Consider the following 129,846-nt stretch of genomic DNA (forward strand, 5'->3'; position numbering starts at 1 on the left):
GAATTACAGGTTAAATCCTGTAAAGTTCTTAAAAAGTCCTTAAAATTTTGAATTTAACGAGATTTTAGGTATACTATTAATTATTTTTCCATGAAATAACTACATATAAGTTTTTATTATAAAATGTAATAATTGTAGAAATGTATAAACAGAGCCTTATATCTAAGCGAATGTCAATATAGAAGAAGACTATTGTCACGTGGTCCCTATATTTTTAAAGACCTTATTGCTGTACATTTTCATGGGGAGGTAGGAGGAATACAAATCTTAGTAAGTGGTGTATAAAATGATGACATTTTTTTAAACGCTTTAAAACAATAATTGAACGTATAATATATTTTAATCACACATACATAAATTAATTAGATTTGTTAGTAACTATTTAAATGCACATGGCGTATAAAATACAAAAAAAAAATTCAATTTTACAATACAAATTTCTATTTTAATTGGTCAATAGTGAATTAGTTCTTATCTGACCATCGTAGCAGGCGGACACTAATCGCCATGTATTCGCGGTGAGTCGTTTAAATGTTTTTCGTCTATATATATTTATCTAATTTACCATGCCGTGCGGACGTGCGGTTAATATGTTATAGGAATATTTCCCCACCTAAATCAATTACGTGTTATGGGTGCAAAACTAGTTATCATCAAACGTGTGTAAAACTTAAAACTATATGCAGATAAATTACAAAAGTGTCAATAATTGCAGGTCTTATGAAATGTGCAGCGATAAATCAAAAAATATTTCCTTATTCAACAAAAATAATACCCGCGACATAATAGTGACTTTGACAACAGTGGTAATTATACATCAGAAAAATAATAATTAAAGTATTAACTTTATAGTTTTACTTAGAATAAGTTAAAAATCAAATATAACGATTCAAATTATGATAAGAATTTATACGTACCTACGGATCTTCAAAATATTATATTATTTGTTATCTGCAGTCGATGACAAAAAGTTACAATATTGAGAAAAAAATAAAAAACTTAAAATAAAAACATTGATCTGCGACAATTAGGTATGCCATATATCATCTAGTTCAGGCGTTTCTCAAACTGTGGGTCGCGACCCCCTGGGGGGTCGCGATTCAATTTTTGAGGGGTCTCGAGAAGTAGACGTATTATATATTATTACAATTATTATTATTATAAAGTAGTAAATAAGTAATAAAAAAATTTGTTTTTTGAAATTACTTTTTTGATTCTGTAAATTTAAAACTATGGGGGTCGCGATAGATTTTTGGAAAAAAATTTGAGTTGCGGTCCTAAAAAGATTGAAAACCACTTATCTAGTTTCTCCGATATTTGTTTTAGCTTTACAGCTATTTTTAACTCTTCTCATTATTACTATTAAATAGTGCAGACAAAATGGTCGTTTTCAAAAGTAAAAATTTTAAAATCGTATCGACAATGGATTTTTATGTCCATTTAATTAAATTTGTTGGCATCTTTTTATAAAGATAACATTATATAGGTAACTTAAATAAAGTTACGTTTACTCACTTTCGTGTATACTTACCAAGTCTAGATACTAGTCGCCTACTTGGTAGTACTCGTCTCCTACTCATTATATTATATCCACCGCGACGACCATGTCGTTAAGTTAAAAACTTGACAGGAGTTAGAATTGTGATTGTCCCATTAAAAACGGCCGTAACTTGTGTTGATTAAATTAAGTCGTAATTTAAAGATGAACGGCTTTTGTGCATGCAGACTGAGCCGCTGATCGCTGTCTGATTCCTAGGCAATGGCTATGCGTTCTATGATTGGCCAACAATATTTATTTTTTGTGGTGGGGATACGCCATTAAACTGCTTTTGGTAGGCTGAGTGATTAAATTATAATGTATTAGAATACAATAAATACTGTACATATAAATCGATCAGAACTATTATGCAGTTTGAAATAAGGTAACACGCCAGCAGATTGGTTAGATCAGTGGTTCTCGACCTCTCCTATTCTACGCCCCTTTTGTAGATTTTTGAAAGTGTCACCCTTCCCCCTTTCACTAAATTTTAAAAAATTGATATTTTTTTCTCTAAGTTTTAAAATCAAAATAATTTAATCAATAAAAATTGTACTTCGTAATAACTGCTTGCGCCTCCCCAGCAATGTGTACACGCCCCCCAGTTTGGAAACCAGTGGGTTAGATGGCTTAAAATAGTTACACCCAAAATTGTTTTTATACTTGACTTAAATAATTTATACGCGATGGAAAAATTAATTGTACAACATATTTTCTTATTAACTTCACTAGTAGAACATTCCACTATTTACGTTGATGGTGGAAACGGCTGCAACAGCCACAGCGTATGATAAAAGACAACGTACCATAGTTGCAATGATTGACCGCCGGACGCGCAATAGGTGATGACTTCGTCGTCAAACGATTTTGTGGCTACCTGCCTAAACCTGTTATTTTATTCGAATTATATACCTATGTATCAATTATTGAATAAATAGGCTCATTTAAGTAATTATTTATTACCAATATTCAAAAAAAAAAAAAACTTATAAACATCGTAAGTTTAGAGCTAGCAGATGAATATTTATACTCCATTTCGTATTAATATTTCTAATATATCTAATTATCATACAGTTATGGTTACCTTAAAATATTAGACATATAATGATTATTTTTATGCTCGTCCTCATATACTTGAACTACTTATAAGATGAAACCTATGGATAGGACACATTCTTAGTTACTAAAATTCGTCCGCTATTCAGAGATGGTACATTTTTAAAATTAATTAAATGTGTAAAAGTAAAAAAAAAAAACACACTACAGGTTAAATAATTAAATTTTATTATTATTATTTATTGTTTTAAAGTTATAGCAATTTTAATATTTTATCAATACATATTTAAATACGAATAAGAGTATAAAGAAATATTAAATAGAAGAATGGGATACATGTATAAATACAAGCAAATCGATTTTTAAACAAGTTCATTATCATTGTAATAGTATAAGTGCGTTTTTCTATCATTTATTGAATCAAAATTAAATGAAGTGTCCGCTTTTCGGGGATTTTCTCATTAAAAATAAATAAAAATATCCCTGTTCTCAAAAAAACGTCCGCTATTGCAAAATGTCCATTAGAGTATATTTTAGCATATTATATAAAAATTACTTTGTCGTAAATTCTCCTCGACTAATAACTCAATAGAATGGAATCCAAATTTATTTTATTTGCTTTTTTCTTTCTATTTATAAGATACTTTATTCATTTAAAGTTTTTTCCAAGTAGAGTTGCACAGTTTTTTTGATTTGATTTTTGTGAACTTAAAACTAGTGTCACGATTCCTGAGGTTATACACGGAAAGTGTTATAAACTCATAAATAATGTAAAAAAAACTATAACACTTTGCAGGAAAGCTGTTCAACATGGTGTTTTCTTTAATTAACCTAACTATTTACTACAATAAAACATTATCATTATTTAAATAATTTAAAGAATCATTGTTAGAAAAATTAGAGGATTTTCTATCACAATATAGACAGTGATTTTTAAACCACTTTGCTTCGTGTTTTGTGAATTTTTGGTAATAAAAAATCCAATACACCATTTACCCTTAAAACCAGTTGGACGTTCTTGTATTATTCATTGCACGTTGTATCGAGCACTTCAAATAGTTAACATGTTTGTCGGACGTATCCAAAATAATATATTGAGTAGCTTTTTCACCAGTCATTTTCTTTAAACACGTCTTCTTGTATGTGCAAAAACATTTGTCTTCTTAGATCATTTCTTCCCGGTTTTTTTTTTAATTATATTATATAAAACTATTGTAAGCTCTATAATTTTTCAATTTTTATCATTGCAGTGAGATGGCGAACATTGAAAATACGGGACACACTATTATGGCGGTAATGTGCGCGTGCACATTATTATAAGGTTAAGGATTCCTATGCACGTTTTACTAATTTAACGAATTTTCTAATTTAGATTATATGGTCGATTTGAAGATTATTAGCCAACAGGCCTATGTAGACGATTCAATAAACCGATGAATCCTTGGTTGGCGGTTGTGATGGTTATATAGAAATATGTTACATTTGCTTACAAAATATAAGCCTGTGGTTGTGCAATCGAATTAGCATTGCATTAAATTGCAGTACGTCTACGCTGAAAGACACACAATTGATAAAAGTTTAAACGTAATAATAAGAAATCTACATAGTAATTCAATGGATTATTTTAATATAATTTTTATTGTTTTAAAGTGTCAACTTTTGCTTCAAAAATCAAAATTATCAAAACGAAACAAAAATAGTTATATTTCTTAAAAATTTTTTTGTATATTTATAAAAGAAAAAATACACATTCCAGTTATGTTTAAGCATACGGAAATAAATTTATTTGATATTCGGAAACAAAATTGTATACAATAATTAATATTTACATTCTTCTCATTCTACATTTTTCTAAGGTTGACAGTTGTTATTTTCGTCGGTGTTTAAAATAAGCGAAACAATATTATATTACCCACGTCGTTTTCAGTTTATATTTGTTTTGAAAGAATATTGACCATAAATCAAATAACAGTATAAATAATGGGTTTTAATAATTTTTATACGGGTACGCCAGTATATAATTAATACACGTGTACTTACTATTTAATAACTGGTATCCGGCATCTATAAAGATTTATATCATCATTATTATTATTATTATTATTATATTGTACAAGTATTTTATAAATAAATTATGCTTACAGCAGTTAATTAATATTTCTGCAATCTCAGGATTACTTGATATATTTTTAGAATATAATTATTAGTTATTACTTATTATAGTCTTTACTATTTATTTTATATAAAATTGTATTATAAGAATTCGATTAGCTTGGTTTTTGCCGTAAAGATGTTAATTTTTAACTGGGCACAGGTGTTCATTTGCCCCTTGTCCCAAATGAGATCCGTCAATGCACATGACTTTTGTAAGCTATCAGTTTCTTTTTACACGGAGTGTTTGAAACCATAATATGTAAGTCTTATTGTAAATGCGAAAATAATTTTAATAGAACAGAATAAGCTAAAACGCATAATCGTCTAAAACCGCGGAAAGAAAAACTGTTAAATTGTATATAGGATGTAAGGCGTACGAATTAACGAACAACGGCAATCGCCAATATAGAGAAGCCAATAATGCTATATATTATTTTACAACTATAATAACTACGTAACCTGCAACAGTACATTTAAAACGCAAACAAAACAAAATAATTGTTATTAATTAGCATTACCATATTATATACTATAAATTATAATATTTATCATCCTATATACGTACCAGTGTCTCTCCACTCTCGGAACAATATCTATAGTAACTATATAGATTCCTTATTGGAATTATATGTGTTAGTTAATGACGGGCGAAAATCGAACGATTTTATTATTCGATCATAATTAAATACAATATTTAAAATACTTACGAGTTACAATATTATATAACACCAAACGATTCGTCACGGCGCTATATATAGAGAGGTACGTGGCGTAACAACGCGCTGTACCTACCTGTATAACTCGACTACAAGAAAATCGATATCCGGCGAACGTTATTAGATCAGCGCGCGCTTCAGTGGACTTCGTGCATTTCGAGAAGTTACTTCCTCCACCACACCACCGCTCGACGACGATGTAACCGTTCCCACTTTCGAATGCGGAACGCTCTACCCGATAACGCGTCACGGCCGTGCGCGTGTTATCGCACACGAAATACAAACGGACCGATCGAAACGTTTTTGTACAGCTGTTAATCGGTGTCCGTGGGACCAATAAGAAGCCGGCTGCGCAGAACGGACGCTAAACGGTCGTGATCCCGACGGACGCGGCTAGTACAGCGGTTGTTGAAGCACTGCGCGTCCGTCCAACCAGTAGTCGCGTAGCCGTCGCTATATCGTAATGCCTATATTTTAATGATGATTTGTGTGACATCCCGCTGAGATGGCGTACCTACACAACGGCCGACAGAATGCGCTGTGCAATTGCGATCCGCAAGCGTTCGATGTTTCAACGGTTTCAAGTCACTGCTCGCGATGCACTCGCGTGTACCCCATGTGTATTCTTCAAAATTGCTTGACAAGTATAATATAGGTTCGTTTCACGAAGTCCGTTACATTAAGAGGACGTCGCGCCCGTATGCCGCGTCGTTGTCTCCGTCTCGCACACGCAGCTACGAAACACGAAAAATGGGTAGTCATGTGGCTGCGACATAAAACTCGCCTTTTTTTTCGCCGTTTCCTTTGCACATTATTATGTTTTAGCGTTGACATTTCTTGGATTAAAATAGGAAATAGGAGTAACTCGTTTGAATCGTTAAGTATTGTTTGGATAAAAAAACGCTAGAATTAATTTATTTATTCACGAAATGAAGCTAATCCTAATCTTAACATTTTTAGGATACTTGGTACCATTAATATTTTGTATGAAATCTCCTTGGATTATAAAGTGGGAAATCAACGTCATATAGTCAAGAAGTCTATTAAAATCGTTACATTTTACGCGGTTTTTTAGTTACAATTATAGCTGTTATAGAGTATTTCTCTATAAAATAAAAGGTCAACCAGTAGAACGTTTTTTGAGGGTTTTCAAATCCAACTGATGGACGCAATACAGAATTATTAACACGAACAATATTATCTGAAACAAATCCTATTTTAAAAAATACCTACGCCAAACAAAATATTAATAGCGCAATTGTATGACGGAATGACAGTAATGAGTGGAAGAAAAAGTGGCGTTAACGTTAGGGTAAAGGAATTGTACCCGTACGTGTATTACGTTCATTATTATGCACGTCAATTAAACGTATTAATTATAAATCAATCAGTTTATCAAAACAAAGAAGTTAGAATATTTTTCAAATTTTTGAGAAATACGGGTTTTTTTCGAATTCACCGCAATGAGAAGTCATATTGGACAAACTAGCTGGCGTTCGGTTACCTGCACGAGCTGTTCAAACTAGACGGAATTTTAATATATGTACTATAAATACTATTTACGAGTATAGAAATCAAATAATTAAGTGCACGGACGAATTATTCCAACAAACATTGACAATTAATCAGGCGCAGGATCAATAAAACGTTTGTTAAGTGATTCAGTATATTTTTCTGCAGGTTGACTATTTTTCATAAAATAATGCCACGTGTAGACTAGCTGTTTATATAATAAATATATAATGTTCAAGCTGTAAAAACTGACCCAGTACAAATAAATATGTAGTTTAGTTAAAAATGAATACAAGAAATAACTAAAATTCAAAATAATGCAACAAATATTATGGTTCAAGATTCGAATATACCCAATATAAATAGGTAGTTAATATAAAACCATGTTTTCAATCAGATGACGATATTAAAAATATATATATCTCGAAAAAATTCAGCGGTTTAAGTCTGTGATTTATTAATTGTCATTTGTCAAAATCTAAAGATCGTTTAGAATTAACCGAATGTTTATCACTGCTGATTAATTTAAAACTAAAAAATATTGGAAATATTCTAAAACCTTCCAAATTCAATATTTTGAATGTAAGATTAAATGCTATAGGTACACTCGTCCATCGATACAGATAAAGATTAAAAACTAAAATTGAAGTTTTGTATTTTCGAAATGACTCATACGAACTTTGAATGGTATAATAATTACGATTCAGAATATAATATAATAGAAAATGAATGAAACTTTCAAAGAAGTTTTTGCATAGTTAAAAATATCGATAACAAGTCCTATGACATCATCTGAAGTTGAAAGATGTTTTTTAACACTCAAAAGAATTAAAACGTGTTTACAGAGTACAATGGGAAAGAAAAATTTAAATAACGCTCTGTAGTAATGTTAAGTATTGAAAATTAAATAAATTTCAATGACGCAGATTTTAACAATAAATAGTTATTGATTAGTTTTGTGAAGCATAAGATTGACGTTTAGATTTTAAATATAAAAACGTATGAAAACTTGTATAGTTTTATGATTATTGTATGATTTTATAAATTTTTTGTGATAAAAATTGTAATTGTGTTTATAATTTTGTTCTTCTGCGTGGTATTAATTCTGGTTTAAAAAATTATTTTTAATTATTATAGTTTATAATTGTACTCTGTAATTTAAAAAAAATAAAAATTTCAATCGCTCTTCCAGTTTTAATTCCACTAGCAGCCACCTCTGTTAGTATAATGTTCAACATAAATGTTATTGAACAGCTAGTCAATTACTTTGTATTTAGTTTGATCTAAAGAATTTCTCCTACATTCATACGGAGTAACATTGTTTCGCTGTGTATTATATTATGTGCACAAAGCCAAACCCAAACGCTATTGGAGGTCAAATAATGGGTGTTGATCTCTTTGTGTGGATAACGAACCTTCAACATACGAACCTTCCGGAGTAGTGGGAACGTACTGATGTCCTCTACTCCGTGGTCCATAGCCCGAACAATACAGATCGGAGTAGAGTTCATTCGTGTGCCGATAGGCGCAGCACCTACTGATTCGAGTATTTTCAAATTTCAGAAAACACAATTATTTGCTTTACAGTTATACAGCCACCTCGATCATTCACTTATAAGAATTGTGTTGAACTTAAACATGGTGGTACGTATAATCCAATACTCCATTTTAAATATTTTTTATTTTTTCTCTTCACTTTAAAAACAAATCAAAATTATTTATTTTATTTTTTTAATTCGTCGAAGAAGCACTGTACAAGTCAAGATCTTTATATTGGTATTAAAATTGTGTTTTTGCGTTATTTGTTTTGTGCATTGTGCTGTGTGTTAGACAGCCGCGATTTATTTTACACCATCGAAATAAAAAACACGGTCAACGTGTTCTTAAAATAATAGCTGTGTAAAATATTTCATCAAAATCATCAAAACTTTTAGTAATAAACTAAAACTCATGATGTAGAAACAATTATAGTTGTCGATATGGCACAAATTAAAAGAAATATTCGTAATACCTACAATTATAGGTATATCATTTACACATTAACTTAAATAATTACCAAATAGTATCTCCGAATTACACGATTTTTATGGATATTATTCCAAATATAAACCAATAAACAAATGGAATTTTTACCGGTAAGTGACAAATATAATAGCATACAGTTTATTTTCAATAATATTGAAGATGTAAGTCATGTATATAAGATATTTATATCGATGATGCATTTAAATCACGTCCGACATTGTTATTATAACTTTTTATTTGTGGACTTCATAACTATACTATTTTAATAACGTGTATCTTAAATTTATTTTTCTAACAAACAAGTATACCAAAAGTGACTGAAACTTATGTGCAATTATTGGAACATTTTTATTACCTACATCGTATAATTTTACAAATAGTTTTGTGTTTTCGATGTACATTCATATAATATATTATTTATAACCAATGATTCTGCCATAAGATTTATATTAGATACCAAGCTGATTTCAAATAAAAGAATAAAGTTTTTATCTAGGTCAAAACTGATGGAGGAAAATACAATCTTGGTTAAATTAAAGTTTTCTAACAATATCATTCTGAAAATGATAAATTTTTATATATATGTATATATTTTTTTTTATGTATGTATTATTATAGAATAATACTTTAAGCATGATTTACTATCAATATTACTCGTTGAAGATGATTGAGCTATTAAATTCATAGAATTTTTATTACTTAACACTAACATTATAAATTTATAATAATATAATATATTAATGTTTCTAAAAAATTGATTAAAACATATGCCCTTATCACTACATAAACGATATCAAGGCAGTCATTGAATTTCTGATAATTTTCCATTGATTCGAACCGTGTGTCAATTAAATATTAGAATGTGTACATGATGTATTCACGGTAATAATTATTATATGTGGTAAGTATACTATCGAATATGTATAGAATTAGCTCATGATGATTTTAGAATTTTCGATAGTTTTAAATCATAATTTATACTAATTAAAAATAATTGAATACTTTTAACTCAAAGAATTATTTTGTTACGTAGAATTCAAAGTTATAGTACTAACTATTCGACAGCACTCATCAGATGGATTTGTAATGTACATGGTTGGCCCTTGACGAACTAATTTTAAATAATTGTAAATTGATATTAAAAAAAAAAATATCTTCTAATTTTGTAAATACTCTATTAAATTAAAATTTATAATATAATCTTAACGAGCCTAATTAATTTTTACACATTACATTTTCAACGATTCTACATACAAATTGCAAACAATTGTTAATTTATATTGATCATACAACTTAAAAGTCAACCAAAAATGGTACTGTTTCATATTATATTATAGTCTTTATCAATTTTTTTCCTGATGGGGTCCATAATATATCAAGAAGTTACATTAATAATTTAAATTTTTGAATAACAATTAATTTTAACATAAAAAAAAAGAAATTTGGTAACCATGAATAATTAAAGCATTGTGTGATACACTTCACGTGCTACTTTATATTGGAGATTAATATAAATATTTAATTCTGTACTTCAATGCCATTGGGTGTGAGACAAGACTAGTTGTATTTTGACGACCATATTTTGTATAAATATATGTCTATATGTTGTAGTATTAAGTATTAGATAGTATAATTATACTATCACAAAAATAAAACTTTAAAATATGGTCCGATATTTAATTATTTACAGCTGTACGATTATTAATACCTTTATAATCCTGTTATTTAAAATTATGTACCCATCATTAAATTAATTTTTTGAAAAACAAGAATTTGGTTTTAATACTTCATTTAGGTAAAATAATATAATACTAACCTTTAATATTTTTATACAAGTCGTCGTAGGTCAATATTTGTGTCGTTTAATTAACCGTCGCCCTCCGTATCAGTCACGTACCGAAACCAATAAGGTGCAACCTATGCGGGTGGTCTAACATTTTACATTATTTCAATACACATCTTTACAGTCAATACCGTTAACGAATAATTCGTTCAATCCAAATATTCCAAACGGTTAACATTACTATTTCTATACTAGCCATCAGATCAACATCAACTAATCAATAGTTCAGTTATATCGGTGCAACTATAGTAGGGTGTAACAGCGTAATAACTCCTACATTTCGAATGTAAAATTTAAAAAAACAGTATATAATATATTATAATATGAACATTTTTTTTTTTTATATAGAAAGTATATTATACTAAGTTTTTCTTTACTTATTTAAAAAAAAAAAAAATACTATCGTCCAAATAGTTGATAATAATTAATAATTATTATTATATATTTAATAATTATATTTATAATTATTTATACTTAACGGTAGCGACGTATAAATGGAGTTGTTCACGACGTTTTCCATCCGTCTCGCCATGTAGAATTCTAACGATTTCTTCACTAATGACATTGCAATTCTCATTGTCCTTCTACATTTTATCTAATATTTAAAATTATTTATCGGCCAGGGACATTTTGGATATAATTTAAACTGAGTGCGAAATGCCCTCTGTTTCTTCGCAAATACATACTCGGTGTTTTTAGAAAATACATTGATTACGAAATCACATTTTTCTTTAACGAACCACGACGATGATTAAAATTATATTAAATAGGTATCTAAACTAATAAAATGAACTACTCTAATCTAATAGGTCTGAATACGCTTCAATAAAATTATTTTTATAACATGGGAGTTTATTGTTTTGGTGTCAAATTGTTAACCTTTTTATTTATTTACTATAATAATTATAAATTAATATTTGGACACACTATAATTTGGCCAAGCTGAGGTAACTGTTTGTAGCAAACCACATTTTTTATCCTACCCTTCTCATATTTTTTTTCTATTAATCTTTGTGAATATTTCTCCAACACCGTTCTATCGAATTTATATATTTTTATATCATTGGCAATACAAATATTTTACTATTAATAAATATTAATATTTATATAATATGTATTACCTGTAATATTTCTATATTAATTAAGATTTTTTTTCGACTAATCATATATTATGCATTTATATATACGACTATGCTTTAATAAATGTACAACATACCTTTCAATGTTGAAAATGTCCAACTTTTTTTATGATATTGTACAACACAGTTGTTTTCAGTTAGTTTTATGTAAGTAACACTTCTTTAAAAAAAAAACTATACCTCTGCTCAAGTGGACTTATTGGTATAATTATAGTTACTTGTAATAATCTATAAATATTTAGGTAAACATATTTTTCGAATATCTTATAATTAACAAACATATTGAAATTCTTTTAATGGTTTTTAAGTATTGGCATACAGTTTATAAATTATAATAATAAAAAGAGAATACTTATTACTTTGTTTGGTAAATTAATTACTGTTAATATTTATAATTATAATTATACGAAATAAGTAAATTACCTACAAAATTAAAAATCAAAATGTTATTACGGTACCTTTCTTATCATGTAAATGATTACTGAGAATATTAATTTTTCTTAGATAATACATCCTCAAACAAAAACAATTGTTATACTATAATGACCTTACATAATCTGCTGCGGGTTCACGATTCAATGTTCTCTATTTATTAATTAATAACAAAGGTCAGTAACACAGTACTATGTATCAATGAGAATAATAATTCATCACTCTTAAGTATATTAATAGGACACACCAGGTAAAATATATACGTTTCGCTTTTCTTCCTGCCTAATACTTATCTCACTTAATATTTACATATATACCTATGGTTTACAAATTACAAAGATACGATTTACGCGAACATTTAATAATATATTTTATAACTAATAAATCATATAATATGTAGTACATTATTGTTGGTTATTGATAATTGTTCAAATTTATTGAAGTATAGCCATAAGGTTCTGCGTATAAAATAATTATATAAAAAACATTTAAGTCTATGAATGTAAAGTAAATGTACAATAGTAAATAATACCTATAATCAATAATAACTACTCAAATCTCAAATTAAATTTATACACATATTTTCGAACTTCGTTATACCTTCCGATTTTATATAACATAAGTCATAAACTCATAAGTCGTAACCATAGTTCAATTGTTTTGTTTTTGGATTTAGTGCGTATAGTACCTAAGTTATGATTTTTTTTCTTATAGATAGTGTAAAGTCGTGCTTTGCATATTATTGAATCGGTTTTTAGAATTCATATCGCTTTATTATATCAATTACTACGTTGGAAATAGAACCCATCTAAATCCTATGTTTTATTAGACAAAGAAATCATCGCTTCCAATCCCTTTAAACCAAAGAGGATTATTACTTTGATCTCTTGTAATAACTTCGATTTTAGTTCTATCAACCTCCTTTAGTTTATGGATAAATAATAATTTTTTCAGCCATAATTCTCTTTGATCATTTTATTGATCAATGGTTCATCTAACCCATAATTTTGATCTATTGCTATACCTAAATTGAAGTCGGATTTTAATTATCATATTTGAATAGTTAGAAACAACTGTCGTATTTTTAAACTATTGGCCCTTATATGTTTTGCCGAATGTTCCTAAAAACAAATTATAATTACACAATTATACATAAATACTAAACAACTAAATATAGCAATATATATCATGCTAAAAGTAGGTACTTATCTAATGTATTGCAATAATTATTATTTATTTATACTATTTTTATCCAAAATTTTACACACGCATAATACCTGTTTCAAATTAAAATATTGTAAGAACAAACAAGACTACGAGAGGACACAGATAATCTAATTACCTTAAAGTTTGATATTAGTTTTTTTAATTATTCACTAAAATATACTTGTAAAAAGTAATTAAACTAATAACACAAAACTGAAATCGCCGCACTCAAATATTGATATGTAGTATATATTATATTACGCGCTGCAGATAAGACGAAAACAACACATGCAGGTACATGACTCTTGAACATGACCACTTGATTCAATGTTATTAAAAAATTAAAAAATACAACTATCTGTTATATCTACCATTATTAAAGGGCGAATGTTTATGCATTTCCATCCATGTTTTTCTTTAATAGTAAAAGTTGCAGAGTATAGGATAGAAATCTATTTTGTTACATGCTCAGATAGTATACTCATATTAACTGCATCTTATATTATAATAAATAATAATATATATTTGACATTTCAATATTTTTATATGATATATTAGTGAATTTTCCATATATTTCGCTATTTTTTCGTCACTTTTAACATGCAACTTAACTTTTAGGTACAAATGTACAATAAGCCTATTTTTATAATAAGATATACGATGCATTTAATATATTTATTTATAAGGTAACACTATTTTTTCCCTAAAAGTATTACATTTAGTACATTTTTTTATTACACATTTCTCATTTTCTCCTGTGAATGGTGTATGACGTAATGTCAACTTAATCATTTATTATCCGGATTACAAAAACGACTTGGTAATATTATCTATTATTTAATAAAAATGTGGTTATAGCTAGGATTATCATCACACTATTTTTTTTTAAACAAATTAGGTATAACGCTTTTAAGTGAACTCTTTTGCACATAATATTTTTTATCAATACGAGATTTTACGATTGATTTTAGCCATAAAATACAGTTTAAGACTTGCGTAAAAAAAATTAAATTAAACTATGATTTGGATTTTTATGAACTCGTGACTGCTTTCCTTGTATCTGCGTTTCAACATCTATAAATCATGCCGCACGTTATAGTAATACTGTTTTTAATAAGTTATTATACTATTAGTACTTCTTCGAAATAGGGCATTGTTGCTAAACTTCTCAATATTGTATTATTATTTTAGTTATTCTTAGTTTTTCATAAAATTAAATAAATATATATATATGAAAAAATAGCATAATGTATGGAGAAACATTTTTCAAACTGCTGATATTAACTAAGGAAATAGTCAGATATCATAAGTTGTTTTAATACTATATTATAATATGTAATATAATATATATTTAATAATAAAATTTACATTTTTGTTTAAAATGATTGAAATGCTCAGAAGAGGGCCTCGAAATAATAAAGATAATGCGTTATTTACAAAAGACTGTAGATACAAAAAATGAAGTAGAAATATCTTATACAACTGGGTATATTCAACAGTATATGGTTTAAATACTATACTAACGAACTGTATGGGCGTAACGTGGGAGGGGCTTTGTGAACTACATATTAGTCCCTTCGCAAAAGCACAGCAGTAGTGTCTTTACTTTTATTTTAATTAAGATTTCACTTGTTTTGTTTGTTCAAATGTTATTGATACTGAAAAGGACACCACGCCGGTTGTTACCACAGTAAAAACATGTAAACGGAAATTTGTAGTAATGAAAAGTAAAAGCGCAATTCATTCGGTGAATCCATAAGAAGCATACATACCGATTTACTTTAGCTCTAGTTAACGCTAGTATTGCTGCAACAGGTATGCTAACATGTATTAATTAATAACTGAACAGTATTAAAAAAAATGTATCGTAAATAAATTGTAATTAATTAAATATTGAATGTTACAATAAAAGGAATGCAATGTGATGCATGCAGTTAATTTTTTTTTAATTAAGCTAATAATACACAAAACTGGAACTGCTAAACCTACATAATATGTTGGTATTTATAATGTGTCAAGAAAACAGAAACAACACATGTGGGTATGACGTTCTTTTCATATTCTTGAGTTATTTCTTGAATCTAATTTGAAATTTCCTCTTTTCAATCGTCCAGGTTTAATACATACATACAACATATCGCGCATGACTTGCACGTTAATTTTGAAACAAAAAGACATCAAAATGACGCAGTTTGATTTATGTATTTATATTTTAAAGAACACATAAACATAATATAAGTAAGTAAGTATCTAAAATTTAAACTGTATAAAGTTTTATTTTTAATTCTTTTTTTTTTTTATTATTTAGTTATGACGATAGTAGATTTAAATTTATACGCATTTTTATCCATATTAACCAAAAAACATTAAAATATATTATTTGCGCGTAATGAACCAACAATTTTCTATTAAAATTAAAATCGACGTCCGACAAGAAAAATTATTTTGTTATTAGTTTTAATTACGCATAATTCTATTAACGTCAAAATTACGTTTCTACATAAGTAATAACTAATAACATATTTTAAGCTATAATCAGTTATTAGTGTAAAACTGTAGATATTTATAAAAAGAATTGTGGTGTTTTAAAATTAAAACAGAGTGATAATAATTGATATAATGATTAATTATGTATAAAAACACGACAGCACACGTACTAACGTATACTACTTCTGCAGACAAATGAATTTAAGAATGAAGATTACTATAATATATTTTAGAAAATACACGTGATAACGAGAATTGGTTTATCTTATGAGTTCTTTAAGTTATTAATTTTTATTGGAATTATCTCGTGGTTGAAATTCTGGTGCTAAATTAGCGGACAAATTAAATAAAAAAAAAAAAAATGAAATATCAATTTATTCACTATATATTATGTATATCATACATTCATACTATGACACTATGGCTGCGCAAGTATAACTAAAACGCAATAATTGTGATTATTAACTACGACTGCTGATTATACAGTAATCGTGTAACTCATATTTCTAAACGTTAAAATTACAATTACAACTGCACACAACAACCGATAAGCAAACGAACAAAATAATTTTTGTTACTACGTGTTATGTCCGTATTCCGTATTATTATTGACTAAAAATACCATTTCTAAACAATGGTATTGTTATAGTTGTTGTTTGTCGTCGAATGTTTCCAAAATCCAGACAATGATTCTTATACCATTTTAACACGACAAATTTAACGGTTTTCGTCTGTAGACTGCGACGGCTATAGGATAGGTATTATACTCTTAAGGTTCATCGGCTCTAAATCACGTTCACTTGGACAGTTATGCGGGTCTAGTGACAAGCTAGTAATGGATGGCAAAAGAAATTGTTATGTATAGGTTTTATGGCCTACATAACACGATGTAATATACATATAGGTAATGTCATTTCCCAGGTAATATTGTAGAAACTTGACGCGAGTACGGCAAAGTGTCGTCCTGTGGAGAATTATTTACACCATAATAAAATAATAATTGGCATGTATCTAAGTATTATGTGTATACTTATAATAATACTTATGGTTGTCGTACAATATAATAAACACATTACGTTGATTATTATTTTATTTTTTATCGTTTTTTAGTTGTAACGTTCTTTGCCATTTACTGTTAGTAGGTACAATAATATTTGTACATAGTTAAAACTCTAATTAAATATTATAACATGGATAAGATAAATTTATCAAAACACACGGAAATATACAATGTGAGTAATATCACATAAATATTAAACACTATACTTTTTCGTGTCAAGTTATTATAATACAGTAGGTGCTGTAATAATTTAATTTATTTATAATTGAAAATTTAACGTTAAATTTATTAAATATTTAAACAAAGAATCTGTAATTTTATCTAAAACTTATAATAGCACGTGATATGCTGGCTTATTTTAAATATAATAAATTAATAAATTAAAAAGGAAGAATAATGATTTAGTTATTTTGTTGTAATTTCAAAATATTTTTCATAAATCATAAAGATTTGAAACCTTTACATACCTAGATAAATATATTATTAGATTTTATAAGCAGCGTTAATATTGTCACATTGACATATTTAAATTAATTTCATTTACATTAAAGCTTTATTTATATCATTCACACCATTCTACATTTCTACGATTAGTCAGTATTGACTTAAAAATAAGTAACAATAATGTATCATATTATTAATATTTTGTACTATTAAAATAATTAAACATAATAATAACATAATAAATATGCAATGTTTTTGGTAAAAATTAACTCAACACCATATTTAGTAAAATAAATGATAATACAAATTTATTATGAAATATATTTCGTAATATTAGGTGATCGATCGTCTTCACTAATAAAATCGTGTTCTGCGCAGTAACTTATTGAATTCAAATTTAACGATTGTATAACAGTGATAAACTCAATGACGAGTTGTTGCACTTGTCAACTATTAACTATTGTACAGTAGAGTGGGTTACCTATATCTCTCCTTTTTTTTTTTTTATATATATATATGACGTTAGTTGTTTTTTTATTACTCATTATTATTTACATAGAAATTAGAGATATTTTGATGAATAAATAGACAAGATATTATATTTATTACTTATATATAAACAAAGCCAAATCAAGAGCCAATGATATCACTAAGCAAATAATTGTTTCTACTCCATTACAAAAAAAAAAAAAAAAAAAAAATGTTAGTATTTAAATTAAGTCTAAAATAATATTCCTATTATAAATATTTTTTTCAAAAAATAAAATATAAAATCAAAATACAATACAAATGAATTTTAATAATAATAATAGCCGGTTTATAATTAAAATATTTTATGTTATGGTTCCTTTAAAAAAAAAATTAATTGTTACATAATATATACCTATTTAAATAGGTATTAAGATTAACTGTTTTTCTAGATTTCATATCTTAAATAAAATCAAGTCCAATGTATATTGTCGACACATTTAACATTTTTTTAAAGTTTATAGGATTATTTTAAAGCATCTATTTATTGTATACCTATATTATTATAAACGCATTTTTTATAACTCTTTATTTCGCGTTTGATTACTAGTTAATTTACTAATCCCGGAAGAAAAAAAACAATTGTGATTAAACCAAAAATACTCCTTCTAGATACTACAATGGAAAATAATTAAAACCATTCAAAAATAAAATTATTTATTTACTTTGGCCAGTTTATAATTTTGATATAATCGTACAGCTCGGTATTGGTTCGGTACTTACCTACTATACATATGTAGGTAATACAGAAGTAACTATAAGCACTAATTCAAATTATAGTTGCTCATTATCTTATTATTAATTATTGACACATGATTTTATTTTAATTATACCTGTTATTAATTAGATGATTTGAAAAAACCAATACCACTGCTATAGAGTAAAAAATAGGATATATATATTATAATAAGGGAATAGTGTAATTTTCCATAGTACCTATGTTTCTTTTTAATTTTTGAAAATTATTGTAGAAATACTATTGATTTAAAAAATTAAATACCTTACACTAAGTATAATCTGACAAGTTATAATTTGTCTGTAAAAATAAATTGTCGAATTGAAGAAATACTGAGATCTTATTCAATAATTATTTATCATTGAATAATCATGCTGATTGTAACACTGTGACATAGTATGTCCTTGCTTTAAATGATTTTTAAACTTTTTATAACATTGTAAAATATAAAAATTATAAAATCTAATCATTTTTTGTTTGATTTTGTTTCAATTCTTTTTTTCTTTATAATATAAAATAATCCAAAAATTAAAATGTTAAGTAATTAAAATGATAATAGGTATATATGATAATGAACACGTTATGTAATTTATATTAGTCATGAATTGAGAAAGAAAATATGTTGTTATGATAACATTTTGTTTTAATTTTAAATTTAAAAATGAAATTAGTAAAAACATAATATGGATGGAGTTTATGTTTATTTTAGTAAAAACGTTTATGATAGAATAAATTTACAAAGAAAAATATAAAAAGTGAAATTTACAGTCCTCCATATCGCTTAATTCAAAAATGTTTTTTATAACAGCTGGAAATCGTATGTATTAATATGTCAAAAGTTGATTTCAAAGCATTGACTTAAATCATTTAACTCCATGTTATATTAAAATCAATTAAAAATATTTTTAATAAACCCAATTATTATATAATTTTGAATATTTTTATATTATTTAAAAAATATTTGTTTAATGCTGTTAATAATAAGTTCTTAGAATGTAGGAAATATTATTAAAAAAAAAAAAAAAAAATCATATAGGTACCTAAATTTATAGATAAAACTCGTTTACCATATTAATTGGATACTTACTGATAACTAATTGCCATTTTATTAGTCACCAATTAATATAAAGTAATTAATAAAATTATCATGAATATTAATAATTATGAATTATGACCCTTTTAATTTATATTAATCATGTAGAGATACCTGTTGTTTTGAATAACTTATAGTCGTTGATTGTTCCAACATTTGCTCTTGATACTGTAATATATGTAAATAAATTAAGTTCATCACTTTTAATGTGATTGTAATAATTAATAACTATGAAAGAGATGTTAATAATTCATTATTCATTATAAGTTATAACCATTAAAAAGGTATAGTTATAGTGCATTATATAGGTTTTGCAATGATTTACGGATTACTGACTCGTTTATTACGCACTCAGTGATCTGAGTCAATGAAGCCTTTTATAATTATAAGAATATAAGATTTACCTGAAAAATTACTAAACTTTATACTTTTAAATTTATAAATAGGTCATCAAATAGTTAGCCGTAAAATTACAACTACTATAATAACATATAATTAAAAAAAAAGATTTAATTAACGATGATAATGATATTGTGACCCAGATTTTTTACCTAAATCTTTTAGTTTTGAAAAAAAAAGAGAATTAATTGAAAGGCGTTAAAAAAAAATTGCTTTAGTAGACTCTGAAAATATAAAGACAAAAAGAAACTTTCAATAAGTCAAAATTATTTTTCTTTAAACCCAAATTGTTGTAATGGGAAACCATAAGTGAACGATTTTATTGAGAATTTTAATTTAATAATTTTTGTGGTTAATAAATGGTCTAATGAAAAAAAAACAATGTATTTCCAGTTATTTATTAAAAAAAATCGAAAAGGCATGTAAATTTTATCACCATAATATTGTAAACATAGTCAGTTTTTGGCAGCGTTTTTAATTTTATATATAAGTGTAATTCTTATAATGTATAATTTTATAAGTATGTAGAGTATATATCATATATGTATGCATGTTCGTTTTACAAGTTTTTAATCATTTTCATTCATTAAAAAATAATGTGATATATCTACGTCATGATTGGTTATTTAAATTTAAATGATTTTAATACAACTGCTGTGATATATCCTGCCGATAAAATAAGAAGATAAATATTCCAACAAGCCTATTATACAATCGTCTAGAAGAACGGAGTAAATATCCACCGTCGAAAATACCATAGGTATTTTATTTAGGCGTTTATTAAAATACATATTTGATTACTAATTTTTATTTTGTTTTAACAGTAAATCTGAGGATAGATTTTAAACGGAAAACGCATAACGGTTTACAGATTAATGAATTTTTGTTTATACATGTTACATAATCTGCAGCTCTGCAGTTAAACGGAACACAGAATTATACAACATAGCTAGCGCCCAACAGTCAGTTTTGAATCACGAATAGTGGAGACTATATTATTATAACAATACAATAATAATATCTATACGTTTTTTTAACGTATAATATTTCAATTATTTTACTATAGATAAAATAAACAAACAAAACGAGACAGATCCGTGTCGTGAGCTGCGTATCAAATACTCGTCTTAATTGAGTACAAAATTAAGTATGAATATATCGACGGTCATTATTAGTTAAACAACCGACGAAAGATGTCAAGTTATGATTATATTACATTATAATAGGTATAGCGTTTTTTATACATTTCATCAATGTCCGAGTTCTTTGCTTTGTAAATTATAAATGCCTAAGAATACAACATGTGAAAATTTGCAAGTAATTTAAATTTAAACATTATTATTATTATTACGGGAGGACGGCGATGATTGCAAACTAACCAGTGTAGGCAGAACGATATACGATATTATACGCGTCCAGTAAATGATTTTACACTCCCAGTTAGGGCTATAACAAATCAATATTAAATATTCGATTCACATATTATTTCTAGGTACCTATATTATAAAGTTTTTATTATTAGAACTCGATTATTAATTCAATGTGGAAAATAATTTTATTACTCATTATTTATATGTTTTAATTTCAATTGGTTTTAAAGTAAAGTAAACACTTATATGTTTAATATTATTATGCTGTCTTCTGCAGACAATATTATTCTCTGTTGCTATAATCCATCAAGTACCTACTGCTCATCATAATTATATTAACGTCATGATTTAGTCATTACCTAACGATTAACAAATTTTAACTTTTAAATTGATATTATGTAACTTATAAAAGATAGGTTTCAACGTGTATTTTCCTGTTTTGAATCGATAGTGGAGCAACAACTGTTTTTGCACACATCCGGGAAATATATTATCATAACCTAACATAAACTAACTTATAAAAGTAAATAATTAGAAGACAATTTGTTCAAGTCAGAGTTAATAGACGAGTTAAGGGATATATTTGGTTTCTTAAACATATATCAAAATACTTAATAAATATTGTGAGAAAAAATAGGTACACATTAATGATAAAATATCGTTATTTTTTTCAAATCTATTTTTGAGATGTAAAATAAAATTACCTAAACTTAGTAAAAATATAGGATATTTTATAATATTCTTCTTGTAAGTTACAAGAATAATATTATTCCTATAATTTTGTTTATTCTTAGTACGAGGAATTTTAATTTCATTATCAAAATACATTTTAGATAATTTACATAAGCTTCTTAAAAGATTGTTGAAAACAATTCGTTTGAATTTTGTCTCAAATGTTTCAGTTTGTTTGTAATATCTTTAGCATAACCAACAGCAGATGAAAGACCACGTTTAGGTCTTTGCAGATACAATGGTAGAGTGAAACTTATAAGATTTTCACGGGCAAGTAATTTGATATAGAACAATCATGATTATTTTATTACAAATTTATCCTATATTTAGTATTAATATTATGTCAATTTTTATTTACGCGGACATGCGGATATAATGTAATTTGGTTTATATGAAAGTAATTTTTTCCATGTATAAAAGTATAAAAAAAAATATTATCGATGATATTTTGGGGGGTGGAGTGGGGTGGGAGTCCGGACTCATGGACTCCTGGATACGTCCCTGTTTACCTATATATTGTATACACAAAAAGTTTATACATATCCTCTAAATTTAAATATTACATAATGTCTTATAAACATAAATTAGAACATACCTAAGTAGATAATAATAATAGTTCAGTCAAAATATAGGCATGTACAAATAAATTGGAGTTTTTAAAAAATCGCATTATTAAATCAAACAATTTTTACAAAAGTGTACCAAATAATTTCTTTAGACTTTTTTTTTATAATTGCATCATCAGTCATTTTTAATCGGTTTAATATTTTTTTATCTCTTGGAATATTTTTTATATTATTATTAAAACTGTTTAATTTTAAATTTGTATCTATCTGTGTAGTGTCTTTCGATATTTTTAAAAAGGTAAATAATGATGCGGGTATCAGGAGCGGAGTGGCTCAGTAATTCTTACCGGACAAACAGGTATTTTCAGGGAATTTTTTAAAAATTTAATTTCTTATCATTTCTTGTCTTATTGGTAGATGTATGCCAACCATTTTTTAATTGGGAGATGTACTCCTGAAAATACTTCGTACATCTTAAAAAATAGAATAGTATTGTCTGTTGAGAAAACATTTTCACTGAATTCTAAAACAAATTTTTTAGTTTGTGAAATTTTCGGCATGTTATAATTTTTTAAAACACTTATTTAAATTTTACAGAACACGGACAAATTTATAACACGCGGAAATTCATACACTACTGTCAATTGACGACGAAAAATTTTAAATATATTTTCCCATATAATTCAATTATACACCTATAATTACATTATTATATAGAACAAATAAATCGTTAATCTAATAGCGAAGGGAAATCATATAGCTCCTCAATAAAGTAAAAAATTATCAAAAACCGACATTGTTGAATCTCAACTAATAATTCAAAACATGAAAATTTTACAAGAAAAAAATATAGTTTATATGTACAAAATTATATTTGTGGGTGTTTTTATTCACTATTGAATAGTTATTATTATTATTATATTTTATTTTATAAAAGAATAAATAGGTATTATATTTTAATTCCAAATAATAAAGCAATAAACACGAATTAAGCTATAGTGATGTATCACAGTTCTTACGATCTACATTTTAGTGTAGAACATCAGCAGTAACTTAAATTTAAAGTTATAGAATGTGATGTGTGGATACTAAAAAAATGGTACAACGGCGTTATAACGTGTCTGGATGAACATTCAAATGATAATAAACAGTTGTCTCGTTCGAGCACCCGTCGATTGTGAGTCGTAGTGGGCGTGACGTACTTGAGGATCGCAAAACCTCTGAACAGAGCATTCTCTCGGCCGTTGTGTTCGTTTCGCTTTAAGTGACACGTCCATTTAACGATATTCGATTTTCGTCGGCTTTTAAGCACTAGTTGAATCTTTCTGCAGTTTTTTTTGTGTTAGCATCAAAATTTGTGGACAAATTTGTAAAATAGAATGTAATTTGTAACTTAAATTGAAGTATATAATTGTCTTAACTTAAATTTATTTTAAACATAATTATTAAAATGTGTTGATATTAAAAAAATGTTATTCTTCCACTCTTATACAGCTTTTAAAATAATCTCACACTTGCAGTCATTATTAGTTTTATAGTGTTGAGTATTTCCAATATGTAAAAAATGTGAATACCTTCATGGCTTCATTTCTACAAGAAGCCTTATTTTTATATGTACCGACTTACTAAGAAGCACGGCTAGTTCTTATGTTTCATTTTTGCTATATAGGTATGCGTATAATTAAGTCGTGTATGACGATCTACAATAACAAGGTTTAAGATTTGTACATAGCTGGTTGGCAAATCCATGTGATAATTTAAGACCTTATTTTTTATCAACTGGACTAAATCAAACCGTCTTACGTTTAAAAAGGTTATATATTAATTGAAGTCACAAGTGCTCCTCGATCAAAACAAGATAACACTATTCAAAGTATTTAAAAAATTAAGTTTAAATGAAAATGGACACACTAAAGTCAGCTAATTGTCCTTCTTTGATCCTCCGATCTTTGATACGATTATCAAAATATTGGGATTACGTTTTTAGAAATACCTATCAGTAAGTGCTCGGCACGTTTTCAACCGTCATATAAAAACGAATTTATTCCCTTCTACTGCATTACCACAACTGGTCATTCCTATAATAACGATGCGGGTCGGGTAAACTAAATACGAGAAAAAATTGCCTGTAGGAAAAAAATTCATTTAATTTCTTTTGAAGAAACCTTAAATTAAATACTCAATTAATAATTAGTAAATAGTTGTAATTTTAATGTATATGTCGCATTGTCATTTAACATAATAATTGTTAAACATTTTATTTCTTCCATTTTGGCTGAACACGCACTGCTTACACCTAGTTTGCTCTGACCGCACACCACTGCTCTAGCTAGTATATACATTATATTATATTAGATTGAAATTGAGGTTAGTTCTTGAAATAAATATGAGTTTTTTGAGGATATTTTTTCGTTACTGGTTTAGATTTTGTGAAATGTGGTTAAAATTTTCATATCTGCTATTCTTCTTTTTTATAATTTGGTAAAAATGTGTGTTCAAACACCGAGTGCGGGGTACTATAACTAATATGTTGATATGAAAGAATCTTCTTTTCTATAAATTAATAGTGTTAGTGTATAAGGTATTACCCCATTTCCGCAAAAGACGAAAAAGTTATGATTCTCGTTTCCGCCAAAAAAAGTTTAGAAATCAATGATTTTAATTTTAAAGCAATATTAGTAGTGGTAGATATACGCTTAACACTGCAGAGTAATGTAACATCTAATATATCAATGACGGAAATATAAACTGTATCTCATAGTATATAATTCATGTATAAACTATGAACACAATAATATTAAAGTTAAATTGTTATATATTTTGATTCAGTAGATAGGTATGTTATTTCGTCAAACAGTCCATATACCGTTCTTAAAATGGATCAGTTTATCGAAAACAAAAGAGGTGAAAAGATATTGATTTTGATTGGTTTTAAATATTTTATTGGTTATAAATCAAAAACGTACGTTTTCCATCTATATGAATCAGTTAATAGGAAACAGTCTAATACCTAGTTTTTAAGTCTAATGTAATATTAGTCTCATAATATTTATTTGTATATGTACTTAAGATAGAAGATTATTATTGAAATAATATTGCATTATACTAAGTATTTCTTTGAATTGTAGCTATAGGTACTCCCAAATCTTAGTCCCAATCCGCATCATTAATTGTTATGTTGTCCAATGCATCAATTCGTGCTATTTCTATCGACACGACTACGGCGGCTTTTATTAAAAAGCAGAACAATCTTAAGGTTATGTATAGTCTCAGAGCCCAACATATTTTAAAGGCCTTTAAATGTTTAAATTATATGTATATTTTTTTAAACACATAATTTAGTATATTAATAGTTAAGTATTATAATATTATAATAATATTTGAAATATTTCGTCTAACATATTATCTGATTTTAACAGATGTAGGTATTTATATATTATACATTTCTGGTAGTTCCGATAGATACACCTTTATTAATATATACACATTTAAATGTATAAAACTAATTAATTCTCATTAATTACAATTAATCTACACCGTGAAATTTTGGAAAAACGGGTTTGTATTTATTTGTTTTTAAATTTTTTAAATGAAGAAAAATCTAAACAGTTTATTTATTAATTTGTAAGATTTAAGATTTTTGAATAGAATTATTAATGTATACCAGCCATAATATCTTTTGAGAGATATTTATAATTTAAAAAAATTGTAAAATGATGATATTTTGTTATTATTATTTGTTTAGTTATATTTATTATCTTGCACGGGTCTTTGTCTCAATATATGGCACGGTAAATAAGAAAAATCATACAGGGTAATTAGTAACTATAAAAATCATAGGTATACGATGACCTACTATCGTCAATATAACATATTATATTTTAATTTAATCTCGATCATTTATACGGTTGTGTAAATTAAAAGATTTCGTTCAGTTCATCATTTCTTTTATTTTCTTTTTTTTTTCCACAAACGGCAATTATATTTTATTATTATTTTTATCATTCGAGTGCCGTCTCAACACCAATCGCTCTACTAATCCGTTCATATTCCGAACACGCACACGGCAAAACCGCTAGCGTTTTGTCGGCAATAATACATTCAAGCGGGAAAACAACGCCCCCGGTTACAATTCGTATAGGTGCACGACAACGACTCGAAAACGGAGCGACGAATGCACATCATCGCCACACCACAAACGAAACGATTAGCCGTCGTCGTACACGTCAAGCCGGACACCTATTCATCCTACGGCGTGTGCTGCAGTCATAAAATACGCCACACAGGCACGACGTAAACAACTGCGTCGCCACTCAAAAACAAATATTACGGTTGACTCGTGTAAACACGTTACTATTGCGCGAGAAACCGTGCTCGGAGACGCTGGGCGCTCGCGCGAGCTCCGCCCACCTCGGTTACGATTCGTCGCGCCACTCCGGCACAACATGTTTTTTTCTCCGCGGCGTGAGCAAATTAAACGGCACACCATTCGTCGGTCGTTTTTCGCATCGATCACTTGCCGCGAGTCTGCGGCTCATCGATTCACTTCGCGTCTGATCGCTCAACCGTACCACGTCCAGAACGGTCGAAGCAATTGTTTCGCCGCCGCCAATTAAAACGCAGCCCGTTCTAGCGTTGCCGCCGCGTTTGTGACCGCGCGCGCGTTTCGCAACAAATCTCTACCTACCTACCTACATGACGATTGACGACGTAGACGCGGTCCAAACGGGCTGCGCATTCGAACGTTGCGTGTCGAGCAATGGTTTTCATCTGCGTCGCCGAATCGCGTGCGCAGTTTGTTTTGGACGGTAGAGAGAAGTCGCGCTCGCGAGTATTTTTCGACGCGGGCGAAAATCTGATTAAACCGGTTTTCGCCGGTCTGTGTGTATACCTTTATGGCCGTATGCACTTTGCACTGGTATAAAACAAAAGCGAAATCGATCGTAGGAATTCGGGTCATGACGTTTAGTCTAAAAGCTTATATTATAATATGGTCCCAATAAAGCGCATTAAATATTATTATGATCGCACATTACACGAAACGCATGCAGTAGATCGAATCAAGTAGTAAACGACCTGATATTTTTTATAGAATACCTGATATGGCATAATAATAATTGTTCCTGTATGTTTTTATGATCATGAAGAGACGTTGACGGTTTCGGATTAACGATTTATTAAAATGTCGAGGTTGATTATTTCATGCTCATTCGACATTTTATAATCCTATTTATACACGTGGTGTCTATTATTTATTTAATTATCGAATTCGTATAACGTTTTAGAAGATTCGTAGGTACCTATGGTAGGTATTATAGCGAAAAAAACAAAATCATATTTTTTCGGTTTATGTACGCATGTATAAATATATAATACCTATAACCTTTATGTTGTAGACAATTTAGCATGAATAAATAGTTTTTGTCAAAATGCCGATGTAAGCATTCAGCGACTGCTATTAATTATGAGTTATATGACTAATCAAAATGCCGTACGTTTTTTATTTCAATAAAGCAATATTAGTCATGACTGAAAACAAACACTTTATCAGTGTGTATGTTTTCCATAAAATATAAATGTTTTATTTCTCGTTGGTCATAATAAAGTGACTATTGTTTTAAAGCAGTTTCGCTTTACTGCAATTAGTGTGTGAGCAACTATTGTAAAGTTAGTAGTTATAGTAAATATAACAAGTAATTTCAGTACATTGTATGTATATGTTGGTCTTTCTCTGAAGTATGGGACTAGATTATTAAATGACGATTAGATACGAGCAAATGACTATAGTATTATGATGAATATATATTATTATAAAATTATCTATAGAACATTAAATTATTTGTAATTTTCAACAGTTACTTAGCAGTTGTTAGCGTCCATATTGGTTAAACGACAAAAAGATAAAAATAAAAGTTATGTAATGTATAGTGAAAAAATAAAAAATATTTATAATCAATGGCTATAAATTTCAATCAATTTTTAAACGCAACAATATTCAAAAATGGGCATGCATAAAACAAATGTGAAATCATATTATAAATTAAATAAAAATGGTAAATTTTTTTTAGTGTTTAAAATCACGATCATAGACAGAACTAGAGATTTATATTAGACTGGATATTAATTTGAATAATTAATATTAAATTCAGACACAAATATTAATTGTGTAGAAGGGGAGTAAAAAATTCTTGATATATATTTTTTTAAAACTCATCATTTATGTATTTGTATATACTTTTGTATACTTGGATTAATTATCATCAATTTTTTGTTTAAAAATAAAAGTAATAATATATACTTAGGTTACAAGTAGGTACTTACAATTCAATATTTTTTTTTGTTTCAAGTCGATATTCAAACTTCTTTGATTCAACGTATTACTTACATGCACTGTTATATTAATATAGTATTCTTTATTTTTGTAGTTAAAAAATTACTAAAATTCAAACAACAAAATAAATTCTTTTAAAGTGATGTAATATGTAATTAATATATTTTTTAAAACTATAAACGACAATCATATGGAAACATTGGAAACTTTTTTTTTTCAATTTTTCGATGACTCTTCATAAATGTTGATATTTTTTGCCATGGTATTTTTCAATACATGGAGACATCGAATTGCCTAGACGTTCCTGTCATAGTGGTACAAATCGAAAGTTTTAACAAAGGTTACCTACAGTAACCGTACTATTATAATCGAGACCATTTAATTTGAGGGAAAGTGATAGTAAAATATAAATAAAACACTATGATAATATTGTGTGAGTTCTACGTTATATTTAATTTTCTAAAAATAAATACAATGTTTACAATTACAGCTAAATTATAATTGATAATTGTTTTACTAATAAATAAATAATTTTATTTTATGATTCATTTTTAGAAATATTTTTTGTATAATAGGTACGTTATACGTTATATTATGATATTATTATGAATTATTATTTATTATTACATAATTCACTTTTTTATATCCATTTAATATACTATACGTATACTGTATACAGTATACATTAATACGCGGTGCGATTCATCTGGGCCATGGCCCAATTGGTTTAGGCCGTAGTTCCACTTAAGAACACGATTCATGACCATGAAAAAATGTATGTAAATATTTTAACTCGATAATTAATTAAAACGAAAGGCTCCGACGAGTCGTGTGAAAATTCATGCACAATTTACATGAATTACACGAAGGATATTTTAGTAGTTAGACTGCTTTAGACACCATCTTGCGCATAAATAAAAAATATCCCCTATATACACATTCAAGTATGATTTCAAAGTAGCCTACAATATAGAAGAATTTCACTTGGCTCTAACTAATTTAGGTAAAATTAAAATGAATCGAGACAAAATATTTTTGCTTATAAATAATTCAGAAAAAAATATTGTCGGTATGAAAATAAAATTAGGTAACCCATTTGAAGAGTTTATAGAAAAATTGGCTTACAAATACTTGTCAGTTTAGCTTATGTTTTCTTCGATTTTTCATTTGGGATAATACTTTTGATACTTTTGATTATTCAATTTAATTTTTTTAATGTGATTTTTTGACATAAGACTTTAATTTTTGATTTAAACTTGTGTAGTATGGTAATATAGTATACAAACATTTTTCGAATATTTTTTTTTTGCAGCGATTTATTGAATTTACACGGCATTTTTGACTGATCCACGAAATCTAATCGACCAACTCGTTTATTCGGTCGACTAACCCCGCACTCAACTCGGCATAGTTGCAAAAACACTACCTACGCACCCACAATTCGGAAACTGCCCATACTTTGAATTTTATTGATAACGCGCTCCGTTGTGTATAAGAAAACTAGGATATAGGAATACGCTTGTGGACGACACGAGGCGGCAACGCGATTCGAATAACTCGTCGACAAAGACTTATGAAGTTATGAGTGTTATGACGTCTTAGTGATCTCCTAGTTTTCTGAGTTTTACCCGTCGTCACCGTGAAACCCTATACTCGGTCCAAGGTAATACGTCGATAGTCGATACTCGCCGTTATCATATTCGGGTAGTGGTTAACGATCTGTTGCGTTCGCCGCCGCGTCGTCGACCGTTGGGGCGTTTGGACGACACGCGCCCGCGCCTGTCACCCCGTTCCACTACGACCAATAACCGCCCGCGGTTTACGATGATAGTGTGATCTGATTATGCGCTCCTTTATCGAGTCATACACCGTTCGTCCTGCCCTGGGAGCTACGGCCTACGACGCAAAACCCGGGCTTAGACAGTCATCATATTATCATTCCTTTGTGTCAGACGCGCGGTCCCAGACCCCAGTTACTCACGGTGACCCTTCGCTACTGTTATTTATTACTCGTTTAGTCGTCCGTTTGCGTTCGGTTTGACAATTCACACTAACAAGACAACTCCGCTACACGGTTACGATGACCGTTTTGACGTTCCCGCCGGTTGGTGGCAAGTCGGACAAGGCGCCGTTGATCGGTGACGCAGAAGTCCGCCCGGGTCAGACTCAGCCACCGCCGCCGTATAACCCTAAGTTCTTGGAGACCGGCGATGGTGGTGTGGCGAACACAAACAACAACGACGACGGTAGCGGTGGGCCGGTCAAGATATGTGACCATCGTTCGCCCGACTACAGACGATTGATCGAAAAGATATGCAGGTTCACTGTGTTGTTGCTGGGGGTCTTATTGATCCTCTATTTCGGCTTCGATACGCTATGCAAGTCTTACATTCAGGAAATACAACATAGGCAACTACAGGAGGCCGAGGACGACGCCTCCGTGCCTTGCAAGTCTTACTCGTCTTATGCAGCCGCTGAGAGCGATATGCTGTCATTGCCATCGTCTCCAGAGCCAGAAGCTAAAGACTTGGTTATTTCTTTAGTTATCAACCCGGTCGAAGCAAACGTTAACAAGGTACCGCACATCGTCATCAATAAATCAGCTCGTTACTTGCACGACTTCAGCGTCAACATTACTGGCATCATCGACTTTGAAAACCAACGTTGTTATGTTATGCCGTTGCTTCGCAGTACTGTTGAGCCGCCCGGGTCTCTGTACGATATGTTGATCAAAATGTCAACAGGATACTATTCTTTGGATATGGACAAAATCCTTAGTAACTTTCAAATGATTAAACCAGCTATCAACGATCTCTCTGACTACGGCTTGTACATTTCTAAAGATTGTGCTGACTATCAAACTTTCAAACTGCAAAGTGTCGTAATAACCGAACCACCAAATGTTGCTGATTGATTTGATTACATATTCATCAAAGGCTTTTTAACAACGAAATATAACATCTAATATGATAAAATACTTAAATACTCTTCTTTTACATTTATAATAAACAGTTGTGTGCGTTGGTTATTCAGCTGTGGACCATTAATTTTGTTACCAATTTTGACTAAGTTCCTTAGCAGTATTGTTCCTATTATTTTGTTTTTTCAATCTTCAGATGTTGATAGTGCATCACTATTAATGTAATCGTATGATTTGTTTTTTTTTTTTTTGTACACAATCTCGGCTACCAAGATTTGGTTATTTTGTTTACATGTTATTAGCATTCATTCAACAATAAAATTACTTCATATTATTTAAATTAACTATCCTGTCAAAATTTATAGTATTTAATTGTATTTTAATATATTATACATTAAGATTGTAGATTAATTTTTTCAGTTTTGCATGGTTATAGACTGACTATCCTTTCTTGTCAAGTTAAAGAATGTTGACTATACCATAATTGTTAATGGAGTATGAATATAATATCAAAGTAAAAATGATAGTTATAATTTTGTCTGTTCTTACCATTACTGGTATATAATAAATCATAGATGTTTTTGACCGTATAATAATTATTATGTTAGTAATGTATTAATCATAAACTTTTATGAATATCTTTATTATGTTTAGCGCTGAATATTATACTATTAAACTTTAGTAATGGTAACATTAATCCTTATACCAATATTTCATGGAGTTAAGAAATATGTAGTATTTGAATACCTACTTTAATACATTTATTGGATTTTTAAATATGATTATAATTTTAAACATAAGTTTTCAAGAATAAAAATTGAAAAATTAACAATATTGTATATTTTGTAAAGTGACATTTATATTATGTGTGTTTAAAAAAAAAACTTGTAAGAAATGTTTTATAAAATAGTTTTCTTGAATAATTATCAAAAATATTTTTTAAATGGTAGGATTATTGGAACTCGGCATTAATTTAAACAAAAGGTATTTACAAAAATCAATAAATATGTTAACAAGAGAAAAACACATTAATTCAATAAATTATGTGAAATTTTATCCTGGCCAAATGTTTACAGTTTTTGAATTTCTTTTAACATTCAAACAACAAAATAGATCGGACTAAAGAATTATTATTTAATGATCTGATGAAAATTTTGTGTATAAGACACCAGTTATTAAAATAATAGAATTATGATATTATAGCTATGTGAAGAATGGACAGCAGTTGAAACTAGTAAGTTATTTTTGGATAACTTGAATAATATTAGTAATTATTTTCATATTTCTATGAAATCTCATACATATGCGTGTTCATATATAAAATAAAAAACAAATCGTAAAGGATAAAAAACATATTGTTAAGTATAAATTTTTTAAAAATAGAATATAAAATACATTAGTCATATTTTGTACGATGCATACCATTAATGACATTAACTGTAAATCAACATAAAATGTATGGCAAAATATTTTAATTAAATACATCAAATAGTATTTTATTTTGTGTATATTTTTAAGAGTTTTCACTGCCGAGGCTTTAGACTTATCACGTCTATAATGAAATTATTGGAAAAACAATTTTATAAACATGACCGAAAGATTTATTAAAAATTAAATAAAAGTTTACACAAAAAAAGTTTACGTAGTAGAAAAAAAACTAACAGAAAAATTGCTTACAATAGTGTTAACAAAAACAATGATAAATGTTAACAGTCTTTATACATTAAGAACACTAATACATTAACATGTTTAAGAGACAAACAAAAGCAGTGTTACAGTTAATATTTACAAAATAATGTCTAGTTCATTAAATTAAGATAAAAATTTAAATCTAATCTCACTTTTGTTTCATGTAGTCTTTAATATCATACAATAGGTAACATTGTAGAGCAAGTAATATAACTCCAGGAATTGAGTACATCAACATCTTTGGCCATTCTGAAGTGTGCTGTATACTTGAAGCATTTGATGAATGCGATAAGTTCATAGGACTATTTTGGTGGTGTGGTAGAGCATAATATGTATACGGTGAAACTGGCTGGTGACACAACGGTGAACACTGTGGTCTATAACCTTGTTGAGTATAAATGCTCTGCGTATCAAAATCATAATCATCTTTCACAGAATACGACGAATAATATCCAGGAGAAGACTCAGCATATCCTGCAAACTTGTCACGTTTAACAGGCATTGAAAACTTTGGTGGTCGAAGTATATTATTTTTGACGCCACGGTTTTCATTGAGTTTCAACCCTTGAAACAGATTATCGACAGTCTTGTTCAATGTCTTTTTTTGACTCTTAGGTAACTCTTCAAAGTGATCAATGTCCATCATTTCCGATTTATCATTGTTTTTATATGATCCATTTGCACTGAATAAACAAATCACAAATTAATTATGAAGCTACCTATTGTTTTAAATTAATAATATTTTATATAAATAGGTTTTAGGGTTGATTGATGGAATAAAATTACCAACATTAATAATTTATTATTTACATTTGGGTTATTTTACATGATCATCTAAGTGACCATTTTATAAAATATTTAAATTGAATACACATACAAGTATTCACAAACCTAAGCTTTGTTAGTGGTTCTATTAGCAACTAACAGTCAACGTGGAAGTAAATCAATAAAATTGATTGAATACATTATCATTGTTACTCATATAATTGTCTACATTGTTTATAATACATAACATTAAATACAGTTTATTCAAAAAATCACCTTTAATATTTTCATGAAAAATTAATATATTCAAATGCGGTTTATCTTATTAATTTAAATATTTTTTTATACAATTTAGTATTATAAATTTTCAAGATTAATTTTTTTTTTTTTGATCACATTTCTTAAAACAGTTAAAAAAATAAATATATTAAAATTGAATTAAAGTCAAATAAATTGCATAGATATTAGCCAATGTACTATAAAGTAGCTAAATACTGAGTTGTTATATTGACTTTCCAATGTTATTAAAAACTTGATTTTAATTCTAAATAATGATAAACAAAATAGGTCAGGTAGATCAAAGAATGCAATAAATGTCGATCATATTATTGACATTAGAGGATGTTAAGAATCTAGGTGTTCAAAATTCAAACTGTAAGTTGCAATTAATGGAAGTAATTTCAAATATTTATAGAAAAAAAAAATGCAAAAAAATATTTTATTCTTTATGTATTAAAATGTTTTATAAACTAATAATAAAGATTAAAAAAATTTTTTTGAATTAAAATTATTAATTTTAATCTTAGTTAAAAGCTTCACTAATCACTGATAATTAAATATTTAAATTTGCAAATTATCATAAAAAATCCACGTTTCATATTGGAGGAATGATTGAAGAATTATGCGATTCATAGTTTATTTTAACTTGGTAAATTTTCATTAGATGGGGCCTAGGGCCTAGGGGGGGGCACAGGACTTAAGACAACAGTATATTGTACAAGTATATCAACTATAATATATATTTATCAAATTAAATATAAATAATTGATAATTTAAATTTAAGTTAAAAATCCTCATATATTAGTATATTACTTTAATTTCATTTATAAACAAAATGTACAATGCTATAATAGTTCACATGACTATAAAATGAACATATTCTTAAAGATAATAAAATTAAATGAACTTTTGATGCAAATTTATTATTACTAAATATAAGATGATAAAAATAGTGAAACATTCCTTGTAAACAATTATATTATTAAGGCTAGTTTTTAATGCAATGTTAAAAATAATACTTTTAATTTTAACTAATTATTTTGAAGGATATTTATTAGTATGTTAACTTAAAAGTGTTGAAGGGGTATATTATAACTTACAAAAAAGTCAATGTAAAATTGGTAAATGGCAATTTTGATATTTATGGTTTGAGATATTATTGATACTGGTTGAACTAAAAATATGTCAATAGTTTTAGGCTCATAAGTAAGGAAAGATACAGAAATTTGACTTCTAACAGGCAGTAAATAACATACCGTTGTGTCGAGGGGTCATATATTGTGCATCTATGTCGTAATCATATTCGTCCCTTGTTGTATACTGAATGGATTTGGGAATGGCTTCAAGAAAGATTTTTTCATTAAGTACTCGAGCAACTTTGAATTTTGGGAGACGTACGATGAACTGATTACTTGACCCAGGCAGAAAATGAGTTTCTCGTAATTGTGTTTTTGGTGACATACATTTCTTACTAAAACGATTATTAAATTATAACAAACTAGCAATTGGCTAAATACTATTTACTAATCTATTTTTATTTCTAAGTGGAACTCTTAAATAAATTATAGATACTAACAAGGTTTGTTTCACTATGGCCTCAAAGTTTTTATTAAATATTTTTTTATTTAAAAAAAAAGTAATATTAAATATTAATATAAAAAGATGATATAATTACATAAGGTAAGATTTAATGGATACATGTTATCGAGTCACTCTGTGGGATAGATGAGTTTGTTTAGTTATAAATGTATTTTATAATAATGATAAAAATTAATTTGCTAAATAGAAAGGTTTTTAAATGCAAATTTTAAAGTTTCCCCACAAAATTGTTATATAGAATTAAATTAAATAGAAATCAATCAAATAAAGATTTGTCTATAAAAAACATATAAGAAACTATAATACTCTTATTAATATTACCTTGTATTATAAATTTTGTATTTTTCATCCTCTAGTTTAATACTTGTTTGTTCAATATTTTGTTTCTTGGTCAAATTTCTAAGTACTGATAATGACGATAGAAGTATAATAATCGCAGAAATGAGAAGAAGCTAAAAAATATTAAACATTTGTAAACTAATATGATTATTTTTAAAATGCAATTATTTTAAATTACTTTAGGTTTTAAAAATGCAACATTTTCAAAATTATTAAAAGCACACAATGATGACCATAGGAACATAGTTATGGCACTTAATTTGTCAAATGTGCTCAAACTGTGATAAGCTTGACACAATATACCACCTAAGCTAATCATTCCAATTAAAAGTGTTAATGTTATAGGATTTTTGGAAGTCAATGAATTTAAATATTGAATTGGCCAGTCATCCAAATAATTTTCGACACCAGAAGATAGTACAAATACAATAAATGATAAAAACAGTGAACATATATTAGGCCAGACATCAGCATTTTGTATATCCTATAAAAATAATAAATATTAATAATAAATAAAAATAAAATTTAACAATAAATTACCTTGTGATTAATATTTATTTTATTTGATTTCAAGTTGTAACGTTGTTCCTGCAATGATAGTATTTTTTGTGTATATTGATTGCACTTAGAACACAATGTTAATGTTGCTTCTAAGTTTTCCCTAAAAATAATTGAAAATAAAGATTAAACACAATGTTATATTTCAATATCTTTTAAACATTACTTGAATTTTTCGATTTCCCTATCAAAGTACTTTTCATTGGTAGGAATAAAACAAGCTAACTGTTTTACTTTAATTTCTTGAATAATGTTGCATTTATTACATAAACCATTTTTATTTTCCTTAACATCCTCTCGGACTACAGAGAAAATTCCCCTGTTGTATCTTTGATCGTGTTGCTCAGGAATTAATTTGCTATAGCTTCCATCCTGAAATTAAATACATATATTTTTATAAGTTTATAATAATTGATTAAACAAATAATTTAAAAAAAATATGAATAAATGGGTACCACTTCAATGTACAATAAGTACAGAGTGGGTTTCTTAAATGAATGCTGTAAATTTGAATTTAATGATATACTGTTTTAAATGAAAAATAGTATAAATTATTAAGTTTATTTTTTTGATAATTTTTTATATTAGTATAACAGTAATTTATTTTATTATTATTTTTATGGAAGGTTGATTTATTTTTTTACAAAATCATTGTATTTAATTTTCAACTTTTAGATATAAAAGGAATTTTTTTTTTAAATTTCTAACTATAAAATAATTTGTAAATTTCCAAGATTTTGATGAATTTTGTTAAAATTCTAAATTTAAATGGTTATAAAAAAATATTAAAAATATAAATTTCTGATATTTTTTTAGTTGGTAAATGATCAACTTACAAGGCACCTTATAATATATTTTTAAGCATTTTACTGTACCAAAAGGTGATGGAAAACAGAAAAAACACACATAATTATAAAATTAATACATTTATCAGAGGATCCATTCAATATTTAAGTATGATACACACACACACACACACACACACACACACACACACATTTACATATATATAAATACACGATACATAAATATTTATATAACACATTACTTGCCTCTTTAAAACCATTAAATTGTCCACATTCAATGCATGAATATTCAAATCGGTCCTCAAAAGCAACTTTAAAATTGGCATTGCAAAACCAACAGTTGACATAAATAGGATAAAATTTTCTCACATAAATATAGACATAATAACAGAATAAAGTAATTGTTAAAGGTGCCAGGACTGAAGGAATTGGTTTATCATTTATATAATTAAAATGTATAACATAATCTGAAACTAAAAACAAATATCAAATATACAAATGTCTTGGTCATGTAAGTTATATTTTTTATATTAAATATTATTTACAGAAACGAAATAAAGAATCATTATTGAAATACTTCTTGAGCAGGTCCATAATATCTGAAACAAATAAAAAAATAAAAGATAAATTAAGAAATGTATAATATTTATTTATATCCTTTATACCTATGTTCAAGACTCTTCTTCATGATTTTTTTACTTATAAAAAATTTAAACTTGGCATCACGAAAAAAAAGACAAAAAATAACAGTTTAAACATTAGATTCTTACTTTAAAATTTATAAATGTCATGCAGTATAATTTTTTTATTTAATTTAATAATTACATGGTATTTTTTCTTTGTACTATATATAAACATTATAAGTTAATATATGTTTGTATTTTAATTAAAATACCTAACTATTTATTTTTTTTTTTTTAATGGAATGTTTATCATATTTGTTATAGGTATTATTAATTATAATGATTTATTATATTAAACTACAGAACTAAAGACACACCACAAATAATTAGTATAAATTGAAATATAACAAATTCAATGATGTACATTTTAGTTCAGAATGGGTAATATTATTTTGTTTGATTTTAAGATTCTAAAAGTAATATGACAAAAAGCCTATCAAAATACAGAGGTCAGGTTAAAGACAATATTTTTTTATTGTTTACTTTGGTCATTAACAATAATTAATTAGATAGTAATTATTATTCTTAACTAAACAGCACCGAAATGTTTTTAGATTTACATTGTTTCAAAATATTGAGACAAGAATAAGAGTTTTAAATCTCAATTGTTTTAAGCTAACATTAAATTAAAAGTTTAATTGATATTTAGTAAACACTCTGTATATATTATCATGTATAAACAAATTATAAATAGTCTCTTCATATAATTCACCAAAACAAAAGTATTATATACATGTATAATGATAAGCTGATAAACTTTCAGCATATAATGCTATTGTTCAATGATAATAAAATATTTCATTAAACAAATATGGATTATTTAAGTGCTTAATGTTTAAAAAAAATATATTCCTTTTAAATGTATAACACCTACTAAAAATACAAGCTAACAAAAACTTGTTGAAAGATTTTTAAAATATAAAATACTTAACATTTATAATTTTAGATATAGTAAAATACATACTAAAAAATTTCAACAAAATTAAAGTTGAGTAGTTTCAATGAAGCAATTGGAAGGGTTTTACTCTTTACAATAATTTAAAAAAACTAACATATTTGATAACAGTTGATGTATAATAGATTTATTTTCAATTAACTTTTGAAAGATTATTGCCCCTAATGCAAAATACAATTATTGATCATTATGAAATTACACATCATAATAAAATGAGAAGTAGACCCTCTTTAATACATTAATGAAATATTTCCCTTTTCCCGCTTAATCATTATCAAATCCAAAATTATTTAAAGATTAACAGAATATGTTGAAGTAATAAGCCTTTGGTATTTAAAATAACATGACCATATAAATTATTATATAATTATTCATATAACTCATCAGGTTATAAAACGCTTATGATACAATTAATGTGCTAATTAATTTTACTTTTATACAATATGATGTATATTTCATTGTATATAACAATTGTTTTTATTAATTTATAAATATTTTTAGTAATTGGTGATTGAATATTATAAGGGGTCAATGTCTTGATAAGATAAAAATAATTAATACTTTAAATTTTCATGTATGAGGGACCATTTTAGAAGAGGAATGCATACCTTAATGTGTGACAAGCACCACTCCCCTTTCCTAATGTGAATGTCTGGCCACTACTCACTATCACAATTACAAGTTTTTCAAATTATGTAGATAACTAAGATGGGAAACAAATTAAAGTCAGTACTGGTGGCTGGTGGGCAGTGATCATCCTATATTCTATGGCAATTAAAACTACATACAAATCACATAAAACAAACAGTAGATGAATAATATCATTTTAGTAAAATATATTATGTTTTCTTCTGTGGACTTTAACAAATATTACAAATTCATAGCTTAATGACAATTAACAAAGTATAGTACCTATTTAAATTCTGTATAGATATACTAAGTATGTTAATAGTAATAGTTGAAACTAATATGAAACATAAGCCATATGAATATGTATTAGTTATAACTTATAAGATATTAAGCAGTACCTAGGTGATAAATGTTTTTCGATAAACGACTTAAACGAGTTCGTATTTAAGTATTAAAACAAAAAACTAATCGTAAAAATTATTTAGGTGTCTATATTCGTTAAAAAAATCAAGCTCGGTTGACTCAAACCGGTTAAATCTTTAATAAGGAAGTGTGTGTATTAATAATAATAAAAAACAAAAAGGGTCAGATTGAATGTCACGAGGGCCAGTGAAACGTATTATATATTTCGCCGACAAAAAAACGAATCAACAGTTTTATTTGCAGAGAACAAAATAATGAACACAATGCATTCTAAACCTAGTGAAATCGAGTTCAATTCATAATTACATATTATAACAATAATTAATACAATAATCATAGGTATTAGGTACATAGTACATAATAGTATTGTAATTTGTGAAGTATTACAAGATAAAAATGAACGGCGTTCAAATTTAATTTGATGAATACGCGGTGCGCATGTGTTGGTAACACCACAAATAGAGGACGAAGAGATGAAGGGTGACCACCATCCACTTTCCCGCCCATACAGCTGCAATTATTGATAAAACTTTGAACTATATACATACTTCAAAACGCCGATTGACGACCAGCTCGCACGACTGGGGATTACGATTTGCTCGAATTACGATTATATTATAATAATACTAGATACAAACACTTGAAATTTATCGTCAAACTAGTAACTGTTAATTTCCAAGACATTTAAAGGTTCAAACAGAGAACAATTTATCAAAGCAATTAAAGAAAATTAATTTTTTATATCACGTACATAGTAGTATAATTTAATTAGCTTGTTAAATATAAGAAATTATTTGAATAAACTTTTCATTTCAATTTCAGTATGTTACTTAGATCTTCGCAAGGCATTACTAGATCAATAATATTGTGTGCACAACGTTATTCAACAATGTGGCCTACCAAAGCTTATGTGAACGGTGAATGGTGTGATGCAAAATCTGGAAAGACTTTTGATGTTGTCAATCCGGCTACAGGAAAAACTATCGCTACTGTACCAGATTTAGATGCGTCGGATGTACAAGTGGCCATAAATGCTGCAAATGATGCATTTAATACATGGAAAAAGACTACAGCAAAAGAAAGAAGTGATCTATTAAGAAACTGGTACAATATTTTAGTAGAAAATAAAGATTATTTAGCAGACATTTTAACATCAGAAGCTGGAAAACCATTAGCAGAATCTTTGGGTGAAATGGCTTATGGAAATTCATTTGTTGAATGGTTTTCAGAAGAAGCACGACGAACTTATGGTGAACATGTTCCTAGTCCAAATAAGACCAAAGAAATTTTAATGATTCGTCAACCGCTTGGACCAGTTGGTCTTATTACACCGTGGAATTTTCCAGTAGCCATGATAACTAGAAAAGCTGGAGCTGCTCTAGCAGCAGGATGTACATGTGTCATAAAACCGGCAGAAAATACTCCAATCACAGCATTAGCTTTAGCAAAGTTTGCTGAAGATGCCGGCATTCCGAAAGGTGTAATTAATGTTGTTACTACATCAAGAGAAAATACTCCAGAAATTGGTAAATTATTATGTGAAAGTCCAGACATTTATGGTATATCATTTACTGGATCTACAGAAGTTGGAAAATTACTATATAAACAATGCAGCAGCACAGTGAAACGTGTTGGTTTAGAATTGGGAGGAAATGCACCATTTATAGTATTCAACGGAGCAGACATCAATAAAGCAGTAGCTGGAGCAATGGCTTCAAAATTCAGAAATTGCGGGCAGACATGTGTAAGTGCTAATAGATTTATTATTCAAAAAAATGTATTTTCAGAATTTGTCGATAAATTGAAAGTAGAAATGGATAAATTAGTTATGGGCGATGGTAAAACTTGTGGTGTGAACATGGGACCATTGATCAATCTAGCTCAAGCAGATAAGGTAGACAGAATAGTAAATGATGCTAAGAACAAAGGAGCAAAAATCATAACTGGTGGAAAACGAGCATTAAGTTTCGGCGAACGATTCTATGAGCCAACATTAATCACAAATGTTACTAAAGACATGGCCTGTTATGTAGAAGAAATTTTTGGACCTGTTGCAGTATGTATCGAGTTTGATACAGAACAAGAAGGATTGGAAATTGCTAATAGTACAAAGAGAGGGTTAGCTGGTTACTTTTATTCAAATGATTTGTCTCAAGTTTGGAGAGTAGCAAAGGCTCTAGAAGTCGGGATGGTCGGTATCAATGAAGGTATCATATCAGCCACAGAAGCAGCATTTGGAGGTGTCAAAGAATCTGGCCTTGGAAGAGAAGGTTCACACCATGGTATGGATGAATACACGGAAATAAAATATATTTGTTTTGGAAACTTAGAATACTAACTATTATCATATATTATATAATTTATAATTTTTATTATATTTTAATATTGTAAGTGAAATAGGTACTGAATATTAATGTCTTCCATTAAAATAAACTTGTCTTCCAAAAGTAATTTATAATAAAAATGTTTAAACTAGTTAATGTATTTTAATTAAATGATTCTCATTGTCATTGTAACAGACTTATTTTTTTTAAATATTGTTTACAATTATTATTTGTTGAGTAATTAGTATTTGAAAAAAAGCTAGTTATGCACTAATTAATATTTAATAACTTGACAATATTTTGAGTGACCTAGCATGTATTTATAAAAAAAAGCAACAAGTATTACCTAACTAATTAACTGTTAATAGATATTTCACATTCAATTGTTTTTGGTTTAAGTACCCAAAGTAAAATAATTTAATAATAAAGAAATGTTTACTTAATATATTTTGATTATGTAATATGACCACAATGGTATGATAATCAAACTATTTAAAATAGATATAGTACAAATCATACTTCATCTTTCACAAAATTTATATTTCTAGATTAAATTAATTTTTATAGTTAAAATACATTAATGTAACAATTTGGTCTTTTTAAACAATTATCATTTACATTAAATAATATGCTTTGCTAGGCAATTATTTGATAAGTAAAATTGAATCTTAACAGTTAACATTTTTACAAATGATAAAATTTCTACGGAGTATAGAGCAAATATTATTAACTACTCAAAAAATAATAGTTGTTAATTAAAATATTTAATTAATAAATATTTTTATCTTCTATACTATATGTCAACGATAAGTGAGAAATTAATTTGATTGAAACTCCACAATGTTGCTAAAATGACGATGCCAAATTAATTTAACAGAGTAGTTCTTATTATTAATGTATGGACAAAATAGTAAAAAAAAAAAACTATTCATGATCAAGTCTGAAGGTGTTGCATAAGTTGTACATACATAATAATAGTATTGTAATGTTGAATAATAATAGTATAATACCATACCTCAAGTTGAATGGGTTGATGACTGATGTGAATGAACTCTATTAATTCATATTAACGGTTCTCGGAAACTAGAAATAAAGTTAGAAATGAATCAATCGAAACTACAAAAAGGAATGAATATAAATATAACGACTCCGGTTTCAGACGTTCGGTAGTTCAGGACTTAGATGTTATCATTTAAAAAAGAAAAACGATGGGTAATCTGTTCGTTTAGGTTAAGATTCGTAAAACAAAAAATAACACCAATCGACAAATTCAAAAACGCCGAACGACAAGTAACGTCACGACGACTAAATATCGAAGCGTCACTTGGTCATTCGTTCGCACTCAGTCTTCGTACGTCGTAGTGTCGTTGTGTCGTATTGTCGTAAACGTATATTTGTGGTACTATAAAAGTTACTGCATTGCCCATAGTATAACGTAATAATATAATAATAATATTTCTATAAACGTTATATTATCGAGTAATGACTGTAAATATTAAATTTTATGGTTTACTGTGTATTTTACGTATTTTAATATAAATTGTATAGGTCTACGGTATTTGATGATACGAAAAAAGATACATTCTGGACACGACAGTACTAATATCTAAAGTCGTGACCTTGAATTGAGCAGTAAAATCTTAGATCATAATAATATGATCTAAGAGTAAAATGCTATCACACGTTTTATGATAACGAATTATCTACCACAAGAACCATAACATAAAGTATGGTATTGGATTGGAATATTCAGAATTTTAAGTGATTGTTATTAACAAATTAAAAATTTTAATTTATGAAATAATTAAATAACTTAGTATTTAATATTTATCTATCTCGTTCGTTTATTTAAAACTATAATTTCAAGATAGATTAATTTTAAATCTTTTACATTTACAAACAAATCGGCATCTGATATACCTAAATTACAAGGTAAATTGATGAGAAATTATATTAATTTAAGAATTAACCTTATATCATTTAAAATGAGCCATGAGCTTTTATACCTTGAAGTCTTCTTTGATTTTATTTATACTCTTTAGGTGTATAAAAATTATCTTAACAAATATTTTTTATAAGTTAGTACTTACCTACTTTAGTGAGGTGCACACTCAGGATTTTTGTTTGAGGAGTTTATACATTTTTCTATTTTACTTGCACGTTAAACATAAGACAATATACTATAATAATATTAAGATACATTTTTTTGTTTTTTTTTTTGGGTAGGGGGCTTCAGATTCTAAGCTTTTCTCTGGATGTACCACTGACTAGTATTTTACGCTGAAATTCAATTTAATTTCATAAAATAATTTAATATTTCTGAAATTTTTTTAATTATTATGTTTATGATAAATAACTCATCATAAATTGGATTCATGTTTCATGTTTAATAAGTATTTACTTTGTTAAAGATTGTCATTGTAATAGCTTTGTTATAAGATTTATAGTTAATATTAAATCCTTAAATACAATTATTACAATTATAATAAAAAATAAATTATACAAAAAGAACTAAACTATAAAGTCATAAATTTACCCATCTTTAAAATGTGTATATGTATGTCATTAATATTATATCAATTTATTATTTTTATTGATTAAATCAAAAGGCCGTGCTAACATAAAGTATGTAGTTTAAGTTTCTATGGTGATAACTTTGAACTAAGTTCAATAAGTTATTTATTCATAAGTTTATTCAATTTATAAATTTGGTATAAAATTCATATACATTTTATTAAAGTACTACCTATTTAAATTTAAAAATATTCATTTTAAATGTTTATTTCATGTGAACATAAATAATGTTCTTTTGGTCTAATCGAGATGGTCGAAATACTCGTAATACTAAACTTCCAAATGTACAAGCAAAATTCAATGATAAACATTTATCAAATAATCAAAAACATGTATCATTTTCTGAAAAAAACAAAACTGTTGCGTATCCAAGATATTCACCATTACCTTCAATCAATTCAAAGTATTCTTACAGAAAGCTGGAAAGACAAAGAACATATGTTGTTTCAAATCCTGTTTTTGTTAAACCTACAAAATCACCAAAACAACAAAAAAAACCAAAGACATTTAGTGATTTTAAAAAGAGCTTAAAAAAAAGAAATAAAAATAACAAAAATGAAAATGGAATGATGTGGATTGATTTATAAATTATTATAAGATTATTGGGAACTATATTAAAACTTAAAAGTATGTATTAATTTCTGACATGTCTTCCTGTTTATTTATTTAATTTACTAAATAGATTTTTATTATCTTATTTAATTTCTTTTTCTATGTTTCTAATGTTAATATAATTTATTGAATTTTAAATTCACATTACATGGCATGCATTTTTTGCAGTTCATGTTCATACATTATTTTTACCATATAACCACATCCTACAAGACATAATTAATATTTTGTAGGTATTGAAAGAATTCACACATTTTTTTTTGTTGAAAATATTATTCTTTAGATTATAACCAGTATCAAAAATTTGATGTATGTAATTCAATATATTTAAACTCGTATTATTGGGTTCTATTTAAATGTTTATAATAATTTGAATTTGAATCTAATTTAATCTATTAACTTGTCTGATCTGCTTGATATGTTATTTCAAAATTACATGAAATTTTTTAATATTAAGTAGTTCAAAATCCATTCTAAATAAAATAGCTCATTTCTATCTATGGTATTGTCTTTTATTATCTATTCATCCATCATTATTGCGATGCATAATGAAAATGGTTTCATTACTATTTCATGATATTAAAATTGTTTGTGATAGTTAAATTTATTTTTAAATTAATTTTATTCATATGTATGTTTATTATACATGCAAACTATACAGTATACATGCATAATAATAATTCTATATTACCTTTAGTAATATATTAGGTCCACCTATTAATATTATTATGTATACAAATACAATAACATAATTTATTACAATTTGATCTCTAGGAATGTATCTAAAATGTTTCGATTAAAATTATTTATCTATTTAATATATATATTTATTAAATACTAATAGAATATAATTTTTTTTTCAATGTAATAAGTATTTTGCTTGTGTAATTAATTTTATTTTAGTTGAATTTATTATAAATCCATCCTATTGTTTAAAATATTGTTTTCTTATTGTTTTATATTAATTTTAATTAAAAATGGATAATATAAGTTAGTTCTATAATAGTACGTACAAATATTGAAATATAAACAATATTGTATAATATCTAAATAATTTTAATAATAGGAAATATTATTTTTAATTTTTTGTACTTACTAAAGTAATCTATAATAAACAAATATTTTTATTTTTTAGTATTTTTTATTAATTATTCATTATTAGTAACTAATAACTATATAATATTGATGGAAAAACAAACAAACAACATTAATTGATATATTATTATAATTTTATTTATACTGAATACTTTTAAATAATGGAAATTTGTTTTATTATAAAACAAATATTTAAAAAAAAATATTTTTAATATTTTTTTAAATTATTTTTAATATTGATAATAATTATATGCCTAATATTAATGGATGATCAATGCATTCATATGCCGTTTTGCAAAATAAATAAATGCAAGTTCAAAAAAGCAGGACATTTTGTAATTCTAAGTTCCATTCTAGCAAAACCATGTACAAATAAATAGGTATTGATGAAATTCTAAATAATCTTAATATAATAATGAATAATAATTAATTTATATACAATTTTTATCATAATTATAGTTATTTTAAAGTATTCAGAATATAATAAATAGGTATTAGTAAAATTATAATTATAAATAATTATATATTGATAAATTTGTTTGTATTAACAATATCATATTTATTTAAAAATGATGACATTAATTATTATTTTAGAAACGTCAAAATTATAGTTGGGTCGAAATGGTACCAATTAATTATATTGTTTTTAACTGTAACGCCCTAATTATTATTTATATATTTTTGATCTAACAATAATTCAAAGCTATGGACAAATATTAGATAGAACTAACTTAAAAATTTAAATTTATTATAAAAAAAAAGGACATAATATACATCGAATGAAATATCTCAGACATTGGATATAGGATATGTGATTTTTAGTTGTGTTTGATTTTGAATATTTAATTTTAATGAATTTAGTTTTCACTGTGAAATTTAAATAAGTACTTTTTTAGTTCTGTTTCATTTTATGATTTATCATGGATATCTCATATCCACAATATCGTAACTTATGAATTTTCTTAGTAATTTAATGAGTATGATATGGGTTTTGTTGTTTAACCCATGGATGATGTTTTACTTGATTCATGGTTGCTCTTTTGTTAACGTCTGGTTCTAAAATAATCCTGTAATAAAAACATGTATTGGATATACGATTATTACTGTTACTATATTTTAGATATAATATTGTGAATAATGTCGTACGGTATAACAATTTTGTGTTTCCCCGCACATGGTTTTGAAATTTATCAGTTACCAGTGACAAATGTATTTTAGAACAAAAATAATAATAATATAAAACTTACGAGATAAGTTTCAACGCTTCTCGAGACACGGGTTTCTTAGGCCTGCAGAACTTTTTGGCAATCTGATTAGCCACGATCTGCTGTCGGTTAGAGTGTGGGAATGGCATGGTATCCGATAGCATCACGTATAGCACAACTCCCAATGCCCACATATCATAGGAAATCGGGTCGTACGGTATACCCTTAAAACCAAGGAAAAAATGGAGCTTATGAATGGTCTGTGGAGTGCATGTTCCGTGATAATAATTTTAACATTATCACGTCAAGTTCATAACGTGCACATTATGAATTTAAGGTAATAGTTTAATGTAATTACTGAAGGTAATAGGTATATATAATAGGTATAACCTCCTATTTCTCTAACAAAATAGATATATTATTGTATAAACCCATAGTAAAAAAAATACAGTTTTAACAAGTTATTAAAAAATTTTTATGGTTATAATCTATAAAATATCTCATGAAATGTGTGGACTAAAAATGTCGAGTGATCAACAGTTAACCAAATATTATTACCGTTGTATTAGAAAAAATTTGTGTGCAAAATCAAAATTTTTCAGTATACAAAAAAAAAAAAAAAAATAATGCATTAATACTTTGTACTTTTATAAAAAATAAAATATTTATAGTTGTTAACTGTTTAGAGTTCTTACATTTTAGCTCATTCTCTTACGCAAGATCGTTTTATCACAAATAGGTTTAATCACGTCTTTCATTTGTTACTATTATCAACACTTTCTATTTAACTTCCGGTGTAACATTTTTTGAAAATAGGATGTATTTAAACAATTTTAATATTAACTCATAGAATATGAAGTAAAAAAAGTTTTCAACGAACACTTCACACGACTACCCATTGTCATTATACAACAATAGTAATAATCAATATTATATGCGGAACTGCACATTTTTCATTTTTAATAATAATAATAATGTTATGTATCATGGGCGAGAGTTTTTTTTCCAGTTGTGATTCATTATCATTTTATTATGATGAAAACAGTCGATATTCGTGTTTATACCTCTGTAGTATTTCATTTTGAAAACCGGAGTGTTTTTAAGAGTGGGACTGGGCCAATAACTATCTACTTTTATGGAACTCAAAAATCGTGGTTAAAGTTGGTAAAGTTTTTCAATACACGACGATAGCTGTCCCCGAATATATTTTTTTTATTTATGACCTAAATTCCCGTGGCTTCATATCAAAAAAAGTAGTGCGTATGACTACCGGTCTACAGGGCAGTGGGACTGGTGGGTCATTTTGTCTCATGTAGTGTGTTTAATGCACAAGATATATACGAACTTGTAGCACTTCGGGTGCAGCATATGACGAACTGCCGCAGTACGTCTGGCTCAATAGTCGTCGGCCTCGTTCGTCCGCGCATAACCGGGCGAACCCGAAATCGGTTAACTTGACGGTCCGCATGCTCTCCAACAACACGTTCTCGCATTTTATGTCCCGGTGCGATATGTTTTTCCGGTGCAGATAATCCATGGCCTCGCATATCTGCCTGCGGTGGCCATGGCGTGCACGATCGTGAAAAAAAATCAAGAGCACACAACAATATAATGTACTTTTATCAATGGCGTATATATGAAAAGGGGCATCTGGGTCATGGGTCATAGTGAAATTTCAATTTCAATTGAAATATATGTCATAATAATTAGGACTAGGATTTATGCGCAACAACGTGTTTTTTTTGTTGCAAATTCTGATTATTGCTTTTGTCAGTAATGTCTACGAATCACCTCATGATGAGATAAACTGCAGTGGTGTTTTTAATTTGCACATGTTGGACAAAATACATATTATTGCATATTTTGATTAAAATTAATATTATTGCATAATATTTCGATTATACAATCACAAAAAATTATGTGTTATGGTATATTTCGTTATTTGACGTTTTTATCGCGTGACAGTATAGGTATTGATGCTGTTCAAAAATACCTGTATAAGAACATATACAAAGTTCTTGATAGAAGATCGTTCAATTTTGAAAATTTATAACACCATTTAACTGTTTTGAGTAATACTTTTGAATAGCGTGAATAAAAAGGATATTAGTTTTAAAACGTATGGTTTTTTTTTTGTGTGTATATTTCATATTTTTTGGAGTACCTACCTACCTATATAATATTATTAATTGCAAATTTTTGTATATTTTTAATAAATCAAATGTATATTTTATAGTTGTTTATTGCATATAAACCTTAACCCTTGTCATAGTGTATGTGTTGAATGGGTTTTAATTATAACCCCTCTGCCTTAAATCTCCTTGCCCAACGTGACCGTTGAAGTTTTCTATCCGATTTCTTCATAAAAATATTTGATTTTTTTTTCCTGAAGTGAATAATATTGTACAGTATTGTACTTAGAGATAATTGTGGAACGACTGAAATTTTCGTTTTTTAATTTATATCTTATAATATTTGCATTTGTGTTGATGGCATGAGTCATAAGAATGCCGTTTGCTCCGATCAATAATCACTAGTCGATGCGCTAGGAAAAAATATAACTATGACTAACAAATGTTTAAAGTTAGTAAAGATTACATTTATGATTTAACATTTACAATTTTCAATTTGACTTTGTTGAAAAAAAACTAGTAAAATTATAACTAAATGAAGTATGTTTTGAATTATTATTATATTATTGTAGCGTGTGTAATAACTTTAATTTTGGGAAATATTCTAGTGAAATATATTGTACGTTTGAACGTGTTCTACGAAAATTGTAAAGGTACGATTTCCCTGCTGTGTTTGGATGCGACCTATACCGTTAACTACCGGTCCGGATATACTAGGCATCAAGACACCGTGTTGTCGCACTGTTTAACGCTGCAGAGAAACCGTATCTTAAGCCCGTAATTGATTCATTAAGTATTAATAAAGTCGATAAATATATACATTTTGAATTATAGATAATATACCAATATAATCTTTAAAATATTTTATAACTGGTTAATCGTAGTTTTTTTTACCTAACGCTGTCTACATTTACTTAAACGTTAAAAGTATAGCAAGGCGATTCTTATTACTACAATGTGTGCACAGTGCACATATTATTTCGAAAATTATAAGGTACATTTTTCTTGTAAGATACATGGGCAATTCTATAACATTTCGGTATTGGTCTTATTGTATTCGTGCCTATATCATGTTTATTCAATGAACTTTTGTAAAATTTAATTTTTAAATTTAAAAGTTTGTACGGTTCAATAAAAAAGCTAATCATCTATTTATCCACTTACGATGAGCTGGTATTTAAAGTTTTGATTGAAAATAGTTAACGAAGCAAGTATGAGTAAGCAGTATAGTACTCAAAATGTGTGATGCCCTACCTATTCACTCGGTTCGTCATAACTCAAAATTGTTATTATTAAATAAAAAAATATGTACGGTTTCGTCTAGTATGTTGGTTACGAAATGAAAAGTCGATATCATGACTCGATGCGCGTCAAACGCGGTAGCGAATGGTGATGGCTCTCGAAAACGGTACTTACCTGAAAAACATGTGTGCCTGCCACTGCGGTATAGACTTGACGTGTTGCATGTGACTGAGCAGGTCGCCGACTTCGCAGTAGTCCATGAACACGTGGACGGTGTTTGGCGTCACGTATATCCTGTGCGTTCTGACTACGTTCGGGTGCCGGACCGTGCGCAGCACGTCCAGTTCCCGAGGCAAGAACTTCCGCACGTACGACGAAGTTTCGGCGTTGCGCCGCTTGTTGATCACCTTGCACGCCACCCGGGCCATAGACGACGTCGTCGTCGTCACCGGCACCGTCCGGTACGCTATCCGGACCTTGCTGTACGACCCGTGACCGACGGTCGAGCCCAACTGGTAACCGTCCGCAGTCAGCGCCGCCAATAGTGCGGCCTCGTTGTCGAGGTGCACGATCCGTGGTCGGTGTTTGGGCGTCGGCGACTGCGGTTGAAAGACGACGGGATTAGGCGACACCTCCGTGGTGGCGGCGACAGTGGTGGCAGGAGGACGTCGAATGTACTGTTGCGGGAGACATCGCTGTTGCTGCTCCAGGAGACGCCGGTGCTGCTCCAGTAGTCGCTGCTGCTGCTGCTGATGGAGCTGATACTGGTAGTGACCGTTCATGGAATTTCCGCGGCGGATTCAATGGTATCCGCTAACCACTTTGATATATATCGTGTACTACCTACCTTTACTACAGATTTTATCAGACGTTATCGTATATCGTACGAGCTTTATATATCCTTTGGTTTTGATGCGTTTGCGATTTCGGTTAAAATATGACGTAACGGACGTAATGGTGTTATATTCGTCAAATTTTTAGTTTTATTTTTAATGTCTAAAAATTTTTTTACCGAGCATATTAAAAAAAAAAAAATTGAAATATACGTGAACGACAGTTGTAAAATATTTTTGTGTTTAAAAAAAACGAGTCAGCGTTGCTATACACGCAAAACTTTTACGTTACAGTGTTGTTTTTTTTTACACAATAATATAGTATTTTACATTTCATATACGTAATTATTCATTTATTATAATATTGTGTTTTCTGCAGTAGATACCTGTATGCACTTTAGAGTAGGTAGTTAGATAGATAGTATATCTATCTATGTTGTATAAATACAAGCGGTAAAATATAATCATTATTATTTATTGCCTATATTGGTCTATTGAATATTATTTGTTTTTTTACATCAATGTCATCAATATTGCTAATTAAAAAAAAAAAAATATGTTAAAGGACATTTTTTTTTTCAAAACTATTTTATATTTTTGTAAAAGAAAATATGAAATAAGGGTTTCCTACTTTTTTGGGCTCAAGTGCATGTGTAATGGTATCCATTGCTCTGCGTAAATCTGAGCTTGTTTTTGATTGTATAATAGGTACCTAGTACTTACGTTGGGATAGTAACTTATCGTTGAAACTTTTGAGTAATATTTATTAGTCACTGAGGGGTGAGCATTGAGCTCACCGAAGTATATTTTGTAAACTTCATTGTCAAACACAAAGCGTTTTAATTTGATTACAAATTTTCGGCTTTATAAAGAGACTCATGCATTTTATTTGTTACAGGGTTTTCTGACAACTAATTTCACAAAGTAACCATCTATAAGTTCATTGCGTATTGCACCGTGCTACACTATGTCGCGCAACGATGATAAAGTCAACAGCGACGATAATTCAGTTGCTGTTAATGCAGTTTCAAACTCTGGTAACGACAGCACGGTGTGTATATATTATTATTATTATTATTATTATTATTATGCATGCATCATTTTGTATTCATTTAAATTGTGTTGTTTGATATTTACTTTATATATTTATTAGATGAATAAATCAAACACAAAATTAGCTGATACGGCGAAAAGTACTTCCAACTATTGGGTAAGGTGTATTTATGATTTTTATACCAAAGTTGTAATGTGTTTTACTGTCTTTAAATTATTTTATTCAGGTAAACAATTCAAAAATGTACGAAACTCATGAAATCCGAAAAAATATGGTAAGAGACTATAAAACTTACCAATAATTTGCAAAGTTATTACTTATTTATGATAAATGTTGCTATATAGGTATCAAAAGCAACAGAATTTTTGATAGATGAAATTGTACAAAAAATGCCTGTTGAAAAAAAAGTTAACTTCCTACGTAAAAAAGGATTAACTGACTATGAGATACAAACATCAATTCAGAGAGCAGCAGCGATATGTAATGATAATCAAAATAAACAAAATGTTGGAATTTCTGTAAGTCATAATTAATAACATCCATTAATTCAATCAACTTAATACCAATTACTTTTGTATAGGTACCACCTCTTCATTACAATTCATCAAATGCTCCTGGTGTTATACAAACTTCATTTGAATCACAGAGCTGGTATAGTCGTCTTTTTGGACCAATAGCTTTTGCTGCTGCTGTTGTATACATTGGTTATAAGTTGTATAAAGTATGCAAAAGTTATATAAATATTTTAAACCATGTTATTACATCTTTTGTTTTCATAGAAATATATAGAAAACTGGCTTTTTGGAGCTCAAAAATCTCCATTAGAAAATCGTTTGGATGCCTTAGAGTTGTCGATCGAAAGGTGCATAACAATGTTAGAAGAAAAAAATAATTCATACTTATTATCAAATACATGTTTAGAAAAGCAAAATGAATTTAATAGTAAAGTTCGTGCTGAACTTAAGTCTATTAAAAGTTTACTTCTCAATAGGTATTTATTGAAATAGGGTTAATTTATTTTGATACCTAAAATTATTTTTATGGTTTAGATTCCAATTTCCTCCAGCCCCTGCATCTTCTTTTATACCAGAATGGCAGCGATTAAAAAATACCAAACCAAAAATAGAAGAACAAAACAAAGTCAATAGCAATGGTATACCAAACTCATTACAAACGAGTGAAATTAATTTATGTAATGAGACTCAAAAAGTCTTAAGTCCTGAAGTTGGTTCTCAATCAAATGGTCTTATTGATGATGTTAACAATAAAGATTACATTAAAATTAATTCTACAACTGACGAAACATCACCAACAAGTTCAAACCAAAGTTTAATCAAAAGTAATGATGTAAATAATAAAAATGATACTTAACACATTGAGAATAATGAAGGTATAAATCGATGATGAGAAATGTATGAATGTGAAGAATATATTTTTGAACTAATTTTCAACCTTTGAGTATGAACATAGTTATAGATCAAGTAATTACATTTTTTTATTTAATTTATATTAGTTGGGTTTCTTTGGTTATGTGTATTTGAAAAGTAAATACAAATTAGTGTTCTTTATAGTTTTTTTTTTTTGTGATTGAAATTCTGAATTTAGTCTGCTATTCTTTATATTTTTATCATATTATATCTTAATTTATTGATTTTATTTTCTATTTAATGATTAAATAATCAATATAGTAAAAATTATTTTATGATTTAAAAAAAAAGTTATATTTTATTTTATTTTGTTAAATACAATATTTTTAAATTTTTAAATTTCATATAAATATTTTTTACCATTAAAATACTTAAATTCAAAGAGAAAACTAGAGAAAACAGAAAACTGACCGAATATGTTTATACATATAATAAAATATTACATGTATGGACATATTTTTAAGTTCAAATTAATATTACAAAATATGTAAAGAAATGAATTGTTATAATGAGTAAATATTAATTTATTTTTCTAAATTAATATTTATTTAATATTTTAATTTCTTTAAAATATATGTTGAACCTTTAAAATATTACTATTTATTGTTTTCTACGTTTTTATTTTTAGTTTTCCATTAATTTTTACAAAATATTAAATTTAAATTAGATCTTTGTTCAAATAATTAAAATTAATTATGATAAGAAAACATTTTCAGATTTAATTGGATATAAAAATATACTAAAATGTTGCTACATAAATTTTAAATAAATTAATATCACAACACGGAAATGGTTTTAACTTAAAATTAAAATGCTTATAATATAATGTGATTCAATCAATTGATTTTTCATTATTTAGTCTCTCTAAATCAAGTATTAATTTTAATTGATGAAATAGGTTTGTGGTGATTTTTTTTCTATCTTGAAGTTTGATACCGTTGTGAAAAAATATTTTGTTCCTAATTAGTAATATAATATTTTAAAACCATTTCAAATAGGTACTTAAACTGATAGATTTAGATAGGTAGTAAATAATATGTAATACATTGGGTGTAATTTTATCTAACTTATTTAAATACTTTTTAATCTAGTTGTTACCTGATTTTTTTTTGTTTTCATTTTATTAAAATAAAAATACAATATGTGTATACAATAATTTTGTTAATTATTGGTCGATATATTATTTGGCATAATGGCATACACATATTTTTTAATAAAGTATAATTCACATTTTACATCTATTAAATAGGTTTGGATTTTGAATGTTATTTATTCTTTTAATTTTGAATATTATTATTTATACAATATTTTATGGTTTTGTAAGTCATGATATTATATTGTAACATTTGTTTTGATTATATATAGTAATAAAAAAAAAAAAATATAAACAGTAAAATTCTTCGAGTATTAATTTTTAAAGCTATATGAAGAAGTTTGATCTAATATCAATACTATAATTATGTACACGATTCGCACAACTTAAACTATGAAGTCAGTAACGCGTAAAATTAGAAAACTTGAACTCTATGATTCTCTCGGTCGCTGACTAATATGTTTCCATTGGACATAACAGCGATGCCTTCAAGTCCTTTGAACTCTCCATCACCACATCCCCAGCAACCGAAAGCTCTCAGGAACGTTGAGTCAGGATGGAAAATTTGTACGCGATTGTTTCCGGAATCTGCCACCAGTATGTATCCTTGGTCGTCTACAGCTACACCTCTGAAAAGTTAATTGTTTTATTGACGTGAGATACTAATAAACTACTTATTGAACAGCGCATTTATGTGAAAAATAATAAATTATGTATTCTAATAAAATTGTTGTATTTGAAATTTCTATTGTTAATTAATTAATTGATAGACTTATTTTCAAGAAAAATCACCGACATTTGTTAAGAGAGAAGTAGACGATCAATAATATAATTATTGTATACCTGCCTATTTTACATTAGTTCTAAAAATATCGTAATTAAATTAGATATTAATAATACAAACTCAGATTTATGTTTCGAATATAGGTACCTCAAAACGATCACATCTAATAAAAATTGTGGTTTGTATTGATTGGTAAAGACAAAAAAATATAGACATCTAAGTTTTAATGCCTTTCCCAGTGGTCAGTGACTGGCACAGCCAAATGACGTATGTTTAAGTAAGATATAATTTTCAATTATATAATACGCTTATGGTATACTTATGGATTACCTAGTGTACATAGTATTATGTATGATAATTACATACTTGGGGAATTTAAATTGGCCATTTTCTGATCCTTCTGTGCCAAAAGAACTGATTACTCTTCCGTTAACATCAAAAATCTGAATGCGATGGTTGTTGCAGTCAGAAACGATTACTCTATTTGTATTCGACACCGCAATGTAATGCGGATGTTCCAATTGTCCGATTTTATTTCCGTTTGATCCAAATTTACCCACAAATGTTCCGTCTGATTGGAACACCTGTTGAATAAAATTACATTTTGCTATTATTGTATGTAGAATAATTATGTCCTTGTTACACAATTTTACTAGATATATTAATTATTTTGGTTTTACTCTAGTAAAATAAATTATAATAATATTTATTATTACTATACGATTATGTATACACTATACATGTTAGAGTTTAACTTATTAAATTTAGCACCTATATACCTATACCTATTTAATAAATAGTGTTGAGTAAATAAGTTACTTTTATAAAGTCAATGAGTTTAGTTCTTATTAATTGCAGAATAAAAGAAATTAGTGAAAATAATCGCGGGTGTTACATTACACTTCTTAGTATAAATAGTAAAGCGTTAAAAGTTATGTACCAACCTATAACTCTGGTTTAAAATTCTGCATTGGTAAGTACTTAAAACAATTTCTAAGATACAGCTATAATCAAGGAGGTAGGTAATTTGATAGATTTTACGTTAATACGAAATAAACTTAAACTAAATTTAATATTGTAGCAACTAGAATGGTACAAAAGGGTGAGAATCAAATTGCTAAGATTTAAATTTAATGTGTACAGATTTATGTGTTTGTAATGTTTGTACCTATGCGGCTATAGATTTTAGTAAAGATATTAATTCCATAAAACAATTAGGATTTTTCGATAAAGTTTTTTTGTCATATTTTTGTTTACCTGGATTCTGTGATTTTCTTTGTCGCAAACGTATATGAACCCAAGAGCATCGGTAGTAATTCCCCAAGGGTAATTGAACCGACCGTCACTGGAACCTTGACTTCCGAACGATCTTAAAAATCTTCCTGACGGGTCTAACACCTGAACAATATAATATAATCGAGTTGTTTTTAACAATGAAGAAAATCAATTTTAATCGTTCTAAATCACTTGTATTCTGTGGTTGTATCGATCTGCAATGATGTATTGGCCAATACGGTTGACGGCTACTCCGGCCAGGCAGTCGAATTCGCCTTCACTATTTCCATAGGACCCAAAGTCTTTTAATATTTTTCCGCTGTTATCAAATACCTGTATACGTAATATACGAAAAATGTTTTCGTTTTTATCGAACTTAATATGAATTATCGATGTATATAGGTACGTACTTGGATCCTGTGGTTCGAAGAATCGGCTACAACAATTAGATTGTCTGGACCAACAGCGACACCTCTGGGCCAAGTAAAATATCCGGGCTCGCTCCCCCTACCACCGATCTTAAACAACAATTGTCGTTTTTGTAGGTACTGCACTCTAGGGGTAGAACCTACGCCCTGCATACCTATAATACACACGAACATTCTTAATTTGATTTTGTTAGAAAAATATTTTAGACAGTTTATTACAATATATCTAATGTAGTTTAATAAAATATCTACTCCGACGCTATTGATAATAGTAACATAGATACGGATCAAAATATGACTACAAATTACACGCACCTGCTTCGATAATTGTATGGGAGGTGGGGGAGCTGTGCATGTTTTTTTGGTCGTCATCTGAACTGTCAACGTGAGTGGAATTGGAGCGTAACGGTAATCCCAGCGAAAGTCTTCGAGAGGACGAGCTTGACGCAGAGCTGCCAGCAGCCGCGTTATCTTTGGCTGCATTTTCTTTACCGCGATTTCCGTATTTGTTTTTCAAATATCTAGCCCAAGAGCTTAAAGCCGCGCCGTCTTTTTCTCCTGTTCCTGTTAGCATAGTAAAAACGTTTTGTAGTAAAAAATAATAAGTATCCGTTTTATTTAAGTTAATATTTATGTGAATGTGTTATTGATTTCTGTAAAGGGATTAAATTTCATAATTTTCCCTAACTATTCTCAATAGTTCTACTAAAATATCTATAACAATGTAAACTAATAATGTTCTATAGTTGTGGTGTGAGTTATATTTGTTTTCTAAACCATTGTGTACGCGTGTATTAAGATTGTTACACCATATATACATAATATATTATTAAATGTATTTATGGTAGGAATGCGTTGCGATAATTATTAGTTATCACGCATGGTGTTTATTTATGTGTATATTTTTGTCGTTCGATCAGTAATACCTGAAGCATTTGTTACAGGCCTATCGGGTGAGGTTTCCCGAGATTTTAAAGCGTGACTGGATCGACTTCTGGATAAATCTGAACCATAATGGTTTTTAGAATACGGCGAGTATGTGGATGTGTTAGTGTCGTCCGGAAGGTCTTCCTCTAAGTTAGCACTGGTTCTACTCCGCGATAACCCGCCCTTGTCTGACGTGTATTTGTTGTCACTGTTGTAACTCGATTTGCTAGGATTTTCTTCTTGGATACTTTTTGTTTTTAGGAATCTGCTAGTGAACCGCGGGGCAGATTCGGTTCGAGAATTGTTCAGGTACTTACTACCACTCGCTGAAGTGTCGGCTTCTCTGGAGCTCTGATACGATGGTGATTTGTAGCCACTGGTACCGTATCTGGACATAAAATTAAACCGATAAAATTGTGTCATAAATATTGTTAGTCATTAGTTTACTAACCGTGATCTAGTATAAGATTCATCTTGGCTAGTTCTCCTTGAGCTACTGTTACTGCCGCTACCATTATCTCTAGCTTGAGCACTTCTAGCTAACAATGGTCCAATGTCCGTTTTTTCCATAGCCTTTGTGACAGGAGTTTTTGGTTTAGCATCCTCAGAATCCTCGTCTGTTTCGGTTTCAGATGATTCTGACGAAGTTTCCGTTTCTTCTTCTTCTTCTTCTTCTTCTTCGTCTTCGATTTCTTCTTTTTTCGAAGTACTTTCATTGTTACCTATAATTATTTGGTATGTATAGAAATAAAATAAATATTTTTTTTAAAAACGAACAAACCACTTTATCAGGTCTTTTTTTAAAAACTGTAGTCAATATTTATTTGATAGGTACATTTTTTTAAATTAAAACAGAAAATACTATTTCTAAGTAATAATATTTATAATTGTTTAAATAAACATGTATGTATTAATTGTGTTACTAATTACTGTTTAGTAAAAATATTTATATTTTCTAATTTTGTTAAATTTAAAGTATAATAGTTTTTTTTTTTTTAATAACCATTAGTATCAAAACTATGATAGCTCAACAATAAAAAAAGTATAATAATTATTTAGGTACTCTGAAAGTGAATTGTGACTTAACTTAATATAATTTTCCTAATCTTATGTAATTTTTCAAATTTATTTCTTTTTTACTAACAGTAGTTAAATATATATTTGTATAATCTTTATTATGTATTTTATATTGTGTTTTTTTAAATCAAATATATCAGGTTTGAAACTATACTTTTTAAATAGGTAAAATAGATTAAATGTAGAGCTTAGATTTTATTGTGCTAAAAATTAATTTTATTAGTGCTTCTTAAGTATGATCTTAAAATTCTTAAAAGATATTTTATAACACGATATATATATATATATAAATTATTTAAAAAATATTATTTTTGTATTGATGTAAAAAAGTTTGTATAAAGTAATTTGTAGAAGTATAAAAACTAGACAATGGTTCAATGATATGTGGGTATTTTTCTTACATATTAAAATAACTTTTTTTCTTCTATTTTCATACAAATTACGAGATTCATAAAAAATACAAAATAAATCAAATTTAATACGTATAGTTGTTTGAATCTGTACCAAAATCAGTAAAAAAAACAGCATCAACAACTTTGAAAATAGCACTAAGAATTTAAAATGCTTAAAATATAAAAAGAATATGCAATATATTATTTTATATGTAGAATTTTTGACGCTTAAAATCTTATTTTGTTGTTTTTATCAGTATTGTATAATATTTAATTAACGTTATATAATCCGAAAGATAATATAGGTTGGTATATGGGTTATAAATAAAATAATTAGTATTAAGTTGTGTTACTTATGGGTTTTTTTTTTTTAACTTAATATTTAATGTCTAGGAAAATGAAGAAAAAAACTAAGGAATTGGTTTTGTGTGTATCGATTTTTTTTTTTTAATTTGGAAATATAAAAATAATCGTTTACGTAGTATTAATTTAAAATGAAATAAAAGGGAGCACTTAGTGATATGAAATAAAAATAGTTTCCTACTCTATGTATTTAATTTGAGTTTAAACATCCACATAATCAATATTTGGGAGCATAGTTTTCATCGGTTCAAAATTAAAAAAAACAACAAATTAAAATTAAAACTATTATTTGAAATTAAAGTATAAATTAATATTTATTTCCATCTAACCATCATAGTAAGTAAATTTAATAATTATAAAAGCTAAGGTTATAGAAGCTACACACAATATTATTTCTAAAATAATTATAGACAATATGAAAATTATTAATTAAAGTAAAGTTAATGAGGTATATAATTTTGAATATTTTTGAAATGTAAAATTAGATAAATGTATTCCAAGTCGTTTAATGTTATCTTATTATTAATTAAGGATCATTACTAAATCAATTTTTTAAACGATACATTATTTATTTGTTGGATTATATACATTATGTATGAGATTTCCATAAGTAAATAATTATACATATTACCGTAATTGTAAGATATTTAAATGTATTACCCGTAACACTGTAACTTCGAGAATTTGTTGGTGTTGCTGAATCTCTTTTTGAAGAAACCGAAGAAAATCTAGCTCGCGGTGTTGTACTTCCAGAACTTGAACTAACTGGCGATTGTTTCACGTCGTCAGATGGGTATGTACCTCCGGCGTTTCTCCGTACCGGCGTTCCGGGAGTTTCTGAGGAACATGTACTTTCAATACTGTCTGATCTATTAGATTTTAGTCTAGGATTTACTATGACCAATAAAAGTACTTGCTGTATTAGACGATTTAGAGTGAATTTGAATAACATTATAATTTGTATTACCTTTTGATGCTAAGTTATCCGATGCTGTGGAAGATCGTCTCGAATCTGTCGTTGTAGCCGACGTGGATGGAGGAAACGTTGTTCTGGCAGGTGTAGGTTTCCTTTGTTCTACTACTTCAACCGAATCTTCTTCAGACTCACTTTCAGATGATTCCTGGGTATCTGCCTGTAAAGCATATAATATTTTTTTAAATAATTGTTAATTATTATTTCATTGCTTTTTATTATCTTACTGGTAATGGTTCAGGTATAGGTGTCTTTCGAGTGCTATCTGCTGGCGTATTTGATCTATTGGAATCTCTTGAATCATCTTTCTTGAGTGTACTAACTCTATCTCGTCGTTCTGTATCGGACGATGTAGATGCAGTTTTGTTTTGACGTTTTATTCTTGCTATTTCATCGTCTTCGCTTAGTTGTCTCTGTGGTGTTGGCTGTGGAGTAATTTTTTTTGGCTGCTGAACTGGTTGAGGTTGGGGCATAAGAACGGCATCAGATTTTTTATCTTTGTTCTCGCTTTCTAACAACCTTTTCATAACTCTAGGCGAATCATATAATCTAGTGATACCACTTAAAGGACCTTTAGCCACGTCTTCAGTGTCTAATACACGTTCTCGTTCACGGTGTACAGTATTTGTTTCGGAGAAACGCACTGATCTTGAATCCGTATCAGAATCTGTATTTTCGTTTAAACCATGTCTTCCAAGTCTAGATCTAATCCTAGATCTTGCTGAACTTCTATTTTCGTTGTCGTGCGTCGTGTCTGCATCGTAATCATTTCTATCTCCACCACGTGAATACCGACTTGGATATCTTTCGCCGAATTTTCTACCGCCTAGCGGTGAGACTCTTCCACCGATTTCACCACCTGGTTCGTATGCATTTCTATCATCTTGTCGGTATTGCGAAGCAAGTCTGTGATCACTTTTGGATCGCATGAGGCCTGGACTTGGAGCTTGAAGAGAATTTGAACTGGCAGTAAATGCTTGATGTGGGGCATGAATAGTAAGCTCACCATAATTGGCGACGTGCATGACCAATTGATTTGGGTCATGAGCCATTAAAAATTTCGCTCTTCTGCTGTAATCGCCAATTTCTGTTTCAAAGTTTCTAATAAAATCTACAGTTTTCAAAAATATTTCTTTGGCATCCATTAGTTCACTGTCTTCCCATTCTACGTCATCCGATTGCATGTATTTATCTGCTAGATCACAATTACTTTGTATATTTGATATTTCAATATCCAAATTCTCTTTAAGATTGCACAAATTTTTCAATTCAGTTGTCAGGTATCGGTCGATTTCTCCTCTAAGATGTTCAGTACGATCTTTTAAAGCTTTGGCCAATCTGCGATAAATTTCGTCTACTTCTTCGGTAACTGAAGTGCAATTTTGCTGCAAAGTCAACATGTTCTTTTCTACACCTGCAAGCATGTCTGATAATCTATGTAATGCCCGCCTAACCTATAAAATAGTTAATTTATGTTTGAAGTTCAACAATTTAAATTAAAAACATATTAAACTAAAATCAAATGTTTACTTGATTATTAATTCGGGCGATTTCTCTTCTTAAAATATCCATATGAGCACCCTTGCAGTCTGAACATACTTCTTTTTCGCAATGAACGCATGATGTTACGTATGCTTTTTCTGAACACACACTACAGCGTTTCATTATTTGCCCACTTGTTGGATCTGGTAACTCTCCAGTAATTTCTATATGGAGTTCCAAGAAACGCTGTAGAGTTACATTTGTTGGATATCCTTGAACACCATTGTATGGTATTCGATGTTCTGCTCGACATTCCGGACATTTTACCTGTCATAAAATATTAAATTATTGATTCTGTTAAATATATCGACAACTGTATCATAATTATAAATTTATTAATGTGATTACTTGTCTCCGAACATAGTCCACTAAACCGTCCATACATGGTTCCATACAAAACGAATGCTGACATGGTAACAATTTCGGATTTCTGTACCTATCCAAACATATTGCGCATGTTAACAGTTGCTCGAACTGTTCCATTTTGTCGTATCCTTTCAATTGAGTTTTGTTTTACTTTTTTTACTATAACAATATAAAATTATTTGTAAATTTAGCATATTAAATTTAAATAATACAATCAAAACTCATTGTTTAAAACTAAATATTAAATTATAGATATATGTTTACAGTAATTTATAAATATTTAATATATAATATGTTTATATTATTATATTTTGTTTTTAGTATGATTTTTGTCATTTTAACGCGCGTAATTACTATATTAATAATTAGACGCAGAGTATCTACTATTGGATTTTTAATTAAACAGTTTTCAGTATATATATATATATATATATATATATATATATATATATTATAAAGTTCGGAGTTTAGTCTCTGAATTGTCCAGCCTTTATTGAATAAAATATGTTTATAAGCTATACAATATCATAATCGTTTTAAATACAAAATGGTCACAAATTACCTCGAAAAATTCCAATTTCCAGTTTGTAATATTATAAAAAAAAGCTTCCGATACAGTTGGTCATCGTATTTTTAGCGTAGCACACGGTACAGTAGCAAAAGAGTGACTGAGACTAAGAACATAAAATATTTTGTAGATACGGTTACGAAGTCTCTATAAATAGACATGTTTGCGGAGTGAATCCGATCCCAGCGTTCACCTTGTCGCATCCCGTTGTTAGTCAGTATGAGTTCGTTTACGTAGGAGTTTATTTCAAGACGGAAAAAGCATAAAATATTTTGCGCATCTTATATTTATTAAATTCGGATGAACTTGAAGTATATTTGGTAATTGTATATCTATCACGAAGCACTTTGTCATGTCGACTAATGATGACGCGCTAGCTACAGTGTGAACGCTGCCGATTACAGTATTTTTGGCATCCATGTGTCGTGAAGCTGTATGTGTTATATATATATATATATATTTATTATTACTATTATTATTATTTTCTTTACTTGCATTTAAAAAATTTAAATAATCCTGGCGTGTTCATTTGAAACTATAAAGGTGTTTATTTATGAAAATTAAATAATTTTATATCCACCGTATCAAATGTAGTTTATAATGCAATAATAATGATAAAGAGGAATTGATGGTGATATAAAAAAACCATATTTCAAATGGACCAAAAAATAAAATAAAAAAGCAGTACAAAGATTTGAAATTAAAAAAAAAGAACCATTTTTGCTCGAAGAATGCATTAGTAATATTTAATAATTTGTTTAGTTGATGAGTCTGTGGGAACTATTGCAGCTGTTTGTGTTTGCTTCCTATCCTAGGGGTTTTATTATTGACAACGTCACACCCTGAGTTGTTCCTATCTTTTTTCGAGTATCATTCTACCCTTTTTTTTAGATGTTTTCTTTTAAATTACTATTTACTTCCAATACTGAAAAAGATATAGGTACTATTAATTTACTTGTAATGAGCGTACATTTTATGAGTAATATTAGTAAACGTGATAACCTCTGAGTCGCTTTAAATATAACACATTATAATATTAGATATTAAATAAGTATTATATTATTATATTCCCATAAAAGTCTGTAGTTTTATTATGTTATCTAGTTAGTAAAAAAATTCGATTAATTACTTTCTTGCTCAAAGAAAATTTACTTAATAAAATAAAATTGTTAAGTTGTATTTCCCAGAATAAAAGTTAGAAAGCCAATTTAAAATATCGATCTTAAATAGCACTCTTTAAATTCATCGAGTGTACTCTTTTTATTTTTAACATAGTATATAACGAAAACACTGATTTAAAAAACATTGCTCTTTATGGGCGATTTAAAAAGTTTCAAATAAAGTTAAGCTAATATGTATATGTTTTGAATAAAATTGTTAAATAAATGCGAGTAGACTAAATTATACTAAAATGTTTAAAATTCAGAGTACCGATTTATATTTGCTAAGTTATCTGCTAAAAATAAATGATACTAATATTATCGAGTTTCGAGTTTTTTATTTTCTTTTTAACATGAGACGCGATTATATTATTTAAAGTTTCGTTAACACATCACTAATGTAGAATTTACGGAAAACATGTATATTTATTTCATGAATTTTAATAATAGAGTGTCGTTGAACTGTATACGCATCAGAGCCAATACATTTTTACGTAACTCAATTTGAAAAAATAAGAAATAGTACCCTCGAAAGCGATGTTAAAATAAAAAGAAGGATCAATGCTTTACGACACGTCATGTATACTGGCACAGCGCATAAAATATAAAGCAAGACGCGTATAGTTCATTAGCTTAAATACAATGCACGTAGTACTTGCTACAGAACTACACATAATAATATATTTTATCATATATATATATGACATATTATGTATAGTATTTTGTAATACAAAATTCACATTAATACAAATACGGTTTTTTTTTTTTTTTTACATACAAGTAATAATTATTTATAAAAATAAGTACCTATATCTAAGTATTTCCGTTACAGTGTAATATTTTTTCGTCAACGAATAAATCCGGTTATTTAGTAAACATTATAAATATATATTATGTACGTGCACTCCCCTACTACTACATACATCTATTTTTATTTTGTAAAATAAAATGACATTTTAACGATACCGTTCGATAAGACGTCGAAAATGCGCTCTTGGGAAAACAAGTGAATCGCAAACACGTGTACGACCGTCGACCTTTTTAGCGAATCTAAACTTTTTCTCCGGTATCCACATTATTCTCTAATTCTAAGCATGTGTCGTACTTCGGTTTTCCGTAAAGTATACACCGAATATCTCCTGCACCTGTGTTCGTTTCTCACATAAGATACACTGTTTGGATTCGGTGTGAAATGCGAAACGTCCCAGTCATGCAGAATTCAAATCGCGTCGAATTTAAATTCAACGTATATACGCACACAATAGTAGGTACCTAGCTAGGGCATTTTATAGAAAGTTTTTCGTTTTTGCAGTCGCGACGTTTACGAATCATTCACGGAGAAGTGTACTTATCTACTGCACCTTTATCGTATATTCATAATTCATATAAATATATAATATAAAGTATAGTTACGCACCACTCACTATAATATGACGCGCATCTTACATTATATTATACGCCACTACAAGGGATGCTCTGTGTACGGGTGATAATAGAATTTTAATCACGTAACGAAAAATAGCTGGTAGGTATTCCTTAAATGTAAAAACTACATTATAGAGTGCGAAAGATGTTATATAATGCAATTTCGAGTTGACGTAGGTATATCTACGTCACGGCTTTATTCGTAAAAATACGAGTTATATTATACAGTATCTCGACTATATTAGTTCACGACTACTCGTTTATTGAAAAATAAACTAATTCGTTATATCTCATGGTGTAAGATTTTAGCCATTAAATTGTGTACAGAATAATTAGTATCATCTACCTACGTACCTATCAATATATTTTTATTCATGGAGTGTTGCGATAATAAATACTTTATTACGGATAAATAACGTTTATACCATCTATTCGATTTAAAACTATAAATGCATTATGCAATGATTTGGTAAATATTATTTATATGCACTTTATATATTATACGAACGTTTTTATGTATGTATATAAGTACCTAATATATATTATTGCATTTTCCATGTTTATTATCTTAACAGATTAAACATTAAAAACAGTTTCATTCCTTGTTTCAATTGATCAGCGAATAAAACTTGAACGCATGACTGTAAAACGCGTATTAAAATGATATGCATAAAAAAAAAAAAACCGGAAACCCATATATCACTCTTATAAACGGTTTTATTATCACATACAAAAAGTCCCATTTCCCGTTTCAAGTGGATTCAAATTGTTTTATCATTCCTATAGTTTAAAATGGTATTTAAATAATATTTGAACCAACGTCATATTCCCAATGGGTCAGTGAAGTAGGGGTTTCATTGTTGGATGGATTTTAGTGGGATGGCGTATAAATGGTCAAAATAAAATGGGTCACGAGAGTATATACTGGTACCACCGCCATGACGGCCAAAGAAAATTGTCGTTACAACCGGTACGTGGTATTCCCAGTGTAATCAATCTCGGGCCTACGATAAATTGGGAGACACATTCTGACAGACACGTGCTACATTACCAGTCTCCGGGAGGAAAAAAAAGCATTTAATAATGAGAGGGGAAAATTATTCTTTTATGAAGAAAAACGAGCGGGCAACGACATAATGACTTTAAATATAAAGTTAATTTTTTGAGGTAAAGAAAACCTTCAATAATTATTCAAAAAAAAAAAAAAACCAACATTTCTCCATCAATTATTTTTGCAGTTGAGTGTTATTTTTTCTGCCATAAAAGCACCTTTTTATTATTTGACAGACGGATGGAAAAATTTGTAAGGTACGTAAATATTCATAAACATTTATCTCTTAAACACTAATGCTTCTCTCTAACGAAATTTACTTATTCCGTTCATTCAATTTTGACGAAATAAATGCATTGTAATAACTGTTTATATTTTGTATATAGTACACACGTTTTAGATGTTTGTTGATAATTTTACATCAAATTATAAATATGTTCAAATACTTATATACGTTATAATGAATTAAGTAAAGTAAGTAAAGTATTTTAATATATACTTATGTTATTAGGTTGACGTTTTGCACACCAGAGTTAAGTGTAAACTAACTTATAAGTTGTGTCTTTTTGTATTTGCTTATTTGAGAATACTTTTGTCACACTCGGTAGTTGGTTCTCCTCTTAAATGCAAGCTCAAGCTAGTAAGTACCTACTATAAAAAGATTTATTGTTTTGTTCGATACCGTTTAGATTATGCTTATAGAGTGGCTGTGGCCACCGATCATTTTGATTTGATTATAATATACAACGTATAAATAAATATCGAATAAAATTATGTTCATAAAACGAACATGCACAAATTGTATCAATTATCTTGTCAACTAGAGACGGGCGCGTTTAGCATAAAAACTAATTATTATACGACCTAAACGATGATAGTGATACAAGACATAATTAATTTTCAGTTCAATGTTTTACTGCACAAATCAGTGCTTATTTTAACAAATATAGTTATTAACGTTTTAAAACGTGATTGTTTACACTGACGGGATTCAACCCTTTACAATTCAATGCAACATTGAGTTTATTTACGTAATTGAACAGTTAGAATAGGACGAATTTACTTCGAATATAGGCATATTATATCCAGAACATTTGCAATTTATGTTTTAATTTAATACTTGCACAACAATAATAATTTTGTGATTCGTTCATCGTTAACAAGACGTGTTTTGTATGGTATAATATATATTATTGCCGTAATAGTGTATCATACTTATAACGGTTGTATTTGAATCAGATTTGTAAGCATAAATACATTTACATAGAAGCGTATTTAGGTCTAAATGTACATCATAAAAATTTACTACAAGGTTAATTAAATGCAATAATTATTATACTGTTAAAAGTGGTGTATGTAGACGAAATTAAGTTATTATAAAAGTGTAACATAGTTTTAATTTTATTATTTAAAAAAATTAAATAAATTAAACTAAATGTTGATTTATTACCTATGTCATTATATTTTTTTTATCATAGTTAATAATATTTAACATAACTGATTTTCATCTCACATTACAATGGTGCTATGGTTTTGTCTATATACTTTTTTAATTATAATTCACAGATAAATATGTATAACACTTCAAAGTTTTTAATATTAAAAAAAGTAGGTTTAACACGTATTCATATATCAGTGAATTAAGTTATAAATTGCTGTTTTGTTATTTTAGTCTTTTAGAAAAAAGAATACCCTAGTATTACAGATTTTACAATGCATGCATTGTTACTGGTTAGGCTACGGCGTTAGGTCCATTTAAAGTTAAAATTATTAGGTTGGTAAGTTTATTTACTTTTATACAGTTACTTCGATTTAATTTAATTTATTTTATATGAAAGTTTTACACCGCGAGGCATTTGTGGAAGATACAAGTATAGTTTGAGTAATACAGTTATGTTTACTGAATCAATTATTAAATTAGATAATTAACTCAAATATTTAATGTTATTAAAAAGGTTGATCTTGTTATTTTATAAAATCGAAAACTATTTATAGGACTTAATAAAAAGGTAAAGGTAGATCTTGTTTACTTTAAATTTAAAAAAAAATTGTATAATATAGTGTGTAAACAAATAATATAACAATTTATTTTGAATGATTCATTAAGTATATTGATTAATTAATTATTCGGTGCTCAATCGAATTATTGAAAACAAGATAAAATGTTATGAACTTAACACAGAATAACATTTTTGATCATATTTTAATCGATTAAACGTACACAGATATGTACCACCTAATAAAAATATTAAATTTGTTTCTAATAAGAAAAAAAATACTCGTAAAACGTTTTGGACTTCCAAACGAACTCATTTTTTTCCATGTTAAGTTAACGAGATCCTTTTAAATTGGTTTACAAAGGTTCAAAGAAATGCCTTTTCCCGGGTTATATGCAAAAATTTACAGAAAATCTCTTCGTCACACCTTCTCTATTCGGACTTGAATTGTTCACCCACCCCTTTCTTATACATAATATGCACTGGTCTGTGTTTTATAATTAGATGCCTAGGGAAGTTTTAGATAGCAACCAAGGCTTGAGACCTGGATCGGAGCCAGTGTTCATTGTGCGAATTTGGCTTGGACACAAACCGCCTTTGTGTGTCCACCGCGCGACCCTTTAAATATTGTGCTAAAAATTTTTTCCATCATGCTGTCTCTTTCTTTATTTCTTTCTTTTTGGTTTTTACTATGGCACACTCTGTAGATTATATGTGTATAAGTTTTCGTCGATTGGTCTCTCTCTGTCTCATAATGGAAGATACGAAAATCCTCTGACCCATAGTTACGCTATAATTACATATTTACATACCTATTATACAACAAATTATTACTATACGGAAGTAAGTATGGCGTATCATAATATATTTTTTTCGAGTTTTGTTTTGTTGTGGAACAAAAACAACGATTCATTGATAAACACCAACAAGAACTGTATAATTATACTATTCCTGTATGATTTATTGTATTTTCATTGTGTGTGAGTATACATTTTTTTTAAGTCGACGGCATTTATAAAATGTTACTCTTATTTGAGATGATAAAATACATGACGTCTTGAAAATAATTATCATAATTTATTTTTGTATAATGTGAAAATATGTGAATGTATAGTTTGAATTTTTTAAATATTTTTAATGTATGCTTATTTATTAGCTTACAATCAAACATATGAATTTGTAATAGGTATAGATTTGGTTAGGTTAGGCCTAATCTATTAGATATTATATTATTAAAACTAGTTATAATATTCGATAAACGATTAAAGAATAATTATTATTTTTACCATCTATTATTTTAATACAAATAAAGCATTAACTAGCTGTCATAATTTATTAATTTCACAAACAAAGTAAATAAAAATAGTAATTAATTCTTAAAATTTTTAAATGTTTGAAATTTGTACCAAGTGCTGTGTACAGAGGACATAATATTTTTTAATAAAAACTCGTAGAAAATCTAGTCTTTACTTTCTCTAATCCCAAATTACGTAAATTACTACCGATAAGTCTTGAGAGTAATCTTCAATGTAAAACAGTTTAATCACATCCCGTCGTCGGCAATAATAATCTCGCTGGCCTCCATTGTGCTATTACGGGGTTTTTGTCTCTCTTTTTTTTTTTTTCGTTATTCAATATCGGTCCTTTTCTACTGATTTTCAATATATATGTAGATGAATCACCATCGTTATACTGTGTTTTAATTATGATTTTTATATTGGTTTAAAAATCTGTTTAATAGAAAGTCCAACCCCTCTCACCCTCTCAACTTTTTGCGTTCTTCGTCATCGCCACAGCTACACTGTAGTTATAGGATTACCTAACCGGTAAGACACTGTTTCTTATTAAAAACTCAGTTCAATTAGGCCGAACTTAATGTAAGAGACATCCTTTTCATCTCTTCGCCCTCGGTATGGGGTTTTTTTTTGCGTTGGATGCGTTTAATGACGTGTAAAATGTGTAATGGTATCCCATGACCGTGAGAGAATAAGACAGTATAGAAGGTGATGGCATTCGCCTAGGATTCCCAAGGACCGATAATGAAAAACAGTCACCCAGCGAAATACATAAGACAACCTTGCGTTTAGTTGCGTTTAAAAATCAAGAGGAGCGGAGAAAAACCAAGCAACGCTTTCAACATTCAGAATTACGGTCGTGTAAACTAAAAGTATATGTAGGTAAAATATTGATTAGCTTTTTACATACTCAGAATTTGTACAATTTAATGATATTACCTGATCGATTTATACATTAATATTTATATTATATTTTTTATATAATTTGTCGAGAAATCGGAAAAAAAATATTACAACGCATGTTAAAATCAAATCATGAAAATATATTTTTATCAAATACACGATAATAATGTGTGAACAATTTTTTTCCTTTATTACGTTTTCAATATGAATTGAAAAATAGTAAAAGTACTATATAAATTGAATACCTATACAAACAAGATTTTCACATTTAAAGTATTAAGGGAATTTATATAAAGTTGAATAATATGGTTTAAAATATTAAGAAGGATATCGCTGTGGAGTATCTGGTATATAAAAGTTTAATGTAGTTTGTTTTCAATTACATTGCAATATTTAAATGTAAAAGTGTAAAACATTATTTAAATTATATAGGTTTTTCACAACAAAACCGTTTTTGTTCAGTTGGATTAAATAAATTATTTTTCAATTTTCTTTTTAAAGGATAAATATTAAATTTAACTATGTATAATGTGTATATATTTATGGACTTATTGTAATATTGTAACATAATCAATATAGACTACAATAATTATAAAATGCAAATTTCATATAATATTAATTTCTTTAGAAAAATAGTTAAAAATGTGTTTTGTCACATCATGAATTATATTAAAAAATATCTTTAATAAAATATTAAGCATATGGGTTATATAATATGAATGTTATAAAACGTTAAAAACTGTATTAACATTTTTATTCCAATAACTTGCAAAATGTATTTTTATTAATAGGAAAGATGTTTTGAATTTTTATAGACAAAATATTTAATATTGTTTTCTTATTCAAAATCAAAATAAATACTTTCTAAACTGTTTGTAAAATATAGTGTATAATATATAGTTAGTATGTACTTCAAAGTAAATATTAGAAACAATTTTAAAATTTTTCAATAGACAAAAAATGAAAAGTCTTATGTTACTTAATTTTTAATTTGGATTTAGAATACCTTTGTTTTATTTATTAATGAATTATTGAGCATAAAATAGACTAAATTAAATTAGTGATAGAACATTATAATTTCATACAAACAATCACAATTTTGATAGATACGTTTTAAAAAAACTAACGAGTTATGCGTGTTTAATAACAAATAAGTCTAATGGGCCGTTCACGAAACAATAAAACGTGTATTGTGATTTTAGATACAAAAACACTTTATTATTTGCACTCAATTTTTTAAAGCTGGCCGTGATAACTGAACCATTTAAGTGCCAAAAAGATTTAGTCACGCCTTTTTTAACATGGAATTTTGGCAAATGCTACCTAATGCATATAAAACCACTGACTCTAACTGACTATATTATAATACTCTGTAAATTAAATTAAAAACTGTTCATCAATTTAATGTGTGTACATGAATATAAATTACAGTACTCTTGGTGTCTAATATACCATACTTTAAATTTATATTAAAAGCTTTTCAAGTGAACTTATTATAATTTTTTCTTACATAAAAATAAACACACAAGTACAAACGATTCTTTATTATTATTATTATTATTATTTTTTTAATGTAAACATCTAATGGTGATTATTTCCAGAATGAAAAATCTTGACATAAATCATAATAGAAAATTTATCTTTTTATGCATTTATTTATTACACAAGACTATGAAGTAACGTCTATCCATATACACAGTTAATCCAATATTAGATTATGTGAAACTTGATTTAATTTAAACGGATTGATAAAATGATTATTGTCAATATTTAACGTTGAATAGAATGTAATTAGCGAGATATTAATTATATTTTCCGATGAATATTATGTAAATCGCGTTTCCTATTGTAAACTTCGTTCTCGGCGTGTGTTATATGAAAGTAAAAAAAAAAAAAAAAAATTATAATTTCATTCTGTTTGCCAAATAAATAAATATAAATTAAAAATAGTATCACGATAAAATAATACCAGAAAAATAAACGTATATTTGAGTTTTTGATTTTTTTTTTTTTTTTGACTTGTAACTGTGAACTTTAATAAACATTTTATGGTGTATTTATATACTCGTAATATTATGCTTGTCTTACGGAACGGATGATGATAATATTATAACGACCCACTCGTTACGGCGGCGTGTTATACGTAGTGTTTCTCGGAGGGAATAAAATACGATACTGAGTCATTTTTTTCCGTACGTTTGTTTGTTTTTTGTATAGTATAATATTATATGGTATATATATATATTATATTATATATATATATATATTCGGCGCGTACCTCTAAACGCGTCTGCGGCTGTTACGCGGTCGGTAATTTATTCTACAGCGCGGCGTGTTTAACGATCGACAAATAACTTTTAAAACAATAACGATGATAATATGATGACGTGAACGGCGCGGTATACGGTTTTAGCAAAGAGCCGGGACAGTCTAAAATATCGTTGCAACAATAATAATTATTAAACGTGCAACAGGTACGGTACGCTGCAGGTAGGTATCCGAGATTATAGTAGGTAGACCTATGTCTTAAATGTTATTATGCGACCGCGGGGCCGGAGGCGACGACTTACCTAGGTGATTTTCGGGTCCATGGCTGCTGCTCAGACGGCGGCGGCGGCCGGGTCGGTCGACGACGGGCCGAATGGAACGCGAACACTGAACGCCATGTCGGGGAAACGCGGTTTTTTGGCCAACCCGGACGGCGGCCCGGGCTATTTGTATCCCGACATCATTGGCAGATATCCACCTTTGGTGCACGCGCACAGGATAAAAAAGAAAGGAATGACGATATCATAACGCAGATACGGCACGGGCGGTAAATAGCAAACGCGCGCGCGGTCGCAGGTGAGGTGATGCAGCGCTGAACAACAATAATAACGGTTATTGTTGCGAACCGCCGGCGCCGCCGTCGTCCCGTCGCGTCTAAGTTCGACCCGACACACGCACACGCACACTCACACGATATAATATGTATATTTATTTATAGGCAATAAGACAATAGCCGAAGTGCGCAGCGAAATCGGTAAACTGCACATGTCATCGTATAGTCGTGCCTACGGCATAGGCGTAACTAGGGGGGGGGGGGGACTTGGGGGGACTTGGTCCCCCCAACATAATTTTTAGCCCCCCCTGTCATAATTCCTAGTCCCACACTCCCGCCAATATTAGTAACATTTTTAAACTTAAATTTAAAATATCGTTTTATTTTTTTCAATTTAATATCTTGGAAAAATATTAATTTAAACTTTATTATTGTATGTAATGATCCTGTGTAAGACGTATCATGTTGTGTAATTTTTACAACACAAATACTCCCTACTAAGAAGTTGTCAATAAACTAAAAATCGTTAAATTCTTTATATCTAAAATAAAACTTAATAATATGTTAATATATAAATATTTAACCTCAATACCACTTGGTTTATTATTTGTTTTATAATTAAATATTAATTTACATTCATATTATATGTATAATCAATGAATGTAAGGTGTTTGGGGGGTACGGGGGCAGAGCCTTCCACTTAATTTACTTATAATAAAAATTCTAGGGCTGAAGCCCCCCCCCCCTAACTTTAAGGTCTAGTTACGCCTATGGCCTACGGGATGATGAGCCGCGGCGCTTTTCCTCGGTTTTCTCGCCGAGTAGGTACCTATATGGTCTAGTCGTCGCGGAAAAACGACGGCGAGACGTGCACCTATACGCGTAGGAGGGTTCGCCCTGTATACTCTCGTCAGTTCGTTTTCGTATTATGACATAACGCGTTTTGTACTGCGATGAACGTAAATAAATTTAATTCGTAAACATTTTTTTTTTTTTTTTTTACTTGAATTAAACACGCGCCCGTCGCGACGAGGACTGCGATATTATAACAATGCGTTCATCCCAAAATACACAATACGTACATATTGTAATACACGTAGATGGGTACACGCGAACACGTGTAGCATACGTGTATTTTTTAGAGTGTGGTAACGGTTCGCGGTGTAATAATATGACGGTTGCGTGACCTCTACGAGGTAGGTATATATGACTATTGCCCGAGAAATGTTTTTTAATTTTTTTTACTTTAATTAGAAATATACTGTGCGGATAAATAATGTACTAGGCAAGTTTTAGTGAGTATAATTTACCGGCGATTTTAGATCTCGAGCGAAACGAGAAGAGCTATAGTGGCAGTTGTATGGTTTTACAGCGGTGTGGATTTTTTTTTTTTCTTACATAAACATATACCTAATACGTAGAAAATCTCCTCAACAGTTATATTAATAAACATAGATTGAAATTATGACGAGACGACATTATCGGTTTTAAATAATATGTCGTTTATAGATTTCACATAGCAACGTGGTTATCGTGTAAACGATTAACTGCATTTTTCCAGAAATTTCAATTGGCAAATAGAGGTTATTACCGAGGGATATAAATTACAAGTACAAAGCTACCATTATAATTGTTTTTTTTTTTTTTTTTTTTTTTTTTTTTTTTGACAGCAATGCTTTATCATTGCTTTTAAATTAAGTATTTAAGTACCATAACATACAATAACTTTATCTCGCGTCGTCAGGCGAGGTGATTATAGGTACCTATCACCCGGTTCACACTGTTTCATTTCTGGCGTTTAGCAAGCTTAAAATGTGTCTTGTACCATTTACATAGATTGGAAATTGAAACCAAACTCTAGTCGAAAGAAATTAAATATTATTTAGCCGATAAAGATTTCGGAAAACTGTAAAAACTACAATTAATAATACGTAATAGTATTTCTTCTAAAAACATTCACTACCTACATTTTCTGCAGGTGAATTCGCTTACTAAAAAAAAAGTCGTTTCCTGGTTGTGATATTATTAGAGTTATTGTCTCATTCAATTTTATAAAACGATACTTTAATATTACACCTCGTGCCAAGATGAGTAAAGCAAGACAAATGCTCTAACATATAAATTGCTGACCAAACACGTTTCTCTAAAGTGGGTAATTTTATTTTCAACACGGTTATCATTATGCGTCTTGTATTCATCTAGTGATTTATAGATCATATAAATCACTAGCTGTAGGTTTGTCCCCGAACACTAGTCAGTCAGATATCAAGTTGTGTTTTTTCAAAAATATTTTGTAACCTATTCCCTCCCCATAACAGATTCGCTGGTGTGCACACGCTGCAATATCAGTGTACTGAGGCATTCATGAATATGATACATGCATATTGTATCATGAATCGTATATAACTAAAATATTAAACGCGTAAATATACATGAATACATTTATATGTATATGTATACCAATAAAGTTTGAATATTTTCATTTTGCGCGTCAATTTAAAGTTTTGTTATTGTTGTGCGATTTATTATTTTATCACCGATTTTCATTATTATTATCATCATCAATGTCGATTTCGACGCCTGTCGCCTCGATGTAGCAACGTCATTGAGTCTGCCTTAAAATTACGCTCAAAACAAATATAAGGAGCTGGATATTTATTGGCATTTTTCCTTTCTTTACACACACACACACACACACACACACACGTTCGTCGAAGTTTCACTTCAGATGATTTATTTACGTCTTGAATTATTATTATTTGATTTTAGTTTTATTTAAGTCCTGATTTTCATAGTATAATAGTGTTATGAAAATGATTTTTTTTTTTTTTTACGTAGTAAGCTTTTGCGACAATTATCTCAATCAATATTGTGTACGTTATTATAGGTACATGATTTAAATTAAATATTATTTCGTTTCATATTTTAATTATTCAGTATGGTCTCGGCTATATTGAATTATAAAATATAAAGTATAATACCGTGGTGTATATTTCAATCTAAACTTGTATTCTGATGTAATTTTTCAGCACTCAACCCTTCTTATAAATTATAGTACTAAGTACTTCAAAAGATACGGAATTTTCTTCAGTCAGTGTTTTAAATTTATCATAGGAAACAAATTCGGAGTAAAAGCTTTCAAAAAGTCATACAATAATATTTAATTTGTAAGTTATACGTCTTGTAGTTTTAATAAAGAATTTACTTTTCTATGTTTAGTTATTAAATGTTTATTAAATAACTTTCTTTACTTTTAAAACATTTAAGGTTAGTAGGTAATATAAGTTTAGACGTATTATTTTATTTCATTAAATTGCTTTTAAAATTGATATTTTGATTATAATGATATTTTAACTATTTGTAGGCAATAATTTATGCAATCAATTGTAAGTGTATTGTTTTTTTTTTTTACAATTTCTTAAAATTTAAAAAAGATGTTGATAGTATTGATTTTATAATAAATACTGGTGAAAATTAATTTCCTGAAAACCTTTATTACTAATATAATAAATATAATATGTATTCTTTTTGTAGCACATGTTATATCTAGAAATATAATATTTACTTATATACTCAAAATTGTAAGAAAATTCTAATTAACCTACACATAAAAGTAAATAAAGTTCAAAGAAAAGTGAAACGTCACAAAGTCGTTGATTGTGCCAAGAACGTAATATTACAAGATTAGTAATTTTTAAAATTAAACAACATAGTCACCATTTTTAGTTTCATTATTAATTAGTAAAAATATGAAAGAATTATCTTACATTTAATGTTATTGTTCAAAATGTTGAATAATAAAACATCTTATTTTATCTACAATGTAATTACTAATTATCTACTTAAAAAAAGGACTTTTACTAACACATACATCCTTAAAAAATATATTTTTTTATTTTTATTACAATACAATTTATAGTATGTTAACATCATCAATATTATGAAAGGATATTGTTTCTGAATATTTATGTTTAATTTTACGCTTGAAATATATCATATTGAAAAGAAATAATTTAATCTGAGAATTTACTACTTATAAAAATAAGAGTAAATAAATACTATAAAAGTAAAATTTAAATTTTAGCTTACATTTATTATATATGTAATACAAATAAATTTCCATTAACTCTGTACCTAAGTATGTTTTCATAAAAATTAATAAAACTATATTGTTTAACATTTAAAAAAAATTTTCCAGTATTAACCTAAACGTGTGAAACTTGTTTGTTACGATAGATATACATTAAACTAGTGATAATATTATAAAGAAGTTTCGTAAAACGAATTAAAAAACGTAACAATCTATTACAAATGTAATACCTATGCATTAGTATACAAATCATATAGTAGTGTAGTACGATGCATTATTATAACAATTACAATTTTTTAATTTCATTATTCTTATTTAATGTGAAACAGAATAAAATACGTTTTAGAACATAAAAAAATAAAATTTAACTTTAAATCAAATATCAATAGGTTATGACAAAAACATTTATTATTTATGTTGGAAGATTATATTTAAATCAATTGATCACAAATATTATATTCTAACAATGTAAGAAGTATTTAATTCTGTAGTAGTTACCTTAATAATTATTATTTATGATTTTTGTGATACTGAACAAAACACATGCTTTGTTTATAAGCACGTTTTTAAAAATTACATACAAATATTTATCAATACACTAGTCAAGTGATTTAAATCACTCGGGAAATGTTTTATTTTATTTTTAATACATTTATCGACTTTTGTTTCTACTCTGTTGAAGATGTCTTATCAAGTATCACGTACTGGCCGAAAGGAATCCGATTACTTTTAAATTTAAAATGCTGTCGAACAAATAGACACTTTCCTGAAAGTAATCCCAAACACTATATAACTGTGATTTTTTTTTATATTTATTTTTTAAGATTTGAAATAGTACATTACTATTTACTATAGTTTTCATATAATAAACTTAAAATTTAAATTTAAAACGAATTTTATTATCGCGTGGTTAATATAGTATTTTAATTTGTTTTTATAGTTTTGCGTACAAATGATTTCAATAGATGATAGTTTATTGAAGTACGTACACGTTTATGATAGGCACAAAATTGATTATGCAGCTTATTTTATGATTATATTTTTATTTTTTATTGTTTTGCAACGCATATTGTTTAGCATAATATCTGAATTAAATTTGTTAGTATAGTGATCATTAAACACGACTTTAAAATATGTTATGTACCTATCTAAATTTATTTAGGAGAGTACAACCCTCTACCTTCAACTTTTACGCCATTAAACGGTGTAGTAATTAAATAGATAATTTTGTATGTGTTTGATATCTATTAAAGTCGAGTATAAAAGTATTGAAACATTCCAATTATTATCTGAAAAATCTACTAAATTATGATATCATAAAGAAATTAAAATTATTAATTGTACCTATTTATAATGTATATACATTTTATTCAAGAAATCATTGATTAATTTTAAAACAATCGAAAATAATATAATATATACTTATTTTTTGATGCTAAACTGTACACTTGATATTGAAATAATATAATATGCTAAATATTATTTTGGAATTTTAGTTTAATAAGTTAAAAATATAATCTGTGGTTTTTAACATTATATTGCAGCCTATTCATTTAAAAATATTTGAATTCATGTATAGATATGTATATGTATTATGTTGTCATAATTTTAATATCATACGTTTAATAAGCACATTCTATTGTTTAGCCAACAATATATTGTTTTTAAACCGATGAGAAATCTATTCGCAAATCAATAAAATAACTAGAATATCAAGCAGCAAAATCGTTTTTTGATGTGACAATTTGTTTTAACTTTGTGAAATATCTACATAATACCTGTATATGACAATATAATTTAACTCTAATACATTCAATTGAAAGTGGCGTACTTCACTTGAGAAGTTTGGTCCAGCTTTTTTTTTTTTTATTCGTTGTTTATACAAATATTTTTACCCTAATATGTTTGGTAGATTCTATAGAGTGATTGATTTTTTCCCGTTTAAATAATTTTAAATGTATTGAATACATCCAAAAGAGGGTAACTTGACAAGCTGACATTTATTTCATTGCTGTCCGCCTGTCCCAATAAATTCTGCAATTTCATATTATGTGACTTAATATACAAATATGATCTATTCAAAATTGAATGTATAGAAATAGAATTTGACTAGGTACATATAGAAACTTGATGTACAATAACTATTAATATACAATATTATTTCATTTTTAAATTCAATTTATTTATAATAATAAAAAAAAAATCAGTAATATTATTTTTTTACAACTGATTCATTATTTTAAAATATAAATTTATAAAGTATTCAAAATTTATGATAGAAAATACACATCACGTATTTAGGTACCAGAAATATCAATAGTTGTGTCTGTTTATTATATAGGTAGGTAGTATAGGTCCTACAAAAAGTATTACTTTACAGATTTCAGTAAAAAATGTTCTAATTTTATGATAATAATATTCTACACAAAAGGTTGAATGATAGTATACTAATTATTTTAAAATATACACTCATATTATATTTATTAACTTAAATTAAATTATAAATCAGAAATTTAATATTTTATTTTTGCTTTTAAGTTATTTATATAATAAAAATGAATACTTTCATTTTTTGTTGTATTTACCAAAAATAAGTAATGCTTAATTAAAATCAATCAATAAATGATTGTAATTTTGTGTAGTGTTTAACGTTTAATTATAGGATATTATACTTATACATTTAATTTTGTGTATTATAATTTATAATTTATAGATCATTTAATACTTACTAGATTGTGAATCAAATATTATAGACAATATTATGCTTTAAAATTTAAATTAAATTTACTTTTATGCTTAAATCTTTTGTTTGAATAATTGGATTTTCTATGCAAATAATAATAAAAATGGTTTTCAAGTTTAGAAGATTCTTGTATAAATACTTACATTCAATCATTTTAAAAATGTACCATAAACCAAATAACAAACAAATCAACCATTTTAATTTCTTAAATAAAATCATTATTTTTTAATTGAAATTATATCCTTATTATAATTTAGGATATAATTTCTTGGCAAAAAAAAAAAAAAAAAAAAATATTAATAAAACTCTCATATTAAAATAATCTTCTTTAAACTCATTTTAATATATTTAAAGTAAACAAGTAATAATAATTATATTAGGTATTAGGTATTTTCAAATTTTATTTGATAATATAATGTGATAAATAATATATGCTGTAAATAATGGCATAATTTATTTTTATTGTTGTAAATTATCAATTCAAAATTTTTCATTTAATTCAAATAATAATAAAAATGAAATACTTCTATTTTTTTACATTATATATATATATATATATAAAACAATCAATAATAAAATGTCTCTATTAATTTTTTTATTTAATTTATAATTCCATAAAAAATATCAAAATATTTTATAATATTAAACTTAAAAAAAAAAAGTAATATTATGTATAAATGTTTTATACTTTATATGTATTTTTATTATAATCTTATAAATGAAGTATATGCAATAAGTAATGATATTTTATTATATTGAAAAGTATGTTTAACTTTGTATTTGATAATACGCAAGGAATCTGTAGAAATGTTTTCGACGTTTTCAATTTTATGCAACAACCTAACTATATTTATTAAAGTATTGGAACATGAACCTATAGAAACTCATTGGTGAGTATGACATTTTACTCGTATTTTGACTTCAGGGTAGACTTCTAATCTCTATTGATTAAATTTATCAATTTTTACTATATATCAGTTATAAAACTTCAATATATATTGTATAGATATTATTAAATTTGATGAATACTTTATGGTAATAGGTAATTTCAAGAAGGTTTATATAAATAAATATATTTTTTTTATGTTAAGAAAATAATTTATTTAAGAACTAAGCCGCTGTAATAATTATAAATTATATATTGGGTATAGATACAAAAACAATAAATAATAATTATTTTAATCAAAATCAAAATTAACATGTTATAAACGGCAATGAAATAGCTTATCATATAGCGTTTAATGTGATATCCTCGGTGGTTCTTCCGATACTCTACTAGTAAGTTGTAAATCTAAATACATTAGATGACAAAATATGCTCAGTGACATAAATGGAAAAAACAAATAACAAAATAAATGCAATAAAAATCAATTTATAAAGTATGTGGTACAATCCAGTTATAATAAAAAATAATGAATTTACAATGAACCATCTACTGCAAATAGAACATACATTCCTAACACAACTACCTTATGGAAATAAGCGAACAATCTATATATGAATCATTTGGAGTAAACAGTATAGTGAAACACATTACCGAATGCTTAAAATACGAGGATACAGGAAAAAAACATTCCACAATGACCACAACAGGTCAGACAAGTCACTAGTATTGTTGTGTTTGGAATGGATTTCCATTAAAATAAAAACAAAATTAATTTTCTCAAAATAAAACTACACAATTCGATTTGATTCAACCAAAACCTATGCAACTTTTGAGTTTAAATAAACAGGTAATATATAAAAAACAATCTCATTATTAATGGCTTGAGCGGCTGATGTATTTCTGATCAATAATAATAAAAAAAATTAATTATGAATGTAAACATTTATGATATATGTAATATGTAATTGAATTAAATAGACGAATTATTATTCTATGATTGAATTATATATAATATATAATATATTATATAATATAATTATATATATAATATATAATATATATTATTTAATATAATTATATTATAATTACATATTTGAACAGTTAAAAAATATAAACAATGTTATTATTATGCTTAAAAACGAAAATAACGTTACTTTATACAATTAACGATGATCACTTTAAAAATGGTATTTATTGATAAATTTTATTATTTTGTTAAGACTATTAAATTTTAATATTCATGCACACGAAACGGTAATATTTCTAATAATATATTATTATTTTTCGATATTCTCATAGTAACAGAGATTATTTTCTTAGCAAAGTTTTTCTTTTTGTTCAAAATTATTTTATTCAGTAGTTAGTTATTTAATGTGGTTTTATATTTTGATATGACGAATTCTTATACTTACGCGTGCAGTGTACACGGTTAAATCTAATTTATCTGTTTTTCATAGGTTTATATTATGACATACTGCTGTTTATTCGTGCATTCATTTTATTTGATTTTATATTCGCTTTTTCCACACATCATTTTTATTCTTATCTTAGATGTTCATCATATTATTTTATTATTTTATCTGTACAGTCATTCTGACGTCAATGGCTATCGGCCATATCTTTATTACCAAATCATAAAGACAAATGATTATAGCTCGGCAAGCCATGCAAAAACGTGCTTGAACGTTGCTACTAATATAATGTAACCGTGCTATGTTTATTGTACCAGTAATTTGTGAATAGTCTTATCGTTTGATGAGCACGTAAAATATAAGGAAATATATCACTATTGTATAAATTTAGGGTAAAATTATAATATTTTAATGTATACCTACACTTGCGGGCTGTCAATTATCTATGAAATTAAAAATTTTTTGAACTCATGAAAAAAATATAGCTATTTATTGTATGGTACAAAATATAATTTACTATGTTAGTTTAAATGTTTATAGATAGTATACTATGATACATAACGAGTCTGCAGATGTGGCGGGAATATTTTTGACATTGAGATAAGAAAATTTCAGTTGCATTGCCTTCTTACTTTATTCACTCAGTGCCGTAATGGTGGGGGAGAGAGGTTGTTCATAAGCAACTTAACATGATTTAATATAAATGAATCCTATTGCGAATTCTTATTGTATTTAAAATAAAACAACTTTTCAGGATTATTTGAATACTGCTACCTATTGTTAAAGTCTTAATTATTATTAACAAATAAATTTAAATTTAAAGTGAATATTTTTATTTTTATAGTTTTTTACTGTAAAATTTAACATTTTACAAATGTTATATGCACACATATATATATTTGATTGTTAATGATATGGTTATTTAGACAAAACTACCTTAGAGACCATTACATGAATATTTAGAACAAATAAAGTTTGACATCTATTCTTATTAATACATGTTTTTCTTCATAATACGTAATTTAAAGTTTTGCAATTCAAAGTGCTTGAAAAAGTAGTCATCTATTAAATTTTATGGATTGCGATGAATGTATAGTTGGTATATGAAATTATATATGTAAATAAGTGATTCAATCTTCAACTATTAAGATAGTTTTTCATTCGAGACTTGAATTTTTCGTTTTAAAAATTAGTTCAACTTGCCGTAAAATTAATATAAAAATAAACTTCCTATAGCAATATAAAATTGATTTCTTTCAAAAATCATGTTAGGTAATAATAATTTGAAAAAATTATAATCACAAAAAAAAAAATTATTATTATATGTATATATTAGGTTAGGTGCCTGAAAGTGGTTGGTGAATGACAGCATCTAATTTAGATTCAATAAAAATTTTTTAAATTTTATTGAAATATTTTATTATGCATGGAAATACTAACAAATTATATAGGTAGATGATAACTGAGATTATAATATTTAGTCATAATTTACCAATCGTTTAATGTTATAATTTATTGAGAAAATGTACATCATAGTATAGTTATTATAATGTTGTATAGTCAATGTCGCAAAAATGCTTTTTTTTAATATTAAAAGATATTCTTAGAATATATTTTTCATATATCTTTTAATATTATAAAAACATGTCTTTTGATAATAGATTTTTTTTTAAATTTATGATACCTATTGAAAAATATGAAAAATAAAATAATTTATAAAATTATATTGTTTATAATATAAAAAAAAATCTGTAGTTATGCTTATTGCTTATATAAATCATTTTTGACATAATACGTTTTAGTCTGTGCCTGATAGAAATAAATATTTCAATAAAAATCATAATATTATGGCAACATTTTGACTAATAAACTATCAAAGTCCAAAATGTTGAAAAATATCAACTTAACTATAAGTCTATAAATTCTCTAAGTTTTCAGGAATTATAATTTTTAATATTTTCGGTAACATTGAATATAATATAAATAAGAACATATATTTTTTTGTACAACTAAGTTTCAAGAGATTGAAAATTTAGTGTTCAATTATTATTTTCTTCGTGGGAATAAACAGAAAATATAATATTATACTTAAACTATTAAGTACATAGCCTACGGTTCAAGCAGAATTTTCATTGTATTTTATTTTATTAAATTAAAAATGATCGATATTTCATCATTGTAGGTTAAATTTAACACAATTACGTACATAATAAATATTTATGAACACGGGTAATATGATATATATACAAATAATATCTTCAAGTATAATCTCGTAGTCATCTAACACTAGTAGAAATAAAGTTCAAAAAATTCAGCACAGTGACAGCATGCATAGCTCATGTGTATTTGACATTTCAGGTCGATTTTAATTTTGGAACAGTTTGAAAAGTATGACAGTTAAAATTTGAAAGAAGCATATGTGAATTTATGGAAAATCAGGAAATTTAATTTATTTAAAATATTTAATAAATAGGAAAAATGTATTTTTTTTTTTTTTTTTTTATCAAATTTAAACTTATTTTCATAAAAATATAACTGACAAAAAATTAGTAAATAATAATAAAAATTATATACTTTTCATGTTTTCCTATACTTTTTAACCTTATCCTACTGCATTTATAGATTATAATTTTTTTTTTTTAATTATTAAAAAAAAAAAAAAAAATACTGTTTAGATTCAGATTTTTTTGTAGCCCATAAAATGTACATGATGTAAATGATTTATCTCAGTTTTTGTAATAAATTATGTTTGGTTGTTTTATTAAAATCTATCTTTTTAATCATTTTAACTATTTATCTTAATTTTAGTGTATCAACATTTTGACTTAATTACCGCACAAGAAAAATCAACTGATGGTAAAATGAAGCCAAATATTATTAAACATGCTGTGTGAGACTATATACGTATAGTCCAGGGGTGGCCAACATGAATAGGTTCGCGGGCTACATAAATAAATACAATGATACCAATAAGAGCCAAAATGTTTATAGACACATTTCGTATGATTTGATAATGTTTTATAAATTAATACCTACAAAATTAAAATTAATAATAAAATTAAGATAATTTTGATTTTATGAATAAGACGCGAGCCGTACTTATATTATGATAATGACAAGAGCTACATGTGTCTCGCTAGCTGCAAGTTGACCACCTATGGTATATACTATATCGATAACTTAGTGTTCTACGAAGAGAATCTTGAAACAAAAGGAGTGCCACATTTTTATCTTTACGTGCAGGAAATATAAAGTAAGTAAATGCCGTTGTTATAGTGAATTCAAAATATATAAAGCTAAGTACTAAAAAGACAGGTATTGTGATATTTCAAAATAATTTGTACTACCTATTTCCTATTTATATTTGTGTCATAACTAATTATGTAGTTTGCCACTTAGTTAAACATATTTTTAAAATACAAGATTTATAATTTTAAGTTAGTCAAGTTACATACGTAAATATCTAAATATTTAAATGTTAAAATTTCAAACAAACATATTTCTAGGTGAGTTTTATTTAATTTATATTTTTTAAATACAAAGCAAATTAATTTTAATAATCATTTTGTTTTGCGTACATATATAAAATTACTAATAATTTATTAGGTTTATGTAATTTTTTTTAACTTCAAAATTACGCACATACTAGTAAATACGAGTAATGTACTTGAATTTGAAAGTTTACAAAAATACCAGTATTATTACACTATACTTTATTTATATATTATTTTGATCTATAATTAACACGTTTATATTTCAGTGTTACAAGCCACTACGTCACTCACAGCAGACATTAAAATTAATTATCTCTAATTTTGAAGATCTTGCCAATAATTAGTTTTTCTATGCTCTTTATAAATGCTAAGTTTAAAAAAAAAATAAAATAAAATAACGCTAGCTTTTGTGTAATTTAAAATATTTTTACAATAATTTAAGTACAAGATGAGAATAATTTTAAATAGTTTACTATCTCATCGATATGCAGAAATGTATTGTTTTGGATTTAACCTAAAATAATAATATATATGTATGTAATATTATTATTAATATGTCTTACGAGTCAAACAAAAATTATATTATTTAATATTTTTATTATTTATTAAAACTGATTAATTCCATAATTTCTTATAAACTTAATAATAAATTAACCATTAATATAGTTTCATGCGATTAAATATCAATATAATATATTACGTGATTCACAGTTTAGTAGTGACTGTTTACCATAATAATAATCGATTGAATATAAGAACTAGATAAGATATTGTTTATCATATTATATTATGTGATAGTTTATTATTATACTGATTTACGTAAACATTTGGATAACATAACAAAAATTATTTATTATACTAAATTTCATAAATTTAGTAAATTGTAAATACTATAGGTATATAAATGATGGAAATAATTTTAAAATTTTACTTATAAATGATTTTGTAATAAATTTATTAAAACATTTCAGTGTATTTAAATATCCCTTATCCGCAATCGATTTAGATTTTTTTTTCGTTTCAAACAAACTTGGGGTAACATCTGTGTAAAATATCCAATCAATACATTTTTTATATAAAAGTTTTCAAGTATTTTACTGCTTAAAAAATACGTGTTTTCGAAAAATAAAATTACATGATAATTTATTATAAAGCCTACAATTTCTTTTATTTTGATATCTAAAAATAAAGTAAACTTATTTTTATGGTTTAAATAATATATAAGTATTTTGTGTGTTAGTTATATATGATTACTCATCAAAGAATATTTATCTACATTTAAAAAAAATTATTACGTGTTAATTGAAAAAAAGTTTCTTTTTTATATAATTTATAATATATTGATAATTAATCAATTTACTCAATTGGTTTGAAAATGTTTTAATTTTTAATTTTAGGATTTATGTTATTAGTTCTACCCACAAAAGTTTCCTGTATGAAAGAAAGAAATAAGTATGACTGACAAGATGACAAAAATAGACATTCAATATATTATTATGTATGCTACAAATTATATTATATTAGCATTCTTATACACACATTATCTATAATATTAATTACAAATCGACTGACATCAACTCACACATACTCATGGTTAATTTAAAATATTTTATTAAAAAAATTAAGAGGAGTCAATGAAATTTTATTGTGTTAAACATCATTATAGAATTAAAACTCAATACATATAGTAAGTACTTAAAATATGCCATTTTAAATATTAATATTAGTTTAATTATAATTTAGTTGATAATAATTATTTCTTTTTTGTATACAAGAAAAAAAATTACGGGGAATTTGTTTAATAATAATAACTATTTATAAATATAGGTACCTATACTTAAGGATATTTATATGGTACAGCATAAAATTGCATATTATGTTTTACGTATGTTGTTATTAATCAGAAATTTTAGTGAATCTTGACATTTTCTATTGATATTAAAACAATGTTGCTTGATTAATATACCTGACATTTTTTTTTTTGTATTTATATATTGTATTTTTTACAGCAAACATATTTTCATTAAATTTTTTTATTATACAGTTATATTTTATAAAATAAAACATAACGCTATTACTATTAGAAAAATGAACTTTTAATAGGTATTAGTTAATATAAATACATTATAAAATACATTTAGACATCATAACTGATACATAGAGTCCGCTAAGAATCATTTTTCGTATTCAATGATCCATCATTTAATTCAAATTTAACAAATCCTGTATTCAGTATTTCTCCATCAATGGTGATGTATATTTGACGCTTAATAAATAGGAGAGTGACAATACGGCAGGAAATTTTTAAATTTATATCTAGTTAGTTAAATAAAACTTTTTACTGAATTTAAATGTTTTTATAGATAGAATATTTGAATATGACATGTGGTCGAGCTAACAGGGTAAAAAAATAATTGAATCAAAAAATTTAATGTAATTTATAATCAATTAAAAAATAATAATTTTTCTAATATTATACATAAGCTATGAAATTATAATATTATAACCATCAAGTATTAATTTTTTCAGGGCTTAACTCCCGTGAGTCTTTCTCCTGTAACACAAATCTTTGAATATGCCTTGCGCTCTATATTGTTGTATGCTCACTATCCTCTAATTCAGCGGTTCTACACCTATTTTTCGTTCAGTACCTCCAAGTTTAATATTTTGCTAGATCGTACACTTTATTATAATTTTTAAAATTTTTCACATAATTACTTTTAAAATATTTAAATAAAAAAATAACAAAATTTCTATGTTACATTCTATACTCTATATATGACCATATCTATTAGATAAGTTGACGGTTAATTTTTCATTTTTAATAACATATAATGAATATTTTCGAAACGAATTGTTTTAAATAAACAAACTCAACATTCTACGCCATTACCTAATTTTTTTTCACGTACCTCTTGAGATCACGTCGCGTATCCCTTGGGGTACGCTTACCTTAGATTGAGAGCCGCTTCTCTAATTTAATATTATTATATCATGGACGTGGTTGACGACACTCAAATAATATTTACTCGTAACCCGTCTCGATTTTGTTGAACGATCCTCTTTTGAATAATGCCTTTTGTTATCGTAAAAACAAACGCACATCTTCTCGATTCATCGTTCACTGTCATTTGAGTTCTCTTGACCCTACGTATATTATATAAGCACCGTAATATCATAAACCTTCTATTCAAGACTTATGTGTACAGGATAATAACGTTAATAATATTAATAACAACAGAAAACATAAAACCAGGGCATGGTAAAATAATAATAATATGTTATACTATGTGCGAGTGTTAAGCGCCGTTCACAGTCGTGTCTTATGGGGTTCGCCGGACCCATGGGCCAAGGTCCTCGATGACCTAATAATTATTCATGCAGATATTATTCGTCTATCGTTGCATTATATTTATTGTTTGACGCTTGTAGTTATCATGATAAAAACCGTTGGTTATAACTTATAAGATGCACGCACGTACATATACGCGTATAACTTTTAAAACAGAAAACTGATTAGAATATTCAATATTATTTAAATTTTTGATATCAACTATGTTGTAAAAATTAATTCACAACAGACAATTATGTATTATTTCAGTTGTATATATATATATATATATTAATTTTGTTTATTTTGGAAATTGATCATTCTTAGGGATAATTATTATTGTGTATAATATTTTATAGTCTTTTCATGACTCATCGCTGTCTTGTCAAAAAAAAAAAAAAATAAAATAAAATAAATGTCTTAAAACAATATCACGATCAGTACAAAACAAAAAATCAATTATTCACCACATCCAGTTTTACAGAGACCACAAGAATGTTGTGCTTTTGTTGTAAAACGTTTTCTTTTATTTTTTTAAATGAGTAATTGTTTGCGATAATGGTTTTTTAATTATAGATAAAAAAAAAAAATGAAAGACACTTGCCATTAGCTAATAAATTATTCATGGCCATATTATCGTAAATATCAATGGTTAAAACCTTTTCAGTGTCTGAACAACTTTTCACGAGGTGGGGGGTTGAATGACAGAGAGAGAATATATATTATCTGGGCGGAAAAATATATTGGACTAAACCGTTTGCCAGCTTTTAGGTTTGGAGAATTTACCGAACAATTGAGAACCTTCTGTCGTCGGTGGATTTTTTTTTTTTTTTGTTTTAAAAATACGCAGGTATGTGGACTACTGCGTATGGCTCTGAGTATTTTTTTTCAACAGCTTTTTGTAAACATGATATTAGTACAATGCAATTATCGTGCAGGTATCGTACGGTGTTGTATATGTTTAAATATATTAAATGCGATTATTTCGAATACAGCGAGTTTTAGTTTCAGTTGGCTGATTGTATATAGAACGAACAATGGGGGTGAATCAAAAAAAAAAAAAAAAAAAGCGAATAAACGACGTACGATAAATATTATGAATACACAAACAGTGATACAAATTTACTATATTTTATACGCATAATATTATACTATGTATACAGTCGCATACATCTATTTTTCTCCTCTCCACTCTTGGCGCAAGCGTTTATCATAATATTAAATATTATAGCGATGCAGATAGGTCGGTTGGTCCCTTGCGTGAGTTTTTCGGCAATCATCATAATATAATATTATACGCAATAATCATACACACGCACATACACATAATATTATGAAATGCGTACGTGCGTGTGCTTGAAGGTGGTCTCTATATAATAATGTGATATATTGGTGACGGCAGCAACACATATTATCGGGCCAGCAAAAGCGTTGTACATACTGCACAATAATAATAATAATAATAATAATGTATAATATTATACGAATAACGAATAACGCGCAACACACACGCCTCAACAACAGTCACTCAGATCCGTTGCTGCTGTACTTTATACTACTGTAAAAGTATACAGGAGCGATCGTCCTCTGATTTATCACCATCGTGTGCACCGGTCATAATAAAACAATTCGTTTTGACAACATGTACGCCTATTGACCTTTCCTCCCTTCTCACTCTATAACACAGCTCTCTTTTTGAAAAAAAAGTATAAATATATATATATATATATATATATATATATATATATATATATATATACATACAATGCACATATATGTGTATTATATTAGTTCTGAAGCTGTGTGCGACGTGTACCGTTTGCTGTCATTTTTGTTTTATTTATTTTGAAAAAAATTAAACCGTCTCGGCTGCTCGAAACTTTTTATCCATAACGTGTTGCAGGAAATCACTTATACTTTCAAAATAGTACAACTTATAACTTATGTTATAGGTCCAGATTAAGACCTAAGGTGCTTGCGAGCTTTGAAGAATTTTATACCACTACATTTTATTAGCACTTTGTGAAAATATTTTTTCAATATTTAATTTGTGATTATAAATTTTTTGTGTAAACATTTTACATTTTTCAAACAATATACAAAAAATCCATTTTAATTCAAGTTTAATAAATTGTAAAATAATATGATTAACTTATTCGACGTACAAAATGTAAAACAATAGAAATAAAATAAAATAATATTATTGGGTTAATTTTATTTTAAATAATGTACGGATGTAATACATTTCTACCACAAGTGTAACTTTCTTTTTTCCATCAAAATATGTGATAGTGACGACTTTTCTACCAAAATAATTTCTATACTTACTACGTTTATATTGAAAACTGTTACGTTGCAAGTTTATTTTTTATATCTATAATAATTTGACCATGTATCGGTACCAAAGTTATTTGTTTTTCGAATTCCTATGTGTCTATACATTTGATTTTAATATATTTAGTCTTTTAAATAAACATACTGCATTATAGTTTTTAGTAGCTTAGTAATTATTTTGGTTGAAACGTGGTCAATATCATATAGTGATATATTTTATGTGAAAAGGTATATTTTTGGTGAAAATGGGTATCTACTGTCTATACTTAATATATAATATATTAAATAATAAATTTAAAATTGTACTAATATCTCATTGTTCTGTGGTTCAACTGATGAAAATTATGATATAATTACTCATTTTTAGGTTAGAATAGAATACAAATATCTATTATTATTCATTACTATAAACTCTTGTAGTTATTTAAAAAAAAAAAAAAATTACAAGATTAAATGTGTTTCGTATCTAAAATAAATTATTAAAAAAATTATGGATAGTGCTTATAAACTTGTGGTACATCATGGTTTTGTAGAATTAATTCAGGTTTGGGTTATAAAGGTATTTTTCGAGCGTTCTGAACAAACCGTAACTTTTGATATATAGGACATGGACAATATTACGTCTCTGCTGTTTTTCGTATAATAGTCTATAGACACCATTTTTAAAAGCTCTTTGAGACTCCGGAAACTCGAGCTTAATAGAAAACATTGACAAAGTCTCCTATAAAAATGTATTTGGAACGTTTTGGTTGATAGTTGAATTTTTAAAACATTACTATTTAATACCATTTGGTATATAGGTACTTAGTTTGCCGTAGATGTAGTGCTTTTACAGATACTACGTCCGTAAGTGACATACTTTAGAACTAGAAAGTATTTTTTGAGTCGTTTCAAGTTTTTATTTTCACTCTATAGAACAATATCATCTTTATATAGAACTAAAATATTATATGTTATATTATATTTTATGTCTTTGAAAATGTCTTCGTGTTCTTATTTTATTGTAACCACAAAAGGCTGGCTCTTAAAAAATAGGAAGCTGCTATTAAAAATAATCAGGCAACTATATACCAATTGTAATAACCGTTTGAAAACACGTAAATAACATTGCATGACAAATCATTGTAAATTATTAATTTTTAAAATCATAACCTTTTTATAGAATTAGTATGTATACCTATAATATTATTAATATAACCTACTTTTAATTATGATGTACATTGTTAATGTTAACTAACATTGAAGTTTTATGTTGTTAGTTATTACTTATTAATTTATTAAAAACATTATGTTATAATATTATATTATTATATTATCTACGTATAAAAGCTTAGGAATTATAAATGTGGGAATAATTATCTTATTGTAATAAAACACGCTATAATAATAATCGTAATTAAAAAAAATTAAAATCATCCCTCCAACATTTATTATTGGCAGGTACATCGATTTTTAACAGTTTGATTGAAAACAACAAACTTATTACAATCAGTAAAAATTATACGGAATTTTGTTAATACCTATAATATAATAATAATAATAATAATAATAATAACACGATGTGATGATAAGGATATTAGTTTGAAACGGAAATACGTAGCATCATCGTATAAATATATATAATACATACGTTGTATAGGCACGACTGTGAATAAGGTTGGTTAATGTTCTCATATAATTGGACGAAATGAGTATAAACGCGATCTTAGTGTTAGATGATAATAGTCAATGGATTTCAGACCACGAACATTGTTAATGTGTTCCGGAAAGAGAGTGTCCCGAGGGTCGTTCCGGTCAGAACTGTCCTATGGGCACATAGAAAATGTAAGTATAATTTATTAGAGTAATCTGTTTATATGTATAATAGTTTTAGGTTTTGATATTTAGGACATATTAATTACGGGATGACACGGAACAGCAATTGTTGTTGATACTCTTTTAATACATATATCCAGTCTTAGATACCGGACTTGAATTTTTTTCGTAAGAGATGCCCACACCAAATTGTATCAGATATTTCTAGAATACATCACTTGCTGCAGGATTATTTTCCCTCACAAAATCTTATTGATATTATATTGCCATTATTTTTACAATTATTATATTTTTGTGTTTATTAAATTAAAAGAGTCATCATTGGTATCCGTGTTTGTTATTATTGATTTGATGATACTATCATAGTTATTAAATTTTATGTCTTTTAAAATCACAGTTTTTATCAATCGAAATTAATTAACTGCTTGCTAAGGTTTTGTTTAACATGGTAAATTAAATGATAATGGTATTTAATAACAGTGACATAATGATATCAAATATACGATGGACAACGTCTGAAAAAAAATGTAGTAATTAGTTATAATGTTGAATTTAATTATTGAAATTTGTTAATTAATTTTTTACAACAATAATTATGTTTTTTAAGTGAAATTTAATTTTTTAATTATGTGAACTATTTGTCTGATTCCAGATAAATTATGCAAATGCAGTTGGGATGCCAAATTAAACTGCAAAATGGTAATCAATTAATTTACAAAAACTTATAATACTAGTTTGTGTTTGTTTGAAATCTGAAAATTATAACATTAAATGAAAATAATATTTTTTTATACAAAATATTTTTTTTTAAATATTGATTGTAAAGTACAAAAATTATACCATTTCTTTTTATTAAGAAAATATTCCAAAAGAATACGAAGAAGTATATGATTTATTCCTATTTGTATTATGGTGTACAGTAGTGAAAATATATTGAAAATTTTAGAATGTCCTTACTGTTGTGGTTGGACTCGAGGTGCTTATACAAATAACAAAGGAAGAGAAAATCAATTTTTTTAACAAATAAATGTCTTAATTAACTTAAAACCTCAGAAATTTTAAAAGTGAGGGGGCTATATGGTGTAAGTTTTTGATAATTCTCTTGTATAACTGTTTATAATATAGTGCCATGAATGATTAGACACTGGTATTTATTGTTACCAGGGCCCAGGTGATCCACGATTATATTATAATTTAAGCGTTCATCCTTGAAGATAAATAGACCGAAATGTAGATGAAGACTTACATCCGTTAGAAACCGTTAGAACTGGTGAATTGTACTAACGGGTTTTTGGATGCGCTGTACCATTTAATATTTTTAAAATAGATTAGTTAACAGTTTGCTTATTTAATATCAATTGATCCAGTTCATAGAATAAATTACACGATATACTCGTATAATGAAGTGATTGGGTGAGTAGAAAATTTTTATTTTTCCTTATTGTGAATTGGTGTGTTGGGCGATGACGGTAGCATTTGCAACCTTATGGGTTGGATGATTTAACGATAAGGAGATACCGATATGGACCGAGTCGCACGGTTTCTGTTATTATTGTGCGGAGATATTTATACTCACGATAAAGTAATTAATTTAATTAATTTAGTTATATTAATTTAAATAAGACATACAAAACTTTTCTGAAATAGTTATTATCTTAAGTTTATATCCAAGTCAAAAATATGGTTATAAAATATGAGTTATAAATTATAATATCATAGTAAATATAATTTATGTAGTTATGCGCTTATTCTAATACACATGAACTTAAATTAGTTTCTTCCTTAGTTAAATGTAAAAATATTATTACATCTGTGAATATTAAAATTAATCATTAATAGTTTAAACAATATAGTAATAATAATAATTTGGATATTATCATTTATTGTACATTTTAATTTACAAATAATACGTTATTTTGTACATATTCATTTATTTGTAAAATTTTTTTTTTTAATTAAAAAATAACTATTAATGCTGTTAAAAATATTTATGAAATTCGTATTCTTCGTTAGTCTCATTAATTAATAAACACATTTTTAGGACTTAGAGGTAACAAGAACATTAAATATTCAGATAAGGTTTCTTTTAAAAATAATATATAATATAATATAATATATGAGTGTAATAATTATTCATAAGTATGCCTTTTAGCGTGTTTAACTTTATAAGGTAATAGTATTCATTCAAAGATCTATCTATAGTTTTTAGATTTAGTAATATTTTAAATTGATTTATTGTATGCTATAAAATTAATTTAAAGTAGGAAATGTACTTTTGTGTACTTATTTTAATCAACATAATTATGAAAAGTTATTTTTAAACATTAAAATATAAATAGTAATACTGTTATCATAATATATATTACGTTTGTTCCATGTTTTATATAAATATTTATATTTAACACATAAATACAAAATACATAGTTATTTTTTGTAAATGTCACAATTAAGAACAATGTTTTTATGTTTATATTGAACGAAAAAAATGTATTTATTATGTTTTGTTTAAACCATTTCATAAAAAACAATTTTTAGTTCAATTATTTTCAATAGGGGATCAGCAATAATTTACCAATCCGTTAAACCTTAATATCTTATTCCATTTTAGATACATAACGAATATGAGCTATAAGTTGTATCTACAATGAAAAAAGACATTATTAAATTATTACACATTTTTTTAAGCATTTTTTGAGTCAATACAAGTACATAGAAGATAAAAGATATATATGGATTTGATATTCAACATTTCTTTCACATTATCGAAAGTTTAAAGAAGTACATTTTTTCTATTACTGTGCTTAGATTAACAATAATATTATACATACCTACATATTCTGTATTTTCAAAAGTACAAACTTTATAGTTAAATAAATTAGTATTTAATTTATTCAACTAAATAATTTTGCTATTTTTAAATAGTTGTTTAAAAGAAGCAATTATAAAATGTTATAGCTTTTAAATATCCGAGAAACCTCATGAGAAGTATGTAAACAACCAGTTCTTAAACTTTTCACTAAGATAAAAGTGTGAGAAAATTCTTGTTAAATTTAATCAAAATCAACACGAAACAAATTATTACTCGATATTCAATATTATATTATACTGAGTTCTTCATGGAATCGTTTTTCATTTCTGATAATAACTTACTGTTGAATATAAATCAGTATTTAGTATCTGACATTTTAACCGTCCAACTAATTATTTCACTATGTCAATATGCGCTAAAAACTGAGACGAATAAATGATGTATAAAGTGATTTTCAAACATTAAGGTATAATAATTGCGTATATAATACACACCTATAGTAAAATATACTAAGATCACCATTAATTAATAATCGACCTTCGAAAACAGTTATTTACTCAAAAATATTTTTTAGTATTCCAACTACCTTCTACTTGTGTGCATGTAAATTAAGTTTTTTATAATATTATTTATTTAACAATTAATAATATAAAAAAAATCAAAAATATCAGTAAACAACGTACTATTAAAATTTGGTAATTAATTATTGTTTGAAAAGTTATTCAACTGGGATATAGTAATTAAAGATAATTAATTTTTGAACTTAAATCGTAGATGTATAAAACAAGTTTAATATGTTTGGCTATTTATGTACATTGGAATTTTTTTCTATACAATATGTCAATAAAAGAAGTTTTGCACGATAAAAAAAGCTTAAAATTTCAATAAGAGTTACAAGATTAATAAACAATTTTTTACTTGGCTAAAAAGCTTGAATAGTTAATACAAGATCCCACAGAGTTGTTTTTTAGAAATTTAAAAATACACAATGCATTGGATTTTTTTATTGAAGTTTAAATGTTGACAAACTTAATCTAAATCATGAAATTTTATAAATTATTTTTAAGTTAAAAATGTATATAATGTATATATCCGTGTAATGTGCACAGATATTTGAAATTAAATTATTTTTTATGAAATTGGATATCTAAAGAAAGAATAACGATTTTAGTCCCTAGTGTTGTAATTCAAAAATATTGTTATCGATGACTTGGAACTTTTACGTGCCTATATTATTTTATTTTACTATGCGTAATGAAATTTTAAAATTATTTAAACTAATTTTAAGATAATATTAATTTATAATATATATTGTCTACTGTAATACTAATAGTAAAAAAAATTAATATAATAGCAATATAAATATATAATAAAAAAAAATACAGTCTATTTGCTTAATATAGTTTTTTGTATGCAATGGTTCCATTACAATTATATTATTACATGGTCGATTACATTAACCTTTATTCAATGATAATGTGCACTCGACTTCAATGGTATGACGGGATGATTGTATACTTGCTTATTTTTTTATTAATGTAAATATTTATAAAATGATTAACAATAGTTTTGTGTTCTATAAATTATTTGCTTAACATTTAAACCTACGATATTTAATATTTTTTTATTGAAAGAATGCTTGTAGATATTATCAGCATTTTGTAATCAAATATAAGCTGATTTATAAGTATGAATAATAATATATAGCTTAATACTTCTAAAAAAGACATCCCTTTTATATCCAATGGTTTTTATCGATATAAAAATTATATTTTGTTGACAAAATATTCCAAAGATTATTTTCGGATTCCGGAACATCCTATTTGTGTAGCCCGAATTAAGTTCTCTGAGCATTATTCAAAGATGAGAGGGTGTCTATTCTTATGTAAATAATAATACCCTTAGGTAGAATGTTGGTCATTATGTTGTAATAAAAAAATAGCTTGTTCTTAACATTTGAATAGACATCAATTGTACAACTTTGGCGTTCAAAAGGTTTCGAAAGAGGCTATAAATACTATATAATACGTAAATAAATTATAATATGATTGAGCTAGGAAGACATGTAAGGTACTTTAGTGAAGTGCATGTGATATTTTTTAATGGATAGAAACTCAACGAGGCAATTAATTCTTAATAATTGAACGATTATTTGTATATTTTTATTTTCAAAAGAACGAATAAGTTAAACAAATTTTATTGACTTGCGAGTATGAATTTTGATTTTTAGAATTATGATAAAGTATAGTTATCACTTTATGATTTTGTTTATATTATAATAATCGTGTTTACCATTAAAAATTAATTAAAATAGTTTTTATTGACTAAGAAATTATCATTTTTTTAGTAGGTACCTAGTCACATGACTAAGATAGGTCACTTCTGTTGTATATACGTATTTATATTAAGTAGATTTAATATGATGTCTTCTGACATACAAAGAAAATAATTAATAATTACGTTTTTAATTTTAAATTATAAAATTAGAGATAATTTTTTATGTTAAAATACATATTTCAGGTTAGACCGACCATCACATAAATGTAAATGGTATATTCGTTGTGAAATTTAATTTTAATATAGTATTGTTTATCTGAATTTATATTTTAGTTTCGTATATAGTTTATTATTACTGTAATAGTTAGCATAATCAAAGAATTTTATAAATAATTATTCAATATTACATAGTTGATTTTACAATATTGTAATATTAACATATAATAATACAAAATTTTACACTCACATATGTATAGCCAAACATATTATTTGAGTACATTTTGTAAATACTAGTTGAATTAGAGTTCATAAATTTTACCTACAAACATCGAGTCTATCCAATAAAGTATTCACTTACTTTTAAATATTTATAGAAATATTTTATACTCCATTTTATGGACTTATTGTAGTATGATCCTATTTTTTTGAATTAATTATGTTTATATCGCTATTGTTAAAGTTTAAGTTTGATTTAAATTAACTTATTATTTTTTTTTTTAAATTTAACTAATGAATTTATTGAAAGTTTTTAAAATTGAAATAAATAAAGACATTAATTTTATATATTTACATCAATGTGATACTTGCATCACCTTATTAAAAATTAAAAATAAAAAACAATATTTAAAGAACTGAGCTAAAATTATAATGAAATATCATTCATAGTTACATTAAAATTTAAGTCAAATACTCTTGAAAAAAAAAATAGAGGTAAAAAAATGTATTAAAAATATAAATTAAAATATATTAAAATATATATATTAAACTCTTTATGTTAAAGATAATATTTTTTATAATCTAAAACATTTATTTCACTAAGACACGAATCATAATAATATTAGATAATATGATTCAGTAATATTATAAGCATTGAATTTAATGCTAAATTATTATTTTCAAATTCAAATTAATAATCAAATCCCTTTTTTTAGCTAAGGCATTAAATGATACATTGTGTGTAATAAATAGAAATATGTTGAGTAAGTATAAACTATTATTATTTATTAATTTTTGACTATAAATAAGGTTAGAAACATATGAAATTAGGTCATTTAAAGTTTAAATATTATAATATTTTGAATAACTTAGATTTGCTATGCCATTTAAAGAGTTTCCTGTGTCAATAATATTATTCTTAAAATATCCAAGGTGACTCAATAAAAATAATATACATTGTTGTAAAACCAATACAAAAGCGGATAAGCTTTGTTTAGAATCTTATGATTCTCATTAAAAAAAAAAAAAATAAGTTTGTATAAGGAACTCCTCAAAATCTTAAAAAATAATATGGTCGTTTTAGGATACATAAAAATTCGAAAAATTCAAATTTTAATAAATTATTTTTACAAGCTAAAACAAGGTTATGTATATGCTTGGTGAATCATTCCTTATAATTTTATTATAGTTAATACTTCACTAATAATAGTTAAACGAAATCAATTTGAATTTATCTTAATAAATATTATATTTTAAGTTATATTTGATGGATACGTTTATGTAAAAAATTAATTTTTGGTTTAAAACAGAAATTTATATTATATTATTATTTTTGTTATCAAACACATTTTTTAATTTTATTCGTTCACATTTTAAATTGTAGTATGATATGTATTATTATTTTTTTTAAATACAGACTATACTATTATAAAATCATAATTAGATAAATTTTAACATATTTATGTTTCTTAGTTGTTGAGCTTTTTACATATTATTGTAGATCATGATTTATTATTAGCTTAAAATATAATATTATACTAAAATAATAAAAATTTATTTTTTAATTATAGATTTGACTTATTTCCATTTGGCAAGATATTATTACATGGTAGAGTAAGTCCAATTTAGTATTTTGACCTGTTGGTCACTTTTCCGGGATTTTGTAATATTTGGCAGTTGACACATATAGTTTGACGTTACCTTCAATGACTACTAATAAAAACCTTGACTATATTGAATATGATTTATACAAAATTAGTGTTGAGGTGTATTTATTTCAGTCCTCAACCGATTATTTATTATTTATTTTTATCATCAATAGTATAAATTAAATATAAAATAAATTTAAAGAATTAAAAAAAATAAATAAAGTGTATTTTATCAAAAATAGAAATTAAAATATAATTACTTATTATTATTTATATTGAAACTACAAGACAATATTATTTTAAAATTTCGTTTTATCTTTTAAACATAAAATATAAATTCGTAAGAGTAAAACTAACAAATATTATGGCATAAGTTGAAAAAACCATTAATAATATTACAGTTGATACTAAAAAGTTCAAAAAAAAATTTAATTTTTAGTAAAAATCTTGTTTAATTTGTTTTTAAGACATTTAGACAAAATTATATTGATTTGAAAATGTTCTCTCTTACAATAATAAAATTAATTTATGTTGATCAAGACTTGTATTTTTAATATTTTTATCAATAAAATATAATCTTAAGTGTTTTTAATGCAATTTTTTCGTATAAAGTTAAGTTTATAATTTTAAAAATGGAACTATATAAAAAACAATTTAATTTTTAAAATAAAGGTAAAAAAAAAATGTTGACATAAAATTAAATTAAAAAAATGAATGTTTTACGTTGAACAAAATACGTTTGAATATTTTATTTCATGAAAAATACTTGCACTGACTATTTGTTAATGATGTGTTGCCAAAACATTTTTTTAATTAATATCAGTAGGTAAGATTTTGATTATTTTAATATTTAGTAGATACAACATTTTAAGCATTTGTACTTAAATGTAATTATGTAAAATATATTTTCCACGAAAAATAATAAATGCTGTATTCTTATTAATATTAAAATTATTTTTAATTTAATACAAATAATGAAATATTTGTAATACTAATATATTCATATTAGAGGAGCCGTTAACGAGTGTTATGAATGGCATAATATTGGTATTTGTCCAAGTTAAAATATATTAAGGTTGATTGTTACCAGATGTTTTCTATAAATTTTATTTCTAGGATATATTTTTTCTAATAGGATTGTAAAGATTGAATCTAATAGGGTTATAATTTGTGAGGTGATATTAGAGTTAAATTATAAATATACACAATAGTGTATAATTTCAACTAACTGTTCAGTAATAATAAAAATGTTGAACGGATTTTGATGTATCTATCTATATATATGTAATATGCCTCTTATGAAAATAAAATATTGAATAGAGGTAAAATGTCAAAACTCAACGATTCTGTACTAATAAACGATGGAAAAACTGAATCATTTTCGCTGAGTATCATTTTTTTCTGCTTTAAAAGAAAACCGCTACGTATACATCCTTACGCAGATACTGTCACATAGAATTTTATACACGAACAATCAGTTTGACGAGATTTTAATGAAATCCGTAAATCAACTCGTGTGTGTAGTGACGGCAAAAAAATAAAAACATTTGTAAAGGAGAAAAAACTTAAGGAGGAGGACGCAGTAGTCCAATAGAATTTATCGAGTGAGAGGAGGTCGTCTACGGAAGTGATGCGCCGATTTGATGCTTTATTGTTGAAAAAATAGTGATGGTATAGCATCTAATAAAAATAGGGCCCCTCCCACCGCCAACACACCAGTGTCCTTTATCAAAGGGTACTATTACATTCCGATGAAAATCACCGCGACTTCTTATATTGTTGCTATAAATCCATCAGCTTTCGACGTAAGAACACAAATTATATAAGTACGCATGAACAATGTGACTGATCAAAATACCTTGGAGATATTACATTTTATACATTTTCAAAAAATTTCAAATTGAATCAGAAAAATAAAACGGGTTACACAGTAGGTATATAAACATTGATGTTTAATGCGCGTCACAAAATAATGACATGTAAATCTTAAATTCATTTAAATACTGATACTCAAAGCTCAGGTTAAAATCGTTCTTTAGTTAAAAAATATTGAATAAAAAGTTAAAAAAAAATATATATAAATATCTAGTTTGGAAAAGGGGAATGTGTCTAACCCACTTCACTTTGTTCATCGGTTAGTTTTTATTATTGTTGATAGTTTATATTACAGAGTAATTTGTTATTAAATATGTAATCGATAATCAATCATCACATTCAAAAATCAATTATGTCAGTTAAAGGTAAGTTGAGATCTCAATATTTGAAATTTTATCAGATTATTTCGATAATTATCGGTAATTTTCACGTATGGGGGGAACTAATGAGTTAAAATGACATCTTAAAAGTACCATTTAAATTCTAGACTCAATTTCACATTTATAAAGGTTTTAATTGATAATTAAAACTTTTGGAGTATTTCTTATACCGAAATACTGTTAACAAAGAAAGATGATAATAATAATAATAATAAAAAAACATAACTATCAAGCTGTAATTTAAAATTAATTCTCACTTGACTGGAATTTAAAACACTTCAATAGATACTAAATTTTCGAGATTGTATTTTTAAATTAACTGCCTAGCAATTAACTATATTGATTTTAATACAAGAAGATTTTTTCTTATTCAACTTTAATTTAAAATCAAACCTTAATATTTAAATGAATAGTAATAAAATTCAACAAAGTAACATAGCATCTACATATATATGAAAATATAAATATAAAAACAATTAAAGGGGATTACTATTTTTTTTTACATTATGTATAATTTACACATATAATATGTTGGTTAATAAAATTATTTGAATTTAACAGTGCCATATAATAAAATTTATCATTTTGCCATCTATGTCCTATGATAATGTCAAAAAATTAAATCTAAATAAATCCAGGACATAACCGTTAGCAGAATTTCTAATACATTTCCACACGTATCTAATGATACTTTTCAGTCTTAATACTGATATTAATTTTGAATCCGTGTATAAAAAAACCAAAAAAAAAAAATCTAGCACTAGCTTCCTACTTTAATCCCCTTAACCAAAGTCTATTTGCACTAAAAATTTCACGAAACCCTCTAAGACGATTTGAGCGAAATTAGTGTCATGATCTAAAACATACAAATAATAATAATAGAAAAAATAAATATACATATATGTATGAAATTAAATTATTTATATCGTAGTTTAATAGTGTCATCATTGGGTGACTTTTTTTTCTAAATTGTTCATTTTTAATTTAATCTGTTATTATGCTTTGAGTTTATATTATAAACATTTAAAAAAAAAAAATCTTTCCAGCTGTTACATTTTTTACTGTAAAACGTACAAATCTAATATTAAAATAATTTTTTAATATTTTATAAGATTAAATATTTCTGTTTACAAATGTCAACAATATTGAAAATGTTTTTTTAATAATATATTACAATAGTACCCTACATCGCTATACAAGTATATTTTATAGAGTAAATAACAACTCTAGAATTTGTGGATTTTTGAATAATACAATTTATTGGTTTACTTAAAGAAACCTAACCGTACATAGATAAAATATTAAATCTGAGACTGCTATAATAAAATATTATACTTAAAGACTATATTTATAATATATCTAATATTATCAATTATTGTTTATTAATTGTTATGTTTATACTATAATTTAAAATTTTTCATGATTAGGTAAATTAAAATAATAAGAAAATAATAAAATTTAATATATTATGATATTTTCAATTATTTTTTATAATAGTGTTTGCAAGTTATGAAAACCAGATGAACAATAATTTCTGTAATACGTATAAATAATTATAATTTGAATACATGTACTTAATTTAACATTTTAAAAATGATATCGGAGTGATTGTTTCAAGTATGAACACAAATATAAATATATTTAGGTAACATATAAGTATAGTAGGTCAATAATGTAAACGAATTATAATTTAGTACCTACTAGGGACAAAAAGTTTAAAACTGTAATACATTTTTAATAATATCTAGTCATAATCATTTGGCATAATAATATATAGTTTTATATTATTAAAAAATGTTAGTTATAAATACTTGAAAAAATGGAACATATTTGTGTAAAATTAATAACACTATCATTAAATAAAAAAAAAATGTAAATAAATATTCCAATTTGTTTGTTTGATACAAATGTCTCATTAATTGTATAAGGTAAAAAAAATAAGTATAGAAAATATAGGGATGTTTGTGCATATATACCTATAGAAATTTATCTTCATATGGATATATACTAAAAATTTATTTTACTATCTTTCTAAACTTCATACAATACATATTATACCATTTATTATTTGAAATATTTTACTTACTTTTAGCTTATTAGTATAAAATAAATGCTAATATGTCATATTATTCTTATTCACTTAAATAAATCAATAATTCATAATTATTAAGGGTAGGTAAATATAAATTATTGTTATAGTGTTTGACTAAATAAATAAATACATTAATGGATACAAATTTGTACGTATTACAAAATAAAAATATTTTCTAACAAACTTTTACAAATTATTGTGGAGCAAACATAGTTGAAACATTAACTTTCAAATGACTAATTAATAAATTAAGTAATTAAAAAAAAAAAAATGTTATAAAACATAATAAATTTTTGTGAATTGGAATAATTTATAAGTTAATAATTATAGTCCAACGTAATAATTTATGATCATTGAAATTCTTAAAAGTTTAATAATATTATCAGAACAGATGCTACGACTGTATGCTTTCTAGGTATCTGTTACATATATAATTCGTTTTATTTCGGCACTTAGAAAGTCAGTAAAAAGTTTTATAAAAAAAACTAAAATTAGAACATTTGAGTTCTCTATTTTTATTGGTCAAATTAAGTTTTAATTTTCAATGCTAGAAAAAAAATTTAATTTTAACTACAATTATTGGAAAAAATAATAGAATTTACCAAGAAAAATAAAATAAAAGAAAAAGAAAAGGAAAAAAACATACTGTTCTTGTATAATGTTCAACAGAATAGTATTTTCTTAGCATTCGTTTTATTAGCACACTCCAATTATTATCAATCCGCTAACACGAATACGAAGGATCAAATGACCATTAATACTCAATAGAACCATTTCGATTTACGTTTAATTGATGTAGAAGATGAAATAACTAACCCGGAAATAATTGTTGTAGGTAGGTCTCTACTGGTACTTGGATTAATTAAAAATATTAATGATATCCGACTTTAAAGTGTACACTTACATTATTAAATGGTGCGTAGAATTAATGTCATTTTATTACATTTTAATAGTTATTATATAATACTCTATTTCAGTATTACCAATGAAAAAATAAATAAAAACATGATATTTTGTATGATTACTTAGTAAAGAAACGATTTTAAACAATTTTAAGCACCACATAATTATTTATTAAACGGTAAAATGGAAATCATACTTAAACAACTTTTAAGGGGTTGTGTATAAGCAATGCTGAGAACAATATTTTAATCAATTGGTTGAAAAACGTTTCAAATTATTTTTATAAGAATAATTATTTGATGTATTAATTGATACGAGTATATATTTAAATAACAATTATAAAATGCTTAATACAAAATTTTTTTTGGAATGAAGTTAAATTTTATGTGATAGTATTAGTACAAGTTTATATAGTTTATACTTCAATAAAAAAATTATTTAAAATATATAACATATGATATTTTTTTATGAAATTAAAAAATGGTGATACACAATACTATAATGATACAACTATGAAAGAAAAGGAGATGTAAACATATAATATTATATATTTTAAATATGGTGATATTGCTATTTATTTTATATATTTTTATACCTTTATTTCATCAGAAAATATTTTTTTAGGAAGTAAAAGTTTTCCAAAGTTTTATGTTTTCCAGAGTAAAAAAAAACATAGGTGATACTTTAAAAAGAAATATTGTTATCGTATTTTTTTAGTAATTTAACAAATAAAAATAAGATTATCACCAAAAATTTAAAGTTATTATTAAAATGTTTAAAGTTTAAAATTTTAATAGAAATTTAACGACGTGTTATACAATAATTTTTAATATTTCTATGATTTTAAATTTTGTTGTATTTAATTTTTATCAATTTAATTATTACCTTTAGGTAATATCAAAAATTTAAATCATAGTTATAATGTCTTAACAATATATTTGTTACATTATATTTTAAGGAAAGATTCTAAGAATTAATATTAACTCGCATACGTTTTATAGCTGCAATAAGATTTTGTTCCTATAGGCTATTATTTACCAACCTCATTGAATGAAGTTCAAATAAAAGTTGAAATTCGGTATAACTTTAATTCTTTGTTGTTTGTAATCAATGAGCTACGTACCCCACGTCTTACTTAAAAACATAATACTTGTTTACATTAATATCCTATTGTTGTATACGAATGATGCAACGAATTGGCTTTGAGAAAATTTTCTGACCAATTAGTGTTTCAAATACAGTATATATATGCATAAATACGTGAAAGGGTTTTACAGACAAGCAATTTCAATTGTAAATTATCAGTGGAATAAGACCATAGCTTATGTACGACGACAGAGAATATTATATAAATAAAATGGTTAAGAGACTTCAAATATAGTTTCTTTTAGTATATATTTTTTGGATTACACCGACTAAAAGAGGCACTAGAAGAGTTTAATAATAAACGAAATAGACGTGGTGAAGTGGTATTTTAAAGTAGGCCACTTCAAAATATTCAAAATGTCGTGATTAAAAAATTGCTTAGCAGATCGACTCCAAAACCAAGGTCATTTATACAGTTTAAAACAAATAAGATTATTCTTAATTTCATGTTGTTAAGTTTCTGATACTATTTTCCATCCTATTACAGTGCCTTACTCACAATAAACCGAAAAATAATAAATGAAGTTCCGCAGTTAATATATATTAAATCGACAAAAAAACATTATAATATTTTATGTAGAGAAATTATGTGAAATACATAATAAAATAAAACTTACATATTAAATTTAACTTCAATTTAATTATATTTTTTATTTAATAAAATGTTTTTGTGAACCAAACTAAATTAAAATCAAATTTATTTATTTGTACTTAATAGATTTTCTATATATGTATGAGTTTTTTTAGCTACGAATCTTTGTAATATGGAAGTTTCACTGTATATTTATTTATTGAATAATGTTGGACGTGGGAGCATGCAGACGTTATATGCATTATATGTAATTTAATCCTATCGTGTTATTAAAACATAACGAAAACCATTCAGTAATTTCACGTTTGAATATTTATGAAAGGGAGATTTCCTATAATTATTCGTTTTTATCGCATATAAATAAAAAAATAAAAAATAATAATAATGATTCTAGCCATAAGTTCTTAATTGTCAAACCTTTTGATAATTAACCTGTTGGCTATTATGTTAATAAATTAAAATTTTTAAAACTTACTTGCCAACAGTATTTGTGTATTGTATAGGATAATATTTTTTATAATAAACAGTTGTTATTTCAATAAAAATCACAATTTTTATGTAAATATTATATAAATACTTGTAAGTACTTACAAGTCTCTTGGTACTTAGTATACAATAGTTATATTACTTGAAATGTATTTCATTGAAATTTTCTTAATAGCAATATAGTTTTGTTTAGAGTTAATTTGGTTAAATTTATAGATACCTGAAATTATAAAAAATTTTTAACTAGGTGAAATAAATTATAATCTCCAACCTATGATAAAAATTTCTTAATACATTTAATAAAATATTATTTAATATAGTAATAACAATATAAAGAAGTATAGGTAAAATAATATAAATATTAATTATTATACTGCTATGGTAGGTACCATGAGGGATTTGGCACGGATTTCTCCGCAAAGCTACTTAGTCCTGTAGTTTATTTTCATTTTCATTTTTATTTTTTGTTTATCCTATTGTATTCTAAAATCCTTAACATTTCTCAAAAACACTAGTAAATTATAAATGATTGTACTATGTGTTCAATTTAAAATACCAAGGATATTATATTTTAGTTGTTAAGATAAGTACTAATATAAACATAATATATATATATTATTATGCATAAATGTGTGTGCGTGTTGTATAAGTCCGTGTTCTAGAAACTTTATTTTGAAATATGATTTTTGAGAAGAATAAATAATATGAATCTTAAATAAACTGCGTTATAGAATCCACAAAAAAATAATATAAACATTTAAAATTTTTAGATATACGAATACAAAAATTTACAACAGACATTCAACTATTAAAATTCAATAAAATACATATTCAAAGTAAAATTTTAACCTTTATGAAATATTTTAATATTAAAATTTAAAATATAAAATTATTATTAATTAATAATCTAATCATCTCTGCAACAATAGCACAATTCATTACACAAATCTACTTAAAATGCTAATAGGTAGTTAATAATATATTTTGATTTCAAGTTTCACAAATATGAAATAATATAAAAGCTTAGTATATTTTGTCGTTGTAATAAAGAAAATAATTATGTTTTTAGTTAAACGGAAATTTGAAATAGTTTAAAGTGCACATAGTTTATTACTTCAACTCATCAGCTTTTTAAGTACCTATATTACCTATATTAATACACAACTAATTTTATATCGTAGATTTTTTAGTAAAAGAATTTATACAATTTTAAAATACCTCACGTACCTACGATATTTAGGAACTGATAGAGTAAAGATTAACATCTTTGTGAGTTCCACATATTAATGCAAAACCCATTTTCTTAAACAAAGGAATATTTTCGCGTACAGATCTGTACTGATAATCGGAGTTTATGTGAATTCACCCCTTTTGTTGATGTACAAGAATGAAATTACATTTTAAAGTTTTTAAGAATTAAAGCTATAACTATTGTATTAGGTAGAATAAATATGCTATATCAGTATGATTTGTATAATTTAAAATCCCTAAAATATTTATTTTTTCTAATTAAAACTTCCGATTTTAATCTTGTATTGTTTTTAATACAGTATTTTAATTTTTTTTAATCGACTACATAATGTAGGTATAATACATGTGTGCATTCAAATTTTTCTATACTATCTAATTTCATCAAAAAATGTATAAACTAAAAAGGCTTAGAATATTATATACGAGTATGTACTGAATATACTCAAAGTATGAAAATGTGTTAAATAAAAAACGGAATAATAAAAGTTGGAAATATGAGTACACATTGCACGAAGTGTAGACTTTCATTTTAAGTTGGTCACTTGGGTGGATACGCTGTCATTTTAAATTTGAAAGTGACAATAAATCATCATGCTCAAAAAACGATTCAGAGCAATGCTAACTAGTAAATAAATCATACTTTAAAAGCAGACAAAAACAAAAAAAAATATGAATTTTGACTAACGGGTTTCCAGAATATTTGCAGTGGTACGTATAGTCATAATAAAATAACTTGTAAGCACACACACGATGGTCATAATTTAAAAATTAATGTGTACAATAATATACTGATACAAAAGTGTTCAAATTTATTTGAATATTTATTTTTGTTTAAAAATTAACTGATTCGTATTGGTCAGAAAACAAATTTAATTTAGACCTTATACTAGTTGTTAAATTTTATTTATTTATTTATTTTTTGTTTGTACTTGATAATGAAAAAATCTAGAGTATATGCACATTTATTTAATATTAGATTTCACTATTTCAGTTGTAAGTTGTAATTTTTTAGATATTATATTTTATTTAGGTATAATGTTTACATTATAGGTTTACATTAACGAAACAAAAGTAGATAATTGTAATTGAAAAACAAAAATCGATGTATTATTACTATGAAGCAATAAGTTTCTGAATCCGTTAAAATAAAACGTCGTAGGTATAAATAGAGGGTGGGGCACTGAAACGGCCGATTTAAAAAATAGATTTTCTCAGTCGTAATTAAGATAAGAATTCTCATTAAACATTATTAGTTCAAAGACAACATGCCATTTAGTTAACATGAAACAGTGGAGTGGTGAACAACATTATTATGAGATAAAATCGTTTTATAAAAATAATGACAACTACGTAGCCTCACAGCATCCATTTCGTCTCCATTTTAATCTTAAACGCTATGATTCGGTACCATTGCCTAAGGCTATTAAAATATAGATAACCAACTTTGAAAAAACGAATTCAACATTAAAAAAGAAGCATGCAGGAAAAAAATCTATTCGCATACCTGAAAATATCGGTGCTGTCAGGGTCGCTCTCATTATAAGAGCCTTAGACGTTCTGCACGAAAACATGAGTTATCGTTAAATTTATTCAGTAGAAATTTACGTCAGATTTTACATATCAACCTAAATTTTCACCCATATACTCGTAAGGTGCAGGTGGTTCAAGAATTAAAACTTGCAGATCTCTACAGCCGCACAACTTTTTGTCGAGAAATGCTATCCCGGATGTACGAAAATAAAAACTTTATTCTTAATGTTTGGATGTCTAATGAAGCACATTTCCATCTTGATGGTTTTGTGAATAAACAAAAATTTCGTAATTGGTCTGAAGAAAGTCCTCGCCAACTTCATCAACGACCTTTACAAAGCGATCGAGTTACTGTATAGTGTAAAATTTCACACTATGGCATCTTCGGCCCGTATTTTCACAAGGACGAAAATGGACGGCCGGATGGGCAATAACAGTTAATTCAAATCATTATGTGTATATGATCAATAACTTTTTGGTCAATGAACTAATAGTTTTCTCAAAACGATAACTTTCGGTTCTAACAAGATGGTGCGACATCTCATACGGCTCGAGTATCAATAAATGCTATTAACAAATTTTTGGAAATCACATAATTTTCAAAAATAGTAATATTCATTGGTCACTTCGATCACTTGATTTAAAAGTATATGATTTATTTTTGTGGGAGTATTTAAAAAATAAAGTCTATGCACAGAAACTTCGAAATATTGATAAACTAAAAAACAAAATCAAAGAAGAAATCGCCAGTATGTCTTTGGAAGTAATACGCTGTGTAGTGGAAAATAAATGAAGACGGCTAGAACAGTTTTTGAGAAGAAATAGCTATTGTCTTGAGGACATAATTTTTAAAAAATAAATAGCAAGTTATATATTTCATTTTAATAAATAATAATTAATTTTTATTCGATTTTTTTATTTTATAATTTGTCTTTGAAAAATAGCCGTTTCGGTACCCCACCTTGTATTAAACTATATTATATTATGTACTAATTATTTATAATTAGTTATAAAATATAATAACTGTGAAAAATGTAAGCGTAATTTTGATAGGCAATAAAAATAATGATTTATAACTATTATTTGGGGTTATCGATTACATTATCATTATATTCAAAGATCTTTCAAAAAAATTTTTAAATACTTGACTCTGTAGACTTAATATTTCTATATTGAATTATGTCATGTTAATCGACCATACTAATTCTAAATTTGTTTTTAATAAACTGTACACTAATAAACTATTAATGTTCAAAGTTGTTCAGCTTCGTGCGATAAGGATAAAATTTATGATTGGCCAAAGTTTACGAGCTGTTGACCTTTGAAGTTTAGCTCTTTTCTGTATATCTTACCTTGCGATGCTCTACGAGCCGTCTGTTGTCCGTTGGTCGTTGAATGTTTATTTATGCGATCTGAAGATCGAATGCTTTTTTTTATGTATATTGCGTATACGGTTTGTTGGTTATTGGTGCCTTCGAGTATAACCCATACTCCGTTATACCGTTGTATGTGTTATGATTAACTAGTTCATAGTATCAACCAGGTCTTGCATCTGAAAAACAATTTGTTATACGTTATTTACAATTAAAACGTTATACACATTTTGAGTTTATCGTTAATAGAAATACACGCTAAATTTTACGGTAAAAATAACGTTCCGTTAAATGAAAAATATTGTAATAACTAAAACTGTAGTTTTTGCATTACCGCAAATTTCGTACTTATATGATACCTATGTTGATATTCGATATCATCTTTAAATAAATATTTATCATATCAATGTTGTAATTATTTTATTACGTGTTGTTCACATTTTTATTTATTGTTTTTGTTTATACATTAAATTTATATTTTTATTCAATATGAATGAGTTGTTAGAGTTGGTTTGTCTGGAAGAGAAAACCACCGAAGATTTGGAATACATTTTGATTAATGAATTATTGTCATTTAGAAACAATATTCGTGTTCGATCAACATCATTTGGTAACTTTGACTTTGAAAAATTAAATTCCGAAGAATGCAAATAACTTTTTAGGTTTAAAAAAAAAGACGTTGAACGACTAAGGTTGAATTTAGGTATACTAGATAAAATAAAAACCAAACAAAGATATCGCGTTTCTGGTAATTATAAAATGGGTTATTTTTAATTTAAAAATAACGCCACTAATAATTTTCAGCAATAAAAACAATAAGCACTATAATTGTACAGTACTATTTCAATATTAATCTTAAAACATAATTATTTAAAAATAATATTTATATAAATCTCACTTAAAAGCTAGATGTGTGGTGTCATTTCAGATAAATATAAATGGTTATTCTATTTGATAATATATTATTATGTAATACATTTAGGTTTAATGGGACTTTGTACTTGTCTTCGTCTACTTGCATATCCAAATAGATGGTGTGATTTAGAAAGAATGTTTGGTTTATCCACATCATATTCAACTGTAATAATATGTATGTTGCCGCCAAACGCAACACGATGCGATAACGTCGGGTTAGCGTCTTACTGCACCAGCCGACAAAACGTTTGCCCGCGTATCGCGCTCGAGGTCTTACCGTTAACGCGGTTGATACGCTGGCACGTCGTGTTGGTGTTCTGCGTTGTGTATTGTAGGTAGTTGACATTTTTTTTTATATACGCCGTCGTCATTTTTTTGTTATTTTCCGTTCGTATTATTATTTACAATAACTTCGCGTTACGAATATTATTAATTTTCCGTTTAATTATTATCTCTTTTGTTTATTTTATGCGCGTTGCCGTCTGTGTTCGTCGCTGCGCAAATTATCTTTCTCGACGTCGCAACGGCCGACGACACAGTTTCGCGGACGCTCATCACACACGCCGTCGTCGAACCATCATATTATTTTTATTTTATCATAACAATATACAACTCGATATATTACTAGTGTTAATTTATTCGTGTAGCACGAGTGCGTGTATTGTGCATCGTATTACGTAGTTATTGCGGTAGTGTACTTAGTCAAACGTGTTGTCCGTTGCTGCACTGTCCGAGCACACACTTTCCGCAATTAGTACCATATACTCCGGTGTATCCCGTCGCCATTGTCAGACTCGCATTGCAATACACATCCACTAACAATTAAGATAATTCAACTTGTTCCCGACATCAATTGCTGAGAATCTCCCAGAAACACAGGTAGGATTATTATTATAATAATACACATATATTAAAAACTTAAATATTATTATTATTGTGAAACCGTTATCGGATTTTTTTTTATATTAATCAATAATTGTCTCCCCCTCCCCATATTCATTACGAATTTAAGTTAAATTCGTGTAATACGTTTGTCATATAATTTATATTATAAGTATAAAATATTAGTAGGTATTATCTATTATTAAATTACATTTGGATTCCTACTCTCTTCATTTACGTATCGGACAATCATCCTAACACACCAGACGTACAATAGGATTTGTCTATACGAAACAATGCAATTATGTGATGTTAGTAATTTTAAGGAACCACGGTCATGGTTTACAGCATTTGAACAATTTACCTTAGCTAAATGAGACAAAATTGAAATACTATGCAAACGTAAATAGAAATTTCACTGAAAATGTCATTAACTTAAAATATTCAAGATTTAATAATTATCATATTAGGCAATATCAAAGAAAGGGGCACCAATAAAAAACTGTTGAGCTTGTATTGATGGAACAGCTAGAACCAACAGTATTTCCAACACGATATCCTTTGTTTAAATGTTATCAATTAAATTTAATAAGATGTGGTCATTACTTTGTTAAAGATATTAAGAGAATATTTATACATTTTCAATAATCCATGTTTTTTTTAACCGATTATTTAACACAATAAATTAATTTGTTGTAACCGTTAAAATGATTAAAAATAACCGATTACGATAATCAAATAACCGAACCGATATTTGGAGTGCATGCGCATAAACATGTTTTGGACGTTTTGGTAAATAACGTTCACAGTTTCTAACCGGTGTTGTGCAAATACTCTAGAGTTAATATACTAAATTTTTAATTTATAATTATTAAATAATTGTAAATTAATCATTTCTTTTAATGATATACTATACAATATACATAACGCAAAACGTTATGTTTTGCTTGATGATTTATCATATATTTTTTTAATAGTTATGTTTTGTTTTATGTTATTTAATTATTTATGTTTACCGTTTTCCGTAATAATTACGTTTATAAATTTCAATCGTTTTTTATCAAATATAATGTTTGCAAGCCCGTATTAACCTATCGTTTACCGACGTCGAAGGGCCTGAGCTTGGAGAACTGTATGCATAATTTTCAAGCTTGACTGCTTGAGTAAGTTAATGATATTTCTTAACAGAGTCAAATTAAGTTGATAGAAAAACATTTTAAAAGTTTTAAAAGAATTATAAAAATACTTAAAATTAACTTATTCATTTTTTTTAATGAATATAAATATAACATATAGATAGTTAAAAACAATTATAACTCATTATGTATGTCATTTTATGATTTATTTTTTTTTTAAATATGATAAAAATTCGAAAATTATAATACTTATTATTGTTTATTGTTGTGAGTACGTATGACGTATGTATTTATTATTATTATTAAAATATGCCATATGCCGTTTAATTTAACTTTAACTTTTTAACTCGTTTATACCTAGGCTTAGTAATTTCTGTTTGTATGTTCGCAAGTCGCCACCCCTTTTGAACAGTCAATATTGACATGGTATAATGTAGTAGGTACTCCATTATTATAGTGTGTATCAGTTGACGGTTGAGTTCATCGTTCGAATTATTTCACGTTCGACGATCGGTATTATCTTTTTGTGGTTTTGCCGATCGTCAACAGCTGCTGTGTACTTTAGTCTGTCACTGAGCAGTAATCGCTTTTTTCTTGGTATCAACACTTGTCTCATTCACGGAAAAAATGTATATTATCATAGATTGGATGTTTGTAAATATTATTATTAATTTTTTTCTCTTGATCCAGTTTTTGTTACATTTTGTAATTATTATTGTTATTACTAGTGGTGTCACTAATATACGGATATCCGAATCCGAATAACATGACGGATAAAATCCGAATTACCCAAATAATCCAGATATTTTAAACTTGTTGCTTAATTATTAAAAATATAAATATTTGTTATTTAATTTATAGGTTTTAGACTATTTTTTTATTTAAGTTGGTAAAACTTAAAATAATAGTTTGACCTAAATTTTACATCTCTAAGAAATTTGAATTATTCCGATTATTCGGTTATTAAATTTTAGATCCCGATATCCAAAAATCCGGATTTTTGACATCACTAGTAACACTAGTTACCTATTACTATTTTGTTAGCATTAAATCTTTTAGCAGCATAGAGTACCTGTTACCCATTTATACATTTATTTTGAATTATTTATGATTATAATTGGTCATCTTGTTCTACTATACTAATATGAGTCGCGGCAGAACAGAGTAGATGGGTATTACGTAATTATTGAAAAAAATAAATATTTTGTATGTTTACAACAGTAGTATTATTATTTTAACAAATACACTAGATATTTATTTTCAGTCTCCGACTTTCCTCGTCAAGTATACGGTCTCTTAGCTTACTTAAAATGAATATTTTATTGGTATATTTGCGTTTTTTTTTTTTTTTTTGTTGAAGAAAGGAAAAGTGGGAAAAGTATTTTAATTAAAAATAAATGGTTTAATTAAATAATAGTTTTCAAAATTAAACTCTTTTACTGAGCTATATTTTATTCTGAGTAAAAAGATAAATACCTCATACCCACTGTAAATACCTAACCTATCTATACCTTATTGATCAATACTTCTTATTGAAAGAATTACTTGGTGGTCTATTTCTAACGAAATCCTAAACGTTATACGACTTAAAACTCGGAAAATTTGATCGTCGCTGGTAAAATAGTTTACTACTTTGGAGTTTCTATAATCAAATTAGGTCTACTTTATTTATTACTCATAACACTTATTTATTATAACTATAAACTAACCATGTTTTTTTTCATTTTAAGTATATAATCAAATTACATTGTTCATTACAGTTTTTAACGGTAATAAAAACCACATTATAATTTTGTATTTGAAGTTTATGAGAAGGGATGTGAACTCTGCATTATTTTAAACTTCACTTATCATAATTATTTAAAAATGTATGGGGAGTTCTGGTCAAATGGACAATCACATGTTATATGAGGACACATATGCTACAAAACTACATAATAAGTCAGAATATGACTAAATAATGCTACTTTATATATGGTTCACACTTCTGATATGTTATATTAATTATAATAATATTTACATTAAACATTATATTTTAATAACCAGCTATTATATTGTATAAAACCATAAGCATTTGCAATAAAAATGTTTAATTATATTCTGAATTGCATATTTTTGTTTGAATTCGTATATTGAAAAATAATTAAATAATTAAATAAGTAATTAATAATTTCTATATTTCAGTTTTATTATACATTTTATAAATTATCTTTATTTTTCCAATTCAATAACTAATCTTAGTTCTATAATAGTTTAATAGTTCATAATACGAGTACTTGATTAATTATTGTTTTATATTTGCAATGTTTAAAAATTAAGAAACATAACATCTTAAATTATAATTTAAGTATTACCTATATTCATCTACATGTATATATTGTAAGATATAGTAAAATATTTAAAATAAAGAGATATTATAATAAGTTGGGTAATTAATCGAATTCGTTAAGTTTTTTTTTTTTTTTATTGATCTCGAAAAATGTTGGTTTCAACCAATTGGTTACAGTTTGTTTTTGTGATAGTGTTGCTTAAATATTTACAGTATTAAATTGCTGTATTTATGAGGGAATACAAAATTATTAGGAAGATACAAAAAAAGAAAAAAGAAATACCAGTTTATTATTAAATCAGTACCTACGTTATTTTGGGATTTCTATATTTTATTAAATAGAATGGTGATTTTTCTCCATACTTTAGGTTAGTATGTGTTTAATTATTGAGAGGATAATTTTACAGGATTCTTATTGAGAGGGTCTTTCTTTAGCCATTAGAAATCTATAGGTTCAATGTGAATGTTTTATACAAAGATAATTTATTGTAATTTCTATTTTTTTATTAGGTTTCAGAGATTTTTATTTAAATATTTCGTTTTTAATTTGGTTTTTTGTATTTTTCATAATTTTTACCATTTCTGTTCGATGAATTATTTTATGTAATTTTTTAATATTTCAGCTTGGATATCGCTTATTTGACTTGTTTTTTTCTATTTCACTGCTTTTTATACTAACATCAAATGAATCGGTATTGTTTTTTAGTAACTTCTTCTAGCTCATTTTGGATGGACATTGTTTTATCACCTAGACTGAAGTCGTTGAAATTATATTTTACGCTGTTGGTTATTAATTATTATCTTTAAGCACAGTTAATTATTATTACTTTTGCATTACGTGGTTAAAGATTTCTTTTGAATGATTTTATATTATATAGACATTTATTTTATTTAAACGACCAAAAAGTAAAGTATAATTTAATGATGAATATATTATAAAATAATAAATAACATTTAATTGTTGTCAAACGATTCTTATTGTTTATTTTCATCGTTTATAATTAATTTAAAATTTAAAGCCTATACCTTAGTTATGATTTAATGATTTATTCACTCTGAGCTACAAATTAATTTTTTATTATTGACATATTTATAAAAACATACATCATAATATTTTAGCTATTTACTGTGGTCGTTTCATACTGTCACGTCTTCGGCAGTTTTGAAGGCAAATCTTGAACGTTTGATTATTGCGACTTAGTGCTGACAATCGATTTTGTGAATGAAAATAAAACGATAAAAAATAATTTTTCACGTGAACAGAATCTATCAGTTTTCAACTATGTCATACTGGTTTTATAGATTATTCTTTTGGGAATATACGAGTATATTTTGCTCAAATTTACCAGTTGTGTGACGAATACTTAGTTATGTGTGTTGAATTAATATTAACAATTAATGATATAAAACGCGTGTTATTTTACGAACTCTGTATATTTATACAAGAATATATATAATATATAATATAGCTAAGTTTTGTTTTATGTAGTATTGCTTTCTGAAGTCAATAAATGTGACACCATTAGTATGGGAAAATGTTCTGGGAATTTTATGTGAAACGAAAACTTTACTACGTACGCGCATGCACACACGCAGGTTCCTGTAGCAACCAGCATAGTGCTTTAGTGATGATTCATTACGAAAGCAATATAAAAGCTCTTCGTATATAATATAAGCACATTGAAATATCTTCATGTTCTCAGAGAATTTTCCAAAAATTCAAATCCATAATAAAATACTATTCACACACAAGCTTCGGTCGGCGGGTGGATTTTATCGGATCGTTGCACACCTATACGAGGGCATCGTTTCCTTTCCTTTCTCACATGGAATAATATGTATTTCCTATTATTACACGTCGCACATATTATTAGATATAGGTACACCCAGAGCAAGGAAACTGCGAGTCTGCACTTATCGTTGTCCATAACCTAAAACCATTCATATTAAAATACTTTTGGAATGTATTTAAGTATCAATTTTAATACTTGAATGAACAATTTAAATATACATTTTAAATGAAAATGAAAATGAAAACAATTTAAATATATTTAAAAAAAGAAAAAGTAGCTGGTAATCACACTGCTGTACTGTAGGTGTCGAGTATACCTCGTCACTGCAATGGACGTGTTAAATTAGAATTTAATGATAGTTCATTACACACAAAAAAGGTTAAGAAAAATAAAAAAACTGTTTGTTAACTTATTATCTATACTAATATTTTATGATATAATATTTACATTGCTATTGAATTAAATTTTTTTACTGTTATTAATATTTAGTTATTAAAATAGTAACAATGAATTTATATCATACATTATTGTTATAAATTTTTAAGTCAATATATTGACTTACCGTAAAACGTGATTGGTGCGAATAGTTTCGTGATATAAATAATAGGCAATATCACAAAATGAATGCAAATGTCAGGGCCACATTTTTTAGAGAAAATCTAGTAATATATGTAAAAGTTTCAAGTACTTACTACTAATATTTTTGATTTATAAAAAAATGAATAAAATCGTTATTGTGCATTTAAATAAGTTATTTTGTCCAAATTTGAACTTCAAATGTTTACAAAAATAGTTGTGCCTATGTATTTTTAATACTTTTATAAATAGCTATTTTAAAACCTTATAAAGAGCTTTGTACTAAATTTTCAAGTTTTTTACTAATAAATTTTTTTTTATTTACAATAATTGAAAATTGTTGATGCCTATAAATAATTTAAAAGAGTGAAAATTTTGTTTCTTTGGGACCGGAATTTCAGTTTTATATCATCGATTTTACAATATGATATTTAAGTTAATTGTTTTTCACTGTCATTATGACTAACAAAAAAACAGCAAAAAATAAAAATATTTAGACAGCATTTTTTTGTTGAGAAAATCAATTTTTTTTTATAATTCAGAAATGAATAATCGTTAATGTATTTGAAATATTCACCATATTTATATTTACATTAATAAAAATGCATACGCATACATGCATAGTATTGAATAGTTTAAAATATGTTTTGGCGTTCTTTGAGCAATCAAAAAAAAAATTTAAATGTTATTCAATTATTTTAGTTTTTTTAATTTAATTTATGATGGTGCAATGTTTGTTTTTTAGTAAAAAAGCTTAGAAATATGAAAATAAAAGATTCGTATATTATTATATTCAATACACGATACTCTATAATGACATATTCAAAATATTTATATTCACTAATCTTAAGATATTTATACAACAAACTTCTTCAACCATTCTACAGGTACCTATTTAGTTACATTAACATTGATAAAAAATATTATTGATGATAATAAAAACATCTAATATGAGATAATATGCGATGGTTTTTGTAATAATTAGTTCAATCTACCGTATTAATAATAGTAATATTATAATATTATAATATATCATAAAATAATATTCTTAAACATAGTATCTGATGGTGTGTCAGCCATCGCTCAGAATCTTTTTTCTCATACAATGATTTATTATTGAATTCAAATTTAACACATCCATCACAGTCGCAGTTATTCAACCACGAGATACACTCCAAATCTACTATACAGCACAGTGAGTTCCATGGATTTTTTTTAATAAAAAAAAAAACCTTAAAAGATTTTTGATCCATTTCTATTTATATTTTTTATAGTTTTTCCTAGACTTAAATTTTCGTCGAATGCATTTAAAATGTTGCATTACAAAAATTAGTGTTTAAATACTTAACAAGTATACATACGCCTGGAATACTCATATCTATAAGTCTTTTACATAACAGTGCAGACACGCTGAAGAATTCTTGCAGATTAATTTCGCGAATCTCAATTTCTAATTAGTTTAGAGTGCAGTACTATCACTCGTCCGTGTCTTATGGGAGAGGGTATACATCAAATGGACATCATTAAATCGTTCTGGCCCGACCTGACACCCGAGAAATAATATCTATGACCATGGAGACGGACTTTGTGCGTTTTTCTTTCAACCCATTCGCTGTATATCGCGTTGTAGTCCTCTTTGTACAAATATATACATATACATGGGTTGTGTTGTATTATTACTGCGATGATGATATTACTGTACGGTGACGCGTATTACTATGCTAACGTTAATTAAATTAAAAAGAACACGGACTCGACGGTAAATATATAGGCACATAGCGTAAGGAGATATTATTTCTGTTTGTTCTTATCATCTTGGAATGAGGGCTCTGTATTCTGTCATCATTATAGATATATTATTATAAAGAAACACGAAACGATATTATAAGCATCAAGTTCGTTTCAGTGAACAACTTGTATAATATGTGTCAATTTCATGTAGAAATAGTATACTATACAAATATAATATGTTATAATTCTGTAAATGGTTTCTTATACCAATAATTTATTATTATTATTATTATTATTGTCATGAATAGAAAACACATTTAAAAAAGCAGTATTGTGATATTAGATACTTGATAAATAGAATTTCACCCTAAGTACTACTGGAATTGATGTTTGATAAATTAAAAATAATTTGAAATTCAAATACTTTCGATGACAATTGTTTTAAAATACATTTTTTTTTTTTTTTTTTTTTTTTAGTTTTTTAAGTATAGGTAAAATTTAGTATAGTTTAATTAAAAACAATTCAAATGAAAGTTATGAATAGAAAGTAAAACAGTGATCTATGTATATAAGGCTTGATATTAAGATATTTAATTGTCAATAATTAAAAAATAATATAAATAGTAAATAATTAAAAAAAAAAAAAAAAAAAAAAAAACAGGGAACTTGTTATACTATAAAATTATAGTAATTATTATATTATACTTAAAAAATCAAATATTATGTTTTTAGCAAAAATTAATTCAATTTAATTATAACATTGTATGATTAATATAGAAATGCAGAAAGATACTCGAGTAAATTTTATTTAGAAAATAAGTTTTAATCCCGTTGCATTAACTGTTTTGATTAATTTTTAATAAAATATATTAAACAGCTTTAAATTAGTTAGTCAAGAAAACAAGCAATAGAATAATAATAAAAATATTTTTAATAATTATTTCATGTATAAGTAAATGTTACTTTTGTATTATTAATACTACGTAGTTAAAACTAATTATAAACAAACTAACAATTAATAATTAATAACAACCAGAATAAAACAAATTTATTATAAATAATTGTCGTGTTCGTTAATAAATTAATAAATATTTCAAATAATAATGATATATATATATATTATATATACCGTAAAAATACTTACTAGTATGAATATTGTGTAAATAAATGTTTTGAGTTATTTTACGGAATTCTTTTTGTGTAACAATTTATTAAAATGTTAGTTTGTAATAGTATATAGCTTATATTTACCAATAAGTAGTTGGCTAGTATCTGAACAATATATACATAAACATTTAACACTCAAACTGACCGCCGTTTACTACATATGACACAAACATACTATATTAATCAAAAATAATTGTTTGGGTTTATTTTCAAAAAAAAATGTTGTTTTGTGTTCTACAATTATTTATTATCATTCTTATAATTATTTATAGTTAATAAAAATATGATGTTTTTATTTAACATAAAAATTTTAATTTTTAATCAATTATCAAAATAGTTTAAATTATACATTTTAATCCATTAATAAATAAGGTATAATTTGATTTTATATTAACTATCATGATGTTTAATGATATTCAGGAATAATCACTCGTATATGCCACTTATTAGATCTAGAATAAATAAATAAAAAATAAAAAAAATGAAATAATATAAAATTGGAATATTTTAACTCTCTTATAAAATATAAAATATTGATTCAAGTTTTAATTTGTGTATTTATAGAAAATAATATACATATTATATGTTAACATATTATTTCAATTATGTACCCTATTAGTAATAAATAATAATGCATGAAATTCTAATAAACGATCATTCTTTTTTTAAATTTATACTTTTCAATTCTATATATTATTTTATACTTATTTAAATATTAATAAATGTATAGAAATTTAATACAACTAACTCGTTGCTTTTAAAATAAAGTGTGGATAACGCATTTTAAGTACTTTTGAAAAGTTACTAATTACTCAAAATTAAATTAAAATATTTGCAAACAAAATTAATAGTCTTTGCTTCATTAATTATTTTTTTAATTTAATTAATTATACAAATTAGGTAAATAAAGGTAAGTAAAACAGTGGTTAAAACTAAAATTCATAAATAAAATCAAAAAAAGGTTGCTGTGAAAATAATTATTTAAAAATATTTTAAGTTTGATACTGTTGAATATAATACCTAACTTAAATTAAATGCATTTTTCTAATATTAAAGTTTGTCAAATCATATAAGAAAGAAACGGAAGACATTATGACATTTTTTTCCAATGAGAAATAGAGAAAAACATTCGTAAAGTGCTTTCTAGCGTTAAAAAAAAGTTGAGAGACCTGACGTTAACATAGAATGTTGTTGATATAATAATGGAATTATTTTATACCAATTTAAAGAACAGAAAATGTCATTAAGCTTGTTCTATATTGAAAGAAACGAAACCTTTCTAGTTTCCTTTAATACAAATAATATTACTACTTTGTACGGATGATCAGATAAAGAAACGCCACAATTATTTTTATAAAAAGCCATTATACTGAACATAACTTTTTGAGTTTATATTAAGAAGACTGCAAAGACCAATTTTTTTTTGTGTTCACTAAGTGTAAATTTTAATTATTTTTTTGTATTATTTTATAATTCCTTCATCTATAATTATTGTATTCATACATTCAATATATACCTATTGATAATAAAATATTGGATACAAGTTGTTATTATGCCAAGAAGATTATCCATTTAATTCCAAAATTAATTTTTTTTTAATATACCGAAAAATATCCTTTACATTGATTTGTAGTAAATAAATTATTAAGTATTAACATAATATAAATATATTATTAAAACTATGAAAATTTGTAGTCTATAGAAAATATACTATGTTTGTAATAAATAAATTAAGAGGCGTGAGTGAGGAAATTTTCTAGTGACAGCATCTCAAATATCATATAAAAAACTAAAATATAATAATAATAATAATAATATTAGTTAATTATTTAAAAATAACGTATCGATTTTATAATACTTTACTTTTACAGATTTAATTAATATATTTAAAAGAAAAGTGTACAATTATTAAATATATATATATATTTATATATTTAATTAAATTCTAGTTAGAATCTTAGTTGAAATGAACAATAGGTTTTGGAACAATGTGAATTTTTTCAACATTTATACAATTATTTCATGAATATATATTTTTAAGTAGGAAAATAAACACAGATGTGCTTAATTAAAAAATATTTTTTTGGAAAATGTATTTAATTATTAAATTTAAATTTGTTGAAAGTTTAAAAAAAATTGAGGCCAAGGAAAAATAAAGCTTCCAAAAATAAAAATTAAATATTTCATTATTCAATTTTTGATTAAAATAATATTAAATATTTTGTAATTAAAAGTAAAAAAATTTAAACAAATTTAATTAATTACACATTTTCTAAAATTAATACTACTAAATAATCTGATTTTCTGTAATAAAAAAAAAAAAAAAAAAAAAAATGAACTTATGTTACTCACCAAAATAAAACAATGCCACAATTCTAGTAAACATTTTGTTCACTAGATTTTAGAATTGAAAATCATTACAATTTCACTATTGAAATGCAAAGTATTCTATGAAATTGTTTAATTAATGTCTTATGATCAAAAAGCCTTTAAATAAAATTAGTTTAAACCACGTCGGATAAATTTACAAAAGAAAATTAAACTACTTAGTATATGTTAATCTATCTATTACATTATTTATAGTTGCTTTTAACGACTTTAGTAACAAAATATATAATTTAATCAAACATATACATTATACATTATGAGTTAATAATTTAGATATTCTATGTTCTAAGTATTACTAAACATTTTTTTAGTGAATATCTAAAACTATAAAATATTATTAAAAAATAGTTCAACAAAACTTGAGTTTTAAACTGTTGTTAAATTTGTCATTACGTAATTTCATAAAAAAAATCTAACCACCCAACAGTAAAAATAAAGGAATTAGAGATAGGTACTAATAAAAACTTTATTTAATAGTAATTATTCAGTATATTTAATAAAAAATAATATTTAATTCAATCATGTGAACTTGATAAGAAATAAAAATTACTATTTTATTATGATTATATAACTAAAACAACAAATGATTGACAAAAGTTTGTTACTGGAATAGTTGTCTTAAACGTAAGTAGTGATAAAAAAAAAACTTGTGAACCATAATTTTATTGAATACTTTATTTTCTTACATTTCCTCATTGTTTTTAATTACTGCTTGAAATCTGTATAATGTTTTCATATTATATACTATACTCATAATTGTAAAACTAATAGCTCTCGTAACTGAGAACTATGTATGTAATAAAAAAAAAAAATCTAATAAATTATTTATTTGAAATTTGTGCTTGATCGAGAAATGATTAACAATATTTTCACCTTTCTAATGATGACTTAAAATAAATGAACAGCTATAATTCAAAATGAAAAATATTATGTGAGAGTAATTAATGTATATTAAAGAAAGTATTACTATGTTCATTTTATAGTAAATCGTAATTAATAACGAAATATGAGTATATATTATTAAATGTTACATTATGTCATATTAAAGGATCTTGGTATTGAAACATTTTTACTTTAAGTAAATACATAATATAATAATGTCCCACATTTCAAATATTTTCGAAGAGCTCATTATAAATAATACAAACTACAGAAGGTCCAAACCGCATACATGGATTTAGGATTTGTTGCATTAAAAACGTTTGAAGTACGCTTGTGAATATGCAATAGAAATTACCAACAAATGCTAAACATTTAATTGAATGTTTATATTTTATTACGATTTATTTATGTTAAATAATTATTTCAGCACTTATTAATTAATATTTTTAGAGGAGACTTAATTAATCCAGAAATTTTTCTAAGGCCATCAAAATGCAATTGTTCTTTTCTATTTTTTATCCAGAGAATGTTAAGGTTAAATCGAATTAATCAAATGAAAATTAATAACGATTTTATTTTTAATGTGACAAAATCTCAACAATTCAGTATTAAATAAATAATTAAAAAAAATATATTTATTGTTTTTGAGCTGCCATTTTGTGACTCCTGATTTATTTATTTTTAATTATTATGGTTTGAGGCTTATTACAATAAAAAATATTTGATATCTGTATTTTATACTTATGAAATGAAAATGATCATAAAAATTCTGTATAATATGCATCTCAAAGGTTTTATTGCTGGATAATCTCCCTTATCATGTAATTCTGTTATTAATATATTATATTGTTGTACATGTTTTTTTTCCATATTAACTTGGTGTGTTTTTTTAAACAGGTTGTAAATTTACTTATAAAAAAAAATACATCTAAAACTATTGATATATAGTATATTCTACAACAACCAAAAAAAAAATCCAATTAGTTTAAAATCTTCAATACAAAAAAAATGATAAAGTTTATTATTATATTTTAACTAATATTTTAGGTAAAATAAGTGATTCATGTATTCATTTATTTATATTAGATTCTAATATGCATTAAAAGCTATAGAATCAAATACATTTATACTTTTAGGATTCTAAGTGAAGTGAAAAATGTGATGGTTTTACAATGTGTTTAAAAAACAATAACA

At 26.4% G+C, this 129,846-nt stretch overlaps 6 protein-coding genes across 11 annotated transcripts; 3 read left to right on the plus strand and 3 right to left on the minus strand.

Moving 5' to 3' along the window:
- Positions 1–31,191: 31,191 nt before the first annotated feature.
- LOC112593165 lies at positions 31,192–32,577 on the plus strand. The gene has a single exon (XM_025337497.1). It carries the CDS (start codon positions 31,447–31,449, stop codon positions 32,278–32,280), a length of 834 nt encoding a protein of 277 aa, XP_025193282.1. The 5' UTR covers positions 31,192–31,446; the 3' UTR covers positions 32,281–32,577.
- A 1,356-nt stretch (positions 32,578–33,933) lies between these two features.
- LOC112593119 lies at positions 33,934–44,749 on the minus strand. 2 transcript variants are annotated; one of them, XM_025337413.1, is made up of 9 exons: positions 44,352–44,749; positions 38,867–38,920; positions 38,568–38,794; positions 37,682–37,887; positions 37,498–37,618; positions 37,136–37,441; positions 36,940–37,070; positions 36,276–36,490; positions 34,522–34,658 (listed from the first exon to the last, which is right to left on the minus strand). In XM_025337413.1, exons 2-9 carry the CDS (start codon positions 38,913–38,915, stop codon positions 34,618–34,620), a joined length of 1,296 nt encoding a protein of 431 aa, XP_025193198.1. In that variant the 5' UTR covers positions 38,916–38,920; positions 44,352–44,749; the 3' UTR covers positions 34,522–34,617. The 2 variants fall into 2 exon arrangements, with proteins under 2 accessions (XP_025193197.1, XP_025193198.1); XM_025337412.1 differs by lacking the exon at positions 36,276–36,490 and having other exon boundaries at positions 33,934–34,658; positions 44,352–44,665.
- LOC112593121 (succinate-semialdehyde dehydrogenase, mitochondrial) lies at positions 41,546–43,475 on the plus strand. The gene is made up of 2 exons (XM_025337414.1): positions 41,546–41,759; positions 41,835–43,475. Exon 2 carries the CDS (start codon positions 41,836–41,838, stop codon positions 43,348–43,350), a length of 1,515 nt encoding a protein of 504 aa, XP_025193199.1. The 5' UTR covers positions 41,546–41,759; position 41,835; the 3' UTR covers positions 43,351–43,475.
- A 386-nt stretch (positions 44,750–45,135) lies between the features above and the next one.
- Positions 45,136–55,688, plus strand: LOC112593173 (peroxisomal membrane protein PEX14-like). The gene is made up of 8 exons (XM_025337508.1): positions 45,136–45,268; positions 53,928–54,080; positions 54,183–54,239; positions 54,310–54,357; positions 54,428–54,601; positions 54,664–54,804; positions 54,863–55,074; positions 55,133–55,688. Exons 2-8 carry the CDS (start codon positions 53,997–53,999, stop codon positions 55,452–55,454), a joined length of 1,038 nt encoding a protein of 345 aa, XP_025193293.1. The 5' UTR covers positions 45,136–45,268; positions 53,928–53,996; the 3' UTR covers positions 55,455–55,688.
- On the minus strand, positions 48,526–52,984 carry LOC112593172 (testis-specific serine/threonine-protein kinase 3-like). The gene is made up of 4 exons (XM_025337507.1): positions 52,371–52,984; positions 50,168–50,375; positions 48,865–49,046; positions 48,526–48,684 (listed from the first exon to the last, which is right to left on the minus strand). Exons 1-4 carry the CDS (start codon positions 52,976–52,978, stop codon positions 48,588–48,590), a joined length of 1,095 nt encoding a protein of 364 aa, XP_025193292.1. The 5' UTR covers positions 52,979–52,984; the 3' UTR covers positions 48,526–48,587.
- Positions 55,689–56,873: 1,185 nt separating the features above from the next.
- Positions 56,874–75,826, minus strand: LOC112593088 (RING finger protein nhl-1). Of its 5 annotated transcripts, none has more exons than XM_025337349.1 (14): positions 75,700–75,826; positions 64,713–64,889; positions 64,353–64,631; positions 63,050–64,276; positions 62,817–62,982; positions 62,510–62,743; positions 60,469–60,739; positions 60,017–60,405; positions 59,406–59,654; positions 59,073–59,245; positions 58,855–58,995; positions 58,645–58,785; positions 57,754–57,971; positions 57,019–57,232 (listed from the first exon to the last, which is right to left on the minus strand). In XM_025337349.1, exons 2-14 carry the CDS (start codon positions 64,845–64,847, stop codon positions 57,019–57,021), a joined length of 3,837 nt encoding a protein of 1,278 aa, XP_025193134.1. In that variant the 5' UTR covers positions 64,848–64,889; positions 75,700–75,826. The 5 variants fall into 5 exon arrangements, with proteins under 5 accessions (XP_025193137.1, XP_025193138.1, XP_025193136.1 ...); XM_025337350.1 differs by lacking the exon at positions 75,700–75,826 and adding an exon at positions 65,293–65,394; XM_025337352.1 differs by lacking the exon at positions 75,700–75,826 and having other exon boundaries at positions 56,874–57,232; positions 62,510–62,686; positions 64,713–64,847.
- Between the last annotated feature and the right edge of the window lie 54,020 nt (positions 75,827–129,846).

This window comes from Melanaphis sacchari, unplaced genomic scaffold (assembly GCF_002803265.2).
Source record: "Melanaphis sacchari strain LSU unplaced genomic scaffold, SCAv2.0 Contig1_pilon_pilon, whole genome shotgun sequence".
Classification (NCBI taxonomy): Eukaryota; Metazoa; Arthropoda; class Insecta; order Hemiptera; family Aphididae; genus Melanaphis; species Melanaphis sacchari.

Excerpts from the sequence above, each read along its gene's own strand:
- LOC112593165 (XM_025337497.1), top strand. The coding sequence starts at position 31,447 with ATGACCGTTTTGACGTTCCCGCCGGTTGGTGGCAAGTCGGACAAGGCG.
- LOC112593119 (XM_025337412.1), bottom strand. The coding sequence starts at position 38,915 with ATGGACCTGCTCAAGAAGTATTTCAATAATGATTCTTTATTTCGTTTC. Across the intron at positions 37,888-38,567 it reads AATTTAATGGTTTTAAAGAG|GATGGAAGCTATAGCAAATT; the intron begins GCAAGTAATGTG and ends ATTTAATTTCAG. Across the intron at positions 37,619-37,681 it reads AGGGAAATCGAAAAATTCAA|GGAAAACTTAGAAGCAACAT; the intron begins GTAATGTTTAAA and ends AATTATTTTTAG.
- LOC112593121 (XM_025337414.1), top strand. The coding sequence starts at position 41,836 with ATGTTACTTAGATCTTCGCAAGGCATTACTAGATCAATAATATTGTGT.
- LOC112593172 (XM_025337507.1), bottom strand. The coding sequence starts at position 52,978 with ATGAACGGTCACTACCAGTATCAGCTCCATCAGCAGCAGCAGCAGCGA. Across the intron at positions 50,376-52,370 it reads CAGGCACACATGTTTTTCAG|GCAGATATGCGAGGCCATGG; the intron begins GTAAGTACCGTT and ends TGGCCACCGCAG. Across the intron at positions 49,047-50,167 it reads CTGCACCCGAAGTGCTACAA|GGTATACCGTACGACCCGAT; the intron begins GTTCGTATATAT and ends CTTGGTTTTAAG.
- LOC112593173 (XM_025337508.1), top strand. The coding sequence starts at position 53,997 with ATGTCGCGCAACGATGATAAAGTCAACAGCGACGATAATTCAGTTGCT. Across the intron at positions 54,081-54,182 it reads ACTCTGGTAACGACAGCACG|ATGAATAAATCAAACACAAA; the intron begins GTGTGTATATAT and ends TATATTTATTAG. Across the intron at positions 54,805-54,862 it reads TTGGTTATAAGTTGTATAAA|AAATATATAGAAAACTGGCT; the intron begins GTATGCAAAAGT and ends TTGTTTTCATAG.
- LOC112593088 (XM_025337351.1), bottom strand. The coding sequence starts at position 64,847 with ATGGAACAGTTCGAGCAACTGTTAACATGCGCAATATGTTTGGATAGG. Across the intron at positions 60,406-60,468 it reads GAATCTTATACTAGATCACG|ATACGGTACCAGTGGCTACA; the intron begins GTTAGTAAACTA and ends TTTTATGTCCAG. Across the intron at positions 58,786-58,854 it reads GATACAACCACAGAATACAA|GTGTTAGACCCGTCAGGAAG; the intron begins GTGATTTAGAAC and ends TATATTGTTCAG.